At 41.1% G+C, this 144,179-nt stretch overlaps 1 protein-coding gene across 1 annotated transcript; it reads left to right on the plus strand.

The window, feature by feature from the left end:
- The first annotated feature begins 4,922 nt into the window (after nt 1–4,922).
- Nucleotides 4,923–78,862, plus strand: EPSTI1 (epithelial stromal interaction 1). The gene is made up of 14 exons (XM_072135267.1): nt 4,923–5,212; nt 6,699–6,751; nt 13,862–13,945; nt 21,998–22,071; nt 27,692–27,775; nt 29,851–29,924; nt 52,622–52,700; nt 54,609–54,668; nt 55,899–55,964; nt 60,937–60,993; nt 67,409–67,492; nt 72,332–72,393; nt 76,893–76,971; nt 78,559–78,862. The coding sequence occupies exons 1-14, from the start codon at nt 5,016–5,018 to the stop codon at nt 78,562–78,564; spliced, it is 1,059 nt and encodes a 352-aa protein (XP_071991368.1). The 5' UTR covers nt 4,923–5,015; the 3' UTR covers nt 78,565–78,862.
- The last annotated feature ends 65,317 nt before the right edge of the window (nt 78,863–144,179 follow it).

The following is a 144,179-nucleotide window of genomic DNA, read 5'->3' on the forward strand; positions in this document are numbered from 1 at the left end:
CGCAATTCTGCAGCATGAACAAAGTGCACCAAAACAAATGGTGCACACTTCCAGAGCAGTGCAGGGGGCGCTATATTGATGAAGAACATGCACCAGTTTTAAATAATCATGCACGCTCTGCACACTCCACATGATAAATGCCACACATTGGGGCACATTTACTAAGAACACGGCAAACTGCACTGCACTGTGTACTGTGTACAGTGCGCCATTCATGATTTTTGGTGCCGTAAGAAATGTAAGACTCTTATAAATCCATCGACCAGAGTGAAAATACCAGTATATACAGGCGGTCCCCTACTTAAGGACACCCAACTTACAGACGACCCATAGTTACAGACGGGTCCCTTTGCCCACTGTGACCTCTGCTTTACTATAGTCCCAGAATGCAATGATCAGCTGTAAAGTGTCTGTAATGAAGCTTTATTGATAATTTTTGGTCCCATTACAGAAAAAAAATTTGAAACTCCAATTGTCACTGGGGCAAACATTTTTTTGTCTGGAACTACAATTATAAAATATACAGTTTCGACTTACATACATATTTAACTTAAGAACAAACCTATGGAGCCTATCTTGTACGTAGCCCATGGACTGCCTGTATTACTTTTTTTAATATAAATAGTGACATGGAAATAAAAATACTCATTATTACCTCATTAATTACCTCAATATTGGTTTAAATTAGGTCATTTACTGGTGACATCTTCCATTTAAATAATGAAAAGCTGATGTGCCCTCTCTGTCCATTGGCTTTAGTCCCTGACCTTGCTTCTCAGTGGTTAGTCATTGGTTGGTACATTATTATCGAATAATGTGCTATAATGGAATTTAATACTTATTGCAAAATAAGATAGAAAACAAAGTAACCAAGGAAACTGCAATATCATTTGTATGTGTCAATTATGATTATGAAAATAAACTTTAGAAACAGATGCAATTTCACTGATTCTTATTTTATTAACACCTTTCACACAGGTCAGTGCAGAATCATCTAGCTCTCCTATGTTATTTGTACATTTTAATTTCTTGGAGATTTGGTTGCCATGGAAACCTAGTTAAATGTCAGTGGAGGATAGCAATCACATTTTCTCCTTTTGACAGCTAATTTATAAACATGTATTTCACAACTGATTAATTACTAATGTCAGACCCCTAAAAAAAGCATCTTTATTCAAATTCCATTGTCCATTATGCTAATGTGTAAATAAGGCCAAAATATTGTTAAATAAAACTGTTCTGCTCGCCTTATCAAATGACAGGTGAACATTAATTTAGTTTTTGCAAACAAGCCCAGATTCTATATGACTAACAGAGACAAACACCTTTTATATATCTGCAGCAGAGCTATGAAGGGTGTATGAAGAGGATGCAGACGTTATCCTTAGAAACTTCCTCCTAGACCTGGATTAAAGATAACTCAACTGCTGGACAGTTGTCACGGATCCTGTGGCGCGGCGCCCCCCCCCCCCCCGGCCCGACCTCTCCTTGAGCCTGCTTCCCCTTTGACCAGGCCATACGCTTCCACGCTCCTAGGGAGTGCTCGCCGGCTCTCCTAGCCCTAAAGGGCCAACGTCCTCCTGATTGGTGCTGGCTAATCTAGCTCGCCCTTATAATCCGGCACCTCCCTTCCTGCTTTGCCGGATCTTCAGAATCATTCCTGCTAAGTGAAAGCTCTCCAGTGTTCCTGTGATTTGAGTATTCCTGCGTCTGTGTTTCCCGTGTCTGCTGTGTTCCCGTGGTCCTGTTCCTCCGTTCCGGTACCGTGTGCCAGTTCCTGCTGTACTACCTTGGATGCCACCGTGGGCCTAGTTGCACCCATGGAACAACCTGGTGGCACCCCGCTGCAGCAAGACCATCCCCCCTTTCCGGAGGGCTCTGCTGAAGACCAGGTGCCACTTAGACTCTGCTCCTGGGTGTCGGCTAGTACCATCATCTCCCGCAATGGTCCAGAGGGTCCACAGACTCTTCCCTAAGAGACTCTCTGACAGTTTGTCCCTAAGAACTGTGACAACAGTCTTTTGTTTTATGTGGTATTACATGATGTTCCACATGTGATCAAGTGAATCTAGCTCTTGGAAAAGGCCTGGCCAGTCCATAGTATCAATGCATTCATAATGCAGAAACTGCTGATACGACAGCAACATGAGCCAAGCATTGTCGTGCATTAGAAGTAACCTAGGGCCCACTGCACCAGCATATGGTCTCACATTCAGGGTCAGGGTACCTCAGGGTAGCACATGGAGGGCTGTGTGGCTTACTTTCTGGAGGATGTTGCAGGGCAGAAGACTATTCTCAGCGGCATCTCTAGACTTTGTCACATTTGTCACATGCACTCAGTGTAAACCTGCTCTCATCTGTGAAGAGAACATGGTGCCTATGTTCTCTGGCAAATGCCAATAACCCGTCATGGTGTGCTGTAAGAAAAACACCGTCTTGTGGTCATCAGGCAACCCTCATGGCAGCTGCTTCTGACAATTTGAGCAGACACATGGATTTTAGTGGCCTTGCTGATTTTAGTGGAGGTCCTTGCTGATCCTTTTGCACCTTGCACCAAAGAGGAGGTATTCTTGTTTTTAGGTTTTTGTCCTACCACAGCCTGGAAACTGTGCTGACAGAATCAGCTAACCTTCTTGCCACAGAACTGCAAGAGTTACCAGAACAACAGCCAAAAAGGATGAGGACAGAAAAAGGGCATGTGGTCACCACCCATAGAACCACTGTTTTATAGGTGTTGTCAAGCTAATTCACTACCATTTCTTCCTGTTGTGCTGCGTCACCAGAAGTATTATTAACTTGCAGTTACATTGGAGGGAATTCACTCCACTTTGGCCAGACTTGTGGCATAATTTGCACCAAAAACCTGCCTTCCAACACATTATTTCCCCATTTCTGACTTGTCCATCAAATGGGGGTGGTCTCTGGAAAAGGGGCGTGATCTCAGGGAAAAGGGGAATATTCCTTACGCCAAAAAAAAGGAGCATGTGCAATATTTTGGTGCATAGTTTAGACCAGCTAAAAGCTAGTCTAAAAGTAAATTTCAATTGATCCAAAGGAAGAAAGAATAGAGCTGGCACTCACCAATAAAAGTAAAATCTTTATTCCATACTCACCTGTACTTTAATTGCGGACGCAAGACCTAAGCAACCAAATCAACAAATCCCATGCTTGGCTCGCTAATAAAAGTAGGAAGTCATCGTGCTATGAAGTGTCCAGAGCACCAGAGAGCTCAGAAGAACAAAATTACTTCCATGCTAGACATCGGAGGAAGTACAAAAAAAATGATAGTTTAACAGACTAGCAATACAACTTGTTATAAGCCCAAATACAATGTAAGAACACCGCGAAGCATCGCGGGGCTGAAACCAAAAATGCACACTTAAGAACATACAATTTGAGCCTTAAAACAATAAAAACGACGAGGTAGAAGAACGGAAGACACGCAGAAAAAAATCAAAAAATGAAAAAGGGATAACAAAAGGCAGGGAGAGAAGGACAATATATATAATTTAGACAGTATTACAGAAAGGCCCCCATTTTATTTTTGTCGTTCAGCCCTAAAAGACCTAACGCATGCGTTTCAATTATCCAGGAGGCTTCTCGACTTAACAGATTCAAAACCCTCTTTTCCCCCACTGATAGATTTTCTTCATCTTTCTCATATATTAGTGCCTTTACTTCTTGTGATACTTTTTGTTGGAAAACATCTAAGGGACTGCCTAGTTGTTAGGGTGGGTTGAAAGTGGACAGGTTACCTCCTTTAAAAGGGATTGCCGAAACAGATTTACAATACCCCTCCGTAAGTGACAAAAGACACTCAGCCTCCTCAACAGAGTGTGGGGGGGGGGGGGTGTGGATCGTGCACAAAAATACCAAGAGGACCTATTTGAACTGGAATCTCTACACTTCTAACATTTTTGTCATTTGTCGCGATTTTTTGTCTTTCAAAAAATTTTTTGAGATTAACTTTCCTAACTCCCTTAAACAAATCAATTTTGAAATTACGGGGTCAACTGCTTTGTCACCCCAAACTCTTAGAGAGGAGGGAAAGACAATCATCATTAAGAGGTATATTGGTAAGATTTAACACTGTAGAGGGGTCAGTCTCAACATTCCTATTTTCTTTTGAGTCCTTCTTTTTTTCCTACCCCTTCGGGTAGATTTCCTAAAGGGATAGAGCCTGAGGTGGTTTGTGCAGTTCCCTGCTCAGAAGAATTCCTTGTCTGAATCATGACCCCGCTTTGGTAATCAGATTGGTTAGAGTCTGAGTCTGTTGTCCAATATATTCGTCTAGGTACAGTGCCCCTCTAGTATCCTTCTTTCCGTTGTAAGAGAAGATTTCAACAGTCTTAAACTGTGACAGATTTCATCATCACAATTGAAAAAATAGGGTTTTTATATATACTATGATTGTTTATGTCTCAAAAATCAAATTGGAAAAATATTGGTTTCTCTGTCTGTGTAAGAGAACACTTTAAAAACAAGGTTTATTGTATGATCTTAAAAAACTTAGGGCTGTACAAAGCTAAAGCCCCCCAAAATTATCCAAACAGGCTTGGAAATAATTGCCAGCAAGCTGTGCAATTTCTATTAATCACCACAATGATGAATCTGGCGCAGCACTAGATTAGTGTTGTTTCACTCTGCACTGTTGGAACCGGGGACACGTTAATGAATTCCCCCCATTTATTTAATATTTTTACATGTGTCAGTTTTCACCTAACACATAATTACTCTGCAGCAAATATTCTTTGTAATATGTAGTATGCATCGTTTTTACATTTTAATTTATGCATATATCGGTACACAAGTATATATTGCACAGAATTTTGCTTATTCCTTTAAATGTAGGTAAATTACAAGAAGTAATCACTAACTTTTGTTTCCTGGAAACTCCCTGAAGCCAGGAATAGAGTGAGAGGCAGTACATGGGAGGGGAGACAGCTCTTCTATGAACTTGCCTTCACTAGGTACTTGTATAACTCATTCAGAAGGGAACAAGACAGGAGAATAGTATGTATGGACAAAGTTCATATGGCAGGAGTGGAAATGGGAGCAGAATGCAGAACAGATACCAAACCCAAAGAAATTACAATCACAGTGAGAACATAAGCAACAGAATGGAAGAGCAACAGAATTCAGACCCTCAACAAGATTACATGAATGAACAGCCAGCTCCACGGCCTCCTCAAGCTCCTCAGGACTCTCAATTGTAAGTTATAACATATAATGTATGTATCATACGCTATAATGTACTGTCTCAGATGTAAGTCATATCACCGTTTACACTATTATGTTCTGTATTGTTAATTGTGGCAACAGAATGAGGAGATGAGGCCCGTGAATATCTTAGACACTATATCATCGTTTGTCATTGCTTTTAGTGCAGTGTTTTGAGTGTTTTAGTATTTTATGTTGATCTGTCAAGTAAACTTTGCTCTTCTATCACACAGGACACAGCCCTGAGCTTGGTTTCGTTTCTCTGAGTCATTCTTGGTTTTAGTTTCATTTCTGCTTAACTGCGCCCAGTGAATGAATGACATACAGGATTAGATGAAATCTGTGCTGGGTGTAACAATGTTCAGTGATTCCAAGCCTGGGGCAGCATATAAAGGAATTATAAGTAGTATTTATTGAAAAGTTATCTATCATTACTCAGATCTGTTAACCCTTTAGCTTAGGAAATGGAGCAGGGGATGGACATGTGCACCACTGCTCCATTAAAGGGTTTCTCCAGTGACAGCAAGTTAGGGGCTAATTTCTTGTAACTGGAGAACCCCTAATATATTGGGCACTGGTTCACACCAATTCTCCAAACAGTCTGACCTGCACCTACCACAAACTTATTTCATAGGAGTATCTGTGTCTTTAGGAGGAAAATCGAATAACGCACGTAACATCATATAGAAGTAGTATTTTGACTCCTTTTTTGGCTTTAGTTTCTAGATCTTTGAATCCATTGACTCTTTACACTTTTAATTATACATTTAGCCTATTAAGTCTTACTTGCCTTTGTTTTCACCTATTTAATCTTTTGTATTGGTAGCCTTTAGATCTCCTAAAACATTTGTGATATAGCTAATAGATTTTTTCTTTCAGTCACTTAAATTTACATACTGCCATAGGGTTATTCTTTTGTGTTACTTGTGGTGGGTTTGCAGACAAAAGAGTGAAAATACAACTGATAGAACATATTAATATCATGCTGCACTCTGTTTTTGCTTTTTCAACATATGCTGTGTTTTTACCGTATAATCACCTGGTGTAAACCAAGGGTGCCCCCAGTCTGAGGGCCTCATTGTCATACAGCTCGAGTTAACCACCACCCCAGATGCACCAACAACCACAGTGCAACACACATTGCCATCTCAGCAATTCTGAAATATCACAGTACAATACTAAGTAGCACCTCAGAAACTAAATACTGAATTCAGAATACTGAATGTGGTTTTAATTAGTATAGACCGTTTTGAAGGCCCAATCACCGCTCAAGTTATACCACAAAAAATGATCTTCATGAATAAGAAGCACATATGAGCGGTGCACCTTTATCAAGCTGGTACTTTTTTGATGACTTCTTGACATTTCCACTCCTCTAATTTTAACTAGTTTGTGGTCCAAAATACTAGCCGCAAAATCTGGTGTGCAGTATTTACTATTTCTTACATTACGTTTGCATTGTTTTAATCTTATTGCAGCTCCTGCCAAGTTATTCAACCAGATCCTGTAAAAAGAGAAAAGCTTCTTACAAGTAAGAAAATGTTACACACATTCTGCATATGTAACTTAATATCTTTTCTATGTATCATAGCTGTGCTACTGACTGATTTGAAGAATATATTGGATTATAATACGGTTCTATACCAACTCCAATTTATAGTATATAGTCTATGGGGGACGTTCATCAGGGCTTGTTCACCAGTTTTCTGACAAAATCGCCAGGCATTGTGACTATTTTCCCCTTTACGCCACCTCCAAGCCAAGTAGTGGGTGCGGCAGGTGCCCGAGTGGGCCAGCGTGGGACATCCCTGCCCCCTGCAAAGGTTCAGGGATGACCGGTCTCCAGCATTAGCTCAATTCTACACCAGGCCAGAGCCTCCTGATGTATTCAGTGGCACCACAGGGGCAGGGTTTCATCGTACAATGGCACAGAAAGCGCCAACGTGTGATAAATTCTCCACTATATGTTTGTCATGCACAAGAATAACTTCAAAACTGGAAACAACCCCCTTTCAAAACTAATTTTTATGTAGCTGTATGAGAGTGATACCCAATATATTTTTTTCAACTTCCTGACAAGAAGCTTAAAGGGGTATTCTCATCTGTGCATTCACATTCAGTTTGATAAATCTTCCATATATAAACATTTCTTCAATTAGATGTTATTAAAAAAAATGTTCCTGTGTGAAGATAATTTCTCATGAATGTAGTCATTTTGTCCCCTAGAAAATAAACAAAAAGTTTTTGTATATGAAATGTCCGTGAGTTACTGCATATCCCCAGCCATCCTGTGTTAATGATCGCTGAATCCCGGAGGTCAGACAGGACTCATTAGCTCTTTTCTGGCCATTGCTGCCCAAATGTGAGGTGGTCGTAACCGAGGAAGCTATCTCGTTTCTAAGGGACAACATGGCTATGTTTATGGGAAATTATCTTCACACAGGAATATTTTTTTTAATAACATCCAATTGAAGAAATGTTTATATATGGAAGATTAGTGAAACTGAATGTGAATGCCCAGACGAGAATACCCCTTTAACCATCTTGGTACCTTCCAAATGTAATTGTGAGGTTGTCATGTCCTTGCTACATTGCAGCCAAGGGGCATAATGGAGACTTTCTAAAACATTAATCCCCTAAAGGATTTTAAATACATTTCTGTTGAGTTTTCTTTCAAATTGTTGTATAGTATGTCATAAATAGTTTGGATTTATTTGGTTGAGAGCAAGACCTTGTGAGGATGCAAGCCCAGCTCTCCACCAGGACTGATCAGCGGTGTAAAGTGGTTTTCCATTTAAGCAAATGAATGTTATTGTTGTTATTGTTTGTATGACAATAATGACAATCTTCCAATATACTTACTGTATTAATTCCTCACAGTATTCTAGATCTCTGCTTGCAGTCACTCTATAGGAAGCTTTCATGTTTACTTCTAATGGACAGAAATCTGACCATTATCACACAGGTGCACGGCTCGTTATATCACACAGCTGTGATTACTCTAAGTGATAATAACGAGCCGTGCACCTGTGTGACATCATATGACCAAGGACAGATTTCTATCCACTGGAAGTTAACAATGATTCCACCTATATAATGATAGAAAGCAGAGATCTAGAAAACTGTGAGGAATTGATATATAAAGTATATTGGAAAATTGTACTTTTTATCATACAAACAATAATATTAATCTGTTAAAACGGAACAACCCCTTTAAGGCTGCATGCACACAAACGTATGCACGCCCGGCTGTATGGAGAGTAGGAGGGGTGACCTCCCCTCTCCATAGCAGTGCATGGCGTATGGGCCGTAACATGGGGAAAGATAGGACATGTCTTATCTTTTTCCCATGTAGGGAGCGGTAAGGTGGCGCACCATATCACTCCTTGTGGCCATTGCCATCTATGGTGGGCGTATGTACGGCCACAAGCTTGTGGCCATACATACGTCCCCCATACAGTAATGTGCATGGGGCCTTAGTGTTCTGTTTTGGAAAATAGAGAGTGATTTCCAATTTGTACTATTGTAGGGCTTAGGGTATCATGGTGGAAGGCCGGCTCAGGAGCCTTAGGGGTCCCTACATGAAGAGACCAGTACTAACAACAATATGCTGTAGTTGGGGGTCTTATACAGATTTTGCATTGTGGTCCAGCGTGGACCAGATACCACTGGTCAGAATGACATGGCATGTGTAATTAAGGCACTGGGTGTGATTATGGTCCATAAGCATGCAACACATTAGTATAGTATGTAAGGTAAGTATGTGAAAGCAATATGTACAGACATTTCAGTTTTCAAAACATTCAGAAATGTTAATATTTAATTGAAAACACCCTTTTTTATTGTTCATTCTACATTTATAGTTCAAACTGTGTTTTTTTTTTGCTTTAAAGTTATGCTTTACCTAATGCTCAAACATTACTATGAATAAGTAATACTCTTGGAAATAAGCTCACAGGTGCCCTATAGAGAACATTCAGAAAGTTGTTAAAATGACATTTCACAGTAAAAAATAAAATGGAATACGTTTTCTCTGGCACAGCATTAGACAGATTGAGCCCCTAACACATGGGCCATACCTGGGTGGAGAAGGGAGAGGAAGTGGGTGCCCTTCACCCCTCCCCACTCCATTGAAAGCTTAGTGACTTGCGCTGCAAAGAAGGCAAAATATGGGACACTGTGTGCTCACCACACCATGACCAGGTGCCATAGATCTCTATAGGGGCCTTGACACCGCCACAAATTATCAACAACCCCGCATAGTCTTGCTCATGGGGCCTTACTTAGTTTTGAGACACTTTTGATAAATCTGCACCAAAGGCGTTTCAGTCATTCCCAGACCTTATTCAAGCTGTATATGTCACAAAGCGTGTATGCAACCTTGTCTGTAATTATAAAATTTGGTGACTCTTTTGCTTTTTGCTGAATAAAAGCATGCCATTGAATGACTAATACCGTGATTAATTACCGTACTTACTGACATTGGAATGGTATGGATTGCATATCTCAATGGAAACATACTCCAAAGAAACTAGACTAATCCTGCAGTTATACTCCCTTATACCTGTCCATTAATTTTTGTCAAGAGTTATCAAGAAATAGGGAACAGTTGGGCACTATTGTAGAGCTACTATCACCTCAATTTCTGTGCTGTAATATAGATAGACATCTATGCTGAAGTCTCTTTGCAACTTGAAAAGAATGGCTACTTCATATAGGTCATTCAGAAATGTATTTTACCTAATCAGCTGCCAATCTTCCTATTCAAGAATACAAGTTGAAAGGAAATCTACCATTAAAATTAAGCCTGATAAGCCAGGACACTTACTCACGGATCCAGGCACAGTGACTTCTTATATTTGTTATCCCTGGCATTTTAATTCCCCACTCTGGCCCACTCGCAGCGGGGGGTAGCCCCCTTCACTCCCTGCCATGATTACTTTGTGTGAAGGTGGCATAAGTGAAGAAATAATTACAATTCCTGGCTGTGTGCATACCAATAGTTTGTTGATGCTCAGTGTTCTTTTGCCTTGCTGTGGTACTGGTATTTGTTACTATATTTGTGACTTTTTATCTAGAACTCTGAAAATGGTTCAGATACTTTGCATCTAATAATAAGTACTGCCAGCATGCTCTACCAAATCAACAATCTGATGTAAATACTTTTGTGTAAAAACTACAAAAGTGCTTAAGGAATGATACCTTTATTGGCTAACCAGAAAAATTATATTTGGTGCAAGCTTTCAGGGCACACAGGCCCCTTCTTCAGGCATGGATACAAATGAAGCACTGAGAGAAAAACACAATATTTGAGGGATGTTACAACAAGATAATTAGTACATATGGTGAGACTCAATTAAGATAAGCTGGGGCAATAAAACTAGAGGTTATGTTACACAGAGAAGGGTGATAGGCAGGGGGTGGGGGGCTAGGATGGCAGGGGTCTGGAGTTAGTCTCTTGTGGGGATTGAAGTGAGTCCATGTAATGAGCCATAAATCCAGGTGCAATATTGAGGCCTTGTGTCAGTGACTGGAAGGTCATCATCAGTTTGAACTCCCAGGTTTTCCTTTCTCTGCTGTCCTTAAAGTCACCTTTCAGTATTAGGACCTTTAAATCCTTCTCGCTGTGGCCTGGTCCAGAAAAGTGTTTTCCCACAGGTGTGTCCATCCCCTCACTTATGGTGTGTCTGTGAGAATTCATCCTCCTCTGAAGTTTTTGTTGGGTCTCCCCAATGTATATATTATTTGTGTGACACCTCATGCACAGTATCATGTACACAACATTGGAGGATCTACAGGAGAATGTGCCTGGGATTTTATACTCCTGTTGTGTGTTGGGGATGTGGACTGTGCTTGATGATAGAACATGCACACACGTCTTGCATCTTTTGTTCTGGCAGGGAAAAGTGCCCGTCTGTGTTGGTGGTGAGAGGGCACTTCTTACCAGGAGATTCCTTATGTTTGGTGGCTGTTTGTAAGCAAGGAGGGGTAGGTCCGGGAATATGTCCTTTAGCCTGTTGTCCTTATGAAGAATGGCTTGGAGATCTTCTGCAATTTTCTTTAAAATCTTCATTTGTGGGTTGTACATGACCACCAGGGGCACTCTGCACTTGTCCTCTTTCTGTTGGTATTCTAGCAGGCTGCTCCTTGGAATCCTTCTAGCTCTGTGGATCTGTCTATCTATAACTAGGGGGTGATACCCATGTTGTAAGAATGTTCTTCTTAGTGATAGAAGGTGTTGTTCTCTATCCTCACTCTCTGAGCAGATCCGGATGTATCTCAGAGCTTGGCTGTAGACAATAGATTTCTTGATATGTTTTGGATGGAAACTGTTCCACTTTAGGTACGCTGGACGACCTGTAGGTTTTTGATAAATTGTAGTTTGTATGCTGTTGTCCCTAATGTATATGGTTGTATCCAGGAAATGTACCTTAGATTTTGAGTAGTCCAGGGAGAGTTTTATGGTAGGATGAAATTTGTTATAACTTCTGTGGAAAGACAACAGTTCATCCTCAGATCCTGACCAGATAACAAGCAGGTCATCAATATAGCGGAAGTATGCTAGAGGTTGAGTGGCGCAGGTTGTAAGAAACTCCTCCTCTAGTTTTGCCATGAACAGGTTGGCATACTGTGGTGACATTCTGCTTCCCATGGCACTTCCCATACACTGCAAGTAAATGTCCTCACCAAAGGAGAAATAATTGTGATGCAGTACAAACCTGATGAGCTGTAGGACAGGTTCTGTGGCCATGTTGTTCTTCTGCAGAAAGTATTTACAAGCAGCTATACCATCTTCATGTGGGATGTTGGAATAGAGGGATGCAACATCCATAGTTGCCAATATTGTGCCATCTGGTAGTGGACCCAGGTTGGAAAGTTTACGGAGGATGTCGGTGGTGTCTTGGACATAGCTAGGCGTCTCCTTCACTAAAGGTTTTAAAATGTTCTCCACCCAGCCAGAGATACCTTCAGTTAGGGTTCCAACACCAGAAATGATTGGTCTCCCTGGATTTCCATCTTTATGTATTTTTGGGAGCATGTAGAATGTACCTATTCTGGGAGTGTTTGGTATTAAATCCAGTAGAGAGTCAGCTATTGGGTCAAAGCCATTAATGATCTCAGTAAGTTCTCTTGTATATTGTACAGTCGGATCTTCCCTCAATGGTGTGTAGTATCTTTCATCAGAAAGTTGTCTGTTAGCTTCCTGAATGTAATCTGAAGTGTTGATAATTACTACAGCTCCACCTTTATCTGCTGGTTTGATGACAATATCTTTGTTGGATTTTAATGACCGCATGGCTTTCCTTTCTTGTATGCTTAGGTTGTCCGTGATGTTGTGATTTCTGTCTAACAATTCCGATTTCACTTTTTTTCTGAAACAGTCTATGTAGTAATCCAAGGTTTGATTAAATCCGGGTTGAGGGGTCCAATTAGACTTTTTCCTCTTTTTTGATGTTTCATGTCCCGGGTCAGTCTGTAATGCGGTCTCACTTTTGTCAAAAAAGAATTCTTTCAGTCGTAATCTGCGAAAAAATTCTTCTACATCACTGCAGAATTGTACCTTGTCAAGTGGTTTTGTGGGACAAAATGTCAGTCCTTTAGATAAAACATTTATCTCCACTTTGCTAGGTTCATACTGAGAGAGGTTTACAACAGGGGATGATGCATCCAAGTTGTGATGTTGACTTTTCTTACCTTGTTCTTTGAGACCTGCTCTCATCCTTAACCTGTTAAGTTTTTTTAGTTTGTTGGTAATAAGTTGATCTTGTAAATTATTGAAAAAGTTCTCCAATGTGTTTATAGTAGTGCCCCAGCTTATCTTAATTGAGTCTCACCATATGTACTAATTATCTTGTTGTAACATCCCTCAAATATTGTGTTTTTCTCTCAGTGCTTCATTTGTATCCATGCCTGAAGAAGGGGCCTGTGTGCCCTGAAAGCTTGCACCAAATATAATTTTTCTGGTTAGCCAATAAAGGTATCATTCCTTAAGCACTTTTGTAGTTTTTACACAAAAGTATTTACATCAGATTTTTGATTTTTCCTGGCTAACACGGTACGTCAACAATTTTCTCAACATACTACCAAATCAACAACATCAAAAGTGCCTACTACATTTATGAAAAATGTGAGATGCAAAGATGGGTTTTTAAATATGATATTGTAATATGGAACATTTTAACTAATTTGCATTTCATTATTTATAATTACATAAAATACATAAAAAAAATACATTGGCATGTACAGCAGGAAAAATACATACAACCCATGCTGTTTGTTTCTGCACCATTTCTGACATGTAAATTAAAACCTTAGCCTTACTAGAAAGCTTCCACATTACCAATCAGGAAGGGCACGGGTGCATATATAGCAGACAATATAGATTCCATCTGCAGCTGTTCTTTTGTTAAGCAGATGGAAAATTAAAATACAATAATTGAAATCAATCATTTGCATAGTAATCTTGACTCAGCCTATGGTTCCGAAATAGATATACAATTACTCGGAGCATCTGTGTTCGATTACAAACTATGTTACTTTTTGTAATGACTTCACATTGACATTTGTCAGAGATCAGTGTTTTTATTAATAAAAAAAAGCAAGTTAACAATACAGGAAAACTTTGTTCTCTGTCTTTCAGTGAGAAGAAAAGAGGAAGAGGACTATGAGAGTTTTAAGAACTCTAGGAGGTCTGGACCTATACATCTTACTCCAAAGAAACTGGGTGAGTTAAGGAAGGAAGCTTACGAGATTGTTTAATCATATAAATTATTATTTATAATGCAGTTTTGTGATTTTTTTTTACTCTTTGCAATGATGAAAAACAAAAGCAAGATATGGGCACAGGACCGCCAGCAGGGGGAATTTTAAGACTGGCGTCCTACTCTTTTGAATGTTTGTCTCCCTGTAACAATTGATTTTAATATATAAGTTTTTCAGTCATAAAGTGTGCTAGAACAGTATTTTATTTTCATTTAAAATGGAAGAAACAAGAAGAAAATCATATTACTGAGCACCTGACCCATAGTTTTAACCGTCTATTCACTGAAAGCTAGATAGGATAAGAAAAGTTTTTTTTGTTAGGATAAAGCTAATTTGCAGCACATAAGCATAATACATATACATTTTATCTCAACTACAGTAAAGATATATGTGCAGACCATCCAAAACAACACACAGAACATTCTTATTTTGATTGGGTCACAGTTTGGCTACAATTAACAATTCTCTTTATCTTAATCTTTACTAAAATTTCTTCTTCAATTTGTAGCCAAGATCTTTGCCAGGATATTTCCTTTCAACATGTCTCATAATAGCACTTTATAACCCCTTGTCCATACTTTATAACTACCATGTCACATATTATTACATCACATTGATGTTGAGGATGTATAGGATCTATATAGAACAAGTGTCTGCTGTATCATAGAGCACACATCTGCTATCAACTGCAGCTATTGGTTCACCTGTTCGGGGCCATATTTGAACCCAATCATTTAGGCAAATCCTAAAAATTGCAATAAAAAGTTTGAACAGAATAATATCAATAGAACTGTCAGCTGGTATCACAAAAATGAAACCTTACATCAATTTGTAGGGAAGTCTCAAGAAGGTGGAAGACAAGTGGACCAGGGCTTCCAACTTTTGTCAAACATGCCCACAGACCCAAATACCAGGCTACTCATATCTTTGATTATTATCCTTGTCAATTTAGAGTTCAAGCATGACAAAAATACTGGAAGACTTCCAAGCACAATATTTAAATCTAAGATAGACTTTGCATTCTCACCACTAACAACGGTTTCTCTTTAGAAGGTTACCGAACTTTCTGCTCACAGCATTGTCAGCTTCTAAAGACCTTTTAATCTGTCATTTACTTATAAGAGATGCCTTTGAAGGGGTTGTCTGAAATAGAAAACTTGTTTTCAAATACTCTGTTAGCAGCTGGGAGGGAATGGATGGGGTTGTTACTGTTGGGTCTGTGCTAAACTTTGCGGGCTCAGGTCCACAAACCCAGAAATCAATGTCAGCACCGATCGTGGGTGGTATTTCTTTAAATGACGCCATCGGCGTCCTAATGTCTGAATATGTCTCCGTTTTGCCACACATAAAACATTTATTCAAAAGTGACTCCTTAAAGGGGTATTCCAGGAATATGAACGTCTGACACAAAAACCCATGATGATATAAATAAATGAATACAACAATACTCAATGTCATTAGTCACAAAATGGAGCTTAAGTAGTTTGATTTTATGATTTACAAAATTTATGGCCTCTCTAAAGTAGGTGGAGTTATCACCAAGATGGCTGCCACCTGAAACTAGTCCCAAGATCCTTTAGTTCTCAGTAACTCCTCCTCCCTCTTATGCTCTGCTCCCACTGATGATGTAGCAGACAGTCCTGCTCTGTTACCATAGTAATGATGTATAACTGCCATCACCAAATCACTAACCATACTGAATGCACTGCAACCAACTGACTACAGCCAAACGTAGTGGTGATCACATGACCTGCCCAGGCAGGTGCATAACATGTGATGTGGACATGTGACCAGCGGCCATCTTCTGTCCTGTGTCTGCTCCGCGCAGAGGAAATTAACGGACTGATTAAAGGGCCAGTAGCAATTTAATTCTCTATCACAGTGTATGTCACCAGCATTTTCTGCTAAGGGGAGCAAAATTTTAAATAACAACTAATTACAGATTAGCTTATATTTTGAGTACCCATTTGTATATGAATTATGCTGATTTCTGGAATACCCCTTTAAACAACTATGTACATCCAAGTATGAAAAGTTAGCAGTTAGATTGGCAATAAAGAGAAATAATGTTTTTGCAAAGATTTTTACATTTTTTATGGTATTGACATAAAGTTAGTAATTTTGTTACCACGCTGACCCAAAGAACAACAGGTATTTTTAATTTTGACGACACAATAAAAAAAAGGCGCAGTTTGCACAATTTGCTATGCAGAAAGAATTCCCACATACATCTATGTAAACTGCAAAATATAAAAGTTATTTGTTAAAGGTCTTTATTTTATCTCAGTTTGTGTCTTTAAGCATACATTCTGTTCCCTAGCTGACTGTTGACATATAATATTTATTTGATGTAAGAATTATGGTTATAGTGACATTTCACCATACACTAGGTGCTAGCAGTCGGTATACAGGCCTTATAACCTTTAAACAATGAGCGGTCTTAGATTGTAAAATTAAAAATAAACCCAATAAAAAGAATGTATAAAAAAGCTATGAAGTGTCTAACACACAATTGCTGAATACATACTTTTCCAAACATTTGTTGAATATTTATGATATACGGTAATTAAGATCATTTAACATATACAATGTAGTAAAGCTAGACACAGGATCAAAGTTCATGTGGTCATTATGGAAGATATAATTGGAAAATATGAAACTTAATTATCTGCGTGTACTACCTTACCACATAGATACTGAATAAAAGAAAATTGTAGTGAGTCTAAATACATAGGATGACCTCTTGAATGGTCAAAGGGGATTGGAAAAATGGAAATGTGATTTTGTTGTGTCCTGCTAATTTTAATGGATATAGTGAATTTATGCACATTATTTGTCATTTTTCATATGCTCTTACCTGCTGAATGGCATGTGATGTAGCTGTGCACATTGGCCCACATTTATTAAAGCCCCAGTGCCAATTTTTTTCTTTGACTTTGCACCTTCTTTTCAAACTGCCTACACATGTATTTATAAACTGTCTTGGCTGCACTATACCTGACGTTACACAAAAATCTGCACTGAAAGGGGCGTGCAAAGCCTGACCATGCAACACATTTATCATGCAGTGTCCAACAGAATTGTGTTACACGCTCTATGTTAAAGGTGCACCTAAAAAGTTGGTGCACTATGTTGGAGCAGTTCAGGGTGCACCAGATTCATGAATCTGGGGCACTCTGAACACTTTATAGGCAAACTGCACCTAGAGCAGTTTGCACTGTTTTTGTGGGCCACCGATAAATGTGGGCCACTAAATGTTGTTAAAGCTGTATGGAGAGAGCTAATTAAAATTTTATGCTGCAGGGTGGGTAGATTCTGACCGCTAACAGCCGAGACTACTGCTGCCACGTTGGAGCCAAACCCACCCTAACAGGCTTGAAAACATAACCTCTTCAGGACGGCTCCATGTAAATATATGACCAACTTCAAACGGCTATATCTCTTGAACCCTGGCATCTAGAAACACAAATCTGGTGTAAAATTAAACTGAGAATCTCAGAGAATCTTTAATATGATATATGGATTGTTTATGGATGCCAGAGATATCCACTCTTAAAGCTGTGCTAAAAAAGTTTATTTTTATGTACAGCTTTCTATTGTCGGTTATTAATTTAAAAGTGTACATCTCCGGTTCTGTTAAGCCATAGCTCCCAACTGTCCCGATTTTGACGGGACTTTCCCGTTTTTCGTACCTCTGCCCCGCTTCACGAGCAGCTATGAGATTGTCACGGATTCTCCCCCCAGGTCCCGCTGTGTCCCGGCGCTGTGTCCGCATAGTAAATACTTTGAAAGCCTGAACTCACAGTAGAGAATGGCTTCTACAGACATCGGGAGGGAATCCTTTTCAGAGAAGTGTCGGGCTTAGCGGAGAGAGCAGGGACCACGTCATCAGCTTCAGATCAGCATCTGTCCATATATGGTCACTGCATCTCCTAGGGTTCCCCAGAGCAGACATCGGGCAGGGAATCCTTTTCAGAGAAGTGTCGGCTTAGCGGAGAGAGCAGGGACCACGTCATCAGGTCAGATCAGTATCTGTCCATATATGGTCTCCAGGGCTTCCCCAGACACAAGCTATTTATATAATTAAATTAAATAAAGTTTTGGCCAGGCTGAGATTCGAACCTGGGACCTTGTGCACCATAGACAGGAGCTTAACTAACTGAGCTATAAGCCCAGTGATATAGAGCTGAGGAGTTCTGGTAACTAAGAAGTGTTATCTGCCATTTAAACTGTGACACAGACTAATGCACTGATATATAGAGAGGGATCTTCTCAGACTTTATTATTGTAATTATTGAGACTATTATTATTATAAATTTTATTATTTTTATTATTATGGAGATGATTATTAATAATGGTAAAGATAATAATAATAATCTCCATAATAATAATAATCTCTATAATAATAATAATAGTCTCAATAATTACAATAATCTGAGAAGATCCCTCCCTGTATACCAAGGCAGCATATAGTCATAGTTCTTAGTTACCAAAATTCTCCACCCTGTTAATCACAGAGATTATAGGCGTTTGAATTGTGACCCCCTCCAGCCATTCAGCTGACTGTAGAAGGATCTGCAGGAAACACTTTTACTTTTCATTATTGCAAAAGTACATGCATCCTCTGCACCTGGGAAAACCTGAGAGAAGTTGGCCCCCCCACCTTGTCCAAATCAAACAAAATTGGTGTCAAACGTTTGTGCTACGTTTGTGCTGGTTTGTGCAGCAGAAATTTTCGTTTGTGCCGCTATTGTTTTTAAGATATTCGTGAAATTTTCCAGAGGTCATCAGAGGTCAACCAGCCCCCCCACATTGCCCAAACCAAACCAAACTGGTGCCGAACAATTCTGCTACATTTGTGCTGCTCAAATTTTTGTTTGTGCTGCTTTTGTTTTGAATAAATGAACAAAAAAATTAAAGGTCAAAAGTTCATCTAGCCCCCCCACATTAACCAAATCAAACAAAACTGGTGTCAAACTTTAGTGCAACGTTTGTGCTGGTTTGTGCATCAAAAATTTTCATTTGTGCCGCTATCATTTTTAAGGTATGTTCAGGTGTTCACATAGGTTAAAGGTGTTTAGGATGAACTGGTAAAAAACAAACCTAGTGACACTTCCCTGGTTTGATCACCAGGGGGAGCTAGCAAACACATTGTACTTTGGAAGAAATGAACTCTGATGACCTCTGGAAAAAAGTATGAATATATTAAAAATGATAGCGGCACAAACAAAAATTTTTGCTGCACAAACCAGCACAAACGTAGTACTAATGTTTGACACCAGTTTTCTTCGATTCGGTTAATGTGGGGGGGCTGCTTGAACTTTGACCTTTCATTTTTTGTTCAAATATTCAAAACAAAAGCAGCACAAACAAAAATTTGAGCAGCACAAACCAGTACAAACATAGCAGAATTGATTGGCACCAGCTTTGTTTGGTTTGGGCAATGTGGGGGGGCTGGTTGACCTCTGATGACCTCTGGAAACTTTCATTGAAATCATAAAAACGATAGCGGCACAAATGAAAATTTTTGCTGCACAAACCTGCACAAACCAGCACAAACGTAGCACAAACGTTTGACACCAATTTTGTTTGATTTGAACAAGGTGGGGGGGCCAACTTCACTCAGGTCCTGGGAAAGGGTGATGGAATAATGCTCTACATATTTATAACATAGTGGTAAAAGTTACTACTTTTTAAAAACCACTTTAATTGGAGAAAATTGGAATAAAGTAAATTTTTTCACATTTGTAGTCAATTATTGCCAAATTTTAAATATGTAATTATTAAAACTATGGTTTCAAAATAAAGTCCCACATGTCTTGAAAATAAAAAAGTAAAATTTGTTATGATATGTAATGCTGCTCCAGAGATATCTTCATTTAAAGAAGTGCATAGCAGAACATCAAAAATTGACCTGGTCATTCTGGCACCAATGAACGGTGGTAGTAAGAGGGATATATATATATATATAAATATGCAAAATAATCATAAACATGTTAGATATCCCTAAAATTCAAATATAAAAATAACTATCCCATTGAGTTAGGCATACATATATTTCACAACTGGAACAGTTTTACCCAGATATTTCTGATTAATCTCCCCTATCTATGTATCTCTATCCATCTTAATTCAAACATAAGTGTCTTATACTCATTGCCTATAGTAACCAATCAAAGCTCAGAGCTCATATTAATGACCTGTGGCAAAACAGCAACCAATCACAGCTCAGCTTCCAGCAGCCACAGCAGCAGACAATGGCTACTGTTTATGGTGGTTAATAAGTGTATTTTGGAAAGTGTAGGGTGAAAATTTTGGCTCAAAAAACCTGGTCTATGACGATCACTGAGTCACAGAGAGCGGCTGCGCAAAATTGTAATAGTAAACGGGACGGTACAGATTCTTTTAGTGACATACATAAATACACATACATACACTCAGCTTAATATATCAGCTTTAAATATAAATGAACTATGTCAATTTAATATATCCCTAATGTAGACTGCAAGTAAAAGCCAAAAATGTTGCAACTGTGTTATCATTGTCACTTCTGATGGATTCTACATTTTTCATATTCTCTGGAATGTATAGAAGAATGGGGTAGTAAAAAATGAAAAGGTCTGTTGCATTACAGTCTTAATTGAGTTCAGAAAATATTGTATAAGGTTGTAAATATATTTCTTAACTTGTTCACAAGGAGTCATAACAAGTATATAAAGTGGGTTTACCCATGTATATTTATCAGAGAAGCAGCTGTCTGTAAGATAAGTTATTTAATATAATTTTATTACCGTATTTTTCAGACTATAAGGCGCAAAAAAATCCTTTGATTTTCTCAGAAATCAAAGGTGCGCCTTTTAGTCCAGTGCACCTTATATATGAATTGTACTTACAGACAACAGCTGCCTTGAACTGTGCACAGGTCTGCCACCTGCTGGTCATCCATCCTTGCTGGTCATAATCAGGTGTGCCTTTTAATCCGGTGCGCCTCATAGTCCGAAAAATACAGTATTATGTTACTTGTAATTATTTCACGTTACAGCCCAAAGCTTCAGATTTAGATGTTATAATTTCAAATATTATTTTCAGCCCTTGACTCAGAAGTTCCACATCAATGAAACCGGCTTCTTTGATATTGTCCGGGTTCAGGGGTAATGGACCCACTGAACCACCGTGGATGATGAAATAAGCCGACACCTGGGAGCCGAGTTTAAGTGGTACCCGGTTTTCACCAAAGCCCGCCGAAGTCACCAGAACCCACCTTGCCAAGGCAAGGTGCAGAATCGTGAGGCAGAGACAGAGTCGGGGAGAGGCAGGAGGTCATGACAGGCAGCACGGAATCAGTCGGGGATGTAGCTTAAGGTCAGGATAGGCGGCACAGGAGAGAAGTCAGGAACAGAATCAAGGTCACAAGAGATAATCACTATAAACGCACAGGACATAGGAATTAGCTTTTACTAAGGCACGAGGGTCAAAGATCCAGCAGGGGACAGAGAAAGGGGCTGGCAATTTATCAGGGGAGGCACGCTGAGCCTTTAAATCTTACAGAGCTTAGGAGACGGGGGCACGCACGCTGGATCGTGGGGACCACGGAGAGGTAGGTGAGGCCAGGGTAGGTGAGTGAGGCTGCAGACTGGCTCCGGGAGCACAGGGAGGCACACGGGTGCACCTGCAACTCGGGATATGGGTCGCAGGAGCACCTGTGACAGATATCCAAATATTCGTTCTTCTCATAACCATCTCCAGGATGGATTCTTCATACTCTGGAACTCTCTATCAAAAATTTGTCAGGCTGTCCCCCACCGTTCAAAACTCTCAAAACCCATTTCATTAGGATATTGCCATGGTCTCTCTCCTAGTTTCTCCTTCTACCCTCCCATATGTGTTGGTTTAAAATTTTCAGAGAATTTTGAAAATGTCTCCTCTATTGCTTAAAAAATATATAAGAAACATTTTTCCTAAGCCATTCATGTTAATATTGTTTGATAATATTGTGCTTTGTGTTATTTTGTAGGCGGGGAAACATCAGAATTAGAAGTGAGAGAGCAGCAACAACAGATACAAGCTCAATCCAAGTACCAAAAAATGGTTTGTTGCTTCTGTGTTTTTTGAATTTCATTTTTAGCAAAAATGTACAAATATAAATTAATAAGTACATACTGCATACTTTACAGTTCTTATCCTACTAAAACCTCATCTACATGAAATGAAAGAGAAAATGATTTTGATAGATATTTTTTTCTTGTTTGCTGCATTATTATTTAGATGTAAATGTAGGCAAAGACAGTTTGTTAAAGGCAGTTAAGCCGGGGACACATAGGGCAACATTGCTGTGGTTAGCTGATGAAAAATCATTGGCAGCTAACCTGAACCATTTACATAAATCCTATCCATAAACTGGCAAAAATAATTATTAACAATAGGCATGGTTGTTCATTCAACAGCATGCCCACTACAGGTGCAGATTCAGGAACAGATTTGAAATCTAATTGAATGTCATTGTTCATTGCTAAATTAACCCCTTCCCACATTTGGAAGTTCCTGAATGTCCTGTTGTGGGAGGGGGGTATGCAGACGGCTCATAGGCTTAGCCCTCTTCATACACCTGAGATCGGTGATATCACAGTATATCATTGCAATACAGTATATGGTAGGATCAATCAGACAACCTTTGGTTAAAGTATCCTATGGGGGTCTAAAGAATAGTAAAAAGAAACAATAAAAAATGTAAAAAAATAAATAAATAAAAACTAAAATTTTCCATTAGGCCAGCTCTTTGCAATAGTTCTATGACTGTTTTGAAGATCAGCTGCTTTGGAGATTTATTAAAGTGGTGTTTGCTCTATAATAATTGCAAGTAGAGTAAAATAAACACAACAGCACATATGCCAGTATGTAAATCCATTCATAAATGTGGCTTTGCACAGCATTGCAGTAGTGACTGCAAAAATGCAGTAGCATTTCTGAGTGACTGGAAAAGGCCCTTGCGACTGCAAAAATCACAAAAAAACACTTTGAAGTTTTTTGACACAGCACAACTGTATAGATTTCATTTCAGAAAGTGGATGTGTATACGGGCAAATGTAACAATTTTTTTGCATTCAGATACAAAGTACAATTAAAACCAATTAAAAAGGTACATCAGTACACTTAAAAAGAACATAGTGTAAGAAGATGTGGACATCAACATATATCAATATATCCACATATAACCATACATGCACAGAGTAGTAAAAACTGTCTCCTCCTCAGTTGTTTATAAATAAAGGGCAAATGGTATATTCAAAGATTATAGGAACATGCAAAATGAAAAACTATAAATTGTTGTCTCCACAATAAAGACCTTAAAGGGAATCTGTCATCAGGAGCCCTTTTTTGGCTCCCCATGTCCTCATAGAGGATAGTGTGCACATTGCTAAAGTGTTTTTATAACAAAACTGTCTTTTTCCTATAAAAATAAAAGTTAGATGAAAGTTTAACTTTCTCTCAGCAGTGCCCCGTGTCCCATTGGAGTGACCAGTGAGAAGCGCCCCCCACCATCGGCAAACCTCTATGTCATGCTTCTATTTCAAATTTTATAAACACCCGTCTCCCTCCTATTTGAAATAGACGCATGATGGAGCTTTATCCACAGGTTATGTCTATGTCTGTCCAGGAGGATGCCCAACTCTTATCCTCTTTGACTTGCTGGCACTGGTGTTGTTTGCACATGGTTTATGGATTTATTTTAGGTCTTAATTGTAGAGACAACAATTATTTGTTTTCATTTTGCATGTTCCGATAATCTTTGACCATACCATTTTCCCTTTTTTCATATACCAGTGAGGGGGAGAAGGTTTTTACTAATATGTGCATGTAGGGTTATATGTGTATGTATTGTTATATGTTGATGTCCACATGTTTTCCAAGTGTACTGGTGTACCATTTTAATTGATTTTTATTGTACGTTATGTCAGAATTCAGTTGTTATATTTGCCCGTATACACATCCCTTTTCTGTAATTATTTGTTGATTCCTTAATTGTATGTGGGCAGTATTAATTACACATGGTTGGCATGTTATACAACTTTATAGATTTGGTATCTCTCTGATTGTACTTTCCTTACATAAAGGGAATGTGACATCTGGACCACACAATTACAGCTGTAAAAGCAAAACCTGCACAGAATGTTATGGTTTCATTAGAAAATACAATTTGTTTTGAAGATAACAAGCCCTTTTATAGTTCTTTTCAGTGGAAAACTAAAAAGATATATCTTTTGGAATGCAGAAACTGAAAAATAGAAATGCCAAAAATGAAAGGGTCTGGTTTTGAAGGGGTTTATTGAACAGCCAAACAATACGCTAGTCATGGTTTTAAGTGTATGACCTAACTGGTTATACTTGAGCTATTGCTAAGGGCATTATACATGTAGTGTACTCGATAACAAAACGCTGCAACACAGAACCTACAACCATGAAAACTTCTGCTGTGGGCAGAGAGCGGATACTGGCTAATACATAAATATACACTACCCATCCTCTTACTCTAGCTAAGTACTATGCCGATATCTTTGCAATATGGCTAATACCATGACTTTAGTTAAGAATAACACATTTTCTCAGTATTAGAGGAATGGATAATAAATTGAAAAGAGGACTATGGTAACGACTAAAATTGCATGTTTTCACCCCTCTCCTATTAATATGCTAAGAGTTCAATGCATCCTACAGATTTTTTCATTAGGAATTAACCTAGTTGGAGTTTTATTATGATCCTTTCTTAAAGAAAGGTGATTGATATGTAAATACTAGCTAATTCAATTAAAGAGTGAAAGGCTCTTTATTATGATACCGAAATACACAACAGAGCATTTGATGCATTAAAATCATAAACACAAAAGACACAGGGGACAATTATTTGCTGGGGAAAATATTTTTCATTCTATTCAATGAACAAGCCATTTATTAGATGCATGTATTACAGTGATGTATTGTATAATCATAACTGAACAGCAAGAGTAATAATGCAAGTGATTATTACCACTGTCACATCTCCTTTGTCTATATTTAACTGTGTAATGTTACGTTTCAGCATGGTTTAAAGCCTTTGTTGTAAATATTCTCAATGCATCTAATCACAAAGAAAAGAACACACAGCCTGCGGTAGATGTATTGCATTGGAACTACAACACATGATCTACTACTGAATACAAAAATAGCATGCTAGCCCATATACAATAGTTTATTCCTTGGCAGATGAACCTGACTGGAGGCTCTACATAGGCCCATATTTTACTTTTTGGAAATAGTCACTGTATGTCGTCAGTAAATCATATTTGTTTATCATTTTGTGTGTCACGGGTGCCCTCGCGATCCATGTCACGGATCGTGGGCACACCCCTGCCCCTCTCCGTGGCGCTGCCCTGGCTCCGAACTTACCCGCTCCCGTCCGACCTTAGCCCCATGTGCGACCCCGCTCCCTAGGGCATGCGCGCCGGCACTCGGAGACTTAAAGGGCCAGCGCACAGGTGATTGCTCCAATTCCTGCTCCTGTGTTCCCGCTCCTGTGTTCCTGTGATCCTGCTCCTGTGTTGGTGTTCCCGTGTTCCAATCTGTTCCTAGGTTCCTGTTCTGTGTGCCTGCTCCCGTGTTCCTGCCGTGAGTTCCAGTGTTTCTTCCATCGCTGTTCTCCCGCTGTTACCCCGGGCTTGGACTATGTCCTGCATATCTATCTTGGCTTCCACTGCAAGCTAGTAGCACCTGTGGAACGACCTGGTGGCACCCCGCTGCAGCAAGACCATCCCTTCTTTGCGGTGGGCTCTGGTGAAGGTGCCATGTAGACTCCGGTCCCAGGTGTTGGCTAGTACCACCTCCTGTGGTGGTCCAGAGGGTACACAGACCTAGATCCCTGACAGTGTGATTTTACAATATTACTATAGTTATTAACAAGAAGGACATTAAGCCTTTGTCAGGTCTACAAAATCTAAAATGTACCTTTTCAGAGGACTAAAGCACCACCAGTTCTTTATAGACAATGGGGCACATTTACTAAGAGTAGTGCAAACTGCACTAAATGCAGTTTGCCTGTGTATACTGCAGGGTGCGCAAGGTTCATGATTTATGGCGCCTGTTCTTCATGAATCTGGCGTCCTCAGACATGGCCTGACAGAGTGCACCAAATCTTTTTTTAGGTGCACCTTTAACATAGGGCGTGCAACACACTTCTTTCAGACTTTGCATGATAAAGCTCCAGAAAACAGGCACACAGCCCTTAGTAAATCTGCCCCAATGGTCAGTTTCCATGGGTTACTTTGTTTTTTTATAGTGGAAAAGTGCTGTTTTGTTTAATGTAAGCATTATATTCATGTTAAAGACTAATTTTGTATTTGCTGCATTACTATTGTTTTATCTATTATAATCTAATCCCCATGAAGCATTATGTTGAGTATAAAGCTATATGTAGTCTGTGACCATTACCATGACAAGAGTGACACACTATAGTACCTATCTGAGTCATATACATTGACCCACATTTACTAAGGGCCATTTTTCTGTCAGACTTTGCCTGTTCTTTTCAGTACAACCTAACAAACTGCTTGCACAGGTATTTAAGAAGTGTCTGAGACACATATCTGGCACATGCAACACTTTGTGGCGCACCCTGCATTATACACAGGCAAACACACTTTAGTGCAGTTTGTTCCATTGTATTTACTTTGCAGTTGGTGGGTGAGCTTAACTTCTGGTGAAGTTATTGAAGAGAATAGGTAATAGTGGGTTAGTGATACCATCGGTGCAATACCCTTCACTTAGTTGGAGCAAGTAAAACCCAAGCTGCACTTACAATCCTTTGGTAGTAGTAAGCGGGGGACTACACCACTTTCAAGCATTGTTCTAGACTTTGGGAGTCAGGAATAACTTACAACTATTGTCGCTAACAGCAGTAGATGTACATAATGACCTGTTATTGACTAATATCCTCATTCCACTTTACTACTTTTTACGACTTTTTGCATTATATGTCAAAGGGGGTCCTGTGGCCTCAACTTTATTGGTCTTCCTTCTCTCGGCCACTCCATTTCTCTCTCTATCTACATACATATACCTGGTTAAATACATAGGGGCAGATTTATCAAGCAGTCTGAAAGTCAGAATATTTCCAGTTGCCCATGGCAACCAATCACAGCTCAGCTTTCATTTCACCAGTGCTCATGAATATTTTAAAGGGGAGCTGTGATTGGTTGCCATGGGCAATTGGAAATATTCTGACTTTCAGACTGCTTGATAAATCTGCCCCATATTTGTAAAGTAGCATATATGAACAGTGACTAGTGTGCACAATGTGAGCCAGAAGATAGAGGGGTTCTGTTTTCTACCACTGCAACTTTATGGTGCAGGTCCTCCAGGCAGCCAAAAAGGAGACTACAGGTGACCAGCAGTCCTGCCGCCCCATTGTGGCAAAGATCTTCTGAGAGCCATTTACAGCTCAGGGGCAAGAACTATAACCCCTGTTATAGACAACGACAGTAAAATTGTAAAGATGGCATTATTCCTGATCTTTTTCCTATATTGTTTATTGCGATTTTCATTCTCCCTTCTTCAATAAGTTAGGAAAATTGGTTGCTTGTTTGGTTGACTGTTATCATATATACCCATACATACATTAGAGTCTATGCATGTCAATACCCCCAAATCAGCAAGTATAAATATGTGGGTTTTTGTGTAGATGAAAAGAGAAGAATACAAAAAAAAACTAAAAGAGGAAGAAGAGGCCAAGATACAAAAGATGAAAGATCTTCAGAGACAAAAGGTATGTTTTCTAACATAATTGTATATGGCTTACTGCACACTGCACTAGTGTGCAAATTGCACCCGATTAATGAAGATTGGTGCATAGTCTTCATTCACCTGGCACACCCTGTGGCGCTTAAAGTGTTTAGGCCGCAATCACACGACTGTATGGGAAACATATGTATGACCGCAATGGATGGCAATGGCCGCATGGAGCGATACAGCGTGACACAGGTGCAGCACGGTACCACTCCATACACGGGGAAAATATTGGACATGTCCTTTCTTTTCCGGTGTTACGGGGCGTACGCCGTGCATCTCTATGGAGAGGGGAGGGGTCACGGCTACGTCCTGGCAGGCATACGTTTGTGTAAATGTAGCCTTATACTGAGTACACCATTTTTTTCTGGTGCCCTCAGTTTCACAAATGTGTGCTACAATTATGTCGGACTTGTTGACATAAATGTGGTGCACAGTGTGAATACGCACCATAATGCCCCTTTAGGGGCAGAGTTTTTAGGACACAGTGCAGCCACAACAAAATACTTGCAGAAACATTTCATAAATACATGTATTTATGTGCAAACTCTGCCTTAAAATTCAATAATAAATGCGGGCTATAGTGTCCAAGCCAGAAAACTAATCTAACAAATGTGGCATAGACAACATTGTTTGGCAGCATTAGTGTTGCAATCAATATGATTATTGCTTTCACTTATTTCTGGTGAAAACTAGATACATTATATTATACATATATTCTATACTACATAAATGATACATTTCATTGCTGGCTCTCAGCACCTGCTTGTAGCATGACTGTTTACATGCAGCTAAACAGAGAAAGAAGGAAGAGTTTATAATATTCCAAACTAGGGCCTTTTTATTCCTTTTTAATATTTTTAATATAGTTAGTGATTTTTGCATTGTAATAGGACTTTGAATTATAGTTTAAATGGGTTGGCCACTTAAGCTCATCTTTTGTACTTGTGGGGGGCAGGATATTTGGTAACTTACCAATATACATTTACCGGTATTAATAATTTCTTGACTTTCTTGAAGCGTAAAATAAAGTCCCTGGTTCAGAATTTTTTTTACTTCATCAGGTGCCATTACTGTCCATAAAATGGTCACTGATGTGGTCTCTAACTACCCATGAGCAATAAGCCTTCCTAAACGTAAGATCCTGAAATAGAGATTGGTCTTAGACACTTAGCATCCCATGATCCTTTAGTTTGATAAATTACCTAATATCTTCTCCCCCACACACACATTACAAAAAACATGAGGCCAACCCCTTTTAATGTACCTGGAGACCATTTGGCTGTGGAGTGTTGTGGTTATATACAAGACTATATATATATATATATATATCTATATATATATATATATATCTATATATATATATATATATATATATATATATAGTCTTATATATATAGTCTTATATATATATAGTCGTATATGCCTATAGTATAAAGGGAACTTGTCAGCAGAAATTGACCTAAGAAGCCACTACAAGTACCTTATGAAACAGATTACCTTCCAGATCATGTTCCTTTAATGGCACAGTGTGGCGGCGAAAGCAAGCTCTTCTTTTTAAGCCTTTTTACAGAATCCAAAAATAAGAACCCTTTAACACTCCACGTGAAAAAAAGGGATCTAATGATAAAGGAAAGTCACCTTTAAGTGCCATATTACTGTTCTGTCCCTTAGTCTTACTGTAGCATTCTTTCAATAACTCTCAAAAATTACCCACCTGCAGCTTTTAACATATTCTACTTTTATCTTTTACATTAGTTTGCATCATGGGGAAGCTGGTAAGAAGCTAAATAACTAGCTTTGCATCTTTAAAAATATTTTACACAAGGGAAGGTGTAGCTCATGTAAATATTCTTTTGATTATATTATTTGGTAGATGTCTTACACATAAATATTCTACTTGCTTTAATTTGTAAGACTTCACATTGCTCAGGGGTATATCTGCCAATTCACACATGTTTTAGTTTCTCTAGACTTTGAAACTTGTGGAACCTGTATTAAATGTGCAGTACATTGTTCTGGAAAAATATGTATTCTGTTCTTTGTGCTTTTTAGGCTGAAAAACTTCAACAAAAAAGACAACAGCAGGATTTGGAGAGAGAGCAAAGATGGCATGAAGACAGATGGAGGTGGGGTAAATAGTTCCATATTCATAAAAATATTATGAATAAAACATTCCTATTCACAAAGAAAAAAATTCTAAAAAATAAAATAGTAACTTTCCTGTATTTCGCACAATAGACAATGGACCACGGTAAAGCCAATAGTCAGAATTATTCACCACATTGTTATTATAATGCTGTGTGAAGTTAAATTGGAACACCTACACATTACACCTACAGGAGATTTTATGACATACTATTCTAAATCCTTATTCAGAACGGTATCCTAAAGTATGAAGTGAGCTTGAGGAAATTTTTGTCCATTTATCTAGAAGGGAATTTCTGAAGTCAGACACAATCCAAGCTTTTATGGATTTTTCTTTGTGCACCTGGGAAAAAGCAGAAAAAGTTGGAAGCATGCAGTTGTCATAAATATCTTGGTATGCTAAAGAATAAAGATTTCTCTTGAATGGACTATCTCACTTCCAGCTTCACGGCATTCTCCCTCCACTACCAACCTTACAAATAGCACAAAGCAATCAGGAAGGTAACATTCTTCTGGCATCCATCTTATCCAAAATTGTTCATCAGTCTGCCAGATAGAAAAGATTGACCCTATCAATCCACAGAAAACCGTACCCCTACTTCAGTAATGCCTATGTGTGTTACACCTCTCCTTTGACGTTTGGCATTGTGCATGAACAAATAAAATACAAAATAAATCATTTACCGTTAGCCGCACCACAGTGGTAAAGGTACATTATGGTGTTAAAGCTGTATGGAGAGGGCTCTCCATACAGGGCTTCTCCTTACAGGGCAGGTGCCTGCCGTTTTATACCCGCCTCCAATCAAAATTAGGTGAAGCAAAAGCCTTTTATGTATTATGACATAAATACAACATATAACATTGTTAAATCCGTGATCTTATTGACACACATAATAAAGGGGATTTGTTATTTGTACTGAACAGTGAAAGTTGTAAAAATAAAGCCTGCTAGAAAATATCAATACTGTAATTCCACTACTCCTCTGACCTGCTTATTTTGTTAAACTGTGCCCGCACCAGCTCTTCTTATATCCTGGAATGACTGAATAATCTAGAAATAGAAATCTTGAAAATATGTAGATGAGACGGCTCTTGTAGCCAGCTGCCACCCGTCACCAGCTGTCTGTGAAATTGACGAGTGGGACCCAGTTACAATGAGTGGAAGAGTGAATAAATTAATAGCCGGTGGAGTTAAAAGGTACACCAGTAATGTAACCTGGAGCCCCTCCGACTTATTTACATAATTCTAAAAACTATTTCTCGAATGTATAGTAGTTCCAGGATATAAGAAGAACAGGTACATACACAGATTGACAAAATGAGAAGGTCAGTTATAGGAGTCTACCATCAGTCAATCTGATGGTAGATGTCCTTTAATATTTAATGTTGCCATTCAGAGGTAAAACTAATAACTAATTAACAACTAAATAACAAGCCATCATATGACTCTGTAAATAATAAAGATTTGGCTATTGGGATCCGGAAGTGAAAAGTGACTCCATATTCAATAGTGTCACGATAACAAGCGGCTTGGAGAATCAAAACATGAGACTTACTCTCTGGTGTCTTTCAAGAAGATTCCAATTCATTTAAATAAATGGCACATACTCAGAACAACATATCTGGCTCATATGTCTCAGTTTTGGGAAAACTCTACCTCTTTTTTCTATAGGATCAGATTGAGGCAGTTTCTCTAAAGTTAAGTACAGTGTAAACTATAGTGGCTGTTTTGCATTTTTCTTTAAACCAAAGCATAAACAACCCACAAAACATCTTCAGACAATTAAAGAAGTACTATTAGTGGACATATTGAATGCAATTCTAGCAGTGCAAACTGATACAAAATGTTAGTTGGGAATTTTGAAATAATTTCTTAAAGGGGTTGTCCAGGTATACATTTTTGAAGTGTATATAACTAGAGGCTAAAAAAATAATGAAGAGCATATACTCACCTCTCTTCACACTCCTGTTCAGGCACTGCACTTCCCGGCACTGCTGGTCTCTGTCTGACATTCCTGTCTGACAAATGTGTGCCTTCTACAGCATGAAACAAATGCTGTAGCAGGTACACAGATGTGGTGAGTATAGCAGCGTCCACTCCACTGACGGCTGGTCCTACGGCTGAATGGGTGCATGGAGAGAGGCAAGTTTATGCTCATTAAGTTCCCCTGGCCATATATAAAAAATTGTACTCCCATACAATCCCTTCAAAAATTGACTTAACTGTGTGGAATGGAATTGAATTAATTTTAATGATTTTCCCAATACAGACATATTGATAGAGCATATGGTTCAAGAAAATATACTGTATCTTTCTTGGTTTAATAATATTTTCCTTTAAAGATATATATATTATGTTGGTTTTGGTTTTGGCATATAAAGCAATGGAACTGCGAAGGTGAAAATTGTACAATTATATTTTTAATTCTGCTTGATTGCTACTTACAGCAGCTGTCACTGATTTACTTGAGGTGTTGAATTAAGCATAAGCTAATTTCTCCTCCTTACCGCTTATCAAATTTTCAGTTTAAAATTGAAATGTATAAAAAGAAGTCAAATGAATGATACTACAGAAGTCCATGTGTTCAGGGGTCCATGCAAGACGCAAATAAAGGACCTGCTGATGTGGAACAAGCACATAGAATAAGTATCAAACACATGTAAATATAATACAGAAAATCTTCAGACCCTTTTATTTTTTTCACACTAGCGTTTTTTAGTTATGTTGTGGCCTTACGCTAAAACAAAAAAAGAGAAATATGAAAACAACATGTTGGAAATCTTTGGTAGTATATTATAATAGGAAACATAGCATTGATATAATGTTCAGATCCTTTACTGCTACTTATTCAAAACACCTTTTGCAGTGATTACAGCCTTCCCTCTGCTTGGGTAAAATGCGCTTAAAAAGCTTTCTAAATTTGGATGGGGACAGGTCGTGAACATCTTTTTTCAACTCTCTAGAGTTGTTGGATTTGATTCAAGTTAGGGCTCTGGACATTAAAGAGTATGTGTTGTCCTATATGAAGGTAAACTGTTAGTCCAGACCAAGATCCTGTGCACTCTGACTTTGATTTTCATAAAGACTTTGAGGGTTATTTATCATACGTCAGCCGCGGTGCATCCGTTGCAGAAGGATACATCAAGAGGGTCGTGAGGGGGCCTGTACAGCACATATGGAAATTCACTGGTTGCAGCAGGGGGACAGGAATGCCCCATGGCAGCCCAGTTCCAGAGAGGCACCCATCCTCCACTGGCAGCGCCCAACCTTTACGCCCCTCCAACATTCCGACAGCATAATGCTGCTTACACACTGCTGCCTAATGATAGGTGATATTGGTGATGGGCAGCACCTGCTTTGCTCTAGATAAGACACGCAGAACTCAGAAATCTTATAAGATTCTCAGATCAGACCGACAACTGTTTTTTTCGGTGTACAAGTGTCCTTTGGGTGTTTTCTTTTTGTTTTTTGTGTATATGTGGGGGAGTGATGACTTTCTAGATGTATTTGCTATCAGCACAGAAGATCTTTAGAGCTCAAAGAAGGTGATTCTCTCCTACTTCTTCGTTTTGTGGAGAAGAAGTCCTAGTAGTTCACACTTCCTCTATAAATAATTGAGGCCACTGTGCTTTTTGGTGATTATTCAGAGCTCATTTTTAAGACTTTCTAATTTTAAGGAACCTGTCTGTCCGTGTGCCCATTTGTGGGAACCTCGCCAGGTTCCAGCGCCGTCTCCCGCGGCTTGGCGCGTGCGTCCCCATCTCCTAGGGCAGTGATGGCGAACCTTTTCGAGATCAAGTGCCCAAAATGTGACCAAAAACCCACTAGCTTTTTCACAAAGTGTCAACATGGCAGTAACATAACTGCCTGAGCGCCCGAATACCATTCAAAGACGGTAGGGCCCCCTGAACAGGAAGAATCGTGGCGGCCTGTAGCAAGTTCTCCTATAGCTCTAAACCAACCCTAATCACACCTTCTCACTATTCCTACAGTACCAGTACTACAGTACCAGGCAGCCAAAGATGGGTCTCTTTAACCCCTTCACGCTCCGTGACGGATATATCCGCCACGGAGCTGTGAAGGTTGTATGAAGAAGGCTCACGGGCTGAGCCTTCTTCATACAGTGATGGGCTTTGCCGCATATCGCAGCAAAGACCCATCGCTATCACCCGCGGTCGGTGCTTGCACCGATCGCGGGTGTTAACCTCTTCTTTGCCGCCGGCAAAGTCGCCGGCGGCACTTTAAATTTGGCGGCGCGTGGGCGCCGCCATCTTACCTCCGATCGCCGCTCCCCCGAACGTCATCGGGGGGCGGCGATCGGTTGCCATGGTAGCCTCGGGTCTTCGTTTGACCCGAGGATACATGGCTTCTGCACATGCATTACAATGAGCCTGTGGCTCATTGTAATGTATAGTGTGCAGAAATGCCATATACTGCGATACAGTAGTATTGCAGTATATGGCAGGAGCGATCAGATCATCTAGGGTTAATGTACCCTAGAGGGTCTAAGAAACAGTGGAAAAAAAGAGAAAAAAAAAAGTTTAAAAAATGTAAAAAAATAATAAAATATTAAAAGTTCAAATCACCCCCCTTTCCCTAGAACTGATATAAAATATAATAAATAGTAAAAATCACAGACACATTAGGTATCGCCGCGTCCCAAAATGCCCGATCTATCAAAATATAAAAACGGTTACGGGCGGCGGTGACCTCCGGAACGGCAAATGGCGCCCAAATGTCCAAAATGCGACTTTTACACCTTTTTAGATGACATAAAAAATGTAATAAAAAATGATCCAAATGTCGCACACTCCTCAAAATGGTAGCAATGAGAACGTCGGCTCATTTCGCAAAAAATGACCCCTCACACATCTCCATGCGCCAAAGTATGAAAAAGTTATTAGCGTCAGAAGATGGCAAAAAAATGTTTTTCTTTTTTGTACACATTCGTTTAATTTTTGAAAATTTATTAAAACGCAATAAAACCTATATAAATTTGGTATCACCGCGATCGTACCGAACCAAAGAATAAAGTAGGCATGTTATTTGGAGCGCAGAGGGAAAGTCGTAAAAACTGAGCCCACAAGAACATGACGCACATGCAGTTTTTTTCAATTTTTCCACATTTGGAATTTTTTTGCGGCTTCCCACTACATGGCATGGAATAATAAATAACATCATGGGAAAGTAAAATTTGTTACGCACAAAATAAGCCCTCACACAGCTCTGTACACGGAAAAATGAAAAAGTTATGGATTTTTGAAGATGGAGAGCGAGAAATCAGCGAAAATACCCTGCGTCCTTAAGGGGTTAAAATAACACAGACTGCAATTTGCCTTGTCTGGCAAACTCTGTGCCTGGGAAACAGCCTGAGTGCTCACAGGGAGGTCTCCGAGTGCCACCCCTGACACCCGTGCCATAGGTTCGCCACCACTGTCCTAGGGTGTGCTCGTGCCTGTTCTGTAAAATTTAAAGGGCCAGTTCGCTGCTTATTGGCGCTCGTCGGCTGCCAATTCTGTTAAATAGCCAGCCTCTTTATGTGTCCCTTGCAGGATCTTTGTGCCTTGTGCCTGTGAGAAAGTTCTGTTCCCCAGTACCCTGTGCTTGTGTTCTGAATTCCCGTTGTGACCCCGGTTTCATTCCTGATTACACCCTTTTGCTGCCTGCCCCTACCTACCGCTACGTCCATGACTCTGATCCTGTGCTGCCTGTCTCAACCTCCTGCCTGTACCCGACCATAAGTTTGCTTTATGATCATGTACTTTGCCTTGGCCGCCAACCCGCTTTGCAGCGGGCTCTGGTGAAAACTACCCCTGGTGCCTGACACTGTCACCACATTTTCACAAATACAGCTAATGGCAGGTTCTTCTTTTAGCTAAAATTAACCTTAAATTAACTTTATGTTATATTACCTGGCATCAGAGGAAGCATGTCCTGCTTCCATCTACACCTCCTCATGCCCCATGCCTCTTTTCAGCATTCAGCTGACATGGTCACATGTCATGTGACCATGGTGATGTCATTGAAGGTCCTTTACCCAGTTACATTTGCAACATCTACTCCCACTCAGCAATCGTGGCTAACCAGCAAAGGAAGTTACAAATGCTCACAACCACGATGTGCCACATGTAAATATATATTGAAAACAAAATTTGTATCATCAACACAAAGTAATGAGAATTACAAAATTAACTCGTTTATAAATTGTAATACTACATACATAGTGTATTCCATTACATGTACCATTTGCTCCCTTCAATATATAGGCAGCACCAAATGAGCCCTAATAGGTGCGGAGACTGGCTAAAAGCCCTCCGTAACAGAGAGGCTTATTGGATACTTACCATGAGAACCAGAGAGTTGTTGGATTTGATTCAAGTTAGGGCTCTAGACATTAAAGAGTATGTGTTGTCCTATATGAAGGTAAACTGTTAGTCCAGACCAAGATCCTGTGCACTCTGGCTTTGATTTTAGACTATGATTAAGAACTGCAAATAGTTGAAACGTGTCAGTTTCTTTTCATGATGGTACCTTTTTTAAACTATTTTAAAAGGATGAAATAAAGTCAAGTCTTATTATAACTATTCGTTTCTATACCTGCCTGGTTGCTCGATTCACCGTCTTCCTCGACAACACCTATTCCATGTTTGTACCTGATTGCATGAAATCATACCATGTCTCCATAGAGGCATGCAGTGATTTCATATGATCAGATACATACATGGGGTAGACATTGCAAATGTAACTGGATAAAGGACCTTAGATAACATCACCCTGGTCACATGGCGTGAAGTGCCCAATGATGAGCAAAATTTAATGTGCAGGACTCCATTAATATCATTGGACTCACATCAGGTGAGTTGCATATAAGTTTACAACCTGATTTTTTTTAACATTGCAGCTATGGAAAGGAACCATTTAGTGAATTTAGTAATCATAATAATGACATATTCATTTTGGATGGGTTGATTTAAATGACAGCTTCTCTATAAGTTTTACACTGTTGATGTTAAATTCAGGGCGCTAAAGACTTTGGCTGTATGAAAATTGTGGGCCTTTTACAAGTCATTATTATTGTTTTGCGTAATAGTATCAGAACCAAGCTTCTCAGTTAACCCCTTAAGGACGCAGCCTGTTTGCAGGTTAAGGCTCGCAACTTTTTTTGGAAATTTGACCAGTGTCTCTTCCTGTGGTAATAACTTTTCAACGCTTTAAGATATCTCTGTGATTTTGAGATTGTTTTCTCGTGAGACATTGTAGTTTATGTTAGTAGTGTCATTTCGGTGATCCGTTCCTTTTTTGGGGGGTAAAAATTCAAAAATTTAGGAAAAATTTGAAAAAAATGACTATTTTCAAAGTTTCAAATGTTATAATTTTTAGACAAAAAGTGATACCACAAATTTTTTTTGATAGAAACCTTTTGCCATTGGTCTTCTTTTTATATCCATAATTTGTTTTACGTTTCCATTATTTTTATGGATGTGAGAAGGTTTGAAGTTTTAGTAGCAACTTCTCAGATTTTCTTGAAATTTGAAAAATGCGAACTTTTTGGTGATCAATTCAGTTTGGAAGTGCCGTATAAAGGCTTATGTACTATATACCCCCACAAGTAACACCATTTTATGAACCTAACATCTCAACCTATTCAAATCAGCATTTAAGAAGTCTGTTAACCCTTTAATTATTTTTCCGGAAGCATATGAAAATGGAGTGGAAATTTTGAAATTTCAATTTTTGATTTCAATCTTTCCAATTTAGCCCTAAAACGGATACATTCAGAAGGAATTTGAGGTAAATATATATTCCTAATTTCTTGCCCTGCTTCTTCCGAGTACGGCAATACCAGACATGTGGATGTCAGCTGCTGTTTCCCCGCACATCGATGTCCAGAACAGAGTTAGCGATACCGGGAATTTGGAAGGCCAATTTGGCTGCAAATATTTTGTGGTGCCACAGTGTAATTGAAGAGCCCCTGAAGTAAAAGTACAATAGAAAACCCCCCAAAATGTCACCATTTCGGAAACTAGACCCCTCAAAGAATTTATCGGTGGTTGTGGTGAGCATTTTAACCCCCGACACGCTGGTCAAAATTGAATGCAAAGTAAATGGTGCAGAGTAAAAATTGTGTTTTATCTCAAAAATGTCATTTTAGTGCCTCATATACTGTGCCCAACTCATGCCACTTTAGACAAACACCCCAAAAATCATTCTGCGGGTTGTCCCGAGTACAGCAATACCACACATGTGCCAATAATTTACAGACTGGGCGCACAGAAGGGATGAGAACGGAAGGAGTGAAATTTTGATTTTCCAGCTCCGTTTTCACATGTTTGGATTTGGAGTGCCATGTCATGTTGGCAGGGCCCGTGAGGTGCCAGTGCAATAGAAACCCCCAATAAATGATACCATTACGGAAACTAGACCCCTCAAAGAATTTATCGGTGGTTGTGGTGAGCATTTTAACCCCCGACACGCTGGTCAAAATTAAATGCAAAGCAAATGGTGCAGAGTAAAAATTGCGTTTTTATCTCAAAAATGTCATTTTAGTGCCTCATATAATGTGCCCAACCCGTGCCACTTTAGACAAACACCCCAAAAATCATTCTGCAGGTTGTCCCGAGTACAGCAATACCACACATGTGCCAATAATTTACAGACTGGGCACACAGAAGGGATGAGAACGGAAGGAATGAAATTTTGATTTTCCAGCTCCGTTTTCACATGTTTGGATTTGGAGTGCCATGTCATGTTGGCAGGGCCCGTGAGGTGCCAGTGCAATAGAAACCCCCAATAAATGATACCATTACGGAAACTAGACCCCTCAAAGAATTTATCGGTGGTTGTGGTGAGCATTTTAACCCCCGACACGCTGGTCAAAATTAAATGCAAAGCAAATGGTGCAGAGTAAAAATTGCGTTTTTATCTCAAAAATGTCATTTTAGTGCCTCATATACTGTGCCCAACCCGTGCCACTTTAGACAAACACCCCAAAAATCATTCTGCAGGTTGTCCCGAGTACAGCAATACCACACATGTGCCAATAATTTACAGACTGGGCACACAGAAGGGATGAGAACGGAAGGAATGAAATTTTGATTTTCCAGCTCCGTTTTCACATGTTTGGATTTGGAGTGCCATGTCATGTTGGCAGGGCCCGTGAGGTGCCAGTGCAATAGAAACCCCCAATAAATGATACCATTACGGAAACTAGACCCCTCAAAGAATTTATCGGTGGTTGTGGTGAGCATTTTAACCCCCGACACGCTGGTCAAAATTAAATGCAAAGCAAATGGTGCAGAGTAAAAATTGCGTTTTTATCTCAAAAATGTCATTTTAGTGCCTCATATACTGTGCCCAACCCGTGCCACTTTAGACAAACACCCCAAAAATCATTCTGCAGGTTGTCCCGAGTACAGCAATACCACACATGTGCCAATAATTTACAGACTGGGCACACAGAAGGGATGAGAACGGAAGGAATGAAATTTTGATTTTCCAGCTCCGTTTTCACATGTTTGGATTTGGAGTGCCATGTCATGTTGGCAGGGCCCGTGAGGTGCCAGTGCAATAGAAACCCCCAATAAATGATACCATTACGGAAACTAGACCCCTCAAAGAATTTATCGGTGGTTGTGGTGAGCATTTTAACCCCCGACACGCTGGTCAAAATTAAATGCAAAGAAAATGGTGCAGAGTAAAAATTGCGTTTTTATCTCAAAAATGTCATTTTAGTGCCTCATATACTGTGCCCAACCCATGCCACTTTAGACAAACACCCCAAAAATCATTCTGCGGGTTGTCCTGAGTACAGCAATACCACACATGTGCCAATAATTTACAGACTGGGCACACAGAAGGGATGAAAACGGAAGGAGTGAAATTTTGATTTTCCAGCTCCGTTTTCACATGTTTGGATTTGGAGTGCCATGTCATGTTGGCAGGGCCCGTGAGGTGCCAGTGCAATAGAAACCCCCAATAAATGATACCATTACGGAAACTAGACCCCTCAAAGAATTTATCGGTGGTTGTGGTGAGCATTTTAACCCCCGACACGCTGGTCAAAATTGAATGCAAAGTAAATGGTGCAGAGTAAAAATTGCGTTTTTATCTCAAAAATGTCATTTTAGTGCCTCATATACTGTGCCCAACCCATGCCACTTCAGACAAACACCCCAAAAATCATTCTGCGGGTTGTCCCGAGTACGGCAATACCACACATGTGCCAATAATTTACAGGCTGGGCACACAGAAGGGATGAGAACGGAAGGAGTGAAATTTTGATTTTCCAGCTCCGTTTTCACACGTTTGGATTTGGAGTGCCATGTCATGTTGGCAGGGCCCGTGAGGTGCCAGTGCAATAGAAACCCCCAATAAATTATACCATTACGGAAACTAGACCCCTCAAAGAATTTATCGGTGGTTGTGGTGAGCATTTTAACCCCCGACACGCTGGTCAAAATTGAATGCAAAGTAAATGGTGCAGAGTAAAAATTGCGTTTTTATCTCAAAAATGTCATTTTAGTGCCTCATATACTGTGCCCAACCCATGCCACTTCAGACAAACACCCCAAAAATCATTCTGCGGGTTGTCCCGAGTACGGCAATACCACACATGTGCCAATAATTTACAGGCTGGGCACACAGAAGGGATGAGAACGGAAGGAGTGAAATTTTGATTTTCCAGCTCCGTTTTCACACGTTTGGATTTGGAGTGCCATGTCATGTTGGCAGGGCCCGTGAGGTGCCAGTGCAATAGAAACCCCCAATAAATGATACCATTACGGAAACTAGACCCCTCAAAGAATTTATCGGTGGTTGTGGTGAGCATTTTAACCCCCGACACGCTGGTCAAAATTGAATGCAAAGTAAATGGTGCAGAGTAAAAATTGTGTTTTTATCTCAAAAAAGTCATTTTTGTGCCTCATATACTGTGCCCAACCCATGCCACTTTAGACAAACACCCCAAAAATCATTCTGGGGGTTGTCCTGAGTACGGCAATACCACACATGTGCCAATAATTTACAGGCTGGGCACACGGCAGGGGTCAGGAAGAAAGAAGCACAATTTAGGTTTTCAAGCTTCGTTTTCACTAGATTGGTAATGGGGGGTACCCCCGAGGTACCAGTACAATAGAAACCCCCAAGTAGTGAACCCATTTTGGAAAGGGCACCCCTCAAAGAATGTATGTAGGCTTGTATGATCATTTTAACCCCCAACACGCTGGTCAAAATTGAATGCAAAGTAAATGGTGCAGAGTAAAAATTGTGTTTTTATCTCAAAAAAGTCATTTTTGTGCCTCATATACTGTGCCCAACCCATGCCACTTTAGACAAACACCCCAAAAATCATTCTGGGGGTTGTCCTGAGTACGGCAATACCACACATGTGCCAATAATTTACAGGCTGGGCACACGGCAGGGGTCAGGAAGAAAGAAGCACAATTTAGGTTTTCAAGCTTCGTTTTCACTAGATTGGTAATGGGGGGTACCCCCGAGGTACCAGTACAATAGAAACTCCCAAGTAGTGAACCCATTTTGGAAAGGGCACCCCTCAAAGAATGTATGTAGGCTTGTATGATCATTTTAACCCCCAACACGCTGGTCAAAATTGAATGCAAAGTAAATGGTGCAGAGTAAAAATTGTGTTTTTATCTCAAAAAAGTCATTTTTGTGCCTCATATACTGTGCCCAACCCATGCCACTTTAGACAAACACCCCAAAAATCATTCTGGGGGTTGTCCTGAGTACGGCAATACCACACATGTGCCAATAATTTACAGGCTGGGCACACGGCAGGGGTCAGGAAGAAAGAAGCACAATTTAGGTTTTCAAGCTTCGTTTTCACTAGATTGGTAATGGGGGGTACCCCCGAGGTACCAGTACAATAGAAAGCCCAAGTAGTGAACCCATTTTGGAAAGGGCACCCCTCAAAGAATGTATGTAGGCTTGTATGAGTATTTTAACCCCTAAGGTGCTGGCTCAAATGTAATACAAAGTGAGTAGTGCAGAGAAACAGTTGTATTGCAATTTATCAAATATGCCATTGAAGTGACAAAAGTATTTTGCCCAACTCATGCCACTGGGGAAAAACACATCAAAAATCATTCTGCGGGTTACCCCGGTTAGGGCAATACCCCATAGGAGGCAATAATCTGTAGGATGGTGACACGGCAGGGCTCAAAAGGGAATAACTTGTTGGAGCACAGACATTGTACTTTTTTTTTTCTTTTTGGCATCATGAAAGATTTGTAGATGCCAATAGGGGCCAGTACAGTAGAAACCCCTAAGAACTGACCCTATTTTGGAAACTACACCCCTCCATGAATTAATCTAGGGGTATAGTTAGCATTTTAACCCCACAGGTGGACCCCTGAAAAAGTGCAAAATGGATAGTGCATAGTAAAAAATATCTATTATGTCATTTTGTGCCCAGCTGCTGCCATGGGAGACAAACACCCTAAAAATCATGATGCATGTTTTCCCGGGTAAAGCATACGGGACAGTAATCTAGAGGCTGGGCACATGGCAGGGCTTAGAAGGGAAGGTGCGGCATGATGTATAAGCTGTGCGTCAGGGTAACAACAGGGTACTCTAAAAATCCAGGGATGTATGATAAATTCGGAAGCAATCTTTCATACATAACCCTGGTTTTTCTGGGCATGTCTCACAGTGATGAATGGTGTCCTTCCGAATGCCATTTTTGGAGCACACCCTGCACCTCTTTTGTGACCTTCCCTTGCTGGCTGTTTGGGGAACTACTCCTGGAAAGTGCTGCCCTGGTACAATACGTGATGTGGCCTCACTTCCAGATGTGCTAGCACTCCCCCCTTCCTGGTCTCCAAAAAGAAAGTACTTTATTACCATCTCTTGAAATTCCAGGAAAGTTCCCCTCTGGCCGGCATATCGATGCAGCACATAAGCATTATACAATGCCATCTGCATGATGTGCACGGCCAGCTTCTTGTACCACACCCTCGACTTCCGCATGGCATTGTACGGCTGAAGCACCTGGTCAGACAAGTCCACCCCTCCCATGTATTTGTTATAATCTAAAATACAGTCTGGCTTGGGGGCTTCTGCACTGGCACCTCGTACTGGGACAGGGGTGGTGGTGTGCTCATGTATTGTGGTTAATACAAGGACCTCTCTCTTGTCCTTGTACTTAACACACAATACAGAGTCGCTGCATAGTGCCCTGCTTTCGTGCCTTTTAAGTTTTTGCCCAAGCAGCGACTTAGGGAGACCTCTCTGATTTCTGCGTACAGTGCCGCATGCCGCAGTATTTCTGGAAGTGAGGCACTTGAACAGGGTGGTGCTGGTGTAGAAATTGTCCAGGTAGAGGTGGTAGCCCTGGTCCAGCAGTGGGTGCACTAAATCCCACACTATCTTCCCTGTAACACCCAGGAAGGGGGGGCATTCTGGGGGCACTATAGAGGAGTCCTTCCCTTCATATACCCTGAACTTGTATGTGTACCCTGATGAACTTTCGCACAGCTTATACATTTTCACACCATATCTTGCCCTCTTATTGGGCAGGTACTGGCGGAATTGAAGTCTCCCTTTGAATTGTACTAGGGACTCGTCTATGCTTACATGTTTGGCGGGAGTATATGCCTGGGCAAACTTGGCACTAAAATGATCTAATATGGGCCTGACCTTAAATAACCGATCATAACTGGGGTCACCTCTGGGTGGGCACTGTGTGTTGTCAGTGTAGTGCAAAAACTTATGGATGGCTTCAAAGCGCATCCTGCTCATTGCCATGCGGAACATGGGGGTGTGGTACAGTATATCTGTGCTCCAGTAGTCCCTGATTGAAGGCTTCTTTACTATCCCCATAAGGAGTATTATGCCCCAATACTTGTACATCTCTGCTGCAGTGACAGGGGTCCACCTGTAGGGTTGTGCATAAAAGGACGTGGGGTTTTGGGCAATATGTTGTGCAGCGTAGAGATTTGTCTGAAATATAATAATATTTAGCAGCTCCTCATCAAAAAAAAACTTAAAAAAGTCTACAGCTCTGAGCCCTGTCGTGTCAAAGTTAATGCCAGGATGGCCCAAAAAGTCAGGGACCTGAGGGGTATAATTATCTGGGGCTACCCATGTGGGGTCAGTGGAAGCCCCAGACGCTTCTCCTGCAGAAGTCCCAGAAACTTCTCCTGCAGAAGTCCCAGGCACTTCTCCTGCAGAAGTCCCAGGCACTTCTCCTGCAGAAGTCCCAGGCACTTCTCCTGCAGAAGTCCCAGGCACTTCAATTGCAGAAGTCCCTGGAACCCTACGGCGCCTTCTTGGGGGTCCTTCCAGGTCACTGGAAGATGAGCAGGAGGATGATGATAGGTAAAAGGGACCATCATCCCCACTAGCTGACTCGGTGTCAGAGGCAAGCATGTTATATGCCTCCAACACGGTGTACGTCTTCTGAGACATTGCACACAAAAAAAAATAGAGAACAAGAAAAATTAGATAATGTGCACCAAACTACACGGATAAACCGTCTAGCAGGCACACAAAAAAAAAATATAATGCACACCAAACTACACGGACAAGCCGCACAGATGGCACACACAAAAAATAATGTGCACTAAACTACACGGACAAGCCGCACAGATAGCACACAAAAAAAAAAAGATAATGCGCACCAAACTACACGGACAAGCCGCACAGATGGCACACACAAAAAATAATGTGCACTAAACTACACGGACAAGCCGCACAGATAGCACACAAAAAAAAAAGATAATGCACACCAAACCACACGGACCAGCCGCACAGATGGCACACAAAAAATAATGCGCACTAAACTACACGGACAAGCCGCACAGATAGCACACAAAAAAAATAATGCGCACTAAACTACACGGACAAGCCGCACAGATAGCACACAAAAAAAATAATGCGCACTAAACTACACGGACAAGCCGCACAGATAGCACACAAAAAAAAAGGTAATGCACACCAAACTACACGGACAAGCCGCACAGATGGCACACACAAAAAATAATGCGCACTAAACTACACGGACAAGCCGCACAGATAGCACACAAAAAAAATAATGTGCACTAAACTACACGGACAAGCCGCACAGATAGCACACAAAAAAAAAGGTAATGCACACCAAACTACACGGACAAGCCGCACAGATGGCACACACAAAAAATAATGCGCACTAAACTACACGGACAAGCCGCACAGATAGCACACAAAAAAAATAATGCGCACTAAACTACACGGACAAGCCGCACAGATAGCACACAAAAAAAAAAGATAATGCACACCAAGCCACACGGACCAGCCGCACAGATGGCACACACAAAAAGTAGCTATGTACGGGTACACCTACGGCGTTCTGGAAAAAAATATTACCAGGCACCGAAAAAAAACCTATGTGCACCGCGCAAAAAGGCGCTACAAATGCACCTAGCTTGCCCTAAGACAAACTAACTACCGCTAAGATTGCTAAAGATTCTGTGCAGCGCTATTCACACGGCGCACTGAAAAGTGCGTCCAGTGCAGAACAACGCTAACACAGCGCACTGAAAAGTGCGTTTGGGTTCAGAAGGGACAGACAGGGAAAAACGGAAGACACGTGGGATCACACAAGGCGATCACACAGGGAACACACAGGACACAGGAAAAAACAGATAGGATGGGAATTTGTAGGGAACAATAGGGATCAGATAAGGATCAGAACACTATTTATAGTGTAAAAGTGTATTTTGGTGCACACAGTAATGCTCTCTCCTCTCTCCAGCGATACCAAACCAAAATGGTGCCGCTGGAGGAAGAGGAAAGTGCTAAAAGCACGTTTTTTAGCCTAAAATCGCTGTAATTGGCCAGTCAGGTTTGACTGGCCAATCACGGCGATCGGCGGGCGGGACCAATTTGATTGGTCGGGTGACGGAGACAGGAACTCCTCCTGCCTCTGTCACCCAAATTTCAGCCCGATGTCACCACGTCTCGCGACGTGGTGACAATTCTAAAATAGTATGCGCTCGCGCAGTAGCTGTACTGCGCTGAGCGCCAATAGTGGGAAGCTGCGCAGTACAGCTACGGCGCGGAGCGCTAAGGGGTTAAAGAAGCTTTGGAGAAGCTTGTAAACGTGTGTTAAGCACTGGAATACACGTTTGAGAAGTTCAGGGCTGGAGGTCCCTCTCTCTATTATCTCTTTATGGCAGCATCGCACTTAATGGGCGGTTTGGGTAGACACTAGGAGCCTTGGCTTGCCCCAAATCAGTACTGAGTAAAACATTGCACATTACAAGCACATACTGTACATAATGTTGGCTAAAACTGGAAGTGTTTTTTTATATTTTTAGTTAGCCGATTTGCAACTGTGCATGCTTATAGCAAATGTGATGTGCAGATATTTAAATAGCCAAGTGGCAGGGCTTAACATTGCTGGGCTGATAGCAGCTGTAGAAAGTACCTTCTGTGGTGAACAAAAAGACAAGCAAAGCTGGTGATCTCAGGACATTTATGATAGAATTAGAGGAAATTACATTTGTTTTCAATTCTTTATTTTATAGATTTGTTTGAATACTAGGTGAAAAAAGACACAGTAGACACAGGAAATACTGAAGCAGTTTGTTATGAAATGTAAATTTACAGATCATCTGAACTAAGCACATAAAGTATTCAAATGGTTCTAATTTTCTCTTTTGCCTGTGTGCACATCACTTATTTATCGGTCTCCAAAATGATGTGAAGAACACCGTCCTTGTAAAACTATGACTTGACAGATAAATGTGTTGCATATTTAGCAATGTTTTAAGATAATATCCAGGGACATTTAAGCATATAAGCATATCAAATACTGCTACTTAGTTGGCAGACCTTGGAATATCTCTGCTGCCATTATAATCGACTAACTCATCTTAAATATGTTTAGCAATGCAAATATTCATTTTCAGTAAATATCTTTCCCAAAGATTAGGTACCGTGTATTCTCAAGTATAAACCAACCTAAGTATAAGCCAAGGTATCTAATTTTAACACAAACCGGGAAAACCTATTCACTCGTGTATAAGCCTAAGGTGGGAAATGCATTGGCCACAGCCACTACCCAGTATATAGTTAACCAGCCCACTTCCCCCAGTAGATAGCCAGTCCCCAGGTTACGTACAAGATTGGTTCTTTAGATTTGTTCTTAAGTTGAATTTGTATGTAAGCCGGAACAGGTTTATTTTATAATTGTAACTCCAGACAAAATATTTTTGTCCCAGTTATAATTGGGTTTCCAAATTTTTTTCTGTCATGCGAACAAGGATTATCAATAAAACCCTATTACAGACACCTTACAGCTGATCATTACAGCCTGGGACTAAAGTGAAGCATCCATAGAGCTTCTCCAGAGGTCACAATGGGCAGAGAGCTCTGTCTGTAACTAAGGGTCCTCTGTAAGTGGAGTATCCTTAAGTTGGGAACCACCTGTATAGCCAGCCAGGCCATGCCCCTTAGTATACAGCCAGTCATCCCATGCCCCCCAGTATATAGCCAGCCAGCCCATGCCCCCTAGTGTATAGCCATACAGCTTATGCCCCCTATTATATAGCCATACAGCTTATGCCCCCCAGTATATAGCCAGCCAGCTTGTGCCCCCAGTATATAGTAAGCCCATGACCCCTAGTATATAGCCAGCCCATGCCTCTAGTATATAGCCAGTCAGTCCACGTCCCCTAGTATAAAGACAGCCAGCTCATATCCCCCAGTATATAGCCAGCAAGCCCATGCCCCCTAGTATATATGCAGCCAGCCCCAGTATATAGCCAGCCGCTGCCTCCTAGTATATAGCCAGCCAGCCCATGACCCCAGTATGCCCAGCCTATATGAAAAAACCCTCTATACTCACTTTTCTTCTTTTTTCCTGTGCTTCGTAAGCGACATCTCCCTGCCACCTGGCTGCGCATACACTATGATGTCAGTCGCTTGCTGATGCACGTACCAGTTGTTGCTGTTGTCTATATTAGTAATATATTCGCAATATGCTGTAATACAGTTGTATAGCAGTATATTGTATAAGTGTTCCCCAACCACCAATGCCTGGCCCAGGACCGGGCCGGGTAGACAGTAGAGCCATACATTAATGCAGAAGAGAAGTGAAGGAAGAGAAGACTCCTGCAGGGGGAATGGAGAAGGTGATTATGCTGTAGGAAAGAGGGCATTGCATGCAAACATACATTTTTGGCAATGACACCAGACAACTCCCCCCTCTCCCCACCCACTGGTCCCTGGAAAAATTTATGCTCCCAGACGGTACCCGGGCAAAAAAGGTTGGGGACCACTCATATAAGGGATCAGACCGGCTAGGATCCACACACCCTAGGTGGTCTGGAAAAGCTGTTAAAAGTAACTAAAAAAGAAAAAAAAATGCAAAATGTGAAAATTCTAATCTTTCCTCCTTTCTATTGAACCATCATAAAATAATAAAAAGAAAGGTATCCCAAAAAGCCTAATCTATGTCATGCAGTAAACACCCATAAAGTAAAAAAAATGCCATAAACAACACAATTTGACATCCATTAAAAATTTTATATAATGTCATCAACAAGTTTCCAACAGTCTCCAAAATAGTAACATTGAAAATAACAGCAGCAGGATGGTTGTGAAGGTTGGCTTACAAATTGTTGCTCAACCTCATTATCTCTTGGAATTGATTTTTTAGTAAGACAATTTTAGTATATTTTGTTATCCTTCTTTTAGATTTAAACTCAAATTCCCTGTAAAACTGTTAACCACCAATTCACCCAGATGTACATTAAACAGCACTCAACCGATTATACTTTACCAAGTTATTTCAATTCATGTATGGAAAAAAGATGCTGCCATGTGACTCTTATGTGCTGCTATTCATTAAAAAGATCAGAATTTACTGATGAGTACAATATGACAGGCATTTTATCCCTCAAGAGCCTGCAAGTGCATAATCAATCCAATCCTAATCTGATTTTTTAGTGGCAACAGCTTTTAAGAGTTTTAGTTATTAGATTGAATACTACAAAATCATTAATTTGATTGGATTAGTGCTACTTACAAATTCTTAAAATCAGCAACATGAACAGTCTAGATGTGAGATTGCACACTACTGCAGGCAAATGGGTATTAAATCCGCCTAGTACCTTACAGGGGGCACTATATTGTAACAATATCACTGTAGCTTATATCTGCCAAAAAGCAATCTGTTTATTTTAAAATCTTGATCAAATATGAGCATAGTTATGCAGGGTGTAGAAACAGACTGGAGACATAGACAGAGAAGGTTTTCCCTGAGACTAAATCCCCTTCCCAGCAGCCCCTGCCTATTTGCCTGGCAAGATGGTGAGTAGACAACTATTCCATGTCACTTTCCTGCCCCAAAGAGCAAAACTTAGAGACAAAGACAAGACAATACAAACAGAGATAGATAGTCCCCAGATACGGGTCATGGGCAAGAGGACGAACGCAGTACAAAATCACTAGGCAAATGGGTATTCAAAATACATTCAAAGTATCAAAGATACCAGGCTCCAGATAGACAAACTACACCGAAGCTTATTAAGCACTATACTATAGTAGGCAAATAGTACTGATTCAGAAGAGAATCCGATGAGAAAAAGAGAATCCAAAGGTTAAAGTTTGCATGCTGCGGAATATTTATATTTATAGTAGATCCTACCTAGCTTAGAAATAAATCCTTCGCAGCTGCCCACCAGATACAGAGGGTAACCCCCATGACACTGTTAGTACATCTTTAGTCATAATTAAAGCGTAACTGTAGAGTTACTCAAAAAAATAGTGTTAGTACAGCTGGAGACCTTTGAGAACAATTGTAATGATACCTGTATCATGCTGCTGGCTTCTTCCTATCCAGAGCTACCTCTCGTATATGTAACATTAGATTCTGATTCAGCTATTCCTGATGTGGGTGAGCACTTTAAGGTTGTGAAACAGCTCATCCCACAGGACAGCATGTTTGTAATTGGCCAATCTGAAGCATGTGATGAGTCACATGTTCGTGACATCACAGAAAGTCCTTTGCATTAAACGAAGTAATTTCAAATGATGCAGGGCAACTTGTTTGTAATTGGCTGACCTGAAACATGTGATGAGTCACATGCTTGTGCCATCACTACAGGCCCTACAACCCCTCCCAACTAGCCACCTGTCGTCTCTAGTTGTACTATACAGTTCTTATGGCAACCAGAAAGTGCGGCAAATGGAGATTACCCTGTGGGCAAGGTAAAGCCTCTTCTAGCTGCAAAACAGCTGTTAATTGTAGTAAATTAGAAAATTGCCAATTTTTGCTTAGTTCAGAGATAGCCAAAAGTTTTTTATACTTTACAGTTGTACTTTAAAGGGAACCTGTCATGAGCAACTAGCCTAATAAATCAATACCAGTATATTGTCAAACAGCATTACACCTTCTAGGTTTTTTTTTTGTTTGAAGGTTCTTTCAAGGTTCAAGGTGATGTCTCTGGATGCAGGACCATCAATTACAGTAAAGGAGACTTTCTGAAGAAGAGAGAACTTGACTTAAGTGTTAAACTCTCCGCCTCCTTGACTTTATACAACCAATTTACATCTCACTTCAAAAATTATGTTCTGGATGATGCCACTGCACTAGGTTATAAAACAAACACGATCTCAAAGGTGTTAAGCTGCTTTGGGACATACTGGTAGTGGTTTATCAGGTCAACTTCTGCTGACATGTTCCCTTTACCTGCTAAATTACCTGTGTTTCCCTCTAAATAGGTTATGGTGGCCTGTCCACCAAAATCTCCATCCAGTTTACTCTTAGTCACTCCTTATTTACCAACAGTAAAGTTCATCCCAGTACAGTTTTTGAAGCTGCCCGTGGGAAACTGTGATATGGACATAGTCTATCACAGGGTGGAATGGGTCAAAGCAGTTTTATTTATTAACCTTGGACCACATTGTGCTCAAAAGTGGCTAATTTGCTGTATAGATATTTATGTATTTTTCTAGTTTTGATAGTTTTTGTTGACATAGACATATGAGCTAAGTTAAATATAATATATTACATGATTGTATATTCACTTTTATACATAGAATATGCTTGAGATACACATTTGTTCCAACTCTGCAATATGCAGTTTATATTCAAGAGCAAAGTCTGCAGTAAAAAAATAACTATTTCCATTTTGTGACAATTAATTCCTAATTAATCAGAAGCAAAACTAACAGCCAGCAAAGATTTCAGGACAATGTAATCATTTCCCACATATACTTATTTTACTTGATACAATGTATTCTTTAAAAGATTTTTTTCCTGGATAGTTTATTATATCTTTAGTTTTAGGCAAATTGCTCCCTCCTGATGATTTAAAGGCAGGTCAATTATTTAGCTAACAGGCAGAAAACTAGGCTTTTATAGGCTTTTGAAGCGTCTCTCCAGAGTGTAATAATGAAAGCAATTTATTGAATGCCTATGAGCTTGCTTTCCAAGCTGTGCACATTAATCTAACTGTGCTTGCTTGTGTAAAGTGTGCAAACAGATTGCACCAGTTAATTGGCATCACACAACGCCTTATGCATGCAAACATAATATCAACTGATGTCTACCAATGTAAGACTAGCAAAACATTTGAAGTAGCGTTTATTGTTATTTTCTCTATTTGTATGGCTCATTTATTTGAATAGTTGTTAGTGTTTCCTACATGTTTTCCTCATTTAATACAAAAATACGTTAATTCATTGCATAAATATGCCCATTTTATTCTTATTAAGTCTGCTCATCAGTGAAATGTCTCATGGTGGTAATAGCTGCCTAATTTAGCTGCCATTGGACACCTCAGGATATGTGCACACAGAGCTTTTTGGTCTCAAACTTTGTAGACTGCCTACTGGAATGTGGATATCAGAATAACTTTGTGCCCAAAACTTTCACTTCAAAGCTATAGATACATTTACCTCCTTAAAGGGGTTAATCACTTTATTTCATGGTTTTTTTAATGTGTGGGGCAGGATTTAAGTTAACTTAGCAATATACATCTATTAAAATTTCAGAACTGCTTTCTTGAAAAGTAAAGTAAAGCTTAAATTTCTTTAACTTCATCAGCTGTCATTCTGTCCATAAATTGGCCGCAGATAGATGGTTATGTGATTCTAACTGTCTATGACCAATCTAACAACCAGGACCTTAATATTGTATTCATGGATAGTATTGTTAGAGATTTTTATCTGGGGCTCAAACCCCCCCCCCCCCCCCCCATTGCAAGGTGACTTTTAAATTAACTCTTTCATGGCTCCTGGTACCAGGAGGGGAGAACAAACCCAAGACATAGACACGGTCTTCAGCTGCACTCAAATCACACTCTGGATTTTTACACTAAGCTGTTTAGGGAATGATAGGATCAAAAAAACTGACTAAAGTTGCAAAGTAAGGGGTTAAAAATGATCTTAGTTGTGTAAATATCACTAGGGGATTAAAAATTTAGAACTTTCTTTCATGGGAAAACTCATTAAAGTATAGAAGACCAAAAGGAATGTTAGATAGAGCTTAAATAGGCATTTATAACTTTGTTGCCTTCCTCCACCTAACCTTATTCCTCCCCTTTTTAGGGATGTTACCATTTTTAAAAAAATGTTTGCATGAAAGAAGTATTGTTCAAAGAGCTAAGGCGTAATTCAAAATACTTAAAGCTAAGGAAAGTATTCATTATTGTTTTCACTTTAAACTAGGCGAAACAACACATTTCTGGATCAATTTGATTCTGAAAGCCATCACTATGACAGACACTTTGGGCAACCAAGTGAATGGGTAAGATTCATTGCAGCTAAAAATAATTTTAGCAATATTAAGATTGTCGAGACACACAGGCAGTGGAATTCTCTGTGCCTGCAGCATTTTACAGTCACAATATAGTGGATGAAATTTTTTACACAGCATAAGCATGTCATATAGAGGCAAGAAAAGCCACAGGTAGTTTAAAAATGCACATGCATGGATAGGCTTCCAATCAGTATAAGAGACTTTTGATGTGTAATATTGCATAATGGAAGGCGTCGGGAAAGATAACTGGTTATAAATTAAGATTTCATGTACAGGATGGGTGGCTAGGGGGAGGGAGTTTTTTTTTCTTTTTTACTAGTATGGGAGGGTCAGGGGAGGAGTGTACTATGTACATATGGATTGTATTTGTGTTTTTTGAGTATATGTAAATGTGTCTCACCGCACTGTGACCGAGTCGGACGGCTTACTTGTCAACCTATAGATGAAAATGGGGTGAAGAGCGCTCAACCCTACCCAACCTCCTCCTCCTGGACCTGTGATCACCCGGGATCTGGTCCGGGCAAGCACACGACCTCCTGAAAGCCCCTTTAGTTATCTTTTATATGCCAGATTTATTATTGCTTTACAAGGTGTTTAGTTTTTGTAGATTTTTTTTAGCAAAACAGACAAAGCAGTGGACTGGAGTGGGTATGCACCTAAATTTACTTCATGAAAAGTTCCACTTCATAAATGTTTCTACCACCAGAAATCTGTGGTAAGTTATCTGAAACAAAAAAGATTCTGTGAATTTGCTCATTCTAAATAAAATCGCATTTTGCCATTTTATAGGCAAAAAAACTGACCTAACGGCAATGGTAAACCCTTCCCACCAAAAAGTTTACCTAACATTCAAAACAGAACTTGGATATTAATTACCTTTGAATCCCATCACCCACATCTTAAAGTATGTTAGCAACAAACAATTGTACACTTTTTCCAGGTTAAGTCTACAACATGATTATTACATTTCATGAATATCACTAAGAAATTTCTTTTTTTAATGATTGCCAAAATTCTGTGTTTAAATTGAGCTTAAAGCAAGTTTTCCAGCTGTTTAGACCTGTCACGGATGCAACCGCGATCCTTGTCGTGGATCGTGGGCACATCCGTTCTCCCCAGTGCTACGCTTGCGCTGCCTGGACTTGCCGACTAGGCCGCATGCTCTCTCCCAGCCTTAATGGGCCAGCGTCCTCCTGATTGGCGCTGGCTAATCTGGCTCAGCCTTTATAATTCGGCACCTCCCTTCCTTCCTGGCCAGATTTTCAGCATTCTACAAGGAACTTCCAAGGTTTCCACACCTCGCTTTCCACAGTGGTTCCTGTTGAAGTGTTTGCCCATCAGCGTTCCCAGACGCTCCTGTCTTCCAGCGTTTCCATACGCCTCCGTGCCTCCTGTCTCCAGCGTTCCCATACGCTCCTGGTGTGTCCTGTCTTCCAGCGTTTCTAGACGCCTCCGTGTCTCCTGTCTTCCAGCTTTTCCAGGCACCTCCGTGTCTCCTGTCTCCAGCGTTCCCATATGCTTCCAGCTGTGCCCCCCAGGTTCCAGTCAAGCGGTGTCTTCAGTCCGTGCCTGCGTCACCAGTGTTCCTCCGTGTTCCTGCTGTCATCCCAGGCTTGGACTGTCTCCTGCACATCCCAGTACCTTGGCTGCCACCGCAGGCCGCATACCAACCCTGCGGTGGTCCAGAGGTTACACAGACTCCTCCCTCCTGACTCTTCCCATAGAGACTTTTAGTTCTGTTGTCTGTGTGACCGTTAAAAGACCATACAAAGCTGCAGCTAGTGTTAGTAATCCCAAACTGATGTGTTCTTTGATCTCACCATTCACACTACTTCTAATTCCTTTAGAAAATTCCCACCAAGATTATAACAATGATGTGTTTGATATATATTGCAGGTTGACAATCAAGAATATAGTGATGACTGGGAGCAACCAAATAACTTGTCACATGAAATGGTATGATTATCTATATAAAAGCACACCCCTCTGTACCTCATCGAAAAATGAAAACCTACTGAATAGAAGCTTATAAAGACATTTCTTTGTTTAGTATAATATGAGTTATGTCCGATTCTGAATCTTGACAACAGCCTATGGCATTCATGGTTAGGGGTCAGTTTATTTCTCAGTTATTTCGACAACATATTTAAAGGGGTTTTCCCATGAAAGAAAATTCTCACATTTCAACCCCCTAGTGATGTTTACAAAGTAAAGATCATTTTAACCCTTTACTTTACAATTTTACTCAGTTGTATTGCTGTTTTAGCTCCTATCACCCCCTAGGCTGCTCAGTGTAAAATCCCAGGGTGTGGGCGGGGCCTCTCTAAGCAGACACATTACTGCATTATCCATCAAGTTCTGTGGGGTGGCAATGTGGTTACATTATCAGGGTACAGATGACATTGTACTAACACACTGACACATAGAAAGAGAGACGAGACAGATGAGAGATAATGAGATGCCTATAACACAGAGGCATGACAGACAGAGGCTGACAGACTTTTACACTGTCAGCACTGCTACATCTCTGTTCTCACAGATATGCGCCTGGTGTACTGCAAGGGGCGTGGCTACAGGCTCAGAACAGAAAGACACAGAAACTCAGCAAGCACGGCCGTCACACAGAAATCCAAGATGGCGGCCCCGACCCTAAGTCAAAAGTTACAGGGTCGTGTCTAGGGGTAACTGAAATTGTGTACAAGAGGACTGATAGAGACAGGTTGGATATTTGTGAAATGCTGTATTTTTGTTAATAACAGTGAATTAGAGAATGTGTTATTTTGTTATCCTGAGTATATATAAGAAACTTGTCTTCGTGGGAATAACCCTTTAATGATAATATACCATAATGCATGCTATATTTACATCATTGGGTAATATTGGATTATATTATGTGCACATGTAAAATTTAGACCTAAATATAGGTAGGTATTAAATAGCTGCCTGCTTCCACTGTGGTAAAAATAGTGACTCAGTTAATGATTTAGTTAATGATTTTTCGGTACAATTTCACTCATTATGAAGCGTTCTTCTCCCCATCGGGAAAGGACCAGGCTGTTACACATTATCTGACAATGCAGAAGATGAGAGAAACAGATAGTGAGGATGAATGGACATACAGAGAAAATTTCTTACCTTCTCTTGTAGATGTTCCTTTTGCTAAACTATAAGGTATTTTCCTTTCAGACAGTGAAACAGGAAGAAGATGAGGACTGGATGTTGCAGCAAGCAATTAAAAATTCTCTCCTAACGGTATGATAACTTTATTTTACATGTCTACATGTTATAGAAAATAAAATAAGAATCTCTCTTATACCATGCCCCTGTGAGGTCTCCACATTTGTTTTTACATTCACAAGACAGAGCCGATCCTCAAAATGTGAAAAACAAACACTTTCAGCTGTTTTTCACAAGCAAGTAAAATTATAAATTTGGCGCAGTATAACACTTTCTAGTCGTAATTTGCACCTCCTATTAGTCGACAAAATACTTAGGTTACTTTACCTTTATACTGTTCCATGTCCCTTTTCTAGCACAAGTATATAAAAACTCTCTACAAATTTTAATAAATGTGATGCAAGGTCAGACAGTTTTTTTTGGTGCAAATTATGACTGAATCTGTCCTTACCCTGTGTTAAAGGACATCTACCACCAGGATGAAGGATTGTAAACCATTTACACTGACATTCTTGTGTGTGCCCCCCTCACAGGATCTGCTTCACATGCTCCATAGGTGTTAATGGAGTCTGGAGCCCCTCAGGCTCATTTGCTTAATTTTAAGAGCCTTTTTTCTTAAAAACATGGGAATAAGAAGCATAATGAAGAGCAAATCCTGCCAGAAGAGGAACATATCTGCATGTCTGTGTTCTCAGTTTAAAATCCTTGAACCTGGCAGTAGATGTCCTTTAAGCGTATTGACAACAAATCAGGTTTTCCGGACCAAACCTAGAATGACTGAACTGAACTCAGCAGTTTGATCAGTTTTATCATTACAGTCATCAGTAAGGCTGGGTCTTTACACTGCAACAGTTTTACAACAAAATGGTGTGTCATGTTTTTGCTGGAAATGTGTGAAAAAAGATAGTGTCAAAGCCCACCTTGCTTTAGGTCAAAGTCCACCTGACTTCATGTAAAAGCCCACCTGATTTAATCTACACCTGTGTTTTTGGAAGTGAATAGTGAAGGTGAGCTGTGAGAAGATGTCAAACTATAGTATACATTTTTCCATTTCTGAAAGAAAAATACTCCTTTTAAAGGGGTTTCCTATAAATTCAAGTTAGGCCCTATCCAGTAATGAGACCCCCACAAATCACGAAAATGAGGAAATCTCCGTAAGCTCCAAAGAGATGAATGGAGAAGAACGGTCATGCGCGGCTGTCTGCTCCATTACTCTCATGGAGCGACGAGGGGTCCTATGGAGGTACGTGGGACCACATCAAACCCATCGTTAGGTCCTAATTTGATGTAATAGTACTGCGTGGAGGGAGGTGCGTTCCCGCATTATGCAGTACTATTATGTCATGCTTCTGGCACCGGCTCCTGAAAGAAGCTGGTACTAGAAGCAGCGAGTGCCAGTCCTAGCACCCGCAATCAGAATTTCCTCCAATCGCAGGCTTTAACCCTCTTCTACACAAGATCGGAAACACCCCCCCCCCGTGCGGCGCTTGCCGGTGGGTAAATCCTCCCATGGCAACCCTGGGTCTGCATGGTGTCTTCCGGGAGCCGGGTTCTGCCTTCTAGCAGTATGCTAGATGAGTATGCATCTATGCATGAGTATGTATCCTAAAATTTTCCTTAAATCTTCATAAAATCTCTTCACAAAAATGTTTTAAAAAGCGATCAAAAAAAGTTATGTGTTTCAAAATTGTACCACTGAAAAGTACGATTCAATACGTAAAAAATAAGCCCTAACCAGCTCTGTGAACCAAAAAGCATTAAAGTTATGTCTCCAAAAAGATGGCGATAGGAAAATAAATGAGATTTACTCTATATAAGTTTTTCTTCAGTAAAATTGTAAAAATATATAGACTATATAAAGAAGGTATCATCATAATCATAGTGATCTATAGATAAAAGATAATAAGGTACGGTGTATGGGCACAAAAAAATAAAAGAAGAAAGGAAACTAGAATTTACGATTTTCTTTTCCTAAATACATTAAAGAGTTAATAAAATCTCATCAATCAGCTAATGACCAATAAAAATAAAGTATTTGTAAACTGCCTCTAATGTTGCAGAAGATAAGCCCTTATATGTCCAAATTGCCAGAAAAATCGAACATAAAGTTCAAAGCCCCAAAAATGAGAGGATGCATAAAAAAAACATGGAGACATAAAATTCAGTTAATGTTAGCTAACAAGTTTTTTTGCTGTTATGACTGTGTGGAAAAAGTACAACATTTTGAATTTCGAAATTTGAGAATTTTTCCAAATTTTCACCAAATATCAGTTTTTTAAAATAAATAAACAGAAAACATACCATAATTTTTCAACACACATGAATTACAAATTGTCTCGAGAAAACAATTTCAAAATCACTCGGATATGTTTAAACGCTCCAAAGTTATAACCACTTATAGTGACACATATCACACGTCAAAAAAATGGGCGGAAGGTGAAAAGTGGCTTTGGCAGTAAGTGGTTAAGGAACTGATACATAACAAAGGTGGCATCATTAGGATAGTTTTTTACACGTACCGTATATACTCGTGTATAAGCCGAGTTTTTCAGCACAAAAAATGCGCATCGGGAGCAGCGCTGCGCATCGGGGCCACCGGAGGGTGAGTATATAAGTGTTTTGTTTTTTTTAATTCTGGGCTGGCTGTATGCTACCGGGGGCAGGCTGTATACTACTGGGGGCAGGCTGTATACTACTGGGGGCAGGCTGTATACTGATGGGGGCACGCTGGGCAGGCTGTATACTACTGGGGGCAGGCTGTATACTGATGGGGGCAAGCTGGGCAGGCTGTATACTGATGGAGGCAAGCTGGGCAGGCTGTATACTGATGGAGGCAAGCTGGGCAGGCTGTATACTACTGGGGGCAGGCTGTATACTACTGGGGGCAAGCTGGGCAGGCTGTATACTGATGGAGGCAAGCTGGGCAGGCTGTATACTACTGGGGGCAGGCTGTATACTGATGGGGGCAAGCTGGGCAGGCTGTATACTGATGGAGGCAAGCTGGGCAGGCTGTATACTACTGGGGGCTGGCTGTATACTACTGGGGGCAAGCTGGGGCAGGCTGTATACTACTGGGGGCAGGCTGTATACTACTGGGGGCAGGCTGGGCTGGCTGTATACTACTGGGGGCAAGCTGGGCAGGCTGTATACTATAGGGGGCTGGCTGGCTATGTACTGGGGGGGTCTGTGACCAATGCATTTCCCACCCTCGGCTTATACTTGAGTCAATAGGTTTTCACAGTTTTTTGGTGTTAAAATTAGGGGTCTCGGCTTATACTCGGGTCGGCTTATACTCGAGTATATACGGTATTTTGCAGTGAGTGACCTGTTTATCTAGAACCAGAATCACATTGTGTTACAACACTCACGTAATTGTGAAATGTATCTGTAAAAGCTTGGCACAAATCTGTAATAGCATTATTCTTCAACAGCCTAGTGATTTCAGTTTCACCAAAGCATTTCCCTTTTATTGATCCACAAAATAGCAATTGATCTGTTTTTGTGAAATGAATAAAACATGCTTTAGCCTTTGCAGAAATAAAACTGCTAAAATATCACAAGGTAAACAACGACATTGATCAGTTTTATGTATTTACATATAGCTTCAAGCTTTGGGCAGCGTTCTGTACCCTTTATAAACACTGCAGGTTTTAAACTGCACATATTACATTGTCTTTGTGATTGTTTAACATTGAAATAAACATCTTGTAGGCTTATATTTAGTGATAATATCTAAATACTTCAAAGGTTTGCATACAAAGGAGAATTACATTTGCAGAATAGCTAATTATAATAACATTTTCCCCACTACATCAGCTCTGCAAATTGTGTATTTAAAAAAAATCCTTTATGCGGCAACTACAGTACCTCAAAAAAGTAATTACGCCCTGTGTTTTTTTGGAAATATTTCATTCTATCTTTTCTTTTGAGGTGCTGCTGGTATTTCTGCAGGGGTTACAGGGGTGGGGGGTTTGCAGTCAGTGTTCAGACCATACACCAGACATTGCATTAAATTGGTCTGCACGGCTTTTGTCCCAGAATTAAGCCTCTTCTAAAGATTATACACAATCAGTTTGCTGAAGACAAACAGACTAAGGAAATCGATCCTGTGGTCTGATGAGACCAACATTAACTGATTTGGTTCAGACTGTGTCAAGCATGGGTGCATGTTGGCAACTAGACGAGGAGTATAAACTAAAGCTTTTCTTGCCTACAGTCAAGCATGGTGGTGGGAGTCTCATGGTCTTGGGCTACAAGAGTGCTGCCAGCTGTGGGGAGATCTAGTCCATTGAGGGAACTGTGAATCCCAACATCTACTGTGACATACTGAAGCAGAGCATGATCCCTCCCACCAGCAAAATGGTGTCATGGAGGAGTAGAAGAGTATTCCAGTGGCAACCTATATAGCTCTAGTAAACTCTGTGTCCAAAAGTTAAATGACACATCAGGTCTCTGTAACTAATTTTGTTACCATTACCTGTAGAGCAGCTCAGAAGGATTCCGTTATCTAGTTAATTCATACATTATTATTTGTAAAATATTTTCTTTATTATGTAAATTAAGCTGGGCACATGGAGAGAGACAGTGATGTCACATCTGTTATCCCTCCCCTCTCCTCCCCCTGCTCATGTGTATTTGTAATGTATAGTAAAGTATTGCAACTGCTTGTGCTTTATCTGCTGCCTGTGAGACACACAGACATCAGCTACACAAGTAACTGACATGCTCTCCCCTCTCATAAACATGGCTTCATCCTGTAGCAGGAAGTACATAGAGGAGTCTGTGACATGACCTTACAGGAATTTACTATGGACAGCCCTGATGTCTTAGCATAGACTCCAGGGTTGACATAGTGCCAATCGGAACCCATCCAAATACTATTTGGGGGTGCCAATCGTGCAGGGAATCCCCCTGCAGGCATTTAAAGGGTTAACACTTGCGATCGGAGTTAATCTATCTTTTAAATTGGTGTCTAATTATGGCAAACCTGCATTAATATTTTTTTAAGCTCATGCTTTCCATTATGTTATTTTTCATATTTCAACAGCACAAAACTGAAAAGGATATTAAGCTTGAAGAAGTTAAAAATTCTCCACACAAGCCGGTAAGACATAATGGATATTCAAGCTATATGTGTAGTATTTATTAAACAATGAAAATATAATATACATTTATCCTGTTTACATTTTAGGATAAAGTTTATGCTTAATGCGGTTTGTCCAAATCCGTCGGATCGTCCGATGGCCCGCCTCCCGATTTGTGTCACATGAAAGCCGGCGCGATTGCGCCAAAATCCGATCATGTGCGCCAAGAGCCCCTTTTAAATCCCTGTCCCAGCGGCGCGAAAAGGAAATCGTCAGGATGTCTGACGAAAGTGCGGTCCACGGGGCCCTTAGTAAATGAGCCCTTATGGCTTTGTCAGCAGCATTAAAAAAGTTGAAGGAAATCTACCATCTGGAATCTACTTTCTGAAGTAGTTGCAGATGGAGATTCCCCCTTAGTGTAGCATCTGCACACCATTTTTAACTTAATCTTTAACCCCTTAATGACCGCCCTATCGGCGGTCATTAAGGGTACTTCTTCTGACGCGTACGCCTTTCTACGGCGGCACGTCGATCTTACAGCCCAGACCGGTGTTTAACCCCTTACACGCCGCGATATTCTCCAACATTGGTTTTGCTCAGGAAAATTGAGCAAAGATAAGAAAAATTATATAAATGAGGTATCACCGCAATCGTACTGAACCAGAGAATAAAGATAAAATATTATTTTTATGTTACGGTAAGCGGGGGAAAAAATGCTAAAAATCCAAAATAAAAATTGATGATTTTGTTAGTGTCCCCCTTGAAATAGTTAATAAAATCTCATGAATAAGCTATAGACCCCCAAAATGAATTATCTATACATTGTATCTCATCCCGTAAAAAATAAGCCCTCATATGTTTGCATTACCAAAAAAAATAAAAATTTATAGGTTGTACAATGTGACAATACAAATCTGCTGTGAATGGCGTCTGTTTCTAAATCGCAGGTCCATATTGTTTTAACCCATGTGAAACACTTAAAGGGTTAATGGACTTAATAGAAGTTGTTTTACATACGTTGAGGGGTGAAGTTTCTATAGTGGGGTAATTTATGTGGTTTTACTATTATTTAGGCCTTTCAAAGTCACTTGAAAACTGAGTTGTCCCTCAAAATGTGAGTTTTGGCAATTTTCATGAAAATGAGAAAAATCGCACCTAAAGTTCTGCACCTCATAACATTCTAGAAAAATGAGAGGATGCATAAAATATCATCTCAACATAAAGCAGACATTCCGTAAATGTTAATTATCAAGCTTTTTGGGTAGCTTTACTTCCTATCTGGAAAGCAGAACATTTCAAACTTGGAAAATGAAGAATTTTTACAAACTTTTGCCAAATTTTCACTTTTTTTCAGAATGAATCGCAAAACTTATCACTGAAATTTTATAACTAACATGAAGTACAATGTGTCACGAGAAAACATTCTCAAAATCAGCGTTCCGAAGTTATAACCAATTATCGTGAGACGTGTCAGATTTGAAAAATCGAGTCTGGTCATTGAGCTGAAAACTAGTGTCGGTGATAAGGGGTTAATTCAGTCCGCAGTACAATATTGTTTATTTGTTCTTTATTCTCTATTCAAATTACTTGCCAAGGTAAAAAAAAAAAGTAACACGGCTCACCTGGATCTTTAGCAAGCCCTCACACATGGGTGACAATCCATAAGGAAATCCTCAATCCTGCAGAGTGCTGTGCGCGTGGCCTGCCAGGACTGCAGGTGAAAGTAATCCAAAGTGACAAAGGGTAGCGGCACTTCTTAAAAAGCAATGTATTCTTTATTTCTTCATTTTAAAATTGCAGAGGACATGGCAGAGGTTTTGCCTATTTTAAAATGAAGAAATAAAGAATACATTGCTTTTTAAGAAGTGCCGCGACCCTTTGTTACTTTGGATTACTTGCCAAGGCCCTGGAGCTGTCTGAGGCTTCTTTATGTCTCAAGTAGCCACTGCATACCCGCCTAAAACAAAAAACACTTTCCTTTCCATAACCTCTAGTTATACCACTGGTAGGTATTGGTGTCATGCATATTCAATGAATTATTTCCCTGACAGCATGACAGCACTATTTCTAATACTGAAACCGTGGCCTCCAAAGAGGTAAATTTTTGTTATGGGTTTTTTTTTTTAACAAAAGCTGCCACCTCATTTTTTTACTATCAGAAAACCTTTTAATGCTTACTTTGGCCTTATTTGTATAAATCCGATGGAAAAGTGCACTAAGTAGAGGCCTATTCATATGCCATGGCCATGTCACAGTATTTTCAGCAATTGTTGGCTGTAGAAGCAGGGATCCCAGGTTTGCCAACTGCCTGCAATTTGCAGAAGGTCCTTAATAATAGGACATTTGTCCAGCGCCTGTAACACAATTTACAATTCTTGTTTATTTGGAGGCAGAGCTTGTGCAGGTTATTATTCTGATGGTAATTAGCCTTGTTTTACAGTTTGCAGTAAATGCTGCTAATGTGATCATGTTAGGCAAGGCCTACATTTATTACCATTGTTCTAGTGTAAATTGTACAAGTTATAAAGGTGCCTTTATTATTGGGCTAACTTGTGCATCAAAAAAATGTATCTTCTCACCCAAAAAGGTGAGAAAGGTGGGATGTTCAAACTGTAAATGCAATTTCCATTTACCATAGACAAATTTTAAAAATGCTACAAATTAGTAGCAAAAATGTGAAGCTCATAACTGGGTAACTATAAATCTAAACAGATGATAGCAAATTCAAGACCTGTTATTTAGGTTCAGTCCTTATGACAGGTTCCTTTCAATACATTACATTACGAAATCCTATTTTATATATATGGTGTTGATAGGAGAGAAATATTTAAGTTTTACTTCTGGTGTAGAAATGTATGGATGAGATACTGACATTCTGTGTATGTTGATTTATTCTTGAATTTCTTTTGCGGTGTTTCATGTTTTAGTCCTTTGTTTAGCTTTCTTTATTCTTGAGAACTCCTTTATTTCATGGTGTTATTCACTGTATAATATATATGGCATCCCTGCTGTGAACTTTTTCATGTTTAATTGTATAAAAAATACACATTGTTGAATTTAATGTTATTTTTGCACTGATAAAAATTTTGTATGTAAAGCAGCAAGATTTCTACAAAGAGATAAAACTTCATTTTAAGACAAGTTATTGCATAAAAACTACTCTTATCTGAGTCAGTATGATTTTTAGCCTTGCATATAAGTGAATGATTCTACAGTTGTATATTTAAAGGGAACCTGTCATCAGAAATTGACCTAATAAACCACTACCAGAATGTTGGCTAGTAGCAGAACACCTTCCAGTGTTTGTTTCTTTCATGGCCCAGTGTGGTGGCATCATCCAGAAAATCAACTTAGAAGTGAGATGCAAACTGGTTGTATAAAGTCAAGGAGGTGGAGATTTTTATTACAGTATTTTTCAGACTATAAGGCGCACCAAATTATAAGGCGCACCATCAATAAATGCCTGCAAAAAGGTCTAGGTTCATATATAAGGCGCACCTGATTATAAGGATGAATGACCAGCAGGTAGCAGACCTGTGCACAGTTCAAGTCACCTGTTGTCTGTAAGTTCAGTTCATATGTAAGGCACACTGGACTATAAGGCGCACCTTTGATTTCTGAGAAAATCTAAGGATTTTTTGTGCGCCTTATATTCCAAAAAATACGGGTACTTAAATCAATCCCCTTTACTGTAATTCATGGTCCTGCATCCAGAGACCTCAGCAACCAGACCTCCTGAAGTCCGATGCACAATGTCAATCACAGAGGAGCAGGCATTCACAGTTGACTTCAGTGTTAAACTCTCCTCCTCCTTGACTTTAAACAACCATTTTACCCCTCACTTCAAAGTTGAGTTTCTAGATGATGTCACCACACAGGACCATGAAAGAAACAAAAACTATAAGGTGTTATGCTACCTGACAATATACTAATAGTGGTTTATTAGGCCAATTTCTGATGGCAGGTTCCTTTTAACTGCACAATATGTAACTGTATCATATTGATTAGGGTGGGGATAAGAGTGTGGGGGATAGTGAGTGCTTTCTAACTTTTATTAAATATTTTGTTAAAATATAAAAGCTTTGTTTTTATTACTTATTTTGTATACCTGTAATGCCCATACAAGTCACCTATACAAGTATTTTTTTATGGGTAACAGCCACTACAAGAGGGTATTGTTATCAGAGCAGCAGCAGTGCAGCACAGTCTTGATGTGACATTCAAGTGTTGCTTGGTCCTATCTCACACGGACTGCAAGCAGCACTGGTGATAGCCAGGAGTAATGGCACAAGCACTGGAGGCAAGTTCTACACTGGGTAATTGCTGCTCTGTCCCTCACAAATTGATATCCCTAAACTACTCTGCACCACTGTGACCCCAATGCGTGTTTCGCTAGGACAAAACGGCTTCTTCTAGCCCTAGAAGACACACTGTGCTGTGCTGCACTATTGCTGCTCTGATAATAACAGTACCCTCTTGTAGTGGCATTCATCTATAGAAGTTAAAGCAACATCATACCACACAGGAGGTGTTAGTAAAACCAGGAGATACCCCTCCTGAACTTCCCATTGATTACAAGGATCTACTGTGTGCTAATCACTTGACAAGCTATGTCAAGTGATCATTACTTGTATACAAAATAAGTAATAAAAACAATGGGGGTCATTTACTAAGGGCCCGAATCGTGTTTTTCCGACGTGTTTCCCGAACATTACTGTTTTCCCTGAATTGGCCTAGGTTTTTGGTGCACGTGATGCCGCAATGCACGCAACGGAAATCTGATTCTGAAAAACCGCCGTATTTTTTTTTAAAAATGTGTCGCTTGACATGCACTTACCTGCACCCAGCCTAGCTTGGTGAACTCCGGCGGACCTCGGCGGACTTGGCGGACATCGGGCGCACTACCTTAGTGAATCGTCGGAAGACACAAATCAGTGGCAGAGAATGGATCGCGAATGGACCGGGTAAGTAAATCTTCCCCAGTGTTTTATTCTAACAAAACTTTAACACATTCTAACAAAATTCGAACTTTAATAAAAATTATGTTTTAAAGCACTCAATCTCTTCCACACTTGTGAGTACTGATACTTAGCAGGATATCCCTGTCTTGTTAATCAGAAGTAAATGTAGTCTTTTTATTTTCCCCACAAAACAGTTGTTTTGAAGGGTTTGTGTTAAAAGAAGCAGGAGGAAGTTTTATGTGAAAAAAAAAACTTGTTTAACTTGTCACATGAACTTCCAGCCCAGAGGGAATAGATAATCTGGAAATGAAGTGGGCCTACACTTAAACTGGGGGGCGGGGGGCTATGGAGTGATGAACATAGGGATGGATTTATTAAGGTTTGTGCTGACGTGCAGGTCTTGAAAGAGCCGCAATTCCTGGTGTACAGCCAAGATTTGCTATATTTACCCCCTTACACCACGTCCATGCCAAATAGCCATGATGGGCCTTGGAGTATGTCACATCAAGCCCCGGAGTACATGCCATTGAGGTCAATAAAACATCTAAAATATACTCTTAGGCTACATTCACACACTTGTATGGGGGAACGTATATACGGCCCACATATATACGGCCGATGTACGTCCCCCATACACTTCTATGGGCTCACGGCACCGTATGGGAGCGGTACGGTGCAGCACGCGTGTGACACCATACCGCTCCGTAGCCCGTAGAAAGACAGAACATGTCCTATCTTTCTACATGATACGGCCCCGGGCCCAATGTTACTCTATGGAGAGGGGTGGTGGTGAGCTGTGCTCATCCCTTGCTCCTCTCTGAAGCGCCGATGTATGCCCGCCGTACAACGGTACGACGGCATACATCGTGTGCATGTAGCCTAAGTCATAGTAACCCATGGGATTTTATTTGTTTATATATAGTTGATTAATTGAGATGAAGTGGCTGGAAGGAGTACTCACATGAGTCCCCCTAACCACAGAGAAATTATGAGCAATCTAATGTCTCCTTATTTAGACTCCATTTCAATTAAAAATACTAATATTTATATTGGGAAATTAAAATCATGATCTTTTTAAATAAAAAAAATTATTTAAGGGAAGTAAAGATGTCAATAGTCTTCAATGATGAAAACAAACAATCTCTGCACTAAAATAATGTAAAACACAAGGAGCCCACGCAAGCTGAGGTGGATTCTCAGTGAGTATAAAGCATTTAAACTCTCGGTTCAATCTACTGGGCTTTACTGACTTAAAATGAAAAATCCATTTCACCACTTTAGAGAAAATCGTATTGCCCCAGCACAATACAGAACATGCCAGACTACATACATTTTTAATTATCTGATGATATCTTGGGGCTTGCTGCGTGATTAATCACTATTTCAAGTAACCAATGCAGTTTTTTAGGATTCTATTCCTTTATAAAATATGGATAGGCCATAGCTTCTAGTCACTTTGTAATATGTGTTACAGTCAAATCATCATACCTATAGACAACAGCAAAAGGAACAAGAGGATAGACGTCTGCAAGAGATGAAAAATGAGCAACGCAAAAAGGTATTTGCTTACAAATGCAGGAATGTTACATAGTGGGGAACATGCACCTTTGTTTTAGCTTGGCTTTTTCTTCTTTTTTGCTACTTACCGTACTGTGGCACATGTGCACTTTTGCAACATTTTTGCGTCCAAGTTATCACCTAGCGCCACCTTTTTTTTGCAACTTTTTACAAAAAGGTCACAAAAAGTTACAAATCCATATCTGCTGTCAAGGGTAGGAAAGCTGTTTGCAACTATTAGAAGACTTTTTGCGACTTTTGTTCAAAAAGTCACAAAATCACTAAAATCCTAAACTCTAAGCCAGAAGCAAAAAAACCAAAACAAAGTTACATATGCCCCATTGTGTTGTAAAGGTATTTTCAAAAAGTTATAAAACAACTGATAAATGTGGAGCAAGGTGTTATAGAGAGTCTTTGGTGCTAAATATTTTATTGCTAAATATGCCTCATCATTTTTAGATGCTTTATCTCATTGGAAGTATTTTATAAGAAGGATGTCAAATGGTATGAAACAGATGCTAATATGGTGTTTTGTGGGTGGTAATTCCATGCTATTCTGTTATTGACAAAAAATACCATTGCTTTTACCTTCAATTCTACCTGCACAGAAATCTCCTTTCCATTATGTTTCCCCTTTTAAAAATGGATAAAACAACTCGGCTATATCTGCCGTTTAGCCCACCAAAGTCCTTAAGTCCTTAAATCTTTCACAAGTCCTGGATTTAAAGGGGTATTTTGAATATTTATGACATCTTCAGATGACCTTTCTTAGATTAGTTTTGCCCAGCAGCACAGCCACCCAATGGATACATTAAGTGGTCTAAGTTTCTAGATGTATCAGCTGGGGGGCGGGAGGGGAGTGGCCTTTATCATACGCCGTAGTGTGATAAATTCCCTCCTGGAATTCTTAGATGGAATATGGTCATGTGAATATTCCTGATGAAATTATACCATTATAACTAGGTGTTTAAAGGTAAGTCCCACACTATTTTAAGCATAAAAATATGGTTTAAGTTATAAATACACAGTAATGAGAGAATGCAAGAAGATGAAAAACATTTAAGGAAGAAAGTTGAAATTCAGTTTTACCATTATAAAATCTTCATGCAGTCCTATATGAGTTTATATCACGGACTAAATTGCTGAAAGGCGTTAATCTGACAATGCTACATCACTGGGCATATACCGTATTTTTAAGTAAAAACTCTTTTCCACTTACAACAGTGCAAATTTCCTCATGGTTAGTTGTATTGAGTTTTGTGTATTGTTTGTGAAAACAGCATTTAGGACTTTCATTTTTAATCTACCGCTTGTAGCCATTAACTGGAAGTGGCAAGATTTTTCAATGTCTCCATTATTAGTAATGGCACTATGGATTAATCTTGTTTAACAGTAATAAAGAAGACAGGCTGAGGTTCTTCTGAAAAGCACAGTAAATACTGCAAATTAGTAGGTTAAAGCTTTCTTTTCTCCAGACACTTTATTGAAATTTTATAAAATTTACCCTAAAAAATGCACCCATAAATATAATAAAGGTGCAACTTCCAAGTTCCGCCATGCAAAAAACAATATTACACTATACATAAATAACTAAAATAGCACTGTTCCAGACTTTGCTCCATCCTATGGCTTTCTGATAATAAAAAGCTTAATAAGCATAGTTTCAGTGCCCAATATGCTATGTGTCTGTCATTTATCCAATGGATGGTGAGGGGCGAAGGCAGACAGCCTGGCCCCAGACATCTGACCCAAGAAATATGAAAATTATGACATTGATTACTTGGGAATAAAGAGAGAGAATTCCAACATGTACAGAATAAAAAGAATGGCACCTACAGTATTAAAGGATACAAGGTGATGGAGATGGGTCCACTTTAAACGAATGTCTGTAACCTCTATGTACCCCAGAAGCTGTCAACCTGTCAAGGCTTACAAGGAGGACTTGAACTTAAATGTTATTCATATTATTAATGCTCACTGCATCTTCTATTTACCATTGTAAAATATCACTAGTTTCATAGATTTCGGGCTCATCTTGTGTTTTTCTTCTAGCCATTAGTCAGCTTAGTATCCTGACCCTGTCAGTGTTCCTGATTTTGGTATACAACTGGTGTGACATGTATATTGAAATTCTTACATAAGTTTCTCAGCCGCTGACACATAAAATTGATTAGTTTTGTTAGGTAACCTTTATTCTCCTAAGCATTTATAAATCTGCCACCACTCTGTTATTGCATTAACTTCCATCAGCCGGCTCACATTTACCATCCTTGTACCAGAAAGACTCAGAATTTTTCCTCTGCTTAATATTACATTAGGTCTCTTCACACAAGGTTTCTTCACTCATTGCATCAATCATTCTCTTCTCCTGTGATGTATCTTTTATGTTTCCTTCAAACCATTTTTCTTTTTTGCATTACCCTAATCATTCCTATGACTGGCTTCAGCATTTGTTAAATCACCTTTTATTCTTCCTGGTGTTTCATCAACTTCAGATAATCCTCTGGCTATTTCCAAAAAGACATGAAGTTGTAATGTCTGTAAACTGTAATTATATTACATCAAGTTATTAAAGGACACCTGTCATCAGGTCTGTGTCACTTGTCCTGTCTCTACTACCTGTTGGAGCAGCTCACAAGGATCCCATCCCAACCTTTATCTAGTTATTTCATACATTATTCATTGTAAAATCATCTATTCTTTATTATGTAAATGAGGCTGGTCACATGGTCAGAGGCAGAGATGTCACCCCTGTTACCCCTCCCCTCTCCTCCCCTGCTCATGTCTGTGTGTAATGTATAGTAAATGCTGCATCCTCCTAATATACAGGTGAGAGACACAGACATCAGCTACACAAGAATCTGACATGTTCTGCTGTAACATGGCTGCCTGGAGCTGCTGTATCTCTCCTAAACACACACACATGCACACACAGGCTGCAGGGGGCGTGGCCACCAGGAAGCACATCATTATACAGCCTCACATCATTATACAGGCTGTCAGTCATGCACTGGGGGTGTGGCTGTGCCTCCCACTCATGAATAGAGTGGACAGCTTGAATATGCTAATGCTTCATTGGACATTTCACAGGTCATTTGCATACAACTTTAGGACCTCATTGCTTAGGTTTACAGGCATGTAGAGGGACAATGAAGGGATAGAGGCAATGCTCCCTAATGGCAGTTTATGAAAATATATTTAGTTTAGGGGGGTTATTCTGCATGACGGGTTCTCTTTAAAGTTAATAAAATTACTAAGTTGTTAGACTGTTTTTAAAGCATCCCTCCAATAAAATATTTTTTTCACAAATCAAAAGCTCTTTTCATGTAGGACAATTCTGTCTTTTACTTGCATTACATATATCTAGCAGATTATTTGTTATCCTCAGTTTAGTTGTAGACTTTTATATTTTACAGGCTACCACGGATATAGAAAGTCTGCTATTCCTCACCTGTCAGTTGCTCTTCATAGAGAATGCCAGACCGATGCTGCTGATCCATGCTTTAAAGTTTTCCAACACCATGTCTAATAATTATTAGACAATTAAAATAACATGTTTGCTTTTGCTCTACAGTACTTCCAGCTGATTGGTTTTAGGCAATTTACTACCTTTAGTGGTAGCATCAGGACAGATAGTAACTTCTAGATGGGAGATGCCTTGTTCCCTTGTTCAAACTCGGGTTGCAGCACAAAGAAGCACACAATGCTGTTCAGAAACATAAAATCGGCATAACTATTGTCCAGTAACAGGTAAAGACTTAAAAGTCAAGCCTTTGTTGTAGGAAGCCAGTAAATACCAGTGCATCCAGAATTAGTGTGGCTGTGCAAATAGTGTGAGGAGTCTGTGGTCACAAGATAAAGTTTTGCAGACTGGAGTTGAACCAGTGACCCAGGTCTCGGGCAATGTGGAAGCTGCTTTAATGGTGATCCCAGTAGGAACAGTAGCCAGGCTATTAATAAACACTTGAGATAACCGAAACAAGGCGAAACAAGATGAGCATGCGTTACTAAAATATGAAATTTATTGGTATACATTAAAAATAAGTCAATCACATAAAGGGTAGTTACAGAGCAAACATCAAACAACAGGTGCTGGGCAGCATAAATGGTTAGTAGACAATTAGAGAAATATTATAATCACATCATAAAGTGCATAGTGCATAAAGACCCTGACAATTCCATATTATGTTAGTACATAATAGAAGCGCAACACTAGAAATGAAGCAATAATACCTACAATGAAGGAGTGTTACCAGCGCATAAGCAACTTTGCGTCAACTCATGATACAATCAGTCCATATTCTCCTTTAATCGGTTTTTCTTATTAATAAACACTTGTCATGCTAAAACAGGTAAATATACAGATAAAAAGAAAAGGTATGATGAAATAATGACATGAACTCACTGCCTTCACCACCCAACAATGACCATCTCCTTGCCCATCTAATGCCACTCAAGTCACTTCGTAAGATGTCAAAAGCAGTCCATCCCTTTCCCCCCAGACCAGGCCGAGTTTGCAACCTTTTCATTTCAAACAGCACAAAGATGCATATCCCAGTATATAAAAATAAGTAGCAACCCTAAATTTACATATACAATTCTGGGAGACATCTTTTGAACCAGTTGTCGTCTTCAACAACTGGTACTTAATAATAGACAGCCATTCACAAATCATTTAACCTTTGATTGATAGAGATCAGTGTATTTGTGTTTTAAAGACTTACCAACCTTACTTGATTAGTGGGGCCACCTTGGGGAACATAAACTGTGTAGATATGTTATTTCTGACTCATCCAGGCCAGAAGAATTTTGAGCAATGTCACTGTTTATTTAATTCTAGGCTGAAGTGCTTGAGCAGCAAGAAAAGGAAAGGACACTGTCTCAAGAAGAAGAACGTAGGAGGTATGGAAGTTTTAACAGTTTTTTAAAAAATATTACAATACAGTAAAACTAGCCAGTAGGTGCACATATTGTTCAGTGAAGTTTATAACAGGGGTCCACAACCCATAGCCCATTCAGCCAGCAGAGCCTTGAGTTGTGGCCTGCACCCTGATGGAAGTGTTGATAATGGAAAACCTAGAGCAGAGTATAATACTAAAGACAATCATAAAAGAGGGGAAGAAAAGATAGTTGCCCAAAATATAAAATATAATTTATTTCATCATTTCATTAATGATGAAAGAGAGAGGAGAGAAGGAGCAAAGCAGGAGTGTGCACTCAGGATAACTTTTTTGTTTTGTTGTCCTAAATGCATGCTCCCAATCTGCTCCCTCTCTCCTGTTATCACTTTTAAAAAGATTTAATAAAGGATATTTTATGTATTGGTGAGTGACAACTATCTTTTACTTCTTTTATGAACGTCTACAGTATTATAGTCTGCTCTAGGCTCTCCATTATTATAAGTCTGTTCTGGGGTCTCTTGTATTATTGTCTGCTCTGGGGGAAAAACTGAATCCAAAATTGAAGCTGATTTTCTAAATATTTTATTTAATCTTTTACTATCCCTAACTGAGATGCAGTTTTCCCATGCTGCTACGGAAAACACCAGTGCACTAAATTCAACTACGTGGTAGAAGGAGTAAAGCATCACCTTATTCTCATTAAAAGATCGCAATCTGCGAATAGAAAAAATAAATTGCTCTGTCCCCTGTATTGTTTTTCCACTTGCTGATGCCAAATTAATTTGTTGTCAATTAGGCCCCCTAAATATTTATAGCTTTGTACTTTCTACACCTTTGTGCTACCGGTGTATAATGGTTCTCCCGGGCCTGCGGATTTCCTTGAAAAGTTTTACTAACATTCAAGAATTTTGATATATATTGCAAGGGCCACATCACTAATTTCTCAAAAAAAGTTTCATAATTAGCGGTGTTAGCGTAAATTGTAATCATTCAGACATTGTGGTCTCGGCACCTTAATGTTCAAGATATTATTAGAGCTGGCATTACAACAGATTTTCCTAGCCTATTTTCTATACTTCTTCATTCACCAAGCTACCTCCCTCAATCATGGGCATTTATTCATGTAAACCATTATTTGTATTAAAGTATTGTGCTGTTGTATTCATTATTTCTGGGGTGGAATTTTGTGCTGTACTGTGGTTATTGGTTCATTTGTGGTGCTGGTTACTAGTGCAGTCTGTCAGGCACCAGGGGTAGTGGACCCCTGGACCACCGCGTAAGCCGACACCTGGTAGTGGAGTCTAAGTGGCACCCAGTTTTCACCAGAGCCTGCTGCAAAGGTGGTTGGACTTGCTGCGGCGTGGTACCACCAAGTTGCTCCACAGATGGCGGCCAACATGTAGAACAAAGTCTTGAGGCAGAAGCGTGGTCGGGGACAGGCAGAAGGTCGAGACAGGCATCACAGGATTGGAGTTGGGGACGTAGCTGTAGGTCAGGGCAGGCAGCTCAGGAGCGAAGTCAGGGAATCAAGTCACAAGAGGTGGACCAGCACTGCCCAACAATAACCACTGATCAAAACATGCCAAAATATGTAATCAAAAGCCACAAAAAGAACAGAGGCATGAAAAATAGATCAAGCAAATAATATCTTTATTAATAGAAAAACACACCACAAAACATGCTTAAAAACCTTTAAAAATTGTGAACGAAGTCACAAATGAATGACATCCTTGGGAAAGTGCTCGACACATGATAATGTGCACTGTTCCCGGAACTCCAGCTCCCCCTACTGGCCGCAATATGGTATACAACAATGTACAGAAATAAATTTTATAAATGGTGAGCTAATCAAATCTTTTAACAAGTCCATACAAATGCAGGATAACAACAAAAAGACAATAATGGATGGACACACAATTCAAGGATCAGCACAAAACCATGTACAAATAAGAAAGTTGTATACCTAAATGCTCAGGCCATGAGATTGGGGTGGTGGGGATAGATGCCCCACGCGTATCACTACCTCGTGGTAGCGTCCTCAGGTGTCGAGCACTTTCCCGAGGATGCCATTCATTTGTGACTTCGTTCACAATTTTTAAAGGTTTTTAAGCATGTTTTGTGGTATATTTTTCTATTAATAAAGATATTATTTGCTTGATCTATTTTTCATGCCTCTGTTCTTTTTGTGGCTTTTGAGGAACTGAATCAAGGTCACAATGGGAAATCAGGATAATCGCAGAGTGCATGGAACAAAGCTTTCTCCCAGGCATAGAAGCACACAGATCTAGAAGGGGCAGGAATTTATTAGGACAGACGGCTGCCCATCCGCAATTATTAGCTTGCGGGCCCTTTAAATCTTAGAGAGCCGGCGCGCATGCCCCCTAGGAGACGAGAACACATGCGCTGGACCGCGGAGACCACCGCAGGCTGGCTGGCATGCAGGCTGGCTATGGGGGCACAGGGAGGCATAGGGTGCACCTGTGATCCGGGATATGGGTCGCAGGGGCACCTGTGACACAGTCCATTGAAGTTGGGCAATTTGACAGTATGGTCCTGGGACTGGGTTTTGCACTTCTGCTTCATAGCATATTTGGCATTGAAAACCATATTTGCTATCAATTGATCTCTCCCTACTATACCACATAGATTCCAAAACATAAATAAGTGCATTTATATCTATCCAAATCCCTTAAATTATTCTCTTACAGAATCATTTGAAATGTCCATGTAATGGTAAATATTAAAAGTAAGTTAGGCCCCGAATATGGTGACGCTGTATAAATAAAGATTTATGGATGTGATGAATGTCAGACTCTCATAGGATAGGTCATCATTATCAATTATCCAAAAACTTATTTTAAGAAGTGATCCACACTTATTATGCAAAAACTCTATGGGGCGATTCTGTATAGCGTATGATTAAACCCCACCCCTCACACTAGGTACTGTGTGGTGTGGAATTGCCCTATAGCCTGCAGCGGAATGGGCACAGGCTATAGCTAGTGCACAGGCGTGGAACATGAACACACCGCAGAGGTCCACTCCCCTACCCGGAACAGTCCCCTTCAAACTCCTCCAACCCATTGCGGGGAGTTGACTTAACCCTTTCACGACCCGTGACGTAATAGCATCACTGCTCGGCTGCGGGTGCATGGAGAGGGCTCACGGGCTGAGCCTTCTCCATAGCTGGTAAATCTTTGCTGCATATCGCAGCAAAGACCTACCGGTAACACCCGCAAATTGCCGCCAGCAAAGCTGCCCGCGGATTCATGGGCGTCACTCCCTGTGTAATGTCATTGGGGAGCAGCGATCAGTCGCCACAATGGCCTTGGGTCTTCTGAAGACCCGAGGCTGTCTCATTTTAACCCCGTAACGAAAAATAGCTCCCAAAGCCGAAAATGGAATTTTTTTGCCATTTTGAAAAATATAAAAAAATCAATAAAAAGTTAGCAAAAGATCTTACAGTCCTAAAAACGGTAGCATTGAAAAGTTCACTAAAGTCGCAAAAAATGGACACCACCCACAGCTCCATACACCAAAGAATAAAAAAGTTATTAGCGCCAGAAGATGGCAAAATAAGAAAAAACATTTTATACACAAATTTTTAAATTTTGTAAATGTATGAAAACATTATAAATTTGGTATCCCAAAATTGGTACAAATTTGGTATCCCCGTGATCGCACTGACCAAAAGAATAAAGTAGACATGTCATTTGTGGCGCACAGTGAAATTCCAAGCCCAAATTTTCTAGAGAAGTGGGAAAGAAATCTTGGTATCAACATAACGGAACAACAAGAGAAACAGATTTACAACTTAACACATTGTTCCTCAATCACCTCTAATATACAGGAGCAAGGGTATAAAATAGTATCGAGATGGTACAGAGTTCCAGTTGTGTTAAACAAGATGCATCCATCTATCTCACCAATGTGTTGGACATGTGGAGAGGAGAGAGGTACCCTGCTACATGTTTTTTGGGAATGCCCTGGTATACGACCCCTTTGGGATCAGGTTGGACGAACATTGAGGCAATTAGGGGAGTGGGAGATAGAGTTGGATCTACCTCTTTGTTAATTACATATGGCCAAACTTGCACCAGAGAGATAAAGTTATAGATTTTTGATGGAGGGGAGTGAAAAATAGAAATGAAGAAACAAAAAAGGGCGAGGTCCCAATTCCTGACCTTGTGCCAGAAAATGGTGTACCAGCTCTCCCCTTATGTTCCTATATTGAATGCTTGCTACTTTATCTATTAAGCCATCCATCCATCATTTTTATAACAGGCAACGGAATAAAGTCATTATTTTCAGCTTTTTTAACAGAATTTATTCCTCCTTCTGCCAAGTGTTTATTTATCATGTGTTCAGTACTCAGCGGTGTATGCATAGCATCCTATGTTTGATGGGGCTGTCACCACAATCCAGGTAAGTGCTTAGTGTTTAGCATTACAATGTGTTACTTTAAAATGTCTAATATCAGCATGTTCTTATATTTTAAAGAGTAAACAATGCTTTCCTGGATAGATTTCAAAGACAAAGCACTAGTCAACACAGATATAAAGGAGAGTCGAATACATGGGTGAGATTCAACTTCAGCTTCTAGTATTCTTTCCTTACATTTTTCATATGCCATTGTTTCATGTAATACATAGGAGCGTATTCAATCCAATAGCATTTATTCTTCAATCCAATGGGCAATAGTAAATGCTTACTATTCAATACACATAACTGGTATCCACTTGAAGATGGAAAGAAATATTCATGTTCCCATCCATGCCTCAAAATGAGCTAGCACCTCACTGTCATTGAATTAAAGACCAAGAAACATATATACTGTTTTGCACAGACTCTTGCAGCCCAGTCCATATATCAATTATACTCTGCAATTAAATGTTTATTCTATCTTGTATACAAGCAAATCCTAAGGAAACTAAATTACTGTATGGTTTATGGGGAGTATGACTTCTCAGACCCCCACTTTTTCTGAAATTAAGATTAAGATTTTCTCTACGCAGCAAAACCCTGGTCATGTGTTCTGTGTATGCAGCACACCCCACCAGTTTAAACATTCCGCAGTTCAATGCATGGAAGACGTGAAAACTTTGATCAGAGGCCCCTCCATTCTCAAGATTGGTCTTGAGCCCAGAGCTCTGATCCTAAATCACTCATGAAGTGATAGTATGCTTTATAAGACACCCATCTTACAGACAACCTGTAGTTACTGATGGACTTCTCTACTAGCGCTGACCTCTGGTGAAGTTATCTGAGTGCTTTACCTTATTCCCAGGCTGGCATGATCAGCTGTAAGTAGCCTGTAAAGAAGTTTTATTAATAATCCTTGCTCCCATAACAGCACAACATTTTTAAAATCCAATTGTCACAGCGACAAAAGAAATACCTGTTCCTACTTGCATATAAATTCAACTAAATTCAACCTAAATAATCTATCTTATATGTAACCTGGGGACTGCCTCTATATTTTAAGAAAATCAATTTAACAAAAACAATTAACATTTTTTTAAATAACTCTAATGTGTTCTACAGTTTATAAGTAATAAATTGTATACCCAAAAATGAAAAGTTCAAACAGTAACAATTATTACTGTATCAATAATTAATCAATAATTATTACATCATTAATTGCCACACAGGGACATATAAAGTGTCTTTGTGAAAAATGGCAAATGTTTTGCAAGTACACTGCAATTCCTACCTTTCTCTATAAACAATACGGGAAAATCAAAATGAATCTGCTGCCATAACCTTGCCCTTACTGCTGTCAAAAGAAGTCCCCTGTGCAGGCATTTCTCTTGTTTAACCTTTGACCTGGTGCTTATAGAGCTTGATGACCCTGGCATTTTTCCATTACATCTCCATTGTATTTATTTATAGTAGTAGTCGTCACAATAGCTGGATTTCTCAAAGAAAGCAATGAAATTGTATTGAAAATACCGTGTTAAAAGCTTTTCTGTGTTAATATTACATTAGAGGTTCATGTGAGCATGTACAATATTGATTGCATAAAGCATTTGATTACAGATGTAAAAACCTAAAAGATATGTCTGTGGATCGAAAGAGACATTCAGTTTTAATGTTACTATGTGATTTGTTTGAATGCAACATAAGGCACAAGTAGTAATCGAAGGACTATTTCCTTCTCTTCAAGGATTAAAGATCACTCGCGGAAAGATGTCCACGTCCTGCCAAGTAAAGATGGTTTCAATGAATTACTCCTCATGTATTTACAAGAAAAAAACATTATTAATTTAATTTACAGGTTAATGAAGAACAATGGGTTATGAAATTAACAGTGACAGTTTTTTGTGTATTATCTGTGTTATTGGTGTGTAGGGTTTCAAAATGATGATTTTCTTATATGTACTGTATGCATACAAAATGGCCATAATATCTGTGTACTTAATGTTTACAATAATAAAAAGAGACTTTGTTTATAGTTTATTGTATATTTTTCACATATCCAACATGTTCTTTAATTAAAAATTACCCTGCTTGACAAGAATACCAGCAAAAAGACACAAAAGCATGTTTAAAGGGAAACGGTCCTTACAAAGGGCATTTTTCAGTGATGACAGGTTCCAAAAAGTCATGTAATTCTCAACATGTATATTACCTGGCTCCCTGCCAGAATCCTGTGCTGAGTCCTACGATGGGCATTTGCAATCTAAACGGAGGGAGTGAGGAGAAGAAAAAGTATATGGGAGGGACTGTTTTGAAGAGGAATGAGAAGCAAAGCTGAAGGCAGGAGGGATGCGATTGAGACAACCTTTAGATTTGAAGTGTGCCCCCTCCCAGGTCTCAGTAAAGGAATCTGGCAGGGAGCCAGGTAAGATAAACTAAAGGATTGTAAAGAAGTAAAACAATTTAAGAACTAACCATGATTTATATTGAGCATTACATGCCCTTTTGGAACCTGTAATTACTGAAAAATGCCCTTCGTGATGACAGCTTTGCTTTAAAGTATAACTTTTAACCGAGTTGCATAAATCAATAGTGCTTAAGATAACAATAATCTTGGTTATATAGTTTATGAATGAAAAATTGGTCCTGTGTTCTTTTATTCCACATTTTTTTGTCTTGGATTCATCTTTCCCTTCCAATACTCACTCTGGTAGCCAAAAGATAAGAAACAGGTAAGTCTTCTAATAACTTTTTTATTAAGGCAATATCTGCATAATCTTATCTACTTACAGAGCTGAATTATGAAGTGGAATTCAGTTTATCAAGTAATTCTGCTTACAGAGCTGATTTATCAAGGGGGATCCAGGAGAGCGGGCCAGTAGAGATGTGGGTCGTAGTTGGGACACAGAGGGAGGGGCCTGGGGACATGATCTGGCTGGGACCCGGCAGTGCATCCCTGGACCACTTATCATGGGCCGTTTCAAAGCACTGCAGGGACCGTGCATCCCCGGGCTCCGTAGCAACCGCAACGGCTGCTACGGCAGTAGTTACGCCACTGTTATTGTTTGTTTAATGAAAAGTTTTACAGCTTTCCAATATACTTTCTGGGGGTTATTTATCATTGGTTTTCCTGGGATTTCCGTCTGGGATTTTTTTTTTCAAAACTCCCTTAAAGGTCTCAAAAAGCATAAAAAGTCCCAGCACATAGATTAGCAGGGGACTGGAGTAAGTTTGAGACTTTTTATGAGACTTTTTGCAAAAGTCTCAAGTCATGAATCTGGCTTTGCATGGTGTTGCACTAGCAGCAGTTGAGGCTTTTGGAAAAAAAATCCCAGACAGAAAATAGATCATAAGAATATTTATTAAAGGGCCAAAGCCACTTTAATGTATCTGATGGCAGTGGAGCTCCAGAAATAGACATAGAACAGTCCCAAGGAGCTGGTCCAATGATAAATAACCCCCAAAGTGTCAATTCCTTCTTGGTTTCTTAATCTTTGCTTTCTATAGAATGTCAGCAAGCAGAAATCTGGAAACCCATGTATGGATACAGAAATTGAAAAAAAGAATACTGCAACAGGGACAAACAGGGCAGCACCAGCCTGCGTATACTAATGTAGACCAACAGGGCAGCGCCAGCCTCTATATAATAACAGAGACCAACAGAGCAGCGCCAGCCTGTATATACTAACAGAGTCAAACAGGGCAGCGCCACCCTGTATATATTAATAGAGACCAACAGAGCAGTGCCAGCCTTTATATAGTAACAGAGACCAACAGGGCAGCGCCACCCTGTGTATATTAACAGAGACAAACAGGGCAGTGCCAGCCTGTATATACTAATAGAGACGTGGCAGAAACGGGCAGCACAACAGCACAGGGACACTGTGCATCATGTATAACCATAATGTTTGGAATATTTTCCTGGGTAAATGTTGGAACAGTGAAACCTTATCATCTTATCACCAAACGCTCCATATCCCACAGACCTCAAAGCTAAACCTACCTGTAAGATAACTCATACATTGCATTGAATTGCATGATTTTGTATGAAACACAACACTACAAAGTTCCACAGCACAGCTCAGTGCAATATGAAGAAGCTTAATATGCTATTTTAAAGAATGAGCTGTGTTTAACATAAAAATTCCATTTTATAAACCACATTTGTACTTTATTACATAGGTATAATATATATGTTACTTGTATCACAACTGGTATGTGCATTGAACAAACTTATCCGAGCCAATCGTCTCTCAGAATTCCTACCAAAACTGATAGGCCCAAATCCTTATCCCTGCTCCTGTTTCATAAAACATTAGAACCATTAGCCAAATTCCTTTGTACTACAGAAATAAATGTGGGCATACAAATAGGAAACTGCCAATTCCAAAACGCCCTCTTTGCGGACAAAATTTTACTGTTCCTCACAATCCAGATAGAGACTATACCTAGAATTATGACACACATAAAAGAATTCAGACTGTTAGGGACTCTTAGGGTTCAAAATTAACCCTGCCAAAAGTGACCTCCTCACGCTAGACCCATTGCTTTTTTCAGAACAGGTGATTAAGTCCTTAGTTGTCCACTTACCCACAACAAGTATTAAATATCAGGTAATTCAGATAAAACAGATATTGATGAACTGTCAGCTATGCACTTTCAAATGCCTTATGTAACCTAACAGCTATTGGGGACATTTATCGTGGGAACGCTTGTGCATATTCTCAGCAGGATATTGCAGGCCTGAACGTGGTGGATGGGGGCAGATAATTTCAAATGCTAGCAATAAGCACTTGATAAATATATACTAATAAATATGCCCCTATGGGGGATATTTATCATACGCTGGCGCTCGTGCCCGCCACTGCAAATTCGCAGCCCGATACATCAAGAGGCTTCTGCCTCTTGATGTATCGGGCTGCCAGCTGCGCAGCATTTAACCTACGCCAGGCAGCGCCTGGGGAAAAAAACGCAGCCGGCGACTTTTCACGTATGAAAAGTCGCCGGCAGCAGCAAGTGCGCAGGCACGGGGACAGTAACTCCCCGCGCCGGCCCACTCCCGTCTGGCCGCGCCCCCCCTTCATGCCCCTTCACGCCCCACTGGCGTAAAGGTGGCGGATTGGGGAAAATAATCGCAAAAGCTAGCAATAAGCTAACATTTGCGATTATTTCAGTGCCTCTGCGCCAGTGGAGGTGCGCAGAGGTCCTGATAAATATCCCCCCATGTGTCTAAGTTATTGTCCATCAATGTAAAATAAACCCGTTTTTAAAAAAAAAATGGAAATTCAAAAAGATGAGGTATTTAACATAAAAAATAATGTTTAATAAATATGTATAAAATCACTTACAAAAGTAGTGCCACCACAAAAAACATTTAGAACAAAGAACAACATATACAAGACAGAGGGCCATAGGCAAAACCAGGTTTATAGATAACAAATGATTGGATGTTACCAAGCCCAATGGTGAGTGTCGGGAGTTTTCATAACTGAGGGGAGTGATAAAGTCATTGTCATAAAGGCCGACTGTATGTTTCTTTCCATATTTCCGTTATGTTTTTTTCTACACTTATCACCCCTGCCAGAGGTTCCATAGCTAATGGAAGATAATAGTAAACAGCAGGCATCCCTTGTGGGAAATCTCATAGCTAGATGCATATGACACCCGAGGTATGTACTCTTGCTGAAGGAGCCGAGAACACTGCCATTTTTGCTCTACCTAGAGACCCATCTATTCCAATCTTTGTTATACTTGTTCTAAGTATCCCCAGTGTACTGTGTCAAACGAATCATGAAAAATGTATTGAGCTTTATAGTTGTTTACCTACATTATTTAATTTTTTTCTTTCTTATGTATTAATAAAAAAGCTTCACTCAGTAATAGTAATTGGTTCTGAAAGGATAGGATGACAAAATGACCTACTACTACTAATTTGCTTCACGTTGCTGTAATATCTAGTTCTGTTTGATGTTATTTCATCTCACTGGGGTATGCTTTCTGTCATGTGGTGATAATCGTCAAATTTCTCCACAAATTCCATAGGCAGCCATCAAAAGTGCAATTTGGCTGTAACTCGGTGCATGTTCTCTGTGAAAAAGATTCCCAATTGCTCATAAAAATGTGCAGCATTACTGCAATGATCTTTGGTGCGCTGTTAATGGGTTTATGCTCTCTAAAAGATCCTTTATAATACAAAAAGAGCCAAAAGATTGGGCAGATTGAAACACAATTTACCACTCTTTAAAACTATAGAGATTAAAAATGTTTTATCGGTGAAAAGTAAAGAAAAATGCAGCACTCTTAAAAGTTTAATGCAGGAGAATTTCCAAAGGGACACTTATGAGATAAACGTTCACCGACATCAAATATATAGTTGCTCCAACTAATTCTTCCTTGTTTTTGCTACATAAAAATAGCAGAACTGAAACAAATGGCGTGCCAGACAAGATGATTCTTAGCTGTGATGAAATTAACAGCTCCTGATTTTTACTTAGAGGGGACTGTGATAAATTCAGAGGAAAAGAGAAGCTAGAAGATATACTAACCATACTCAAAAATACACCTATAGCATTAAACTGCAGTCTTTACTCTTGATTGGGAAATAAGCAACTAAGGAGACATGACAAATTAGATATTAAGCTTCCCTGTTTCGAAGATAAAGTGTGTTCCTAGGTTTAAGGAACTTTCTCTGAAAGTAATCTCGGTGAAACAGAAAACACAAGGCAAAGAGAATTATAGCTTCTGTACCCAAGATGCTAGGGCAGAACTGGTCTTTAAAAAATTTCAAAGAAAATAAGACCTGAAATTTCGAGCTTGAGGTCACTTTTTTGCTTAACCCCTTATCACTGACGCTTGTTTTCAGCTTAATGACCAGACTCTATTTTTAGAATCTGACATGTGTCACCATAATTGGGTAGAACTTTGGAACACTTTAACATTTACATGTGTTTTTGAGACTGTTTTCACATGACACATTGGGGGACATTTAAATAACCGGTCACTGGAGTTCACAGAAAGTGCATTGTCCGACTATAATGCACTGTGCGGCGATTCACTAAGATTGTGCGCCCAAAATCAGAAATGTGTTGCTTTTTTGTGGTGCATCTCAGTGTTAGGGCTTGCGACACAATTTAAAAGTTAAATACCGTGTTCAGTCTAAATCAGTCAGACCTTCCAACGACACACCCCCTTTCTTTGTGTCGAATGGAAGCCAGCACAGCTGCACCACAAAACGGGTCGCGTGCGACACAATCGTAGCGCAAACACTTATTAAATTCATTTGCAAGCCGTTTTACCCCCGAAAAATGTGCTTCAATAGATGTTTAGCACCTCTGGATGTGCAACAGTCTCGGAATTCTACCCCTTACATTGTACTTCATGGTAGTTATAAAATTTAAGTGATAAGTTTCGTTCTGAAAAAAAGTGAAAATTTGGCAAAAGTTTGGAAAAATTCTTCATTTTCAAAGTTTAAAATCTTCTGCTTTCTCACCCCCAAAAAATTGATAACTAACATTTCTGGAATGTCTGCTTTATGATGTCACCATGACAAAGTGTCCTCAAATTTTTCTAGGATATTATGAGGCTTAGAACTTTAGGTGCGATTTTTCATTAAAATCACCAACACTCAAGTTTTGAGGGACAACTCAGCTTTCAAGTGACTTTGAAAGACCTAAATAATAGTAAAACCACATGAATTACCCCACAATAGAAACTACACACCTCAACGTATGTAAAACAACTTCAAAAGTCTCTTAACCCTTTAAGTGTTTCACATGGGTTAAAACAATATGGACCTGCGATTTAGAAACCTTTTAAAAATTTTTAGCAAAATACATTCAAAAATGACACTTTCACAATGAATTAAATAATGAAAAGCTCTGCAAAGTTTGATGCCCAACTTCTACCAAGTTTATTGATACTCCATATGTGGTGGTGACTGCTGTATGGGCACACGGCCGGGCATGGAATAGAAGCAACGTCATTCAGAGCAGATTTGTATTGTCACATTGTGAAGGCTATAAAAATTACATTTTTTTGGTTATGAGAATGAGGGCTTATTATTTGCAGGTTGAGAGACAATGAATAGATAATTCATTTGGGGGGGTCTGTAGCTTATTTACAAGATTTTATTAAATATTTAAATATGGGACACAAACAAAATTTTTAGAACTTTTCTTGCCGCTCAACATAACATACAAATAATATTTTAACTTTATTCTCTGGTTCACTACGATTACTGTGATAACTCATTTATATAGTTTATATAGTTTATCTTGTTCAATTTTAATGAGCAAAACCAATATTTGAGAAAAGCATTTGTTGTTTGTGGAAGAAATCAGCCATGCTTTCAAACCTCTGGACAACCCCTTAAGAGGATTACATGAATCCACCTACTAAGTAAGAATCATTTTGAATGACTGAGGGGTTTCAGTTTTCTGCACTATTTCAAAACTGTGTTGGGGGATGAAATGGGAAACATATCTTTGTCAAAAGATGATCTTGGCCAAAAGCAATTTGTGATTGTTTGCGATTGAAGCCCATAGGAACATTGTGGAAGGAGGCATCTTTAAGGTTTCCAGATTGGTTCACCCTTTGTACTGGTAGCTGATGAGGGGTTTGGGCTTTCCAGACATATAATGTGTCATTTCCTCTGATGAAGATTGGACACCCATAAATGCAGGCTATATTGAATGTTGCTATGTTAGTATTCTTGCAAGCCAATGGAGAGTGTTTCATATTTCCATCCAGTTGGCTCCAGAGAATGTAGACATGCACCTGCATGCTAAAAATTTACCCAGGATCTAGATCACTCTTTTCCCTCTTTACCAGTGCCTTTGAACGTGCAGCACAGGCACAACCTGATACTTGCTTGCAGGCTACCTTTAGTCTCCAGAGAGTTTAGTCCCTAGCCGATGGATCATGCTATTTAGCAGACAATATATGCTACATAAGTGCAGGGCCTGGTATCTAAAGATTTTATGGTGTATTCAAAGAATATATAAGTCATACTCTTTTACGTAACAACAGTAAATTTATTGTCAGAATCCATTACAGGTTCATAACTAGATGGCCCTGCAGTTACATAAGATAATGATGACCTTTAGACATGAGCATGTGCATGAGGCCTATATCAAGCTTGCAGATGAACCTAAGGAATTATGTACAGAAGGGCCATAAGAATAGCTAGCAGATGGACCAGATTGTTGGTGCCCTGTCCAGGAGGTCCGTAGTTTGATGAGGATAGTTTTATTCTTTACATGATTTTTGTTTATAGAATAACGTTTATAGAATAACAATGAGTAACTATGCAATGAGTAGTTGATGGCATTGCATTGGGCATAGTGCCGATGCATGAAGTAACCCCAAAGATAAGTTGTGGTAGACTTTCTTTAAATAATCAATTGTTCTGGGGTCACAACACACATGCCGTGCACTATAATTTTATAACTCATTATGGGAAGTGTCTCAAATCATTGTGGGGGAAAAATATTCATTATAATTCATCATGGAAGGGACGCTATACATATTATAATTTATTATGGTGGCGGGGATGGGCAAATATATAATATTCATAATCAAAGAAAAATATAATTGCCACAATATATTTATTATTATTTATTGGGCAGTATTATATATATAGGGGATAATTTAATTAATTGAAAGAGGGGTCATACTGAAAGTTTCTGATCGGGACTGGCACGGTATGGACCTTCCTGGGCTGCTATGTCTACAGTGTCCATTTTAGGACGTAAATGGAACAGAAGTCGCAATACATATGCTCTATTTGTATGGGCAAACACCCAGGAACCTGTGATAAACCCGATTATTGAGATGCCAACAATATTCAGACTTTAGGTAAACATTGTGAAATATTAAGGCCTCAATTATAAGACCATGTGGTCACTGGTAAAACCTGGGTATAGCACACGGACAGGTAAAGAAGGAGGGGAGCACCCCATGACTAGTCAACGGGTATCTCCTATTCCACCCCTCATCTCCAAATAAACCATGAATTCTGAAACCTTAGTCTTCACGTTGGGCACATTCCAGATCGAAATATCAGGTCAGTGTTAAGCAGCAGCCTATGCTCTGCGTTCATGTTACTTTCTGGCATTTAATGTTTCCTTGCTTTGTTGTCCTTGAGCACATTTTTGTCCTTGAGCACTTTTAACATGGGTGTGAGACTTTAACACTTCTGTTGGACTCTGCAAGACAAATGTGGTGCACGGTCCGACTAATTTCTGTGGCATGCAAAAAGCTTACGTGCGACACATATGAATACATGTGCAAGCAATTTGCAGATAAAAGAATGTGCAAAGTCGCAAGGACTTTCACATATGTGGCCCATTATGTATGGCTGACAATGCATGCATATCCCATGATTCTGTTACCAATGAACTTTTTTTATATGTTATATTTTTATGGCTGGCATCTCTATTTTCATATATACTGCTTGTTCTGCTTGTCACTGATGTTGTGCCTAAGGACAAACACGTGTTAGAAAAGAAAATTGTCCAATTGGGACATCTATACCCATTGGTCACAAGACATTTTATTGATATGTATACAAGATGGATTTCTCTTCATCCAACAAAATTACAGACAGTGATTGGCTGCAGCTTCTAAATTCCAGCAAGCGGTATTCAAGAATCATATAGTCAGTAATTATTTTGTACACATATATTCTCGGTGTTAGCATAAAGTTGTCATTATAATTCCTATTGAGAGGGTCAACACCACTTATTCATGTTCTTCAGTGGGAAGGATCCACATCTCTTTCCCCTAGTCACAGAAACGGGATTTCTATTTCTTTTCCTAATCACAAAATCGCTCGGTGTTGTCACTATTATCAAAGACACACTTTTTTATATGGCTCCATTCCATAGAAGGGATAGAGTCTGATTTAGGAACTGAGTGTTATAGTGTAATTTTGTGTAGTATTGATGGTTTTTCTGTGTGCGAAACCTAGCTATTACATTTCACACTTTAAGCTAGGTATTCGGTTTCACAGAGACATCTAAGGGTTCACTAGTCACCCTAATGATCCCCCATCGATATAACGTGTGGGGAACGGAAAGATTCTCAATCTCCCTATTATCCACCCTCAACGTTTTAGGGGGAGAGAGGTGAGAATTACTACACACAATACTAAGACTGATGTAATCTTATTCCACCATTAACTGACCACCAGACACTTTATCTGATTCCCTGATAGAGTTGTTTGTCAACACTGCTCATCTAAAATCACTAACAAAGTAGCCCCCCCAACATTTTTTGCCACAAATCGTGGCGTCCTCAGATGTATTGTGGCTATAATGCAACAAGTACAACCCTTACTAGTGAGCCCTTTTCCATCAGTTTGCAGAATTTTAGATGTTAAAATAACTTTATTAAACCAATGCAACAGTTACTGGAAATGTCATACTACGTCATCCATCGATTGTAGTAGTTAAATGACATCTATATACAAGTTGACATAGTTACAATAATTTCAATGGTATACAAATTGGCTTGAGTGGGGAAGAAAGGGGAAGGAGGGGTTAGGTGGTGAAGAGCATTACATTAAACATGGTGGAGGGAAATACAAAGAAGGAAGGAAGGGGGACGAGAGAGTTGCAGATGCCAAAACATGAAAACATCATACATGTAATCTATAACCTCAAATCTGGTACCATTTTTTAGCAAAATACTTTGTCTAACTACAATACAAGGAGAGAACCGCAAAAAAAGGAGGACTTAACAACGCTAAATACACTTGCTTACTTCAAGAGAGATGGGAACACACTCTTTCTTGCGAAACCTGCTATATAAATTATTTCCTGAATTTATGTCAAGGTTCCCACATTTTAATAAATGTATCATGTTTTCCGTCTGACCATTAACCACCTAGCCATTTCGTCCAATCTACATATCTGATCTATTTTATTAAGCCACTCAGGAATAGTTGGCAGTGCTTTACTGAGCAAAAGGTAGGAAATCATTAGTTTAGCGGCCCATATCAGGACAGTTGCCAAGCCTTTTTTAGAGGGTGCCCAAGACTTGTAACCAGAGCAATACTGTGGCAGGAGTTAATGTAATATTTTAACTAGGAACTAGGTTAATAATTCTGGAAACTTCTTCCCAAAGAATGTGATTTTTTGGCATGACCACAAAATGTGTAAATGGGAGCCACCGGTTGAGCCACATCTCCAGCAGAGGTCATGGGTTAACAAACCCAAGTGGAAGAGAGTTTTAGGTGTCCTATATGACCTCAACATTATTTTGTACAAATTTTTCTGGAATCTGACACACCTAGATAACAAGTGCGAGTTCAAGTGAATCCTTTTGATCTCTTTGTCATTAAATACGACTCCCAACTCATATTCCCTTTGCGATAAATAAACTGGTTTTGCTATGGGATTGGTGTTCACTAGAAGGTTTTTTAAAAATAGTAGAAAGAAGACCTCTTGGCTGTTTTTGTTGCAAAATGATGGACTCGAGCTAGGTAAGGGGTTTTATATGGATTAGGACACAAATATTTTGCAAAAAGAAGGTCCAGCTCACCGGTATTTTGGGGGTTTGAATATCCAAACCTCCTTTCTCGTATACAAAAAAACTTAATATTTGGGGACAGGGCTGAGAAAGGTTAAATGTGTTCCTTTTGACATTTTTCTGTCAGAAAGGGGTTATCACCAACCAAGCAATTCATCAAGCTCTCACTCCCCTTGGAACCACCTTGCTGATGAAGTAAAGTCAGTAGAACTGTAGTGCACTGATGCCAGCAGATATACTTTTTGGTCTGCTAATTAATATTACCTCTGTTCACCCTAATAGGACATATTGAAAATTGTTAGTTGTTTATCCAATTTGTTCCTTGCTGTAGTCTCTTCTCTGTCTTACATTCTGCTGTTCAAACATTGCACATTATATTAAGATAAATTTCATTTAGTACAATGTTCCGCTAAGGTCCTATCAAAACATCAGATGCAGTACAGTTTTATCATTTCAGGAATTACAGCATTTAGATATGGCTTTACTGCTTTCCGAATATCAGCTCTGTAGGAATGCAATATGTTAGCTGTATGTGGACCATAACTAAATTAAGGAAGATTTGTAGCTTGCTAGCTAGCCGGCATTGACATTGTTCACATAGTGCCATCTACTGTTCCGTAGAAAGAATAATCAAAAGCTCTATACTGGGATCTGTTCTGCCAAAAATTGGAAAAAATAATGATATGAAAAATAGTACAATAACCAAAGTGGCAAAAACCCTAGAAGGGTTTAAACTTTCCGTGTACTGCTTATAATAATATGATATATTCTTATTTGTCACTGGGACTGTCTACTTCTGACTCAACTGTATGTAAACGTGGGTAAAGATGTGTCCTCCCTGGTTTGAATATGGCCAGGGCCAGATTATAGGGGGGCGCACAGGGTGCGAGCCCTTGGCCCCCACCACTTTGCCCTTTAAGGGGGCCCCCACCAAATGTGGGCGATTCCGGCAAATTGGCATGAATCCCGTCAATGTACCCTGAATCAGTCTAAGGCAGAGCAAGGGAACAATAAGTTCCCTACTCTGCCATAGACAATCCGATGTAAATAAAGATGGCGCGCCCTGCCGCGGGCAGGGCATCGTGTGATGTCACAGCCTGTAGCAGGGCACTGCCATCTATATTTACATGAGATATCTACCCAGACACTGCGAGGGAAGATGATGGCGGCGCGCATCAGGGGAACAATGGAAGGTGAGTATTATTTTACCTATGACTGTATATAGTTATTATAGAGGAATTGTATGTAGTTAGTTACTATAGGGAGGTTGGATATAGTTATTATATGGGGTGTATACTTATTATAGGGGGACTGTATACAGTTATAGGGGGTGTATATAGTTATTACAGGTGGTGTAAACTTATTATAGGGGACTGTATATAGTTATTAAAGAGGACTGTATTTAGTTATAGAGGGTGTATATAGTTATTATAGTGGGACTTTATAATGTTATTATAGGGGGACAGTATATAGTTATAGGGGGTGTATATAGTTATTATAGGGGGTTATATAGTTATTATAGGGGACTGTATATAGTTATTATAGGGGGATTGTATATAGTTATAGGGGGTGTATATAGTTATTATATAGGGGGTGTATATAGTTATTATATAGGGGGTGTATATAGTTATTATAGGGTAGTGTATATAGTTATTATATGGAGACTATATATAGTTATTATAGGGGGTGTACACTCACCGGCCACTTTATTAGGTACACCTGTCCAACTGCTCGTTAACACTTAATTTCTAATCAGCCAATCACATGGCGGCAACATGCCAATGCATTTAGGCATGTAGACATGGTCAAGACAATCTCCTGCAGTTCAAACCGAGCATCAGTATGGGAAAGAAAGTTGATTTGAGTGCCTTTGAACGTGGCATGGTGCCAGAAGGGCTGGTCTTAGTATTTCAGAAACTGCTGATCTACTGGGATTTTCACGAACAACCATCTGTAGGGTTTACAGAGAATGGTCCGAAAAAGAGAAAACATCCAGTGAGCGGCAGTTCTGTGGGCGGAAATTCCTTGTTGATGCCAGAGGTCAGAGGAGAATGGGCAGACTGGTTCGAGCTGATAGAAAGGCAACAGTGACTCAAATCGCCACCCGTTACAACCAAGGTAGGCAGAAGAGCATCTCTGAACGCACAGTACGTCGAACTTGGAGGCAGATGGGCTACAGCTGCAGAAGACCACACCGGGTGCCACTCCTTTCAGCTAAGAACAGGAAACTGAGGTTACAATTTGCACAAGCTCATCGAAATTGGACAGTAGAAGATTGGAAAAACGTTGCCTGGTCTGATGAGTGTCGATTTCTGCTGCGACATTCGGATGGTAGGGTCAGAATTTGGCGTCAACAACATGAAAGCATGGATCCATCCTGCCTTGTATCAACGGTTCAGGCTGGTGGTGGTGGTGTCATGGTGTCGGGAATATTTTCTTGGCACTCTTTGGGCCCCTTGGTACCAATTGAGCATCGTTGCAACGCCACAGCCTACCTGAGTATTGTTGCTGACCATGTCCATCCCTTTATGACCACAATGTACCCACCATCTGATGGCTACTTTCAGCAGGATAATGCGCCATGTCATAAAGCTGGAATCATCTCAGACTGGTTTCTTGAACATGACAATGAGTTCACTGTACTCAAATGGCCTCTACAGTCACCAGATCTCAATCCAATAGAGCATCTTTGGGATGTGGTGGAACGGGAGATTCGCATCATGGATGTGCAGCCGACAAATCTGCGGCAACTGTGTGATGCCATCATGTCAATATGGACCAAAATCTCTGAGGAATGCTTCCAGCACCTTGTTGTATCTATGCCACGAAGAATTGAGGCAGTTCTGAAGGCAAAAGGGGGTCCAACCCGTTACTAGCATGGTGTACCTAATAAAGTGGCCGGTGAGTGTATACAGTTATTATAAGGGACTGTAAGGGTTGACTCTATGGGTAGGCCCCTGAAGGAGGAGAATCTATTCTTTCAAATAAATCTAAAATTGTGTTTCTAGGTTCCATGGATCCAGAGATATTCAGGTTTAAAGTGAAAATTTCAGGTGCGATTTTTATATATAAAAATCACTCCTGATGGCAGTTTAACAGTTAATATCTCCATTTTCCTTACACCTAGGCTGCATTCACACACATGTATGGGGGACGTATATAAGGCCAACGTATATACGGCCGATATACGTCCCCCATACACTTCTATGGGCTCACGGCACACGTGCGGCACCGTACCGCTCTGTAGCCCGGGAAAAGATAGGACATGTCCTATGTTTTCCTGAATTACGGCGCCGTGGCCCATATGTTCCATATGTTCCTGCGCTCATCTCCTCCTCCTCTCCCCGCGCTGCATGTAGCCTTAGAAAGACAAATTTAGATTCATATAAAAAAGGAAACTCTCTTCTTTCATAGGAAAGTGATGTTCTATGTATCACAGAGCCACATATATAGCCCTCTGAAGTGTGCACCCCCTCCAGATTCTTAGCAGCAGGCTACAGGGAGAATTCTGAGAATGCTGAACATAGGAGCTGCTGCACCTCACAGATAATGGAAATATTCACTTAATATTTTACTACATTTTGATAAGAAATAATATCAGCTAATATTCATGTTTTAACCCTCTCCTATCCAGAACTATCTATGTCTATAAAGCTATATGTAACTTCAAAAACACTCACATGCTCCTGAATAAAGTTTTTATTTCACACCATCCTCCATTATTTACACCTATGTTATGACGTTCTCACTCAAATTCTTTTGAAGCTTGAAGGGTTCTGTTATCGTGCGAATAATACAATAGTTCACATCTAAAAGTGACTTTTATTATCTCATTAGCTTGGTTTATGGATATATAGTTATTTATTGGGGTTACCATTGTGTAAGGGAGAATACAATGATAGATCTGTGTGACGCTCAGTGCAATTTTCTGTAAAAATTGTCTGGTGACCCTATGGATTTAATGTTCCCTTTGCTGCATATTTTGGTGAATATACACATGTGGGGTATGTGTGATCTCCTCACATCTTACTGTTTTAGGCAAGTATATTTTAGAGGAAATTTTGAATGTTAATTGCCAAATGCATTGCTTGGTTGCCTGCTTACCAAATTATAAAGGTTTTTTTTTTTTAAAGTATTTTTTAATTTATTTTAACAAAACATTAAAGTTACATACAGTAATTTGTGTTGTAACCTAACAACATACTTGATTGCATAGTGATCAATGGACATATATTTTGAACATTACAACTGAGTTGATCACTTAGTCGTACATTAGGTAAATCTTTATTAATGTTCAGCTAAATTTGGGTTATCTTGAATGGGTCCGTTCAGTTATCCTTCTTTGTCAGAGTCTCCATTTCTAACTACAAATTATATAGGTTTTAAGGCACCATTACTTTTTATTCTGTTTTATTGCTATATTTTGCATGTTATGACTGTCTTAAAATTTGTAGCTGAAAAGCAGATATCTAGTTATTACAGATTAAGTGATATTATGTGGATTCATTTATGTGAACATATCTATATGAGACATTTGTGAACTTTACACAGGTCCATCTATTACATTTAGGAGATGTGAAGGTAAATATTTTCTGTTTGGAGTACATTTTTTGTCATCAAAGTCAAATTTTATAAAATGTTTCAGTTTGAATCAAAATTGCATGAAGGCGCTTATGTCTATAAACTCTTTAATGCAATTTTGAAAATGGGGCAAGTGTCTGCTTTCAGAAAATATGTGGTTTGTTAGGTTTACTTTAATTCTTTTTTATTATTATTTTCATCTATTAACTAATCAATCTTCTATTTCTCTTCTACAGTATTTATCTCTCATATCTTTCTACAGTATATATAATCTACTTTAAAGTTCTGCATCTAAAAATCTCTATCATCTTTCATATTTATCTTCTGTCATAATAATTATAATTAATAATTCTTTATTTATATAGCGCACACAGATTATGCAGCACTGCACAGAGCTTACCAGATCAGTCCCTGTCCCCATGGGGCTCACAATCTATTAAACCTACCAGTGTACCAGTGTGGGAGGAAACCGGAGGACCCGGAGGAAACCCACGCAAACACAGAGAGAACATGCAAACTCCTTGCAGATGTTGACCAGCAATGCAAGGCTGTAGTGCTAACCACTGAGCCACCATGCTGCCCATCAATCTCCCTATCATCCATCTATCTCCTATAAAATTCTCCCATATTACAGTTTGTTTTACCATACTAAATGGAGCCTTGTGCTGACTGTGACTGGTCATAAAATAGTTTTATTTTGGGGCCCCACTTTTAGTTTTGCCCAGGGCCCCACTTTGTCTAGAACCGGCCATGCTAGTTTATATATCATCTACTTTATAGTTCTGCATCTAGGAATCATAATAATTATAATTAATAATTCCTTTATTTATACAGTGCACACAGATTACGCAGCACTGCACAGAACTTGACAGACCAGTCCCTGTCCCCTTGGGGCTCACAATCTAATCAACCTACCAGTTTGTTTTTGGAGTGTGGGAGGAAACTGGAGGACCCCGAGGAAACCCACACAAACACCGAGAGAACATAGAAACCTTTTGCGATGTTGAAGAGTGCTGCAAGGCTGTAATGCTAACCACTGAGCCACCTATAAATCTCCCTATCATCTGTCTCCTATAAAATTCTCCCATATTAAAGGGGCCTCTTACTGACCATGACTAATCATAAAATAGTTTTATTTTTGGGCCCTACTTTTAGTTTTGCCCAGGGCACTTCTTTGTCTAGAACCGGCCCTTGGGACTGTATATAGGTATAGAGGGCTGTATATAGTTATTATAGGGGGACTGTATACAGTTATAGGGGGGCTGTATACAGTTATTATAGGGGGACTGTATACAGTTATTATAGGGGGGTTTTATAAGTTATTATAGGACAGTGATGGGCAACCTTTTGAGCTTGGTTTGTCAAAATGTAATAGATCGGTGTCACGGGTGCTTCCGCGATCTCTGCCTCCGATCGCAGGCGCACCCGTGCCCTTCAGCGTCCCTCCGGAGGGATGTCCGGATGTCCTCTCCTCCAGTGATGTCCTCTCCTGCTCCTGCGGCTCGGCGCGCGCATCCCCGCCTCCTAGGGCACGCGCGCCAGCTCGCTCAGTTCAAAGGGCCAGCTCGCCGGTAATTGGCGCTGGCCTGTTATAAGTTTCTGCCTCTTCCTGTGACCCTTGCCGGATCTTCAAGTCTTCCCCATGAAAAGAAAGCTCTCCTGTGATTCCTGCGTTCCTGTGATTCATGCGTTCCTGTGATTCCTGCGTTCCTGTGGTCGTGCGTTCCTGTGTGCCAGTCCGTTCCTGTGGTCCTGCGTGCCAGTCCGTCCCTGTGCTCCTGCGTTCCTGTGTGCCAGCTCCTGCGATTCCTGACGTGAGTCCTGGTGTCTCCTGTATAGCTACCTTGGCAACCACGGCGGGCTAGTTGCACCTGTGGAATGACCTGGTGGTATCCTGCCGCAGCAAGTCCATCCCGCTTTGCCGCGGGCACTGGTGAACACCGGGTTCCACTTAGACTCCAGTCCCAGGTCGGCTAGTACCACCTCCTGCGGTGGTCCAGAGGGTCCACAGACTCCGTATCCTAACAGTAAATACTATGGCGACCCCCAAACAGTGCAGGGGATTCATCACCCTGTGTTCGCTGCATATGGAGTTAATGTCTTCTCAGTTGGTCAGTGAGCACTCCAAGGTGGCGTTCATCAGCAGCCTCCTCACCAGGAAGGCTCTGGCCTGGGCTGCTCCGCTGTGGGACAGGAATGATCCAGTTACAGCTACCCATACCAACTTCCTGGCAGAGTTCCGGTCGGTGTTTGAGGAACCAGCACGAGCCTCCTCAGCGGAACCTATGCCAAGGAGACACAACTGTGGGTGAATACGCTGTTCAGTTCCGCACCTTGGAGTCTGAACTCTGTTGGAACGAGGCAACCTTATGTGCAACTTTTAAGAAAGGACTGTCCTCTCGGGTAAAGGATGCGTTGGCTGCCTGTGACTTGTCGGCAACACTGAGTGGTCTTATCACCTTGGCCACCCGGATTGACGTGCGGTTTTTGGAACGAGCTGAAGAGTTGCGGCACAAGTGATCTCTTGTCCGGCTTCCCCGTCTGCCTCGGTTGGCCCCGGTCTTCCAAAATCCGTTCCAGCCTCCGGTTGCACAGCCTGCAGGGGAGCCTATGCAGGTTGACAGAGCTCGACTTTCGCCTGCAGAACGATCCAGACGTTTCCAAGAAAACCTTTGTCTGTACTGTGCCAGCCCCAAACATCACATTGGGGCTTGTCCAGTCCGTCCCCAACGTCTGGGAAACGCCAGCACCTAGGGCTTCTGGGAGAGGCGTCCCTAGATGTGAATTCAGCTTCTCCACGCCTGACTGTTCCCGTGCTCCTCTGTGTCGGTACCGGTCCTCCCGTGCAAGTCTCAACATTCCTGGACTCTGGTTCCACAGGGAACTTTGTGGATGCCGCTCTGGTCTCCCGGCACCACATTCCGGTGGTTCAACTCAGGTCTCCGCTAGTCATTTCCTCTGTAAGCGGACAGCTTCTTTCTGAACCCATCCATCTTCAACGGAACCCATCCATCTTCAAGTTGGAGTCCTTGACCAAGAAAGTCTGGTCTTCTATGTCCTGCCTCTCTCCACATCAGCTATTCTTCTGGGTCTTCCTTGGCTTCAACTCCATGCTCCTTTCCTCAATTGGAAAACCGGTGAGATCCTGCGTTGGGCCCGGAATGCCAATCTCGATACATGGTGGCACCACTCCAGGTCCTGACCTCTTCTGCGTCTTCCACAACCCTGAAGGGTCTTCCAGCTTGTTACCGGGACTTTGCTGATGTGTTCTCTAAGAAACAAGCGGAGACCTTGCCACCACATCGTCCCTATGATTGTCCAGTGGATCTCCTTCCAGGTGCCACTCCTCCCAGAGGTCGGGTCCTTCCGTTTTCTGTTCCCGAGACGGCTGCCATGTCGGAATACATCAAGGAGAACCTGCAGAGAGGTTTCATACCGAACTCTTTGATCGCCTACGCGGTTCCAGGGTATTCTCCAAGTTGGATCTTCAAGGTGCTTATAATCTCATCCGGATCCGCAAAGGTGACGAGTGGAAGACGCCATTTAATACTCGTGACGGGCATTTTAAATATCTAGTAATGCCTTTTGGACTGTGTAATGCCCCTGCTGTCTTTCAGGAATTTGTTAATGACATTTTCCGGGACCTCCTCTATACGTGTTTCGTGGTCTACCTGGACGACATCTTGGTTTACTCTCCAGACCTTGAATCTCACCAGACACACGTACATCAAGTTCTTGGAAGATTTCATGCCAATCATCTCTACGCCAAACTGGAGAAATGCCAGTTTCACCAGCACAATCTTTCGTTCCTCGGATACATAATTTCCGACAGAGGCCTTGAGATGGATCCCGCGAAACTGTCTGCTGTTCTTCAGTGGCCATGTCCAGAAGGTCTCCGAGGCATACAGAGGTTCCTGGGGTTTGTAAATTACTATAGACAGTTTATTCCCCATTTCTCCACTGTCGTGGCCCCCATCGTAGCACTCACTAAGAAGGGTGCCAATCCACGGGCTTGGTCTCCCACAGCTGAAGAGGCCTTCTCCAAGTTGAAGTCCGCTTTTGTCTCGGCACCAGTCCTCTCTAGGCCTGATACCAACAAATCTTTTCATCTTGAGGTGGGTGCTCTCCCAGAGAGGGCCCAAGGGTCGAACTTCAACATGCAGCTGCTTTTCCAAGACCTTTTCCCCAGCTGAGAGAAATTACTCTATTGGAGACAGAGAGCTGTTGGCCATCAAGCTTGCGCTAGAAGAATGGCGGTATCTTCTGGAAGGTGCTCTCCATCCCGTGAGTGTGTATACCTCCAGACAGCCCAGCGTCTGAACCCCAGGCAAGCTCGGTGGTCATTGTTCTTCTCCCGATTCGATCTGCTTATCCATTTTTGTCCGGCTGACAAGAATGTCAAGGATGATGCCCTGTCCCGGGCTTCGGATGTAGAGAAGAACCAGTTCCTCGGCACCTCAGCTTGTTGTTGCAGCTCCAGTTGGCAGCTTCAGCTACCTCCTGGCAAGACATATGTTAGACCTGCTCTCCGGAAGAGGACATCTTGGGGACATTCTTCTCATGTGGCTGGGCATCCTGGGGTGCAGCGCACTGTGGCCCGAATCTCCCGCTACTACTGGTGGCCAGACCTGGTCAAAGATGTTCGGGAGTTTGTGGGATCCTGCTCTTCCTGTGCCCGCAACAAAGCCTCTTTCCTCAAACTGGCTGGACTGTTACTGCCTTTGCCAATACCCAGTCGCCAATGGTTCCACGTGGCGATGGACTTGGTCACCGATCTGCCTGTCTCCTCGGGCTGTACTGTCATCTGGGTGGTGACGGACCGGTTTTCAAAGATGTCCCATTTTGTTTCCCTTCCAGGTCTTCCATCTTCCCCACAGCTTGCCAGTCTATTCTTCAGAAACATCTTCCGGCTGCATGGTCTTCCGCTTCACATCGTGTCTGCTCGAGGAATCCATTTCGAGTCAAGATTCTGGCGTTCTTTGTGTAACCAGCTGCGGGTCAACCTAGACTTTTCCTCTGCATATCACCCGCAGTCTAGTGGAGAGGGTGAACCAGACTTTGGGCTGCTACCTTCGTCACTTTATCTCAGCCCGTCAGGACAACTGGGCTGACCTACTACCTTGGGCTGAGTTCTCCTACAATTCCCTGGATTCGGGGTCTACTGGCTCGGCTCCATTCTTTGTGGTCTATGGACACATTCCTTGCTCGCTTCTCCCACTGTCTACTTCCTCTGATGTCCCTGCAGTAGAGGATTTGGTACAGGACCTCAAGTCTATTTGGGACCAGACCTCCCAGTCCCTTCTACGAGCTAGGCTGATAAGAAACGCCGAGCTACTCATGTCTTCTCTCCTGGTGACAAAGTATGGTTGTCTTCCAAATACATCCGGCTTAAGATACCCAGTTACAAACTTGGTCCCCGATTTCTCGGTCCCTTTGAGGTAATCAAGTGCATCAACCAAGTGGCCTACAAGCTCCACCTTCCACCATCAATGCGCATCCTGAACTCCTTCTATGTCTCCCTCTTGAAGCCTGTCATCTTGAACTGCTTTTCCCAGCAATCCCCTCCTCCTGCTCCTGTGGCGTATTTCCCAGATGTTTACAAAGTTAAGGAGGTTCTAGACATGAAGATCGTGAGGGGTAAGCGGTTCTTTCTTGTAAATTGGAAGGGGTTCGGGCCTGAGGAGAGATCCTGGGAGCCTGAAGAAAACATCTTTGATCGGACTCTCCTCCAGAGGTTTCTTGGGACCAAGAAGAAGAGGGGGAGGCCGAAGGGGGGGTACTGACACGGGGGCTCCCACGATCTCTGTCTCCGATCACGGGTGCACCCGTGCCCCCCAGCGTCCTTCCGGAGCTCCGCTCCGCTCACCTCCCCTGGCTCCAGCGATGTCCTCTCCTGCTCCTGCGGCACGGCGCGGTGGTCCAGAGGGTCCACAGACTCCCTTTCCTGACAATCGGTTACAATCAGAAAGTTCACAGGTTATAGTGAGTCGCAGGCGCCGCTATGTGCATCTCCTTCATGAGGAGCAAAATAATTGCAATGTATGGCGATTTGCAAAGCGTTGCAATTATTTCAGGGATTGTATGTCACAAAACTGACACACAAGCCCAGATGACTGTCTTTCATCATACAGTGCACTGACATTACTTACTGTATGATGAGAGTTGTTGTCCTCCCTCATCCCTGCTGTGGAGATGCTCAGTGAAGAGGTGGCAGCTGCTGGCACATCACAGAAGGCAGCAGTGATGTAGCTTCTGTCTATGCTGCCTCCCTCCCCCCACCACAACTATCAGGAGCTGCAGAGGAGTTTCTGGAATTGATAGCCGGGTCACCTCTCCTGGTGCTGAGCCCCGGGATGATACCTGTGCTGACTGGAGACACGAGGCACAGCTCACACAGGGGGAGGGGCCGGCCTGGGAAAGGAGGAAGTGCTGTGAGCTCAGCTCAGTGTGTGACAATCTCTCAGCTTCCTGGCTACTGCACCTGGCCGTGAAACTTAACTCTCGGGCGGCCGCGTGTCACTGAAAATGCGTGTCATAGGTTCGCCATCACTGTTATAGAAGGACTATATATAGTTATTGAAGGGGGACTGTATATAGTTATAGACGGACTGTATATAGTTATAATAGTGGGGCTGTATATAGTTATTATAGAGGGTGTATATAGTTTTTATAGGGGGACTGTATATAGTTATTATAGGGAGGCCATATATAGTTATAGGGGGTGTATATAGTTATTATAGGGGACGGTATATAGTTATAGGGGGTGTATATAGTTATTATAGGGGGTGTATGTAGTTATTATAGGGGGACTGTATATAGTTATTATAGAGAGCTGTAAATAGTTAATGGGGTGGGACTGTATATAGGTAATGTTGGGGAGCTGTATATAGTGATTGCTGGGGAGCTGTATATAGTGATTGCTGGGGGAGCTGTATATAGTGGTTGCTGGGGGAGCTCTATATAGTGATTACTAGGGGAGCTCTATATAGTGATTGCTGGGGGAGCTGTATATAGTGATTGCTGGGGGAGCTGTATATAGTAGTTGCTGGGGGAGCTCTATATAGTGATTGCTGGGGGAGCTGTATATAGTGGTTGCTGGGGAAGCTGTATATAGTGGTTGCTGGGGGAGCTCTATATAGTGATTGCTGGGGAGCTGTATATAGTGATTGCTGGGGGAGCTGTAAATAGTGATTGCTGGGGGAGCTGTATATAATGGTTGCTGGGGCAGCTATATATAGTTATTGCTGGGGAGCAGTATATAGCGATTGCTGGAAGCTTGAGAAAGAAAGACCATCAGCAACAAGCAAAAAAGTTTGCAGTAAAAAATACAAAATTTATTGAAAAAACATTAAAAGTCTGATCACATCATAAGACACAAAAGAGGGTGAAGGAGAAATCTTTTGTTCGCAAAAGTAGAAAAAAGCAGAAAAGTAAAAAAAATGGAGCTGATGAAGGTAAAAATAGACCTGTACTCATTGTTATGTTGTAAAATACGTATGAAAAATGTTATGTATCTTAAACCATATGAGTAAGGGAGCAGGGACACAATAGTAAAATATATGCTGTATTCTACTATGCCAGAGAGAAAATCGTATATTCATAGAAAAAAAGAGAGTGTCCGCTCACCTGGTCGGCAGCTCCTGTAGGTTTGTCGTGCCAAGATGGAGAGTCCAGTCCGGTCCCGGAGACCATAGGTAAAATGCGATTGCTGTTCCCTGTATGGACTACATTCAATGGGGGCCCCCACCATAGTTTGCGTACGATAGATTTCTATGGGGCCCCTCTTCCCCTAAAAAAAATATAGATAAATTTGTACACGCACACATGTTTATACCATAACATACATTTATGCACTCATATATACACACCCACATTTACTGTATATACTTACATAAACACACATATAGTTCTACCCTCATATACACACACTGACGTGACACAGAATCCCTGATAAATATCCTGATAAATATCCCCCAATAAGTTCTACACAGGGAAGTACCCCGTTGGATCCTTCTAAACTCAGCCACAGTTATGTTGGAAATGAAAAGGGCCTTCAACAAGAGAATTGGAAGCATACAATTGTCTCTCATGTCTCGGTTTGCTAGTTCATTGGTGGAGGTGTCTGGATTCAAAAAATATTTCTTAGTTCTCCAAATGACCTAAAAACTAAGAATCTAGCATTGCAACTCCTGCAACGCTACCAGTCTATGTTACAGTCTGAGTGGTATGTGGCTACTCGAAAAATCCAGTGGAGATTTTTATATAAAAAGGAAGACAATTTTCTAAAGCATATTTGATCAATTACTGACTTTGAAAATCTGACTTTAAATTCCATGTGGAAAATCTGAATAAAACATTTCAATTTAATTAAAGACACACACTTTCTACACAAATTTCTACATGAAAATGTAATCTAGAACAGGAAATATCCTAATTGTAAGCTTAAACTATCCACTCCTATAATATGTATGTTGCACCTAATAAAGTAATACATGTCTCTAAAGATAAAGCCTACAGAGGGACAAATACACCATCAAGCCTGGAGCTATTCTACTGATTTGTATGATTAGTGCTGAGCAAATGACATTGCCTCTGAGTGTGACTATATACAAATTGCAGCTTGCCTTTTACCTTCCCTGCTGCTGTATACTTTGCGATTTGCATAAAATCACATCAACCAACCCCTGAGCTTTTACAGTCACTTTTCCCAATTCTCTTTAACAGTCCTGGCAGACAGCCAGTCAGTCAGCTATATGAATTCTGGAGGTAAGCAATGCATTCTAAAATTGCTAGGCACCTATCACATTGGCATTTTTATTCCATAATTCTCATTTTCATCTTCACATAATATTTTTTTTCTTCAGATATATTTCTAGCCCCTTACTGCGTTATACTGAAGTTATTGCCATGCTATCTTTTTATCGTTACATTTTTTTTTACAGATTGCATCATTGCCAGCATTATCACCTGCTTTACAATTAGTTTTTATTTACCATCCATAATTTCTTAGATACATGTTCAAGTTTTTTGTGCAATAAAAGAAAGACAATGGGGCACATTTACTTACCCGTCCGGAGGAGTTCATCGAATATGCATTGTCTGACGATAATGCACTGTGCGGCTATTCACTAAGATCGTGCGCCCGATATCCTCCATGTGTCGCTTCCCCGCTCAGGTCCACCGGAGTTCACCTTCTTCTTCCTGGTGCATGTCAGTGCTTGGCCTTGCGACACAATTTGAAGGGAGACCCAAAGAATAAATAGAAGAGCACAGTGAAAGCTGTAAAAGAGAGCTCAGAAGAATATGGCGCAAATGTGTTTTTTGTTTAATTTCACAGTAAAATCATACTTTATGGTAAGGGGGCTGCTGTTTAAGGTAGCAAAAACAGGCATTATTTACCTTGTCCAATCCTGAAAACTTTATCTGCATATTTCCCAGAATCCCCTAGTGGAGCATCAATGGCTATAAGTCTCCACACGCCTGCAAGGCAGCCTTAAAGGGAACCTGTCACCAGGGACTTCATTTTCACTAAAGACAGGTTGCAGAACCCCATCTCACCTGCAATGCAAATATGTATTTTTGCCTTCTCTAAGCATTTGCATTACAATCTAACTGTATGTTATAACTTACCTTGCACCCAGATAGAATCCTCTGTTAAGTCACAGGGGTTGGGCTTTGGTTTGGATGCATTTCAAAAAACAACATGTGACTGTGCTGCTCACTTCTCAGCTCTTAGCCCCCACCTTTTGTCGTTCACAGTGTCGTCAGCTCACCACTGCTAGGAACTCTGAAGAAGCAGGAGGATGGAGCTGTACAGGAGCACAAATGTGAGGCCAAGAGCTGAGGAGTGAGTATCCGTTGCCACATGTTGTTTTTTGCAATGCACCCAAACCAAAGCCCAACCCCTGTGACTCAACAGAGGATTCTGACATGGTGCAAGGTAAGTTATAAAACACAATTAAAGGCAGAAAGACATATTTACACTGCAGGTGTGATGGGCTTCTGCAACCTGTCTTTAGTGAAAATGAGGTCCCTAGCGACAGATTCAGTTTGTTAGCAAAGTCTCGGTTAGGCAAACTCTCATTCCCTGAAACTGAACGTTGATGTGTAAATGAGGACTTAGGGGAAGTATATATAAACCAAAGAAAGAGGCAGCCCAATAAGGTACTGCAGTATATTACCGCAACTCCCAAAGACACTATACAATACACAACCCAGAAAGGGAGTCGAAAAAGACATCAAAAGATGAATAGAATAAACAATGTATTTTATTAAAGTGACAATGCACACATAGCAAGAACATATATTAAAGGGACAAAAATGAAAGGGGGAACAATTCAGCCCCTGATGGAAATGGGGCAACCATCGAAAACATAAGCACCCTAAAGAAACCCCAGAACCTAATGTAAAAGGAACTAGTACTGCAGACTACACAGTCTGATATGTGATAGTAAATGATGCAAACGGGAATGTAAAAGAGAGGAAATCTCCTCAATGTAATCCTATGTGGAGTGGGGACCGGAGGTACCAGCCGGCTCCCACCATGCACACAATCTTTTTATTGCTTACCCGTAAGCATGATGGTAGGTTCTATAGGGAATCCTCAGAGGCCAGTAAACTTACACCCCGACGCGCGTTTCGCTGATGCTTCGTCAGGAGGTGAAGTATAGACTGGATTAAAATGATGCAGTAGGTAAAATCTAACTAAGGTTTTCATCAGTGTTACGGTAATCAATAAGTATTACAATAATAAATCCATCTCTTTTAAAAATAAAATTTGATAAATGTCCTAATTATTAATTGTAGTATATTTTTCTATACCTTTACATACATTCAGCTTGGGGTAAACAGATAATGCTGTTTACCTAAGAGAGAACTAATTTTTCTTATTTACATTTCATGGGGGGACATGTATCTTAAATTTCATCAGTTTTTCTCTCTATCTTTTGCAGTTTTTTTTTCTTTTTTTGTGACTTTTTTGGTGCATTTTTGCGACTATGCTTTTAGGTGTGTATGTTGCAGTGTTCCTGAATGTATCTTTCCAAAACAGATGTTTTCTTTGTTTTGTGACTTTTTGAAGAGCAAATGATTGACTTTTAGGTGCAAAACAAAGTATAACTGACCTAATACTTAGTTCTATACATGCACCTAAAGTTCCCATGCACACTACCTTATGGGGGACGTATGTGCTTCCCCCATAGTTGGCAATGGCAATACAGAGCAATATGGTGCAGCACACGTGCAACACTATACCACCCCGTACACAGGAAAAAGATAGGACATGTCCTATCTTTCCCCGTTTTACGGCCCATACACAATGCATTGCTATGGAGAGGGGAGGGGTCAGCAGCTACGGCCCGGCAGACATGCGTTCGTATGCATGCAGCCAAAAAGTCGCAAAAATCAAGAAGCCTGCAAAACAGAGACAAAGAAAAAAAACAGACATGTATCACAACAGCAAATTTAGACGGATACATAGCGCTGCTAAAGTATCCCGACTTCAGCCAACTTTAAAATGTTGCAAAGGAAAACAAATGATACATGTGCCCCATTGACTTACTTTTCTAAAGATGTAACCCCACTTAGCTCCTGCAGAGGGAGACACACACCAGAAGAATAAAGATTGTGAGTCAATATAAAAACTGTTTTTTAAAACTTCAACTTCAAGAGGGTTCCACTATTAACATAGTTAATCTGACAACACTATATCTACTGTCTGAGAACTGTGAGCATTGGTTATTGTGTGTATTGTGTTTTATTCCACTGTATTCCCAATTTTATCCTACTAAATAAGATGTAATATGACAACTATCTGCAGGTGATCCACTAAGATTGTGCGCCCAATATCATGAATGTGTTGCTTCCCCGCTCAGGTCCGACACAGTTCACCATCTTTTTAGTGGTGCATCTTAGGGCTAGGGTGTGCAACACAATTTAAAAGTTAAATACCGCATACCCTTATGTGTCGCATGGAAGACAGTGCAGCTATGCCAAAAAAAGGGTCACGTGTGACACAATCCCAGGGCACATACTTATTAACTACCTGTGCAAGCCATTTCTGCCCCGAAAAAAAGTGCAAAGTCTGACAAAAGTGTGCACACAACCCTTAGAAAATGAGCCCCACTCTGGTGGCCATATTTACTGCCACAGAAGTAGGACACCAAGAATCCCAGTTACCTTATGCTCTACCAATCCTTACAGCACTACGGCTATGTTCTCTAATGGTGTTCTCCCTACAGAGCTGAATTACTAGATTCCTCTAAATAAGCCAAAACACCCCTTTTCCTTAGGCTACATTCACACTGCCGCATGGGGGAGGTATATACGGCCCACATATATACGGCCAATATACGTCCCCCATAGACGGCAATGGGTGCACAGCGCCCCGGGAAAAGATATGACATGTCTTATCTTTTCCCGTATTGCGGGCCTTCACCATATATCCATATGGAGAGGTGTGGGGATGAGCAGCGCTCACCTCCTCCTCCTCTCCCCACGCGGGGCCGTGTGCCTGCCGTGCGCCTGCCGTGCTACGCTGCGACCGGCAATGGCAGTGTGCATGTAGCCTTAAACAGTAATGCTACATTCACACAACTGTATGATTTCTCCAGTCTCGTATTTATGGGCCGTATGAGCCCATATATACGTGATGTTTTTCATCCATATGCAGCACGTATGTAACTTGTATTTTATACGTCCCCATAGACTTCTAGGCCATACGGAACAGCAATAAGGGAGAAAATAGGCCATGCTCTATATTTTTATACAGCTAGTATACGGCACAGTACGCTACGGTGTCAAAAACGGCAAAATAAATGGTTGGACCTATTGTCCATTGAAATGAATGTGGCCGTATGTAACCCGTAAAAAAGGGTACGGTACGGATACGGCCGTTTTCATACATCCGTGTAAATGTAGCCTAAAAAGGATAATATTCAGTAGTGAGATTAATGATCAATGAAAATGCATTTCACTTTGCTTTTTATGCAGACATCAGTATTTTGCTAGTTTGTTTGCCACAGCTGCTTTTTAGGCTTGGCCTGACTTTTATGACTATGCTTGTGCCAAACACTTCTACCATCTGGCAGTTGCTGCTCTTGATGTCTATTGTGGAAAGGAAGGCATAATTTCCCATAAATTGTGATTATGGAAGATGATTTATAAAACCTGTTTGCTTATATTAGCCCTGATAGAAGATCGGTGACAGGTCTATTCTCTGTCCAGCTGCTTGTTTGTGATGCATACAACGATTTTCTACTATAGAGTAGTACTATTTATGTCTTTATGTATATTGTTTATTGCTCATTTTTTATTTTCTAAATGTAAATTTTATAGCACCCGCTTTGCTGTTTTTGTAGTCACTGGTTGTATATGTATACATCAGAGGCTGGTGCCACACACACCGCACCAGACCCACCAGGGCGGGCCGCGGCCCGATCGCATCGCCGTTTTTATGAAACCGCCTGCGATCGGGAACGAGCCGCCGGTGTTTTGCATTAAATTAACGCAAAACACCGGTGGTTCATTCCCAATCAGAGGCGTTTCCATAGAAACGGCGATGCGATCGGGAAACGGCCCGCCCCGGTGGGTGAGGCTTTGTCTGCGTTTGCATTTTCAAACGCATACAAAGCGGTGCGTGTGGCACCAGCCATGGGGGGGGGGGAGATATATCACTACCTTTCTTCTAAATGTTAGAACAAAAAAAGTCACAGTTTTTCGTTCAGACTTTTTTGTACACTTTTTTGTGACTTTTCCACATTTCCAGTGGTGCAATGTTTTTCAATGGATTAGCTGTATTTATCTTACAAATCAAGCTGTTCAAACTAAAGTTGATGCATTTACCAACTGAGACTATTAAAAAGTTGCAAAAAAGTTGCAAATGATAGACACCACCGACCTGTCTAACTTCACTACCTTGAAAATAATTTCAGTGTAAATAAAAATTAAGAAGTTCAATTTGGACAGCAATGTAAAAATGCAGTGCAAAAAACATTTTGGATCCAAAATGCTTTTTAGAAACAAAGGTTGTGCAAATTTTGACAAATGGACAAAACTGTTGACTGCAATGCTTTATTTTTTTTGGAAAGACATTTTTATTTTTAAATTTTAAAAAAAAACTGCCTGTGAACTGTCTTTCTGCTGCAATATGCAGACAATATAACCTAAAGCTTTATATAAAGAAAGGGGAAGATTTTTCAGACAACTCATTGTGAGACTTTTGGCACAAAAATTAGTGAATCTTTAAAAAAAAAAATGTTGCATCCACCACACCAGGGAGCAATGTTAGAATATGAGGCTGCGTTCACATGTTGCATTTTGGTTGCGTTTTCATCGCATTTTGAAACATATTACAACAGATGTTAACACATGTTAACGCATGTGTTAATGTATTGTTAAGGCATGCGTTAAAATCACATTTATGATGCGCTTTGTAAATTCAAGTTTTAACAGTAATGTAATTAGGCAAATCCCAGAACCCCAATCCCAAATCCAGAACGCAATGCGTAAACGCGGCTGCAGGCACAGGTACAAGTTGACAAAAGGAGAATCTACCTAAGACAAATACAAAACAAACAAACAAGACAAACAAGGCAAAAAAGAAGCTAAAATACTAGAACGAGAAAAGATAAATCTCCCCTCATTTGTGCATTAATTGGCCTTGCACTATGTAATTTTGTTTGTCACGGACCTTTGTGCGAGTAACCTAACAAACAAACCAATTTAATAGTCATTTAATGAACTCTGAATTATCACTATTGTCATATTATAAAGGCACATATAATTTTAACATTTGGCAACAAATAGGTTGTAAGAGGAAGTTGATATCATAAGTGGTTATCTTCACTGTGATTTGTGTAACTCCTTGTGGAGATCTTCAGTGTGATTTGTGTGACCCTTGATTTGCTCTTTCCATCTGTATTATTTGTTTTCTATCTTCATGGCAACATCTGCGGGAGGTGAAGGGACCTCCTGCAGAACAATCCTGTTTATATAGAAGGAGATTGCGTCACTAGGTGTATTTGGTAAGTTCTTGTTTTGATGTGGCAACATTTTTTTTAAAATGTTTTTTAATTAAATATATACAGGGTTACCATTAAGGTCCCAGGAAAATAAAAAAGGTTTCCTACAGTTCCAGTGGTCCCATGGTCCCCCGTCAGAAGTGTCTGTCACTAGTTATAACATAATGTCAGTGACTGGCTGGAGCTGTGATACGCCAGTGCGGCAAAACTTGGTGCTGCAATTAAAAAAAAAAAGATCACAAGGAGTAACAGAGGAATTAACTATGCAGAATTAACTTGGTTCTACCCTTCTGAGAACCAAACATTTTTTTAATGGCCAGTGTTATTATGTATAACCCCTTTAATATGTTTTGTCCCATTTCAGTACCCTGTCCAAGTGCAGTTTGTGAAACTATACCATAGTATTCATTGATTTACGCGTCTGTGGTTTCCTGTTATACTATGAGCATGCTTATGGCTGGAGGTGAACCACAATCACTAGCTCGTTCACTTACCCATACCATGCAAGGCTGGAATAACACGTGATTGCATAAGATGTACGTTTGAAAAAAGGAAGTGAGCCAACCTTCAAGTTGTATCATACATTAATACTATCGCACAACTGTATCATTGCATAAAGCAATTCACTATACAAAAAAAAAAATCTACCACGCTACCACGAGTCATTAGCTGCATTTTTCTGTAATAGCATAACAAAGGTTCAGAATCTTTTTATTTTTAACATAAATGTAGCTGTATGAGGGTTTGATTTTTGCAGGACAATTCATTGGGGGGACATTTATCATAAGACAACATAAGAAGTATGATGAAGTCATGTATAGGGTCAGATTAAGACTGCCCTGGGCCCTGAGCTGTATGAATATTATAGCCTCTACAAGTCTGGAATTTACATCCTATATATCAGTGATGGCGAACCTTTTAGATACAGAGTGCCCAAACTACAACCAAAACCCACTTTTATGTTGCAAAGTGCCAACATGACAATTTGAGCAGTAACCTATTGATCTCTGCTGTATCACAAGTTTCAATCGTATTGGCGTCCTGAGGACGCCAATACAATAGAAAGCAGGAGACATTTGGATTGTAGCTTCCCTCCAGGCTCCCCTGAACAGGAAGAATCAGGGGACCCAAAGCAGGAGCTCCAAAGATAATCCATCTCTGCCCACACCTTCTTGCTCCATCTGTAGTCCTGGTAGCCAAGGAGGTGTCACTCTAAAATAGCACTGAGCATGGCTCGTCCTGGGCTGTTTTGGCCTATCTGGTAAATTCTGTGCTGGGTGCCCACAGAAAGGGCTCCGAGTGCCACCTGTGGCACCCGTGCCATAGGTTCGCCACCACTGCTATATATGGTACTAGAAATAAGCTTTTTTTTAAGAATGTAGGATGCATCTATTTACTACTGGCCCATTAATCAGTCCATTGATTTTATCCCTGTGGAGACTTTGATGCCATTGATGCTCCACTTTCTGGGAAATATGCATATAAGCTTTCTAGGATGGGACAAGGAAAACCACGCCTCTTTGGCTACCTTGTAGTCATTATGGACACTGTAAAACCTAATATGTCACCTAATTTTCTTTACAACACTTTTAAGGGTGGCATAGAGATTTTTAATAGTATTAAAAAATATTTAGGCATGTATTGACACTTGCACCGTTTTAATACAATTGTCAATTCCTTAGTGTGGCACATCATCTATTGAAGTGAACAGAAGCATACAGAAATACCACATGGCCATTACTCAGTCACAGAGACATCTGCTTCTTCCTCCATCTTTTTAATATTGCTAGCCCAGTGACATCTAATCAGTGGTGAGGGGTCAGAGGGTGCCTTTGCAACTGGGCCCAAAAGGCTTATGGGGCCCATAAGGTGTTACTTTCCAATATGAAAAAACTAGTAATATAAACCATACATTATAGTTGGGGGCCTGGCATGGACATTGTACTGGGGCCCAACAGCTTCAAGTTACACCAGTCTAATAACTGATTTATGTGGGTATTTGGTGTTAACCCATGTTTATGTTGAATCGTTTTTATTTACGAACATAATACAACAGCAAGACAATAAACATAAACATACTTATGGCATTACTGTAAAACAAATAAAGAAGTAAAGAAGATAAGTGATCAGGCTGGAAAAGGCCAGGCACATAGAGATGATATTCATGGGAGAGAGGGGGGAAGGGGAAACCCCCTCCACATATGATCCCTGGAGCTATTCGTGTTATGGGGTACTTATTGTCGAAGGGCCTGCAGCTTCTTCGCCAGTTTTTGCGCTGTAGACCCCTGGGGTATAGTAGCCTTAAAAGATATCTCCTTTCCCCCACCATTCCAGGTTATTATACGAAAGCGTTAACCCATGTTTAGAAATTGATGGTGTATCCTGAGCATATTTCGGCAAAATGCAGGCTTAAAAACCGTGGCAGAAACCATCCAAATACATCTGTCCATGTCACTGTGAAAATTACACTACATTGATTCCTGCCCTATAAATGGCAAATGTTTTCCCCAGGGTTGTATCTACTTATGACAATATTACAATTTTTATGGTCCAGTAACATTGACCAATCTAATTATAACTGGATAGTAGTGTTTGGTTACATTTCTTCATGCCTGATCAGATGTATATTACCTCATTTTCCAAGTAGCAGAAGTTGTTCAATTGCTAGAGTGACAGGGTGTTGTCTACTTCCTTTGTACTGTATCTCAGGGGAAATGCTTTTTTATGATATCGTAATATCGTCAGTGTAATGATTAAGGTCTGCAATCCTCAAAGCAAAGTGTAATATAGTTTTTCACAAAGTATTTCTATTTGCAATGTAAGCTTAAAGGGAACCTGTCAACAGAAATTAACCTCATGAGCCACTACAAGTTATTTCTTATCTTGTTAACATATTCATTTTATGGTCCAGCAAAATGGTATCATTCAAAGAAACTAATTTGAAAAGATATGCAAATTAGTGATGTAATTGCATACAGGAAGGTCAATCACAACAGAAGGGTTGATCTAAGGTGTGGAGAGCTTGATATAATCCTGAGGTCTTCATACAATTGAGGCTTCCTATGCATGATGCGTGGAATCCCTCAGGGTACAAACAATGTTTCCCACGGACCATTGTTTCCAGCCTAACTGACGTGACAAAAGAAAAAGACTGCCCAAACTAGAGCAGGAATAGGACCTTATGTGGTTTGCTTAGTCAGCTCATGAGTGGGACCACGGGTATGAGCCCATAGAAATAAATGGGGATGAATGTAACATCCATGCTAAAGTCTTCCTCTGTCCATAGAGTGCGGCTTAGGTGGCGTTAATTTTCCTTTGTGCATTGTCAGTGTGAACTGTGGCTTAGGTTGCTGCTGTGTTGTGATTGATTGAGCCACACCCAGTCGTATCCAGTGAGGGCGTGTTCACATGATGCGTTTTTGACGAATTCACAGGCTTCAGCCTTGATCACATGCTGAGGTTACATTGCGTTTCCACTGCATCTGCTAAAACGCAATGGGGCAGATTTACTTACCCGGTCCAGTCGCGATCCAGCGGCGCATTCTCTGTGAAGGATTGGGGTCTTCCGGCGATTCACCAAGGTCATGCGCCCGGTGTCCACCAGGTGTCACTGCTGCGCTGAATTCCGTCGGAGTTCACTGAAGTTCACCGTCCTACCCTGGGTGCAGGTAAGCGCGTGTCAAGCGACACTTTTTTTTTCCTTAAATACGCATGCATGCTGGCGCCGATGTGCCACAATCCGATCGCGTGCGCCAAAATCCTGGGGGAAATCAGGGAAAATCTGCACAAAACGGAAATATTCGGGTAACACGACGGAAAAACGCAATTCGGGTCCTTAGTAAATGACCCCCAATGTGTCCTCAGCATGTGATCAAGCTTTTGCAATGTGTTAAAGCTCCCTCAAGGTTACTAGATCCAGCCAGCTCCTGTAGGAACTCCTTTATATATCCGGTTCTGCCTGACTTCTCTTGTCTGTCCATATCTGTTGTTTGTCTCTCTGTTTCTTGTTTCTTCCGATGTGTTCCCGCTTTCCATGGCTCAGCTTTGTGTGTTGTTTCTTTTTGCATTTCTGTGTCCTCAGTGTGAACAGTGGTCTGCTCCACCAACCAGTAAGTTTTCTCTTTCACCTTGCAGGGTCTCTCAGGGTCCGTGAGTTAGGCTCCTGAAAGCAGGCAGCTTATCTGCTTTAGGCAGTTTGGTAGCCGACAGGGACATCACGGGGTGAGTTCACCACTGCTTACCCAGTCTGGCAGCTTGCGCCAAGTACTGGTGTGCTTGCGCTGTTTTCTGGACAGATGATGCAGTGATTTGTTTTACTTTAGACCATCTCTGTAATGGAAATGGGGCCTACATGGGCTAAAACAGCCTATAGTCATGGAGGTGACCCTAAATAATTAGAAGAAATTAGTCATGGGTGTATGGGCCAAAATACATTTTACACTGGTTTCCTGTACTGGCCAGTTATCCTGTAAGCACCTCATATATAAATAATCATATGGCTATAACACAAATGTGGCTTCTTTATGGAAACATTTGGATTGTAGCAACTAACAATCCAGAATTACTATAGTGCATTTTTCTAGAGCAATGAGTTTATAGTCTTAGGAAATAAAAATAAAGTGAAAGGGGCACTATCTCACCCTACACTGTTTAAAACCACAGGCATATTCCAACAAGCTGTGCCAAATAGGACAATCTCCTGACTACCGATAGGTCCAATTTTTCGTAATTCCAGTCAACTATTATTTTCTGCTGGATGTCGGGTCACAAGGTTTACACCAACCATAGTTTCCATTTGTTTTCCTATTTTAGTATCAATTTTAACAAGCCAAGAGCAGTTTTAGCAACAAAACAATGCAGAATAAGGAACGGTATGCCAAAATATGTTCATGCACCATTCTGGATAAAGCCGTGGTTGAGTTGTTTGTTGTTCTCAGAGGTCACTGTATTATGAAATCTTTCTTAGTATTAACTGGTAAGCATAGATTGGTGTGGTGCCAGTTGCAATAGCCTGACCACTGTTACAGATTTGAACCAATATCAACTAATACAGTACAGCTTAAGAACAGACAACAAGGGCACTGAGGGCATCCTCTGAACGCCAAAATGTTTATGTGTAGTATTTCAAAATTACGGTAATGTTTTCACACAGTAGACAACAAGAAAAGTTGCCAGAAATATATCAACCACAAGAAATTGATAATACAAATAGTAAGGGGCTAAATAGAGGACCACACAACTAATATTTAACCAAAAAAACCTCAATAGCACTGAATAAGTAAAGTAACCAATACTTCATATGGTACACATAATTAATCTTTATTAACACATCAGTCATACACAATGACCAGAAAAAAGTATTCAAAAACACCCCATTAAAAGAGATACACATAAAAAAACAAACAGTGTGATAATATCTGGACTGGTAGTTATCATAAATCAACTCTGTAACAAGGTCCTGGTAACGCATCATAAACATCACAGCAGCAATTAAACATTTTAGGGGAACACAGAAGGTTAAATACACTAAGGCTACATTCAGACTGCCGTTGCCCACCCGTACCGTACCGTAGCGGGCAACGGCAGTGCACAGGGAGAGGAGGAGGAGGTGAGCACAGCTCACCCCCGCCCCTCTCCATAGGAAGTTATGGCGCACGGTGCCGTACTATGGAGAAAGGTAGGACATATCCTATCTTTTTCCGGGGTACGGAGTGGTACGGTGCTGGACGTCTCCAGAACAAGGAGATGAGGGTCTTTGCCACACACAAGATGTGGAAAACAAGTCCAGACTAGAGATGAGCGAACATACTCGTCCGAGCTTGATGCTCGTTCGAGCATTAGCGTACTCGAAACTGCTCGTTGCTCGGACGAATACTTCGCCCGCTCGAGAAAATGGCAGCTCCCGCCGTTTTGCTTTTTGGCGGCCAGAAACAGAGCCAATCACAAGCCAGGAGACTCTGCACTCCACCCAGCATGACGTGGTACCCTTACACGTCGATAGCAGTGGTTGGCTGGCCAGATCAGGTGACCCTGGGATAGACTAGCCGCTGCCCGCGCTGCTCGGATCATTCTGTGTCTGGATGCCGCTAGGGAGAGAGCTGCTGCTGGTCAGGGAAAGCGTTAGGGTGTTCTATTAGAATAGTGTTAGGCAGGAGTGATTCAACAAGAACCCAACAGTCATTCTTAGGGCTACAATAACGTTATACTTTTTTTTTTTTGTTTGCTTGTGGCTGGGCTTGCTGGCACTAGTAGTGCAGCTAGTACCATATTGTGAGGAATTTGCAGGGGGACTTGCTACCGTTGTGTTTAGCTCTTAGTGACACACATATCCACCTCAAACACCAAAGTGGGAAAATTTATTAGGGGTTTGATTTCAAATAGGCACAGTCTGGCAGTTTCTTTTTATTTTACGTTTATTTTTTCATAACTCAGCGTCATCTCATCAGTGTGCTTTCATACTTGGCTAGAAAATAGCCAAAGGAGAATCCAAACGGCTTACTTACGCCTACAATAGCGTTATATATATTTTATTTCTGGTTGATCTGCTGGTGGCTGTCCTTGCTGCAGTGCATATACTAGCCAATTGTCAGGAATTTGGAGTGAGACTTGCGACCGCTGTGTTTAGCGCTTAGTGACGCACATATCCATCGCAAAGACCGAAGTGGGAAAATTTATTAGGGGTTGGATTTCAATTAGGCACAGTGTGCCATTTCCTTTTTATTTTACGTTTATTTTTTCATAACTCAGCGTCATCTCATCAGTGTGCTTTCATACTTGGCTAGAAAATAGCTAAAGGAGAATCCAAACGGCTTACTTACGCCTACAATAGCGTTATATATATTTTATTTCTGGTTGATCTGCTGGTGGCTGTCCTTGCTGCAGTGCATATACTAGCCAATTGTCAGGAATTTGGAGTGAGACTTGCGACCGCTGTGTTTAGCGCTTAGTGACGCACATATCCATCGCAAAGACCGAAGTGGGAAAATTTATTAGGGGTTGGATTTCAATTAGGCACAGTCTGGCAGTTTCTTTTTATTTTACGTTTATTTTTTCATAACTCAGCGTCATCTCATCAGTGTGCTTTCATACTTGGCTAGAAAATAGCCAAAGGAGAATCCAAACGGCTTACTTACGCCTACAATAGCGTTATATATATTTTATTTCTGGTTGATCTGCTGGTGGCTGTCCTTGCTGCAGTGCATATACTAGCCAATTGTCAGGAATTTGGAGTGAGACTTGGGACCGCTGTGTTTAGCGCTTAGTGACGCACATATCCATCGCAAAGACCGAAGTGGGAAAATGTATTAGGGGTTGGATTTCAATTAGGCACAGTCTGCCATTTCCTTTTTATTTTACGTTTATTTTTTCATAACTCGGCGTCATCTCATCAGTGTGCTTTCATACTTGGCTAGAAAATAGCCAAAGGAGAATCCAAACGGCTTACTTACGCCTACAATAGCGTTATATATATTTTATTTCTGGTTGATCTGCTGGTGGCTGTCCTTGCTGCAGTGCATATACTAGGCAATTGTCAGGAATTTGGAGTGAGACTTGCGACCGCTGTGTTTAGCGCTTAGTGACGCACATATCCATCGCAAAGACCGAAGTGGGAAAATTTATTAGGGGTTGGATTTCAATTAGGCACAGTCTGCCATTTCCTTTTTATTTTACGTTTATTTTTCATAACTCGGCGTCATCTCATCAGTGTGCTTTCATACTTGGCTAGAAAATAGCCAAAGGAGAATCCAAACGGCTTACTTACGCCTACAATAGCGTTATATATATTTTATTTCTGGTTGATCTGCTGGTGGCTGTCCTTGCTGCAGTGCATATACTAGCCAATTGTCAGGAATTTGGAGTGAGACTTGCGACCGATGTGTTTAGCGCTTAGTGACGCACATATCCATCGCAAAGACCGAAGTGGGAAAATTTATTAGGGGTTGGATTTCAATTAGGCACAGTCTGGCAGTTTCTTTTTATTTTACGTTTATTTTTTCATAACTCAGCGTCATCTCATCAGTGTGCTTTCATACTTGGCTAGAAAATAGCCAAAGGAGAATCCAAACGGCTTACTTACGCCTACAATAGCGTTATATATATTTTATTTCTGGTTGATCTGCTGGTGGCTGTCCTTGCTGCAGTGCATATACTAGCCAATTGTCAGGAATTTGGAGTGAGACTTGTGACCGCTGTGTTTAGCGCTTAGTGACGCACATATCCATCGCAAGGACCGAAGTGGGAAAATTTATTAGGGGTTGGATTTCAATTAGGCACAGTCTGCCATTTCCTTTTTATTTTACATTTATTTTTTCATAACTCAGCGTCATCTCATCTGGCATAGCAGTGTGCTTTCATACTTGGCTAGAAAATAGCCATAGCAATAGGATAGCATTGTTTGGTTTTAAAAACTAAAAAACACAAAAAAAACTAAAAAACACAAAAAAACACAAAAAAAAGTAAAAAAAAAATTAAAGTTATAACTTTCATTTTCAAAATGTTTAACCCGAGGGCTAGGGGTAGAGGACGAGGGCGGGGAAGTGGGCGTCCAACTACTGCAGGGGTCAGAGGCCGTGGTCCTGGGCGGGGTGAGACACCACCTGCTGAGGAGGGAGCAGGGGAACGCCGCAGAGCTACACTCCCTAGGTTCATGTCTGAAGTTACTGGGACTCGTGGTAGAGCACTGTTGAGGCCAGAACAGTGCGAACAGGTGATGTCGTGGATTGCCGACAATGCTTCGAGCAATTTGTCCACCAGTCAGTCTTCCACGCAGTCCACCCATGTCACCGAAATCGGCACTCCTCCAGCTCCTGCACCTCAGCCTGCTCCCCCCCAGTCTGCCCCCTCCCAGGAAAATTTGGCATTTGAACCGACATACTCTGAGGAACTGTTTTCTGGACCCTTCCCACAGTCACAAACCACTTGTCCGGTTGCTGCTGAGCAATTTTCCGATGCCCAGGTTTTCCACCAGTCGCAGTCTGTGGGTGATGATGACCTTCTTGACGTAGTGGAAGAAGTGTGTAGAGAGGTGTCCGACGATGAGGAGACACGGTTGTCAGACAGTGGTGAAGTTGTTGTCAGGGCAGGAAGTCCGAGGGGGGAGCAGACTGAGGGATCGGAGGATGATGAGGTGACAGACCCAAGCTGGGTGGAGAGGCCGGGTGAACACAGTGCTTCTGAGACGGAGGAGAGTCCTCGACCAGAACAGGTTGGAAGAGGCAGTGGTGGGGCCAGACGGAGAGGCAGGGCCAGAGCAGGTGCATCAGCGCCAAATGTGTCACGTAGTGAAGCTCCCGTGGCGAGGGCTCCCGCGGCGAGGGCTAGATTTTCAGAAGTCTGGAGGTTCTTTAAGGAAACACCGGATGACCGACGGACTGTGGTGTGCAACCTTTGCCAAACTAGGATCAGCAGGGGTTCCACCACTACTAGCTTAACTACCACCAGTATGCGCAGGCATATGAATGCTAAACACCCCACTCAGTGGCACCAAGCCCGTTCACCTCCGGCCGTGCACACCACTGCTCCTTCCCCTGTTTCAGCTGATAGTCAGCCCCCTGCCCAGGACCCTGGCACAAAAACCCCATCGTCGCCTCCACGATCCTCCACAGCATCCACCAGCGTTCAGCTCTCCATACCCCAGACGCTGGAGCGGAAACGGAAATATAGTGCAACCCACCCGCACGCCCAAGCCCTTAATGTCCACATCTCCAGATTGCTTAGCCTGGAGATGCTTCCCTATAGGCTAGTAGAGACCGAGGCCTTTCGCAACCTCATGGCGGCGGCCGCCCCTCGGTATTCGGTCCCCAGCCGCCACTACTTTTCCGGTGTGCCGTCCCAGCCCTGCACCAGCACGTGTCAGACAACATCATCCGTGCCCTGACCAACGCCGTTTCTGACAAGGTCCAATTGACCACGGACACGTGGACGAGTGCTGCCGGGCAGGGCCACTATATATCGCTGATGGCACATTGGGTTAACTTGGTGGAGGCTGGGACCGAGTCTGACCCTGCGGCTGGTCATATACTGCCGACGCCGAGGATTGCGGGGCCTACCTCGGTCCAGGTCTTTCAGGCCTACTATGCCACCTCCTCCTCCGAACTACCATCCGTGGGCATGCCGCCATCAGTCGGTAGCTCTAGGCACAGCAGCAGTGCCGTCGCTAAGCGACAGCAGGCGGTGCTCAAACTGCTGAGCCTAGGCGATAAAAGGCACACCGCCCAAGAGCTATTACAGGGCATCACGGCGCAGACTGATCTGTGGCTGGCACCGCTGAACCTGAAGCCAGGCATGGTTGTGTGTGACAACGGCCGTAACCTGGTAGCGGCTCTGCAACTCGGCAGACTGACACATGTGCCATGCCTGGCCCATGTGTTAAATCTGATAGTTCAGCGTTTCCTCAAGACATACCCCAATCTGTCTGATTTGCTCACGAAGGTGCGCCGCATCTGTGCGCATTTCAGGAAGTCCAGCACAGATGCTGCCACTCTCAGGGCAGCGCAGCGCCGCCTCCAACTGCCCGCTCACCGACTGTTGTGCGACGTGCCCACGAGGTGGAATTCAACATTAACCATGTTATCCAGAGTTTACCAGCAGCGCAGAGCGATTGTAGACTGCCAGATGTCAACTTCCACCAGAACTAGTAGTCAGGTCAGTCAGCTTCCTCAAGTCTACAATGAGGAGTGGACATGGATGTCTGATATCTGTCAGGTGCTGAGTAACTTCGAGGAGTCAACACAGATGGTCAGTGGCGATGCCGCCATCATCAGCCTCACCATCCCGCTGCTTGGCCTGTTGAAAAACTCTCTGATCAGCTTGAAGTCGGAAGCTTTGCGCACGTCACAATAGACGGGGGAAGAAGATTCCCTTGTTGATAGCCAAAGCACCCTTAGGTCTGTTTCTCAGCGCATATCGGAGGAGGTGGAGGTGGAGGAGGATGAGGAGGAAGAGGAGGAGAATGTTGGCGAGACACAAGAGGGGACCATTGTTGAGTCCTTCACTGTTCAGCGTGTATGGGCAGAAGAAGAGGAGTTGGAGGAGTTGGAGGAGGAGGAAATGGACAGTCAGGCCAGTGAGGGGAGTGAATTCTTACGCGTTGGTACTCTGGCGCATATGGCAGATTTCATGCTAGGCTGCCTATCCCGTGACCCTCGCGTTCAAAGAATTTATTCCAGCACCGATTACTGGGTATTCACTCTCCTGGACCCACAGTACAAGCAAAATCTTTCCACTCTCATCCCTGGAGAGGAAAGGAGTGTGAGAATGCATGAATACCAGCAGGCCCTGGTGCACAAGCTGAAACACTATTTCCCTTCTGACAGCGCTAGCGGCAGAGTGCGTAGTTCTGCGGGACAAGTAGCGAGGGAGAGTAGGCGAGCTGGCAGCTTGTCCAGCACTGGCAAGGGTACGCTTTACAAGGCTTTTGCCAGCTTTATGTCACCCCAGCAAGACACTGTCACCTGTCCCCAGTCTCGGCAGAGTAGGGCTGATCTTTACAGAAAGATGGTGAGGGAGTACGTAGCTGACCATACCATCGTCCTAAATGATCACACAGCTCCCTACAACTACTGGGTTTCAAAGCTGGACATGTGGCACGAATGGCGCTGTACGCCTTGGAGGTTCTTGCCTGCCCTGCCGCTAGCGTCTTGTCCGAGCGGGTTTTCAGTGCAGCTGGTGGCATCATCACCGATAAGCGTACACGCCTGTCGACTGACAGCGCTGACAGGCTGACGCTTATTAAGATGAATAAAGCCTGGATTTCTCATAATTTCCAATCTCCACCAGGTGAAGGAAGCTCAACCTGAATACTTTATCCACTCCTCCTCCTCCTCATTTTCCTCCTTCTCCTCCTCTTTGTACACTAAAGCAGAGGAAACTGGCTATTTTTTGACAGGGCCCACTGGCTCTAGCTATAGTACTTTATGCATTTAATTTTTCTGGAGGGCCACCTACCCGGTCCTCTGTTTTAAACAATTTTTGGGAGTGCCACATACAGGCACTCAATCTATTAAATTTTTCTGGAGGGCCACCTACCTGCTCCTCTGGTTTGAAAACTTTTTTGGACTGCCACATACAGGCACTCAATCTATTTCATTTTTCTGGAGGACCACCTACCTGCTCCTCTGGTTTGAAAACTTTTTTGGACTGCCACATACAGGCACTCAATCTATTTCATTTTTCTGGAGGGCCACCTACCTGCTCCTCTGGTTTGAAAACTTTTTTGGACTGCCACATACAGGCACTCAATCTATTTCATTTTTCTGGAGGACCATCTACCTGCTCCTCTGGTTTGAAAACTTTTTTGGACTGCCACATACAGGCACTCAATCTATTTCATTTTTCTGGAGGGCCACCTACCTGCTCCTCTGGTTTGAAAACTTTTTTGGACTGCCACATACAGGCACTATCCAAATTAAATTGTCTCCATAGCAGCCTCCACACGTTGTCTCCATTGCTACCTCCAAAAGTCGTCCATATAGCTGCCTCCATACATCGTCCCCTTATCAAACGAGGTGTGTCAGGCAGAAATTTGGGTTGTTTTCATGGATTCCACATCAAAGTTGTTAACTTTGTCGCCACCCTGCTGTGTTATCCACAAAATATACTGGCAAACTTTTATCATTTACCAATATTATTTCAGCGCTTCTTGCGCATCTGTTTACATTCCCCTCACCCGCCATATCCTAAACTTATAAGAACGCTACTACACTTGATCTTATACAAAAGGTTCTCTTAGAAGTGCTGTTTGGGGAGTAGCCTAGAGACAGGGGCTTGGATTGGCGAAAGCTCGCCTGGCAGCGGAGCGCCAGCTCCATGCGCATCATGCGCTTCTTGCGCATCTGTTTACATTCCCCTCACCCGCCATATCCCAAACTTATAAGAACGCTACTACACTTAACTTGGTGCAGGCTGGGACCGAGTCTGACCCTGGGGCTGGTCATATACTGCCGACGCAGAGGATTGCGGGGCCTACCTCGGTCCAGGTCTCAAAGGCCTAGTATACCTCCTCCTCCTCCCACCCCTCCTCCACCTCCTCCTCCTCCGAATTACCATCCGTGGCCATGGCGCTATCAGTCGGTAGCTCTAGGCACAGCAGCAGTGCCGTCGCTAAGCGACAGCAGGCGGTGCTCAAACTGCTGAGCCTAGGCGATAAAAGGCACACCGCCCAAGAGCTATTACAGGGCATTCCACATCAAACTTGTTAACTTTGTCGCCACCCTGCTGTGTAATCCGCAAAATATACTGGCAAACTTTTATCATTTACCGATATTATTTCAGCGCTTCTTGCGCATCTGTTTACATTCCCCTCACCCGCCATATCCCAAACTTATAAGAACGCTACTACACTTGATCTTATACAAAAGGTTCTTAGAAGTGCTGTTTGGGGAGTAGCCTAGAGACAGGAGCTTGGATTGGCGAAAGCTCGCCTGGAAGCGGAGCGCCAGCTCCATCCCAAGATCCAACTAACATAGTTTTAACTGCAGCACCTTTAATCTACTACTAGTTCACTGCCTCCATACATGGTCCCCTTATCAAACGAGCTGTGTCAGGCAGAATTTTGGGTTGTTTTCATGGCTTCCACATCAAACTTGTTAACTTTGTCGCCACCCTGCTGTGTAATCCACAAAATATACTGGCAAACTTTTATAATTTACCAATATTATTTCAGCGCTTCTTGCGCATCTGTTTACATTCCCCTCACCCGCCATATCCTAAACTTATAAGAACGCTACTACACTTGATCTTATACAAAAGGTTCTTAGAAGTGCTGTTTGGGGAGTAGCCTAGAGACAGGGGCTTGGATTGGCGAAAGCTCGCCTGGCAGCGGAGCGCCAGCTCCATGCCAAGATCCAACTAACATAGTTTTAACTGCAGCACCTTTAATCTACTACTAGTTCACTGCCTCCATACATGGTCACCTTATCAAACGAGCTGTGTCAGGCAGAATTTTGGGTTGTTTTCATGGCTTCCATGTTAACTTTGTCGCCACTCTGCTGTGTAATCCACAAAATATACTGGCAAACTTTTATCATGTACCGATATTATTTGAGCGCTTCTTGCTCACCTCCTTTGGTTCCTCTCTGCCACCCATTGGTTTGAAGCCTGAGTCCATTTAGGGTATGTCGCCATGCCACTCTCTAGCCTGCCGCTGCTGCCGCTGCCTCTGCATGCCGTCCCCTATAGTGTCAGGGTCAATTATTGGATGTTTTAGATGCTATCTTGCTTCATTCTGTCACTCTGTCATGGCCATGCTGTTGCCCATAATTTTGGCATAATGGTGCATTTAAGCAGCCTCAGAGGCATCCATGCATGCTGCCCCTGCTGTTTCCTGTCCATTTCCGTGGTGTTTCCATCCTTTTCTGAGGTTCCCAGGTGTTTGGCCAAGCTTCCCTGTGCAGAGCCTTGGTCCCCTTGAAAAATGCTCGAGTCTCCCATTGACTTCAATGGGGCTCGTTATTCGAGACGAGCACTCGAGCATCGGGAAAAGTTCGTCTCGAATAACGAGTACCCGAGCATTTTAGTGCTCGCTCATCTCTAGTCCAGACCTTTTTCTTTCTCAGCCCCACCAAAGGAAGTTCTAATAAAAATGTCACTGGGTCCTTTTCTATGGGCATTTCTAGCACTAACTCAAGGAGAGAACTCACACGATTCTAATTACGAATAGACTTCACCAAGTGTCATGAAGTTCTAAAGCTATTGGCGGATCTCTTTAATGTTATTTATCATCATAACATATAACTTAAAGCGGTATTCCAGGAATCAGCATAATTCATATACAAAATGGGTCCTTAAAATATAAGATATTGGGGCTCATTTACTAAGGGTCCTTTACTTTGTCGCCACCCTGCTGTGTTATCCACAAAATATACTGGCAAACTTTTATCATTTACCAATATTATTTCAGCGCTTCTTGCGCATCTGTTTACATTCCCCTCACCCGCCATATCCTAAACTTATAAGAACGCTACTACACTTGATCTTATACAAAAGGTTCTCTTAGAAGTGCTGTTTGGGGAGTAGCCTAGAGACAGGGGCTTGGATTGGCGAAAGCTCGCCTGGCAGCGGAGCGCCAGCTCCATGCGCATCATGCGCTTCTTGCGCATCTGTTTACATTCCCCTCACCCGCCATATCCCAAACTTATAAGAACGCTACTACACTTAACTTGGTGCAGGCTGGGACCGAGTCTGACCCTGGGGCTGGTCATATACTGCCGACGCAGAGGATTGCGGGGCCTACCTCGGTCCAGGTCTCAAAGGCCTAGTATACCTCCTCCTCCTCCCACCCCTCCTCCACCTCCTCCTCCTCCGAATTACCATCCGTGGCCATGGCGCTATCAGTCGGTAGCTCTAGGCACAGCAGCAGTGCCGTCGCTAAGCGACAGCAGGCGGTGCTCAAACTGCTGAGCCTAGGCGATAAAAGGCACACCGCCCAAGAGCTATTACAGGGCATTCCACATCAAACTTGTTAACTTTGTCGCCACCCTGCTGTGTAATCCACAAAATATACTGGCAAACTTTTATCATTTACCGATATTATTTCAGCGCTTCTTGCGCATCTGTTTACATTCCCCTCACCCGCCATATCCCAAACTTATAAGAACGCTACTACACTTGATCTTATACAAAAGGTTCTTAGAAGTGCTGTTTGGGGAGTAGCCTAGAGACAGGAGCTTGGATTGGCGAAAGCTCGCCTGGAAGCGGAGCGCCAGCTCCATCCCAAGATCCAACTAACATAGTTTTAACTGCAGCACCTTTAATCTACTACTAGTTCACTGCCTCCATACATGGTCCCCTTATCAAACGAGCTGTGTCAGGCAGAATTTTGGGTTGTTTTCATGGCTTCCACATCAAACTTGTTAACTTTGTCGCCACCCTGCTGTGTAATCCACAAAATATACTGGCAAACTTTTATAATTTACCAATATTATTTCAGCGCTTCTTGCGCATCTGTTTACATTCCCCTCACCCGCCATATCCTAAACTTATAAGAACGCTACTACACTTGATCTTATACAAAAGGTTCTTAGAAGTGCTGTTTGGGGAGTAGCCTAGAGACAGGGGCTTGGATTGGCGAAAGCTCGCCTGGCAGCGGAGCGCCAGCTCCATGCCAAGATCCAACTAACATAGTTTTAACTGCAGCACCTTTAATCTACTACTAGTTCACTGCCTCCATACATGGTCACCTTATCAAACGAGCTGTGTCAGGCAGAATTTTGGGTTGTTTTCATGGCTTCCATGTTAACTTTGTCGCCACTCTGCTGTGTAATCCACAAAATATACTGGCAAACTTTTATCATGTACCGATATTATTTGAGCGCTTCTTGCTCACCTCCTTTGGTTCCTCTCTGCCACCCATTGGTTTGAAGCCTGAGTCCATTTAGGGTATGTCGCCATGCCACTCTCTAGCCTGCCGCTGCTGCCGCTGCCTCTGCATGCCGTCCCCTATAGTGTCAGGGTCAATTATTGGATGTTTTAGATGCTATCTTGCTTCATTCTGTCACTCTGTCATGGCCATGCTGTTGCCCATAATTTTGGCATAATGGTGCATTTAAGCAGCCTCAGAGGCATCCATGCATGCTGCCCCTGCTGTTTCCTGTCCATTTCCGTGGTGTTTCCATCCTTTTCTGAGGTTCCCAGGTGTTTGGCCAAGCTTCCCTGTGCAGAGCCTTGGTCCCCTTGAAAAATGCTCGAGTCTCCCATTGACTTCAATGGGGCTCGTTATTCGAGACGAGCACTCGAGCATCGGGAAAAGTTCGTCTCGAATAACGAGTACCCGAGCATTTTAGTGCTCGCTCATCTCTAGTCCAGACCTCTTTCTTTCTCAGCCCCACCAAAGGAAGTTCTAATAAAAATGTCACTGGGTCCTTTTCTATGGGCATTTCTAGCACTAACTCAAGGAGAGAACTCACACGATTCTAATTACGAATAGACTTCACCAAGTGTCATGAAGTTCTAAAGCTATTGGCGGATCTCTTTAATGTTATTTATCATCATAACATATAACTTAAAGCGGTATTCCAGGAATCAGCATAATTCATATACAAAATGGGTCCTTAAAATATAAGATATTGGGGCTCATTTACTAAGGGTCCTTTACTTTGTCGCCACCCTGCTGTGTTATCCACAAAATATACTGGCAAACTTTTATCATTTACCAATATTATTTCAGCGCTTCTTGCGCATCTGTTTACATTCCCCTCACCCGCCATATCCTAAACTTATAAGAACGCTACTACACTTGATCTTATACAAAAGGTTCTCTTAGAAGTGCTGTTTGGGGAGTAGCCTAGAGACAGGGGCTTGGATTGGCGAAAGCTCGCCTGGCAGCGGAGCGCCAGCTCCATGCGCATCATGCGCTTCTTGCGCATCTGTTTACATTCCCCTCACCCGCCATATCCCAAACTTATAAGAACGCTACTACACTTAACTTGGTGCAGGCTGGGACCGAGTCTGACCCTGGGGCTGGTCATATACTGCCGACGCAGAGGATTGCGGGGCCTACCTCGGTCCAGGTCTCAAAGGCCTAGTATACCTCCTCCTCCTCCCACCCCTCCTCCACCTCCTCCTCCTCCGAATTACCATCCGTGGCCATGGCGCTATCAGTCGGTAGCTCTAGGCACAGCAGCAGTGCCGTCGCTAAGCGACAGCAGGCGGTGCTCAAACTGCTGAGCCTAGGCGATAAAAGGCACACCGCCCAAGAGCTATTACAGGGCATTCCACATCAAACTTGTTAACTTTGTCGCCACCCTGCTGTGTAATCCACAAAATATACTGGCAAACTTTTATCATTTACCGATATTATTTCAGCGCTTCTTGCGCATCTGTTTACATTCCCCTCACCCGCCATATCCCAAACTTATAAGAACGCTACTACACTTGATCTTATACAAAAGGTTCTTAGAAGTGCTGTTTGGGGAGTAGCCTAGAGACAGGAGCTTGGATTGGCGAAAGCTCGCCTGGAAGCGGAGCGCCAGCTCCATCCCAAGATCCAACTAACATAGTTTTAACTGCAGCACCTTTAATCTACTACTAGTTCACTGCCTCCATACATGGTCCCCTTATCAAACGAGCTGTGTCAGGCAGAATTTTGGGTTGTTTTCATGGCTTCCACATCAAACTTGTTAACTTTGTCGCCACCCTGCTGTGTAATCCACAAAATATACTGGCAAACTTTTATAATTTACCAATATTATTTCAGCGCTTCTTGCGCATCTGTTTACATTCCCCTCACCCGCCATATCCTAAACTTATAAGAACGCTACTACACTTGATCTTATACAAAAGGTTCTTAGAAGTGCTGTTTGGGGAGTAGCCTAGAGACAGGGGCTTGGATTGGCGAAAGCTCGCCTGGCAGCGGAGCGCCAGCTCCATGCCAAGATCCAACTAACATAGTTTTAACTGCAGCACCTTTAATCTACTACTAGTTCACTGCCTCCATACATGGTCACCTTATCAAACGAGCTGTGTCAGGCAGAATTTTGGGTTGTTTTCATGGCTTCCATGTTAACTTTGTCGCCACTCTGCTGTGTAATCCACAAAATATACTGGCAAACTTTTATCATGTACCGATATTATTTGAGCGCTTCTTGCTCACCTCCTTTGGTTCCTCTCTGCCACCCATTGGTTTGAAGCCTGAGTCCATTTAGGGTATGTCGCCATGCCACTCTCTAGCCTGCCGCTGCTGCCGCTGCCTCTGCATGCCGTCCCCTATAGTGTCAGGGTCAATTATTGGATGTTTTAGATGCTATCTTGCTTCATTCTGTCACTCTGTCATGGCCATGCTGTTGCCCATAATTTTGGCATAATGGTGCATTTAAGCAGCCTCAGAGGCATCCATGCATGCTGCCCCTGCTGTTTCCTGTCCATTTCCGTGGTGTTTCCATCCTTTTCTGAGGTTCCCAGGTGTTTGGCCAAGCTTCCCTGTGCAGAGCCTTGGTCCCCTTGAAAAATGCTCGAGTCTCCCATTGACTTCAATGGGGCTCGTTATTCGAGACGAGCACTCGAGCATCGGGAAAAGTTCGTCTCGAATAACGAGTACCCGAGCATTTTAGTGCTCGCTCATCTCTAGTCCAGACCTCTTTCTTTCTCAGCCCCACCAAAGGAAGTTCTAATAAAAATGTCACTGGGTCCTTTTCTATGGGCATTTCTAGCACTAACTCAAGGAGAGAACTCACACGATTCTAATTACGAATAGACTTCACCAAGTGTCATGAAGTTCTAAAGCTATTGGCGGATCTCTTTAATGTTATTTATCATCATAACATATAACTTAAAGCGGTATTCCAGGAATCAGCATAATTCATATACAAAATGGGTCCTTAAAATATAAGATATTGGGGCTCATTTACTAAGGGTCCGCAAATCGCACTATCATTGGAATAACAGACGATTTCTGATGTGCGCCACATTTGCACATATGCAATTTTCACAGAATTGCATATGGATTTTTGATTTATTATTATAAATTTATATGTGTATGAATTTATGTTTTATAGGTTTATAGTACTTGCATAAAATGTCTCAACGTGTTATTTCTGGATTTTATAGATGGTATAAATATGCCCTAGACATTTTTGTGATTCATTCACTCTAATTATCGAAGGCAATAAAAAAATTATGAACCTGTGTATATAATTTTCAGTCATTATCCATTTGAGGAATGTAAAATGAAATAAAATCTTACCTAAATGTTTTTTAAGTTTTTTTAAAATATGAAGATAAAGATACAGAATTATATAAGAGCAACAAGCCCCCAGCCAAGTCCTAACGTTTTACCCCTTAAGGACCAGGGTTTTTTTTCGCTTTTTGCTTTTTAATTTTTCACTCCCCACCTTCAAAGATCCATAACTTTTTTTATTTTTTCATGTAAAAAGCTGTGGGAGGGCTTGTTTTCTGTGTTACAAATTGCACTTCATAGTGATGGTATTGAATATTCAATGCTGTGTATTGGGAAGTGAACAAAAAATACAAATTTCCCCACTGTGGGACTAATAAAGGATTATCTTATCTTAAATGCAGTGAAATTGGTGAAAAAATGCTTTTGAGCCATTGTCTTGTGGGCTTAGCTTTTACTGCTTTCTATGTGCGCCCCAAATGACATTTCTCCTTTATTCCTTGGGTTGGTACAATCACAGGGATATCAAGTTTATATAAGTTTATAATGTTTTTATACATTGACAAAGATTAAAAACTCCTGTACAAAAAATTTTTTTTAATTATGTCATCTTCTTGAGCCGGGGCAGACTGGCCATACAACCGATTGGGGGAAATCCCGGTGGGATGACTAGACTGGGGCCGGTCTGGAGCCAGTCTGGGCCTGGTGGGGCCGGTGGAAAAATAAAAAACCATGTACTCACCTTTACGACGCTCCTCCGCTGCTCAACTACTTTATCCAGTCCGACCGATAGTGTTATCTCTCAATACAGGTTGGACTGGCTGGCTGTATACAGAGGGGGAGCAGGCTGGCTGTATACTGGGGGGACTGGCTGGCTGGATACAGAAGGGGGTTGGCGGGCTGTATTCAGGGGATGTTATCTGACCATATACAGGGGGGCTGACTGTATACTCGGGGGACTGGCTGGCTATATATGGTGGGCTGTCTGGCTATATACAAGAGGGTAGGCTGTATACTGGGAGGACTGGCTGCCATTATACAGGGGGGCTAGCTGTATAATGGGGATGGCCTGGCTGGCAATATACTGGGGGCACTGTCTGGCTGTATAATGGAGAGGGACTGTCTGACTATATACTGGGGAGCTGTCTGGCTATATACAGGGGGTGCTGGCTGTATACTGAGGGGATTGGCTGGCTATATGCAATGAGTGGGGCTGGCTGGCAATATACTGCCGGGAGGGGGGCTAGCTGTATACTAGACTCGCTGGCTATATACCTGGAGGCTGGCTGGCTATATACTGTGGGGGCAGGCTGGCTGTTTACTGGGGGGCAAGCTGGCTGTATACTGGGGGCAGACTGGCAGTATACTGGGGGGAGGCTTGCTGGTTATATATTGGGGAGGCTGGCTGGCTATATACTGGGGGGACTGGCTGGCTATATACTGGGTCGAGACTGGTTGGCGGTATTATGGCATAGTAGTAGTAGTAATAGTAATTATGTTCCTGTACATAGGAGCGGCATTATAGTAGTTCAATTCTTGTAAATAGGGGGCAGTATTATAGTAGTTGTATTCCTGTAGATAGGGGGCAGTATTATAGTAGTTACATTCTTATACATAGGGGCAGTATTATAGTAGTTATATTCTTGTACATAGGGGGTAGTATTATAGTAGTTATATTCTTGTACATAGGGAGCAGTATTATAGTAATTATATTCTTGTACATAGGGGGCAGTATTATAGTAGTTATATTCTTGTAGGGCAGTATTATAACCATAGGTTGTCTAATTGATCCTATATTATATGGGGATTTTCCATATCATGTATTACAATGTGCAAATCACACATTGGGGCAGATTTACTTACCCGGTCCATTCGCGATCCAGCGGCGCGTTCTCTGCGCTGGATTCGGGTCCGTCCGGGATTTATAAAGGTAGTTCCTCCGCCGCTGCTGCGCTGAAAAGCATTTGAACGCGCTGGAGTTCACCTGCTCGGGCTGAGTGAAGGTAAGTGCAAGCTCCGCAACAGATTTTTTTTTTTTAAATGCTGCGTTTTTTCCGAATCCGTCGGGTTTTCGTTCGGCCACGCCCCCCCTCCCTCCATTTCTGTCGCATGCACACCGGGACTGATGCGCCAAAATCCGATCGTGTGTGACAAAATCCCGGGGCAATTCAGGAGAAATCGTCGCAAATCGGAAATATTCGGGTAACACGTCGGGAAAACGCGAATCGGGCCCTTAGTAAATGACCCCCATTGTATTAGATGGGTTAAAACAAGACAGGTTTTTGCATGACCCAATGCTGTCATGTAGACAGATCGGCGCTCCGTGACATCACGGGTGTCTCTGACCTTAATGTATGTGACTTTGGTTACCTGTCTACTTCACGATTAAACAGCTTAGACTAAGTAAGTTTTCCCTATCACCTAGCAGGGTCGTTTAGGAGGTTCCTGTGCATTTGCCCTTATCAGGGTAGTTTATTTGCTGTAGGCAGGGCCCTAGTCTCAGAGTGAATTTGCTACCACTTACAAAGTCTGACAGCTTGCACTCGGTCAGGTTGTGATTGTGCTGTTTGCTGATGGGACGTGTACTATCCTTACCTCACAATGCCTGGCCAGGCTAGTACATGCCCCAGTGGCCTTTGCAGTTAATTTACATAAGGGCGGTCTCCTACTTAAGAACACCCAACTTACTGATGACCCCTAGTTACAAACAGACCTCTGGTAATTGGTAACTTCCTGTACTTTAGCCTTAGGCTATAATAATCAGCTACAACAGTCATGACAGGTGTCTGAAATAAAGCTTCATTGTTAATGCGGGTTCTTATGACAACCCAACATTTTTAAAATCCAAATGTCACTTAGACCAAAAAAAAATTGTCTGGGATTACAATTATAAAATATACAGTTTCGAATTACATACAAATTCAACTAAAGAACAAACCTAAGGAACCTATCTTGTACGTAACCTGTGGACCGCCTATATTACTAAAATAAAGTTTTTAACAAGTTAGGTTCCTGCATTATTATATTACAGATTACAGCAGAGGCAGGAAGGAGTAATTACAACTAGATCCACTTCTGATTCAGAAGTGATAGGTTTCCTTTAAACTGTACTAATAACTAATGTATGATCCCTTAATATAAAGAAATGTCTTTTTTTTCATGTTTTTCATTGATTTATTTATGTACAATAAAACTAAATTTCTTTGTAAGGAAATCTGTTTTACAGAATAAAAAATCTATAGAATAAATTCTGTATAACTGAGGCAGATTATTGCAAACAGTTAAAGTTCTATCTATATGACAGTGGATACTGTATATTTAATTGTTTTAGATTGGTGACAAATCATCCTTAAGTATATTATTTTAGTTCATGGTTTGCATGCTCACTGTGACCCATGGGAATGTGTGGGAGTCAAACTTGCGGTTCCTAGAGTGCATTCCCTTGTGTTGAAGCCAGAAACACCCAAACCTCCAGACAAAGCAAGAAACTGTGGTTGAGTGGCCTACGTCAGCCATAAATACAACTCAGGCCAGATACACAACAGTGCCATGTATCCCTGTATGACCGACGTAGATCAATTTTAAGAGATAGATAAGGATTTGGATTTGTGTATCTTTTGTGCTGTGCATCATTAGGGAATGTGAAATAATATCTGAAAAATAAAAATCCTCTTCCTCTGGCCTTTTTTTTCCCTTAGCTTCCAAAAAGGTCACACATTTGATCAGTGTGTTTTGGGGTTGGCTTAAGTAGGGCCACCAGAGATGATGATGCAGATGAACCCACCATTCAAAAACAATTGGCCTGTCAAAGATCTAATAATCCATAGTAGTTGTGAATCATTTTATAAGACTACCCATAGTGTTAGTGATGGTGTTTGGTGTTTGGACCGGCGCTATAGGAATGAGAATCTCTTCTTTCAAATGAATCTTGAATTGTGTTTCTAGGTGCCATGTTTCCAAAGATATTCAGGTTTAAAGTGAGAATATCAGGTGGCATTTTTATATATAAAACCTCCCAACGGCAGTTTAACAGTTAATATCTCTGTTTTCCTGACACTTAGAAACACATATATAAGAGGAGAGTCTCTTCTTTCATAGGAAAAAAGAAGTGAGGCTCTATGTGTCACAGAGCCAGAGATACAGCCATCTGAAATGTGAACCCCCCCCCTCCTTTCCAGATTCTTAGCCATCAGGCTACAGGGAGAATTTGCTGCACACAGGAGCTGCTGCACCTCACAGATAATGGAAATATTCACTTTATATGTCACTACATTTTGAGAAGGGATAACATCAACTAATATTCATGTTTTTAACCCTTCTCTATCTGGATCTATCTAAGAACTCACTTTCTCTCTTATTGCCTTTTATTTTGTGATAGGTTATTTTGTGAAAATTGACTGATACGATGAACATTCAATCCTCTTCGCCTAATGTCGCTATTATATATTAACTATAATGAAAAGGTAATTGTATCCAGCACTCGTGAGGGTTGGTTTTCAAAACTGCATTTACTTTATTTAATCCATGTTTATGCAATTTTCAAAAATAATATACAAGCCATAGTAAAAACTTTAGCTAAAGTGCTCCCTGTTAAAAAGTTTGGGGGGAAACGGCAGACCTACGCGTTTCGGACAAATACATGTTGTCCTTAGTCATGGTCTATCTGCCTTAGTGCACAACCTTGTTTTATATTAAAAGAAAGGAGGTGTGGTGTTGAACAGGTGAGTGAGGACATGCGCAGAACAGAGGGGATATCGATACATTGTTTGACTGAAAAAGTGAAGGGGTAATGCATATAGGACTTGTAATTAATAGAAATAGAGTGTATCTGATCTATTGTTTAAGCCGCATGGATAGCGGGTATCTAATTTTAAGATCCAATGGATCTCTCTGTTTCTAAGTTTGTAAGTTCTATCCCCTCCCCTTGGCGGTATCGTAACCCTTTCTATAGCTGCAACCTGTAGGGTAGATATATTGCCTTGGTGTATTTCTAAAAAATGTTTAGATAGACAAGACTTATTTTTGATGATATTAGTATTGGTAGCATCTCGAATATGTTCTGTTAATCTGGTTTTCAAGGAACGTTTGGTACTGCCAACATATTGAACCCGGCATTCTACACATGTAGCTAAATATATTATATAATTGGTATTGCAATTTGTAAATGTGAGAATGTTATGTTTTTCTTTATTGTAGCACGATGTAAATTCTTTTGTTGGGATCATATATTTGCATGTGTTGCATCTGTTACCGCCACAGGGATAAGATCCCTTAATGGATAGCCATGTAGGTGGCTGTTTGTGTTGTTTATTTTCATATACTGACGGAGATACAATGTTTCCTATTGTTGTAGCCTTACATGCTACAAAACGACAACCATTTTTGATGATGTTATAGGATTTATCATCAGCTGTAAGTACCGGCAGGTACTTTTTGAGGATTTTGACAATTTCATGATAATCATTGCTATTTGGGGTGGAAAAGACTATTTGATTGTTCATATTGTCATTATTTTTAGTTTGGTTAGTTTCGTATATGAGGGATTGTCTATCCATATTATCTACTTTATGTGCTGCATTGTTAAGCATCTGTTTAGTATACCCTCTATCTTTAAGTCTTTTGTCTAGTTTATTTTTTTCCCGTGTGTATAGGGAAATGTTGCTGCAACTTCTTTTAGTTCTGATGTATTCACCCAAAGGTAAATTGTAGATGACATGATCCGGGTGGTTGCTGTCTGCATGAAGTACAGAATTACCACTAGTGAATTTTCTATATAACGATGTGATCACAGAGTTAGTAGAAATGGAACCCTGTAGAAGTAAATCTAGAAATGGTACTTCTATTTTTTCTATCTGATGAGTGAACTGGAGGTTGTAACTAGTGGAATTGATGTAGGAAATGAAATGCTCTATATGTGACTCTGACCCCTGCCAGATGATGAGCCCATCATCTATATATCTTCCGTACAATAAGATGTGGTTTAGGAACGGGTTGTCAGCGTTGTATATAAAACATGTTTCCCACATGGACACATATATTTTTGCCAGGGAGGGTGAAAAGCAAGAGCCCATGGGGCATCCCTGAATTTGAAAATAAAATTCCCGATTGAAAGAGAAGTAATTATTGTCAAGTAGAAAATCTGTTATGGTAATGATCATGAGTTCTGGTGAGTAGTTGGTGTACTTATGCATGGCTTGTTCTAATGCTATTAAAGCTTTATTGTGAGGTATACAGGTATAGAGTGCTGTAATATCGCAAGTAAGCCACATAAATTCTTTGGACCAGTTCATATTGGACATAACCTGTAGTACTGTTTTTGAATCTTGTAAGAGGCCTGGCATTTTTCTCACTATAGGTTGGAGGAGTCTATCTACCCAGGAACTGATTGGTTCAGTTATGGAATCTATTCCAGATATAATTGGGCTTAGGGGGGAGGAAAAGTGTTTTTGTGAATTTTAGGAGTCGTATGAAAAATGGGTATTTTTTGGAAATTTGGGTATTAAATAATCCGCCTCTTTTTGTTTAAGTATACCCAAAGATACACCCCATTTTATTAAATCATGTAGTTTGTTGGTTATATCAGCAGTAGGGTCTAGTCTAACTTTTTTATATGTTGATGTATCAGATAACATTATGTTAATTTCTTTTTCATATAGCCCACTGTCCATGATCACCACTGCCCCCCCTTTGTCCGCATTTTTAATAATAATATTTTCGTTCAATTGAAGATCTATTAATGCTTTTTGTTCTCCTCTGGTGAGGTTGAATCTTCCTTGAATCTTGGATGATAATATTTTCAAATCTCTTTCTACGAGATGCTGGAAATTGTCCATTTCGATAGTTCTCGAGGATATAGGGTAGAAGTCTGAGTTCTTTGTTTGGAAAGGTGTGATATATATATATATATTACCTTTTCATTATATGATATACCTGAGGCGGCACAGAACCCTACTGCAACCAAATATCCGAGCACCGTTCACATTGAAGTTGTGGATACCGCACAGAAAGAGGTGACCCATATGGAAGAAAGAGGTGAGCTGGATATTTATCTACGATCTATTATTTCTATTATATATTAACACCACAAACCAGAACATGTCCATAAAGCTATATGTTACACCAAAAACACACACATGTTCTGGAATAAAGTTTTTATTTCACACCATCCTACATTATTTACACCTATGTTGTGACATTCTTAGTTTCATAGTTTCATAGTTTATACGGTTGAAAAAAGACACTTGTCCATCAAGTTCAACCAAGGAAGGGTAGGGATTGGATGAGGAAGGGATTTAGGGGAAACAATCCTATATAGCATAACAATCAATGTTATTTAGGTGTAAAAAGGCATCTAGACCCTTCTTGAAGCTCTCTGCTGTTCCCGCTGTGACCAGCGCCTGAGGCAGGCTATTCCACAGATTGACAGTTCTCATAGTAAAAAAGCCCTGTCGCCTCCGGTGATTAAACCTTGGTTTCTCCAAACGGAGACAGTGCCCCCTCGTCTTTTGATTTGATTTAATCTGGAACAACTTATCACCATATTTTTTGTATGGACCATTCATATATTTATATAAATTAATCATGTCCCCTCATAGTCGTCTCTTTTCCAGACTAAATAAATCTAGTTGTTTTAATCTTTCCTCATAACTAAGACCCTCCATACCCCTTATCAGTTTTGTGGTTCTACGTTGAACCCTCTCCAGCTCCAGGGCATCCTTTTTATGGACCGGTGCCCAGAACTGGACAGCATATTCCAGGTGTGGCCGAACCAGTGCCTTATATAGTGGTAATATTACATCCCTATCACGAGAGTCCATTCCACTTTTGATACATGACATGATCCTACTAGCTTTAGAGGCAGCTGATTGACATTGCATGCTGTTATTCAATTTATGATCTACTAGTACCCCCAGGTCCTTCTCAACAAGGGACTCTCCCAGATTTACTCCCCCAAGGACATATTTTGCCTTTGGATTATTGGCCCCCAGGTGCATAACATTACATTTATCCACATTAAACCTCATTTGCCAAGTGGATGACCAAACATTCAGTTTGTCCAAGTCACCCTGCAGCCTATGAACATCCTCCATAGACTGTATTACACTACACAGTTTGTCGTCATCTGCAAAAATAGACACAGTGCTATTAATTCCTACCTCTATATCATTAATAAATATATTAAATAGTAGTGGGCCAAGCACAGAACCCTGAGGTACACCACTCATAACTGGTGACCATTCTGAGTAGGAATCATTGACCACAACTCTCTGGATACGATCCTTCAGCCAGTTTTCAATCCAATTGCAAATGATTTCTGCCAAACCAATAGCCCTAATTTTACCCATCAGGTGTCTATAAGGGACAGTGTCAAATGCCTTTGCAAAGTCCAAGAACACAATATCCACAGCTGCTCACCTCTTCATAGAAGCAGATAAGGTTAGTTTGACAACTTCTATTCTTAGTAAACCCATGCTGGCTATCACTTATTATTCTATTTGATGTCACATACTCCAGTATGTAGTCTTTTACTAACCCTTCCAACACTTTCCCCACAATGGAAGTTAAGCTTACAGGCCTGTAATTGCCTGGCGAAGTTCTAGAGCCCTTTTTATATATTGGCACCACATTTGCCTTGCGCCAGTCACTTGGCACCACACCAGACATTACGGAATCCCTGAAGATGTTAGACAGTGGTACAGCAATAACAGAACTGAGTTCTTTAAGAATTCTGGGGTGTAACCCATCTGGTCCAGGAGCTTTGTACACATTGATTTTATTTAGCTTAGATTGGATAATGCCTACATTCAGCCAGTCTACTATATTACAGGGTGCATGACCCGAACTGGCACCACCCAAGTCAGAAGTTCTCTCTTCTATTGTATAAACGGAGCTAAAAAACCTATTAAGTATCTCCGCCTTCTCTTGGTCTCCAGTCACCGATGCCCCATTTTCAGAATAAAGGGGTCCAACCTGTTGAGACCCATTTTATTTGCATTGATATACCTAAAAAATTTCTTGGGATTTGTTTTGCTATCTTTAGCCACCTGTCTTTCATTTTGTATTTTGGCTGATTTGATTTCCTTTTTACAGATTTTGGTAAGTTTTTTGTAAGTATTGAAAGCCTCAGGTGACCCGTCAGATTTATATTTTTTAAATGCCCTCTTTTTCTCATTAATTGCCCTTTTAACTGTAGCTGTAAGCCACGCAGGGTGTAATCTAGCCCGTCTATACTTGTTACCAATAGGAATAAATTTAGAAGTATAAAAACCCAGGATAGATTTGAATTTCTCCCATTTAACATTAGTATCACCATGTGACAGTATCTGATCCCAGTCTATATCCTGTATTGCAGCCCTGAATTTTTGGAAATTAGCCCTCTTAAAATTCAAATTTTCGATTTTCCCACCTGTTTCTGCTTTTTAAAGTTTAAGAGGAAAATAATTGTATTATGATCGCTGTTCCCAAGGGGTTCCCGGATACTGACATTTTGGACAATCTCCGCATTGTTAGAAATCACAAGGTCCAACAATGCATCACCTCTTGTGGGATCTTCTACAAGCTGCACCATAAAATTATCCTGAAGAATGTTCATAAAATGTCTGCGCTTCATAGATGAAGACGAACCCTGACCCCAATTTATATTTGGAAAGTTAAAGTCTCCCATTATCACTACGGTCCCCTCCTGTGCAGCCCACTCCATCTGTTTATATAGGTGACCCTCTATTTCCTCAGAGATGTTAGGGGGTCTATAAATTACACCAAAAATAATTTTCTCAAAGCTCTCTTGGCTTTGAATTTCAACCCACAAAGTTTCAGCCTCCTCACACTCTGAGACCACTGACTCATTCACAATCGCTTTTAAGTCTCTTCTGACATACAGACATACACCACCTCCGCTCCTATTTGCCCTGTCTTTCCGAAAGAGTGTAAAACCTTGAATATTAACAACCCAATCAAGTGATGCCTCGAGCCATGTCTCTGCTACACCAACAACATTTAACTGTTTCTCTAATATCAGAGCCTCGAGCTCGCCCATTTTGCCTGTGATACTTCTGGCATTTGTGAACATACAATTTACAATTCTTACTCAAATTCTTATGAAGCATGATGGACTCTCATTGTGGAGCTAATACATTGGCGCACATCTAAAAGTGACTTTTATTATCTCATTAGCTTGGTTTATGGATATATAGTTAATCATTTGGGTTACCATTGTGTAAGGCAGCAGTTCTCAACCTGAATGACCAAAACACAAAGGTTGCGATTCTATTACGCTTTTGCCGCAATTCGCTGAAAAAACTGAATAAAACATGTGTGCAATAAGCACACATTTCTTGAGGACCTGTCAGCTGCTGTATACAGGGGAAGCTGGAGGACCTGTGATGATGTCATCATCACATGACCCTCTGGCTTCTCCTCTAAAAAAGTAGTAGGGAGGAAGGGGCGCTCCTATGGTGTAGTATCCTCTGGTAAGTTTCAAATAGATAGTGGTAAAGCTACTAAACTGGTAGAGTTGTGCTGGCAGGCACAACTCTGAGCAGCGCTTAGTGTTTTTTTCCATTAGCTGGATATTTCCGTTAAATATCCGTTAAACTGGATATTTTCAAAACAAGTCAAGCTTTCCAGCGCCGTATAAACGCTCACCATGCATCATAGATGTGTAATCTGAAAAAAAGCTGGCTTCTCCTCGATACAGACTCCCGCGGAACAGGAGCTGCTCTGCTCACAGCAAGGAGAAACTAGAACTTGAAGCAGCAGGGGGGCAGGAAGGGGGGAACTAGACCCGGGGGCAGGAAGGGGGAACTAGACCTGGGGGCAGGAAGGGGGGAACTAGACCTGGGGGCAGGAGGGGGGGGGACTAGACCTGGGGGCAGGAAGGGGGGCACTTGACCTGGGGGCAGGAAGGGGGGCACTAGACCTGGGGGCCGGAGGGGGGCACTAGACCTGGGGGCACTAGACCTGGGGGCAGGAAGGGGAGAAATAGACCTGGGGGCAGGAAGGGGGGGCACTAGACCTGGGGGCAGGATGGGAGTACTAAAACTGGGGGCAGCAGGAGGGAAAGCACTATAACTGGGAACAGAAGGGGGGGCAAAACTGGGGGCAGGAGGGGGGGGACTAGAACTGGGGACAGCAGAGGGGGGCCAAAACTGTGGGCAGGAGGGGGGGCACTAAAACTGGGGCAGCAAACGGAGGAACCAAAACTGGGGGCAGCAGGGGGGGCTAGAACTGGGGGCAGCAGGGGGGGACCAAAACTGGGGCAGGAGGGGAGGGGCACTAGAACCGGGTGGCACAAGCGGTGAACTAGAACTGGGGGGCAGTATTATAGTAGTTATATTCTTGTACATAGGGGCAGTATTATAGTCGTTATATTCTTGTACATGGTTTGGAGTCACCGCAACATGAGGAACTGTATTGCGGGTCACAGCATTAGAAAGGTTGAGAACCACTGGTGTAAGGGAACATACAATGATAGATCTGTGAGAAGCTCATTGGAATTTTCTGCAAAAATTGTTTGGTATCCCCTGTGGATTTAACGTTCCCTTTGTTGCATATTTTGGTGAATATACACATGTGGGGTCTGTATGATCTCCTCACATCTTACTGTTTTAGGAAAGTATATTTCTTTATATAAGTGTCTGGATTTGTACATATTTAAGAGGAAATTTTGAATGTTAATTGCCAAATGCATCGCCTGGTTGTCTAGCTGAATTTCTAGCTGAAAAGCAGATATCTAGTTATGACAGTTTTAGTGATATTATCTGGATTTATTTATGTGAACATATCTATATGGGACATTTGTGAACTCTACACATGTCCATCTATTACATTTAGGAGATGTGAAGGTAAATATTTTCTGTTTGGAGCACATTTTTTGCCATCAAAGTCAAATTTTAAGTATTTTTCTAAAATGTTTCAGTTTGAATCAAAATTGCATGAAGGCACCTATGTCTATAAACTCTTTAATGCAATTTTGAAAATGGGGGCAAGTGTCTGCTTTCAGAAAATATGTGGTTTGTTGGATTTACTTTGATTCTTTTTGCAGTAATTTTAATTTGAAACGTCAAAATTGTAAAAATTGCTCTGGTCAATAACACAACAAAATATCCAGAAATGGCGAGTGGTGAAAGGGTTAATACTCCTTTGGTGAATTCCCGGGTGAAGATGCTTATCATCTATCTCCTGTCTATATATCTATCTGTCTAGTTATCTATCTCCTATAATCTGACCACTTATATATCTTGCTTTTTCAGTATGTATCTCTCATATCCATCTACTGTATATATCATCTACTTTATAGTTCTGCATCTAGAAATCTCTATCATCTTTTATATTTATCTTCTATCATAATAATTTTAATTAATAATTATTTATTTATATAGTGCACACAGATTACGCAGCGCTGCACAGAGCTGCCAGATCAGTACCTGTCTCCAATGGGGCTCACAATCTAATCAACCACCAGTAATTTTTTGAAGTGTGAGAGGAAACCGGAGGACCTGGAGTAAACCCACACAAACACAGAGCGAACATACAAACTGTTGGCAGCGCAGCAAGGCTGTAGAGCTAACCACTGAACCACAGTGCTGCCCATCATTCTCCCTATCATCCATCTATCTCCTATAAAATTCTCCCATACTACAGTTTATTTAACCATACTAAAGGGAGCTTCTGACTGTGACTGTTCATAAAATTGTTTTATTTTAGGGCCCCTCTTTTAGTTTTGCCTAGGGCCCCACTTTGTCTAGAACCGGCCCTGGCTCTGTTAACCTCCAAATGGGGTCATCTTGCTTGACTTTGAGGGGTATTATACTATCCTGGCCCACCAATGCATTCTCTGGTACTCTACTGACTCTACTTTTGTTTATTTAAAGCTTAGGATTGCCTGTGAAAGCAATGCGTTTGTTGGCATACCTAGTTGGACTGGGAACAGGAGTGGGAAATTGTCCTCAGAATTATGGCACATTTGTGGAGTTATGTAATATTGACTTTATCATAATAAATGCAAACCTCACATTTTTGTGGGCCTCAAGTATACTAGTAGACTTTGAAGATAGCTAGGACACCAAAGGACACTGGTAAAATGAAAGGTCATAGATAGGGGGAAATAGTGCATTGTATACAAGATCACATGCGTTCCATTCCAGTATTTAGCTACCACAAATCATATTTGTGTCTTTGGAGAACAGTCGCCAGTTAGCTACACCTGCCAGTCCTACTTTCAATTCATGGTCTGACTAAGGGTTTATCCCAAAATGCGTTACCTTTGGACTTTTTTTATCTCTGAAATACAATATTTACATGAATTGGTTTAAGTATTGCATCATAGTTTGATGAGGACACTCCTCAAAGTTTGGTTACGAGCCCACCCACCAAAGCCCCACTTCTTTTCCCCTTATACATGCACCATGTGCTGTGAGGTCTTATATAGACAGGTGTGTGTCTTTCCTAATCAAGTCCAAAAAGTTTAATTAAACACAGCTAAACCCCAGTGAAGGAGTAGAACCATCTTAAGAAGGATCAGAAGGAAATGGACAGCATGTGTTTGAAAAATAATTCCACACCAAAGGGTCTGATGACTATGTGATATTTTTGTTTTTTCTTTTTTATTAAATTAGCAAAAATATCCACATTGATGGGGTGCAGAGTGTGCATTGAGCAAATAAAGAACTTTTTTTTATCTTACCAATTGGCTGAAACAAAGAGTGAAAACTTTAAAGGGGTCTAGATACTTTCTGTATCCACTGTAAATGTTTGAGAGACAAAATCTTCATGGTCATTTCCCCCTATTCTAACAAAAACATTCCCTTGCTTTGAAGAATAATAGATGAAAGAAAAAAACCTTAATAAACGTTACAGTTGCGCTTTAAGTTTTCTGACATGAACAGATGGTTTGCTTTGTTTCAATCTCATGGAACTGGTCCAATCAACATCTTAACCGGAACTCTGACATCTCATATAACAGTGATGGTGAACCTTTTGCCAACATGGCAATTTAAGCAGTAACATGTTACTACCTGCTTTGTCACTGTTTTTAATTGTATTGGCATCCTGAGGACACCAATACAGTTGAACGAAAGAGGAGAAATTCAGATTATCATTGTAGCTTCCTTCCAGGGTATCCTGAAGAGGAAGAATTGCGGGGCCCATAGCAGGAGCACCAATAATAACACAGAATTGTCTGCACCTCCTTGCTCCTCCTGTAGTCCCGGCCAGCTAAAGATGTGTATCTTTAAAATAGCACTGATCAAAGCACATCCTGAGTGGCCAGGGACTGCAGGAGGAGGTTTTGAGTCCTGTCTGCAAACTCTGTGCTGGGGTGATGCCCGTAGAGAATACTCAGAGTGCCACTTCTGGCACCCGTGCCATAGGTTCGCCACCACTGTCATATAAGGTTGGTCTGCCATTTCACCTGTGTTTGCTATAATTCTTATATGGAGCTTGTTAGCATCTATCTTGACTTCTGTATTTAGAATTCCTTGACCCTTTGCCTTTTTTGTGACCATCAGTATTGTATTTTGATCCTGTACTGCATTTGTATTCTGTAGTCTTTGTCTCTGTGTTTTGCACTTTGCACAGGAAGCGAATGTCGAGCAGCTGTCATCTATTGCTTAGGGTAGACTGGGCAATTAGGTAGGAACAGGTGGGAAGGGGATTTAGCCTCAATGCTCACTATCTTAGTCTATCTTTCCAGTCACTCACTCACTGCAATACAGTGCCCTATTTTGATTCCTAGATGTAAGGTGGGAATAAACTTAAAGGGGTTTGCCCATGATATAAAGTTCTCAAATTTTAATCCCCTAGTGGAGTTTATGCAATAAAGATCTTTTTAACCCCCTTACTTAATAATTTTATTAATAGTTTTATTGCTGTTTAAGCTCCTATAACTCAGTGGTGGCCCTTGTAAAATTTCAGATTGTGGGCAGAATATCTGACAAAGATAGAAAAAGAGAGATGAGACAGATCAGTGATGAGTGATGATAAAATCCATGAGATGGTTATAAAACACAATGCCACTCTCTGCTCTGCTAACTCAGCTGTAACACACACAAGGGCACACACACAAGGGCCCGATGGCCCCCAGCTACGCGAATCTCTACCTCGGCTGGTGGGAGGACCGAATTGTCTTTTCAGAGGAATATGCCAGATGGACACCGCATTTGTCCATCTGGCTCCGCTACATAGATGACATACTGATTCTTTGGTCATCTACCCCCGGCGAATTCCATACATTTGTCCAGGCGCTCAATGTGAACGACCTGGGCCTAAAATTCACAAGTGAAATTCATGAGGAATCCATAGCCTTTTTGGATTTACGCATATCGAAATCTGCGAATGGACAACTGCAGACGAAGGTACACAGAAAGGAAACGGCAACTAACAGTTTACTGCGGTGGGAGAGCTGTCACCCTCTACCCCTTAAAAGGGGCATTCCGAAGGGACAGTTCCTCAGATTGCGTAGAAACTGTAGCCAAACAGAGGATTTCCTGACACAGGCTAGGGATTTGAGTGGTAGGTTCGCACAGCGAGGCTTCCCAAGAAGAACTGTCACGAAAGCCTTTCAGCATGCCCTCGGCTCAAAAAGAGAAGATCTTTTGAGCCCAAAAATGAGGGAGAATGATAACATTG

Source organism: Engystomops pustulosus, chromosome 2 (assembly GCF_040894005.1).
Source record: "Engystomops pustulosus chromosome 2, aEngPut4.maternal, whole genome shotgun sequence".
Lineage (NCBI taxonomy): Eukaryota > Metazoa > Chordata > Amphibia > Anura > Leptodactylidae > Engystomops > Engystomops pustulosus.

Excerpts from the sequence above, each read along its gene's own strand:
- EPSTI1 (XM_072135267.1), top strand. The coding sequence starts at position 5,016 with ATGTATGGACAAAGTTCATATGGCAGGAGTGGAAATGGGAGCAGAATG. Across the intron at positions 6,752-13,861 it reads AAGAGAAAAGCTTCTTACAA|TGAGAAGAAAAGAGGAAGAG; the intron begins GTAAGAAAATGT and ends TCTGTCTTTCAG. Across the intron at positions 54,669-55,898 it reads ATAACTTGTCACATGAAATG|ACAGTGAAACAGGAAGAAGA; the intron begins GTATGATTATCT and ends TTTTCCTTTCAG.